General features: G+C 40.0%; 3 protein-coding genes across 8 annotated transcripts in view; all 3 read right to left on the reverse strand.

Moving 5' to 3' along the window:
* ZDHHC21 (zinc finger DHHC-type containing 21) overlaps nucleotides 1–24,007 on the reverse strand; it is a 49,067-nt gene extending 25,060 nt beyond the window's left edge. For 2 of the 6 annotated variants that reach the window (XM_027883741.1, XM_027883742.1), the window contains exons 1-7: nucleotides 23,841–24,007; nucleotides 21,290–21,306; nucleotides 17,607–17,802; nucleotides 16,702–16,800; nucleotides 14,817–14,928; nucleotides 13,682–13,820; nucleotides 2,952–3,068 (exon numbers count right to left, since the gene is read on the reverse strand). In XM_027883741.1, coding sequence (XP_027739542.1) covers nucleotides 2,952–3,068; nucleotides 13,682–13,820; nucleotides 14,817–14,928; nucleotides 16,702–16,800; nucleotides 17,607–17,802; nucleotides 21,290–21,306; nucleotides 23,841–24,006 — 846 coding nt within the window. In that variant the 5' untranslated portion in view covers nucleotide 24,007. Of the gene's footprint in view, nucleotides 1–2,951; nucleotides 3,069–13,681; nucleotides 13,821–14,816; nucleotides 14,929–16,701; nucleotides 16,801–17,606; nucleotides 17,803–21,206; nucleotides 21,307–23,837 lie in introns of those variants that run through there. The other 4 variants (XM_027883744.1, XM_027883745.1, XM_027883746.1 and 1 more) reach the window with 4 other exon arrangements.
* Nucleotides 24,008–32,651: 8,644 nt separating this feature from the next.
* Nucleotides 32,652–34,419, reverse strand: CER1 (cerberus 1, DAN family BMP antagonist). Its single transcript, XM_027883749.1, has 2 exons — nucleotides 33,850–34,419; nucleotides 32,652–32,971 (listed from the first exon to the last, which is right to left on the reverse strand). Exons 1-2 carry the CDS (start codon nucleotides 34,372–34,374, stop codon nucleotides 32,678–32,680), a joined length of 819 nt encoding a protein of 272 aa, XP_027739550.1. The 5' UTR covers nucleotides 34,375–34,419; the 3' UTR covers nucleotides 32,652–32,677.
* Nucleotides 34,420–43,726: 9,307 nt separating this feature from the next.
* Nucleotides 43,727–107,485, reverse strand: FREM1 (FRAS1 related extracellular matrix 1). Its single transcript, XM_027883748.1, has 37 exons — nucleotides 107,392–107,485; nucleotides 100,034–100,535; nucleotides 95,085–95,179; nucleotides 94,243–94,544; nucleotides 93,559–93,755; nucleotides 92,542–92,865; nucleotides 90,961–91,069; nucleotides 89,838–89,969; nucleotides 87,844–88,188; nucleotides 86,776–86,918; nucleotides 86,008–86,204; nucleotides 84,736–84,826; nucleotides 83,560–83,727; nucleotides 82,818–83,026; nucleotides 81,911–82,004; nucleotides 81,218–81,470; nucleotides 80,347–80,544; nucleotides 78,911–79,096; nucleotides 77,618–77,814; nucleotides 76,620–76,848; nucleotides 74,858–75,002; nucleotides 72,375–72,516; nucleotides 70,816–71,011; nucleotides 69,773–70,037; nucleotides 64,180–64,594; nucleotides 62,782–62,983; nucleotides 62,200–62,344; nucleotides 59,909–60,038; nucleotides 58,455–58,527; nucleotides 57,424–57,573; nucleotides 55,983–56,221; nucleotides 55,233–55,280; nucleotides 54,796–54,954; nucleotides 54,402–54,527; nucleotides 53,584–53,699; nucleotides 45,517–45,602; nucleotides 43,727–44,220 (listed from the first exon to the last, which is right to left on the reverse strand). The coding sequence occupies exons 2-37, from the start codon at nucleotides 100,262–100,264 to the stop codon at nucleotides 44,021–44,023; spliced, it is 6,537 nt and encodes a 2,178-aa protein (XP_027739549.1). The 5' UTR covers nucleotides 100,265–100,535; nucleotides 107,392–107,485; the 3' UTR covers nucleotides 43,727–44,020.
* Nucleotides 107,486–144,179: the final 36,694 nt, after the last annotated feature.

Here is a 144,179-nt window from a genome sequence, read left to right on the forward strand (position 1 = left end):
TACTACTTTAAATGTGCATAAACACGCCTTCAAGCATTTTGAGTTTCTTTCAAATTAACCTCATCTGCACTATTACACTTTAGTGACTGTGTTCTGTTAAATTTTGATCTGCACCTTATACTAAGTTAATTTCATAATTAATGTAGTATTTAAAATAGATCTCATTTCATATACAATTTGTTTAATTTATACAGGAAGGTTAGATGCTGAACAGGAACTCCAGAACAGTACACAGTAGAAACATCACTGCTTCTTAGTGACCGTGGTTCACTGTTTCTACAGGACTTGAATGTCTTCCACGCTCAGTGAGCTCAGCACTGTGGGTGGGTATACCAAGATTCTTTGTTTCCCTATTTACACACCACAGGCATGTATTTCAGGAGCCTGCAAAGAACTTACTGATCTACTGCCCTCTTCTCTGACTTTTCCACTGGCTAGCCAAAGCTGTTAGTGCTTAAGGATGAAGCAAGTCTCCATACTAAAATCCTGGCAATCAAACATCATTTGTACAGAAAGATTTTCTGACACTACTTGCAGACTAAGCACAACCTCAACAAACAGACTTGCTTTGTTCGTTTGAAGTCTGACTAGTTCTTGCCAAGCAGATTTCCTCAAAGTGACTGTACTGTTTATTCCTGCCAATTCTATATTCATGAAGCATGGAATGAAAAGGGAAAAGATGACTGTGTTCCTGGTATGGAAATGCTTTGGGTGTGCGATGGACTACACGACCTACATTCTTCAATGAATCAATGCAACATGGTGTGAATGAATTAGTATTTGGAGATCCCAGTAACGGATTTCTACTTCCCCAGAAATCTCAACAAACCCCAAAACTTGTCTATATGAGACAAGTACAATAGCCCTTCTGCTACTGGCAGGCAGGTAGGGTGCAGTGCGAGGCCTTAATGCAGTTCTGTACTTGCCAGCATCTGTCTCTCATAGACCATCCATACCAACCATTATCACAGTATGTTTGTTTCACATTGGCAAAGACAACAAAAGAGAGTATCCAGGCATACTGCAGCTAAACAACCCTCAGAATTACGATTTGAGCACAAAAAAAAATGGGGCTGGACTTGAAAATGCTATTAGCCCACACCTGTTCCAGTGTAGTTGCCAGCTCTGTAAGTGAACATGATGTCCTTCACAGTGTATTATACAACCAAAACAGAAAGAAAGGGCTTTAGAGCAGTTTATAACCATGCACTGGTAGCAAAAACCTGATGGTGTTAAGGCTCAGGACGGTAAAGTAACAACTGGCTTATTATTGGTATTCATGCCTGTTGCAGAGGCAGCACAATTGGTATCCTGTGTCAGAACAGAAATGTTCCAGGTTTCAGGTATATCTGACAGAAACAGGTTCATTCTGAGACGTTTTTACTTCACATATAGTAATAGTACCTGAATGGATGCCCATGGTCATTGATAAGTCTAGCTTTTGGCAGCCCATAGTAATAGTACCTGAATGGATGCCCATGGTCATTGATAAAATTAAGTCTAGCTTTTGGCAGCCCACAGAAAAGAATGACAGACTTAGGGTGTGTTCCTTGTGTTCTTCTGTATCATTTGTGTGGTTTAGTGTAGTAGTGATCACACAGGCCTTTTGTTCCTCTTCATATATATCCATTTAACAGAAATTAAAAAGACATCCATATTTCAGTATCACAACAATTAGGTTCCTTGAGTTTCTGTCTCTCCCATTACTGGGAGTGACAGTGAACAGAATTCAGAGGTCTATACCACTTCAGCTAGGCACCCAACAAGGCATAGCAGTGATTTAGAAAAATATCCGAACTCTAGAGGATGCAGACAGAAAGGTGGTATGCCTGCATTTAAACAAGGAGAGAACCTGTCAGCAAGACCTTGGAACAGAAATCAGGCACACAGTAAAGGTGCACAAACATAAATCTGTTGACCTGGGCATTGGGAGAAAGCGCAGAAAGCGATCTGGTAGAGCACCCAGCTGGGGAATGGCAAAAATAATACACAGCATAGCTACAGACACAGAAAGAACAAAAGGCAGTAAACTTATGCAAAGGTAATACAATAAAGCAAAAAAAGCAATATTAATGTTTTATCTAACAGAAGGAAAAACTATACAGTAATTTTTGTCCTTTATTTCATACAAATTATTTACAGAATACAGTTGGAAGGTTTTACATTATGTACCTTCAAAGGTTAATAGTGTGCAAACCTTCATAATTCCAAAATAAAATTTCAAGAAGATCTCCATCAGTTTTAGTCAGAAAGATGCTGTCATCATGTACTTTACTGTCTTCAAAAAAAAAGACCATCCTTTCAGACATGTACAGATCCAACTAATGTCCTCTCTCTGTTCAACACTGCTGTATTTTAAACATTTATATGGATTCACAAGATAACTTTAAAAAATCTGCTGGAAGTTATTAACTTCTAACATACAGAACAGGATATTACACTAAAAAAAGTTAAGTTTCTTGTACGTATTTATTACATTACCAAATTCATCTATCTGGAAAATTCTTCCATGCAAAGGATTTTTTTCGGTACCTTTAAATATAGAATATGCATTTGGACTGTAAATTGCACATTTTTACACTCCCCAGTTAAACAACTAAAGAGATATGAACACAAGCATATTTATTAAAATACTTTACAAGAATTATGTATTCTTAGAATGTATGACTTATCAGTGGGCCTCACTGTCACGTAATTCAGACCAGACACATGATTTATTTTACTAACACAAATCAGGAAATTTACTTGATAGACAGACTTACTAGATACTTGTTTGTTAGAAAGCTTCTTAAGACTTCTTGGTGTCAAGAGTCTTTACAGACCACATACCAAAAAGGCACCTCACAGTCCGAGTGGTTTTATATTCTTCCCTTAGATGTAATCTGTTTTTCTGTTTTTATTAATTGTACTGAAAATAAAATTTATATATAGTTCTAAATTGAGATACTTACAGTGAAAATACCCATTAGCTGCGTGTAAAAGAGTCGACTTATTCCACCTAACATTATTAGACCCATGAAGGCAGATATTCTTAGGAGAGCAAGTTCATGTCTAAATATAAAAACATCCTAGAACAAGACAGAAAGGAGAGCAACTTTAGCAGTTACAAATTAATTAAAGTCTTTGAACCAAGTGGAAATACTAGATAAGAAAGGTGTGTTCTCCAAGACTTACAACAGAAAGTAAATATTTAATTTTGAGCTACACTGCAAATCGATGTATTTATGTATTAGAAGTAGAAAACAAAAAGGTTTTGTTTATACATGTGAACAGTTGGGTTTTATTTTGCTAGACTGTTAAACAAAACTTCTTCAAGTATTTAAAGTTTCCCAAATAGATCAAGCTCAGGTGGGTTATTCCTGAATCTTCCATTTCAAACTGTGCCAGATTGCTACACACAAGCTGCATAACCTAGGAAAACCACTCTGTTAAACAGTCTCATTTATTAAGACTCCTATGCCTCAGCTACCAGCCACAGTACATTTCATTTTTACATCACCTCTTCTGTAATTAAAAAAACAGCATTTCAAGCTTTACTCTTGAAGATGGTACCTACAAAATCAAAGTATGTGTATTGGATTGTTCTCATTGCAATGCTGCCTATTATCCAACATAAACTTATCTTCACTTTTTATATTTTGGCCTTGAATGCATTACTGTAACTGGATAGGAGTGCGCAATAAAGATGCTTCAGGGTACAGGAAAATAGGGATATATTGGATCAGCTGCACTGGAAAGGATAAAACACCTTATTTTTATCACAGAAAAACATTTGCACACAGCTTATCCTTGGATAATGGGTTAACACACCCATTCTCTTTTTTGTAAGTTAAAATTACATTTTCAAGGCTCTCTTTTGAGTATACACATCTGTTTTTCCACTTACAAAAGCTTGATCACAGCAGGAAACTATTAAAATCTTTCAAGTAAACTTTAAATTACAACCAGAATATAAAAGTAAACTGAATGAAAAAAAAACTCAAAACAAAACAACCCACAGCACTGCTTTTGAACTTTCCTTATTTATGTTCAACCAGTAGGACTTGAGGAGGAGCAATTTTTAGATACTGGGCTTCTTAAAATGGAAAACAGTTAAAGCAAACTATGTTTAGCAAAAAATCTGATTTTTCGTTTAAATTATTTCCATGAAAGTTCAAAATATAACCCAGGAAAAACAGTTATACTGCCTACTAAAGCTGTGAAGAAAGTCAAAATTTAATGAACACATACAAATCACTAGTTAACCACGCAAAATAACAAGCTCTCTCCAACAGTCTCTTCTGAACTATTGCAATGGTGCATCCCCTCTCCCCCTCCCTTGTTACAGCCTTTCTTACTGCTGTAGAAAATACATTATTTATTTTCATGTTTTTAGCCCTTCTTACTCAGTTAATGAGCTAATTCAAAGTCAAATCAACTCAAAATAAAAGCAGTCATACTAATCTTATTTCCCTTTCCATTAACCCATAAAAGCTTTAAACAAAAGCAAGGTAAGACACAGCTTCTACTAGTAGTTTATAGCTTCATAGTTAAGTTGTTTTATCATATCAGGTATGTTTTGACATATTCAAACCCAACTTCACAGGAAACACCGAAATGTAAGAGAAGAGTGCCAACAGCAAAGTTACGTTCTGGATCTGGCATCACACACACTCCCACATCAGCACCCCCTGCAACTCTGTTAGAAGAGCTCCTTCTCTTGAAAATCACCTTCAGCATGAAAAAGATACATCACCCAACACATGACAACAGAAAATCCTAGTGCAAAGAAGAGAAGTTGCATTTTCATCTGTTCCTTCTAATGTTTGTTAAAACTAGCGGCACAGAAAAGGAAAGACCTTTCATACTGAGGATCACAAAATCATAGAATCACAGAATGGCCTGGGTTGGAAGGGATATTAAAGATCAGCTAGTCCCAACATCCCTGCAGAACACCTTTCACTAGAGCAGGCTGCTCAGAGCTCCATCAAACCCAGCTTTAAATGCTGCCAGCAATGGCCATCCACAAATTCCCTTAGCAAGCTGCTCCATTGTGTCCTGATCCTCTGAGTAAAGAATTTCTTCCTAATATGCAATCTCAATCGCCTCTCTTTCAGTTTGAATCCATTCTCTCTTGTCATGCCACTCCATCTTTTGTAAATAGTCCCTCTCCATCTTTCTTGTAGGTTCCATTCAGGTAATGGAAGGCTCCAAGTAAATCACCCCAAAGCCTTCTCTTTTCCAGGCTGAACAACCCAGTTCACAGAATCACAGAATTGCTCTGGTTGGAAGGGTCCTCTGGAGTTGCACATCTAGACAGGTTTTGAACACCCTGAAGAGGGAAACTCCACAACCATCCTCTTGACACCTGCCTTTGAGATATTTACATGTATTGATGAGATCCCCTTTCAGTCTTCTCTTCTCTACACAGGCCCAGCTCCCGCAGTCCCTCCTCGTAAGAGAGAGGATGTCCTGGGAGACAGTGTCAAAAGGTAGAGAAGTCAAGGTAGACAACATTCACTGCTCTTGCCTTGTCATCCATCCTGCCATGCCATCACACAAATCCAGCATGATTTCTTCTTAGTGTATCCATGCTGACCACTCCTGATGACCTTCTCTTCTTTTACATGCTTGGTGATGACCACCGAAATGATTTGTTCCATCACCTTTCCAGAGACTAAGGGAAGGCTGACTGGCTGATAGTTTCCCCAATCCTTCTTTGTGTCCTTTTTGAAGACGGGAGTAACACTGGCTTTTCTCCAGTCACCAGGCACCTCTCCCTTCTCCATGATTTTTCAAAGATTGTGCAGAGTGACTTAGCAACAACATGTGCCAGCTCCTTCAGCACCCATGGGTGCATCCCGTCAGGGCCCATGGATTTATGGGTGTTAAGTCTCCCTAGTCGATCTCTAATCCAACCTTCTATGACCAAGCGGGAGTATTCCTTTCTCTGGCCTTTCTCTCTTAACGCCAAGGTCTAGGATTCCTAAGGGATGGCCTCAGCAGTAAAGACTGAAGCAAAGGCAGCATTCAGTAATTCCACCTCTTCTATATCTTCCACCACCACGACACCCATCTGATTCAGCAGTGGCCCCACACTTTCCTTAATTTCCTTTTGCTGTTGACATACTTGTAGAAGCCCTTCTTTTTATTCTTGGTATCCCTTGACAGACTCAATTCCAGGGGACCTTGGTTTTCCTCGTCACATCCCTTCATACCCTGCTGATGTTCCTACAGTCCTCCCATATGATCTCTTTTCCCATATCCCATAAATTTCTTTCTTGTTTTGAGATTCGCTAGATGCTCTCTGCTCATCCATGCAGGTCTCCTGCCAGGTTGCTTCATTTCTTGCTCATAGGGATACACTGGTCTTGAGTCTGGAGGAAGCAATGCTGAATACTGACCAGCTTTTTTGAACCCCCTTCTCTTCTAGAGCCCTATCCTGTGGGATTTCTCTAAGCATGTCTTTGTAGACATGGTTTAGGGTTCTAGTCCTGCTTACTGCTTTGCTTCCTCCACGCATGATCCTGAGTTCCACCATCTCAAGTGGAAGGCTGGAAGCAAGGCTACCCCCAACCTTTATGTCTTCAACCAGTCTCTCTTGGTTTGTTAGTGCAACGTCCAGCAACACACCTCTTCTCTTTGGCTCTTCCATCACTACTATCAAAAAGTTATCTCTGGGAACTTCCTGGACTGCATGTGCCAAGCCATACTGTCTCTCCAACAAATACCAGGGTGGTTGAAGCTCCCCAGGAGACAAAAGGCTTGTGACCATGAGGATATTTCCAGCTGCCCACAGAAAGTCTCAACAACTTCCTTCTCCTGATTAGGTGGCCTGTAGTAAACACCAACAACAGGGTCACCAGTATTAGCCTGTCCCTTAATTCTTACCCATAAGTTCTCAACTCATTTCTCTCTCCCTGGGTAGAGCCCTTTTGACGCACCCCTGCACACAACTCGCTTTCTGGGCTGCAAGTGCACATTAGCAGCTCATGTCCAGCCTCTAATCCAAGACCTTCTGAACAAAGCTGCTCTCTATTCATGCCCCAGTCTGGCACCCCAACCCAGGTGCTGCACTTGCTCTTGGTCTTACTAAACCTCGTGAGATTCCTATAGGTCCACTTCTCAAGCTTGTCCACGTCCCTCTGAATGGCATCCCATCCTTCAGGTGTGTGTCAACAGCACCACTCAGCCTGGTGTCATCTGCAAAATCTGCTGAGAGTGCACTCAACCCCTTCAGGTATGTCATCAGTGAAGATATTAACACTGGTCCCACTACAGCTCTCTGAGGGACACCCCTTGTCACTGATGCCCCATCACGACTCTGGGTCACTGAATCATTTCCCTCTGGATGCAACTGCACAACCACCTTCTTACTTGTCTAACAGTCCACTCATCAAATCCATCTCTCTCCAATGCAGAGTGAAGAATATTGTAGGGGACTATGGCAAAGGCTTTACAGAAGCCCAAATAAATGACATCTGTAGCCCTTCTCTTGCCCATTGATGCAGTCACTCCATCACAGAAGGCCACTGAGGTCAGACAGGACTTGTCTTTAGTGAAGCCATGCTTGTCCCTAATCTTTCCCTGTCCTCCATGTATCTTAGATGAAAGATACCTTCTTTCCCTTCTCCCTTTCTTCCCTCTTTTCTCCTTGATGAAAGCATCTTCTGCACAAAACTGGGGGTTGCTGAATTCCTAGTGAGAAGAGGTGACATGACCAATGTTTTTTTCCAACCATCATACAACCCTAGCAAATCAAAGGCAATGATGACCTGAAAGTCAATGTTTGGCCCTCACTTAGCTATCTGTAGTGACATAACAGCATTTTTCTATAGAAAACCAAAGCATATGCAGAAATTGAGTCTTTTGGTTATCAGACCTTAATAACAGAACTACTTGTGCAATTCTGCATTGTAACAGAAACACGTAACCAGATGAAAATAGGAAAAAAAGACCATTTTAAAAATCAATTTAAATAAAACCACCACCAATACTATAATAATAATAATAGTAATAATATGGGATGTTGCAGCTTTACATAAAAGCTTAACCCAATTTGGTTTCACTATTCCTTCTTAGAACTGACAGAATCATTTTTTTTTCCATCTAAGAAAACCAATCAAACTATAACTGATCAATCTGCAAGACTAGTCAATAATTTTCTGATCTCTCATTTAATGTATTTTCAACAAATCCTCTTGTTCAAAACACCATTTAGGATTCATCAGTCTCAGTGCAGTGTGAGTAATGAGTGTGATTTTGGAGTTTGGGGTGCTAACCGGAAGAACTACTCAGACTGAGCCACAAAGAATACGCACAGATCAGCTGATATCACCAATGCACTAACTATTAGCTCTTGTGGCAAAACAGGCTTTTATCCCACAGTAGCTTTTTTCTACATTGGGCCAGGCTGACATATGTGGCCTTGGCACAGATACTAAATGCACAGTTTTAACAATGTGAGAGCTGCCCTTCTGGTAGCCCCTTTCTCCTCTCCTTTAGGCCAACTTCACAGCCCAACTGCTCTGTCAAAACTTCAGTTCCCATGGGTTGCTGCCTTTCTACTTAGCATTTGCTACACCACTCAGACGTGCGCTCCACCCAGGCTGCTGCCTGTTCTCCAGGTTTTTAAGTTCCCCTTAGCTGCTACTTCTGTCCATCCAGTCAAACTGCAAGGATTCTTAGCTACCTATAAGAATGGATCGAAATATGTATGACAAAAACTTGTCACAAAGTAAGTGTAGGTCTATAGGATTATGTTGAGAAATGTATTACAAACCATGAGGTCTGGCATCTTTATCTTAACGGGCAATACCAAAACATTCTACAGAAACCAAGTCTCTGTGACAAACATAAGCCTTCCTCAACCCCACAGCAGAACATGTGCCAAGTCTTCATTTGTGAGCCTCACCATTATGGATGATCCCTATGACAAAAGCTACCACTGACTAGAACAACAGCTATTACAGCCTTATGCTACCATACAGGAGAGGGGTCAAAACCAATGATGGGTCCAGCTCAAGATCATACTCAAATATATGACCACTGCTTCCAAATTCAGCTTTCTTCTTCATCCCACTAACAGTAACAACAACATTAAAAAAAAGCACAAAAGCATGTAAGAGGTCCCTGCCATTTGCGGTATTGAGTTGTTATTTTCAAGCTTTTATAGTATTCCTTTAGAAACAGCATAGTGTACCCAGGACAGAGCTCTCAGCAAGAAACACAAGATTATTGTATCTGTTCCAGAAGGGACAAAGTGAAAAAACACCTTCATAATTTTTAAGTTGCAGTGGAAGATTCATTTATTCAATCTTTCTTCTTTGATGAAATATGTATCACACAAAAATTAATATACCAACAAAATATACTAAGATACCTCTTGGGGAACAATACTTCATGTAATACATGCTAACCTGCTTGTCTCTTCTCAGTTACAAACACCCAGGATGTCAGTCCCAGTCTGGTGATGAAGTCAGACTATCAACTTAGCTACTATAAAAAGAGTATAGCATATAGAACAAAGCTAGGTTATCAGACTCCAGAAAGCAAAGTAAAAAAATACAGACTGCGGGTTTTGTAGGAAGAAAGAGGAAGGAGAGGTCCAAGGGGGAAAATTCATGTCAATTAAAAAAAAGAAAATTAATTCACAGAACATGAGCTGCATTTTAATAAGCCTCTTTTTATTAATAATAATGACTGATGTTTATGTAAAGCACTTTTTTACTCTGGACTACTTCAGCTCTACTAGATGAGTAACTTTCCAGTCTGATTCATGACAGATTTGTTTTAAACTAAAAAGGGGAATAGTGCTCTGATTCCAAAAATTATTGTCTACATAGAGTTCAATATCATTAAATTATTTCATTAATTCTGAAATAGTTTCAGACTAGAACAGATTTTAAGAGAAGGCTATACAATCTTTACACAAAAATTATAGTACTAATATATTAAGTTTTAACAAAATGTTATCCTCTCAGTCTTTCCTATCTTTTCTCTACAGACATCTATTTACTTTCTAGACTTAATTCATTATTCATATACTGTCTTTATAACTACTGTACGAGAGCATTGGTTGGTTGTGCACAACAAGAAAGAAAATGCTGGTTTTTTGGGTTTTTGTTTTTTTAAATTCTGAAATCCTGTATTTCCTTTCACGATTCCAAGACAAAAAGGTTTCCAAAAGATTCTCTTCACAACATAAATGGACTTTGGATGATACATATTTCCAGATTTTAATTAATATTAGTTAATGCATAATACTGAAATAAACACTACTGCAAGAAATCTTTTCAAAAAGTCTAATGAATACTTCCTAGCTTATTTGGCATTGGGAGAGCTGAGTCCCAGACACAGTAGGCTGATATTGCCAGAATGCTACCCCCAATGTTTTTAACTCTGCCCTCTACCAATAACGCTCAGAGCACTTTAAGATTAGGTGACAATATTTTCAGACTATAAACTGAATAACTGAAGAAATGGGAAGAAAATAAAAGAGCAAAAGGGTTTAGTTTTTGTATGTCAGGAGTTTTTACTATGACAATCATTCTAGCAAAATTTCTAGCAAATAGAATGTATCAGAATAATTTCTTTCACTTAAAAGTTTAAAAGCCTTCTATAAACCAGGTAAAATATACTGCCAAAGCATTTACTTTTACTTCTATTTGACCAGCTGTGCCTAGAATCTGTGCCTGCACAGCCATGGAGAGAGCAACTATTTAGTTATGAGAAGACTAGTATTTATTCTTAGCTGGTTGTCACAAGATTGAGTACTTCCTAAAAGATAAGGTCAGGCTTCGATACTTTTTATGAAGATGCAAAATTAAAAATGTTCCAGAGTTAGCCTCTGAAAACCACCAAAGCCAGGAGAGGAACTAATATGCTATTTTATTTGAATTGTATATTTTCCTTCTATGATCCCCCATAGACAATTTAGTTACCATCTCCTTCATTTCCAGCAGTAATTGTACTCCTCCTGCTGGACAAACAGAGGCAACAATCACAATCCATCTTTCTGGCAGTGTATCAATTACAAGAGCCAAGAATACTACGAAACAATTTTCTGCAGTAAGAGGTGAAGCTAAAAGATTGAATCTCTATAGAAACGGTTTCCTCCATTACCTTTAAAGCTATCACCCTTTCCTCAGTGTACTTAATTAAAAATGTTTTTCTTTCTTGACCCTTTAAAAATAAAAACACAAGTTTTAATTCAGAAGGAAGTACTAACACGGTGATCACATTTTCATAATGCACTAATCAGTACTGTAATAAAATTATTATTTCACAACAGCACTGAAAGCAATTTTAATTCTACAGCTTCTGTCCTATGTACTATTTTATATCTAAAGAATAAAAGATAAGATGAGGGCACACTGCCAAAAAACTCTCAAGTATTTTTAATGAGCAAGAATAAGCTTATTCCAGATGGCTGTTTAGAAAAAAAATTATTCAGTTCTTTGAATCTGTGCTAAACACTAGTCCCTGTCAATTCAGAATATGTAAGCTCTTCGTTACAGCCAAAATTTCAACAAAGAATAGCACTTCTGTGAAACACTCTCCGGAATGCTGTGCAACTTCAGCTTTAATTGATATACACAGATGAAAAGAATCTTGCAGGATGCTTGCCCAAAAACTTAACTAATAGTATGCCAATTTTATCACTGATCCCATTCATTTGATGTCAAAACGACATAGTTCTGACAAATTATTTTTTTTCAGGAGCAGAATTTTTCATGAAGTTTAACATTCTTATTTTATATCATTTAGGATACAAAATCACATAACAAACTCTAGTATGGAAAATGGGACTTGCCTTACCCACAACAAAAGGCCAGTCTCCAGAAGCCTTGAAAGATGAGTGTGACATCACCAGCAGAGAGTATGCTGGGGTGTCACATCCACATGGAATTAAAAAATCTGCTGCACCTTGGAAAAAATCCCAACAAAATTTAGAGCACGCTATCAATATCTGAAATTATCTTAGTCTCCTCACTTAAAACATCTGGAATGTTACCTAATTTTGAACATGTTTTAAACTTGTTTTTTTTCACTTGTTTATGATATTGGGTCAGAATAACTCAGGTCATGGTGGGGAAGGAAAGACAAGACAATATGGAGGTGAGGTCATGCCTTGTCCCACATGCCAGCTCCTGGAGACTCACTGGGCAACCCTGGAGCAGCAGTCAGCCAAAGGCAAGCCGGGAGAACGGCCTATACCGCACTCTGGAGCCCCTAATCCAGTCTTAAACTGGATGACACAGTGGGAGCAATGCCTCTCACCCTGCTCCACAGCCCTAGTGGGCCAGAAATCCCACCTGGGAGAGGTGACCACAGGGGGCCAGAGCAGATAAAACCAAAGACATGCTCTCTACATGTTTGAACCCACCATTTCTAGGCTCCTGTAGCTGGACCTACACTGGATCTAAGAATGGGCTACATCTTTCCTTTTATCTCTCTCTTTTTCTCTTCTTCTAATCTCCTTTCTTAATATTTGGGATAGCTGTATACTGGATGAGTTGGTTTTCACTAAGTTGTATGGGTTAGCATGTGCTAAGTCAATGCTTTATGGAATGGCTTCTTTTGGTTGTATGTTACCCTTTAAACTTTCTCTTGAGTCTACCAGTAAAAGTATCACCTGAGAAAACATGTGGAGCTTTTCTCCTCTGCACGCCCTCTTAAGGTGTTGCAAGAACTGAGAGCTCTTCTAATAATCCAGAGATATTGCTGGAGCCTTGAACATTTTTAAAGTAAAACTCCCTTGGTGAGCTTGTAACTCTGGTGCTGGGGTCTTACGGTGTACTTGCATGTGTTATAGTTCCACACAAATAAAAGGTCCATTTCAGATTTTTGGTAGTAGTTTTTACGCTTCTTCATAAGAAAGATCTTGGAGCATTTTCTTCAAAAGAAAGAGTACCAGCTTTGCTGTTCTGGCACTTTCAAGCACTGGGCAACTTTAAAGCAAACTTCTTAAATATTCTGAACATTACAGATAACAGACATAAATGAGCACCAGAAACAGAGACTTTACAACTTAAGTTTCAAAATGGAAGAAATTCCATAATTTTTAATCTATTCCAATCTGTAAGTCCATTTTCTCTGTTTGTGTGTTCAACTGCCCTTTACTGATGATAAGATATGGAAATATGATAACTGTTTATACATAATTCAAGTAAAACAACCCAAACTTAAATTTCTTTTAACCCACATAACCTTTTCAAAGCAACACAAAATACTGCTTCAAAACCAATGTATATTTTTCTCCTTGCAGAACGATCTGATGTTTCTCTCATTTTTTCTGACAATATCAGCATTTTTATATAGGGTTTTAGGATAGATACATACTCTGCATAAATTTACTTTGGAGAAAGTAAAAGAAAATTTGAATATACCTAAAGAAGTTACTGTTTTCCTTCTCAGTACTCCTTATCATTTCCAAAGAAACCTAACCTGGTTTTCCTCTTTTCCCAGATTTCTGAGAAAACTAACACTGTGTTTTTAACACACAGGAATCATACACATTTCAGAAAAAATATTTTATTACTTACCATAAATCAGTCTGCTTACTTGATAACATATATGTAGTTGAACTCTCTCCACTGTCAACAACTGAGCCAGCAGAAACATGTAGTAACTAGATACTAAAACAAATGCACTGAGATACTAGCTATTTATTCTCTTTGTAGAGAAAGCAGGTTCTTACCCAGTTTTCTTTTTTCAGAGGCAAAAAGTAGTAGTAATGGCAGAAATCAAGTATCAGCGTATAGGAACTAAGGATCTGAGTGTAGAAACACAGCTGCAAAAACAGCCAATGATTGTCTTCACCAACACAGTTATTAATCCTGCAGAGAAAGAAAGTGTGTATATATAAAGAAGAAATACAAATACTTTCACACTGAAGTTATGATACTGTGAATAAGAGACTTTATGATTACTTTTGGAGCAAACCTTATGAACTACTGGATCCATTGCACTGCCACTTGAAGTGTAGGCTGCACTACTGAGATCACTGCTTAGAATAGCAGACACATTTCTCTTTACTTTCATATAGCAGAGATACTCCTGCAATTTTAAGTAATACTGAACTCATAAAACTGTTTTTTTAAAGTCTTTTTTATTACTTTTAAAGTAATACATATTATCTTCGGCTACTCAACACATTTCACTGGTTGTGAACTGTGTATTCCAAAATCTGGAAAGGCAAACAAGTGGTTTGAAACAAATGTGATCACAGGTTACCCTGATGGTAAAAAAATATGACACGGGAATGAGTCAAAGGAACAGAAGACAACACAAGCATCCCTATTCAGAAACTCCTTCTTCATACTCCAACACAAAGAAGTAAAGGAATCATAACGATTCTAGCTATATTAAGATTAAAAACCTTTGAAATCTAGGTATAGTCTGCATCGCAGAAGTTACATGGATGCAATTTTAAACAAGAAGTGGCATAGACTTCATTACCAAGCTAAGCCAGAATGACAGAAGTACTATACTGGCACTATTTTCTGAAGTAGTGATTGACAAAAAATGCAGTTTGAAACATGGTTAAATCAGCACAGGGGGATCCTGATGTCAATTCTGTCCTCTGCAGTTTGTCACTGATACCTTACTGGAAATCATACCTCAGAACTACTTCCAGAAATGTTTATTTTCACGTTCAATTTTACTCATAGACATAATAAAGATCAAAGTTGTTATTTCCCTGCTCTAAATGCCTAAACCATTAAGCAATATAAGGAAAGAAATATGACAAATGAGGAGCAGTCAAAACCACGAACTTCAAAATTAATCACTGAAACAACAGTAGATTATTAGAACAAATGTCCTGGTTTTACCATGGACAGTGGTGATCCATCCTCCTCACGCAATGTCCACAACGACTGCAATGGTGCGAACGCTTTGGTCTCATCATGTTGCATTTGTTACATAACTCCCAATATTCTCGTTCTAGGTGAAAATGTAAGACATGCCAGAGAGATTTAAACTCAGTACCGTGTGCTCATAATAAATCAGTATGCTTGTGATTCTAATTAAAAAAAAAAAATCTTCTTATGATGTGAGAAGGATAAGCACTACATAAAAAACTTTTTCCCACTGTGCCCTTAATTAAACTGGAAGATATTACTACTACTCTATGCCAGTCTCCCTCTCGAAGTCTTCTCTCTTCCTGTATAGTTCTACAGAGCAATTATTACAGCACAAAAGCTGTGACTCACACAAGGAGGCCTGTAACACAATTATTTTCTTACACTTCTACTGTGAAAAAACCTATCTGCTAGACAGAATCATGATACAATCTCCCTGCCATTCAAAACCTCCCGAGGAAATGCTGCTACTGCCTGCTAGCTGAAATACAGTACATAACAAAGGCTTCAGGAGTGTCTTCAATCCGCAAGCATTTTAAAACATGCATCTCACCGCATGCAGTTTTACACATAAGGCAATCAAAAAACAGGTAAAGAATAGGTTTGTATTTACAAATACACACTATTATTAAAGACTCAAAGTGAGATTCTTTAAAAGCTTATCTCTCGAAATACTGAGCAGCTGAAACCACTAGGAGCTACTACTGCTGAGCTTTTATTTATCTCAAATTGCACCAACCAAATTGGAGTAATTCCTGGAAAATTCAAATTCAAATGGTATGTTCAGAAATTTCATCTTTACATGGAAAACAAGTCACATCGACATGTAATCATTCCAGTCACAAAGGCATATATTTTCTATCTTTAAGGAAAATAGGTGGATGACTGAGAAACTTAAATACTTTGACTGGTTGTTGCTGCCTAAATGAACTTTTTTTGATGCACAGAAATTTCTTAAACCCAGGAGTTAAAAAAAAAAAAAAGGCAAAAAAGCAAAAAAAGCTTAATTTTTACAGTGGTGCATTCTGAAATTCTATACCATAAAACACTGTCCCTATGTAAACAAAATAAAGTTAAATATAGCACTTCTGAGCCACCTGCAAGCAGCACTAATCTGGTCTTTCTGGTTGCAAAATAGCATTTGAATATTGGAAGTAAAGAAGCCCAATATCTGCGATCATCAAACCAGTAATAATGACAGATGGAAACTGATTTACAATCTGTTCCCAAAAATCCAGTGTCACAAAGGTGTCACTCATTAAAAGGGTAGCTACCAGCAGAGTTCAGAAACACCCCAACTCGTTTTTTTAATACAATTTATAATGCGCAAAAATGTATCCTCCTGTCAACCTAAAGAATGGCAGAGAACCAAAGCGCTACTTTCAAAAGTACGAAATCCCTGGTGTAACACCCATCAAATCAAAACATCAACGTCACAATCTAGTCTAAATGTTCCATCTTCAGAAAGATCTATAAAGTATCACTGCTGAATGGAGCATGCAAAGACTGGAGAGTTATTCAAAGGGATACCTTAAACTAGAAAGAAGCATTTTTGCACAAAATATACAATATGTTTGAAAGAACACACAAAAAAATTCTTCCCTTGGAAATATTTCCTAGCAGAAAGTCCTACATAACTGAACTTCTGGTGGAATACAAGTTTTGAAAAAGAAGCTTTGTGTCTAAGTAAAGGAAAGTGCTAGAAATTTACAAGTTAAAAATAGCGACATACTAACTTTAGCAGCAGAGACAGCTCGTGGTTTCCATCAAATCTCACAAAGTCAAACTGATTCCTAATTATTTTGAGGAGATTAAAATAACTTTTTTTCAATTATAGAGAAATAACTTAATGTACCTGTAATTGGTATCTTTGGATTTTCAGGTAGCTTTCCTGGATCTGCTACTGAGGCTCTAAGTAATGAACCTATACAAAACAATGAGCAGAAGTAATAACCTAAAAAAAAAAAAAAAAAAATTAAGCATTTGTTAGTCTTTTTCAGGTGTGGGTATCTACTACATGGTACATCAAAAATATAGATGCTCCAGCACTGAGTTGGAAATTACTCAACCTTCCCATTCAGTTCCAGACATATTTTTGGTACTAAACAATCTACAGCATTATGTACTCCCCAGTCTTGAAAAGGGAGAGGAAAAGGTAGCAGTGAACAGACCTCATAGCACCAGCAGGATGCCACTATACCATACTACTGTTTTTAAGAAGTTCCTCCACTGTCTATCAAACGAGCACCAATCATTCCACACCTCAAAGCCTCCACGTGGAAGGATATTTCCAATAGTGCATCTTCACTTTAAAGTTGGTTCCAGACATAATACAAACCTTTTCCCCAGCAAAACCCATATGAGCTGGCCCACCCGGGGATGTATGACAACACTAACAAAACGCGGTTTGTTACCAGTCATCATCAGTACTACCACCCCAAATTCTGACAAGCGCTAAGAGGCGTGGACCTGAAATCTTGTCACCAAGTTCTAGGCACAGGATGTGAAAGCTCTATTAATGCTTTTCACCAGTTTCCACACAAAGAAGTTCTGATATAACACCTTTGAAATGAAATGTCTCAGCTTCTCAGAACACAAAAATGAGAATACCTCTCAGCTATCCCAGTACTCTTATCCTTTATCTTATTGTCTTTATCTTTCATCTTATTTTTAATTTTTTATATTTCTCATATATGTTAAGTAGTGCCCAGAGATATTACTTTTACTAGTAGAAAAAACAGTTAAGTTGAAATTACTTACACAAAACTGCCACAAATGAAATATTTCCCTCTTCATAGTGAGGAAGAAGGATGACCTTTGGAATGAAGACTGTATTGTACAGCCAGACGAGGATAATTAGGCCCATGCAGCACCAACCCTGAGGGTCAACCACAAAGTGAATTCGTTGTCCCATTGAACACAAACAGGTGTCACGACCCAGGAAGAAAAGATACTTCTAAAGAGATAAAGAAAAAAATTTTTTTTTTTTAAGAGTAAATTAAGTAGTACAGTGCAACCTACAGGGTTCCATATACATTCAAATAAGGAATAAAAAAACGTGTCCGGTACTGATTTAAGAAATTAAATAAAAACTTACAGACATTTCACACACATGTTTCCAGTACCAGGTAGCAAAACATTCTATGATTTCATTAACTGGTTATATCTCACTAAAACGTAACATTTATCATCAAGATGCAAGTAAAAAAACTACCAGGGAAAACTACTAAGTAATAGGTAAAGCAAGCAACTGCCAGTCAGGTGGCAGCAGCATAGGATATAAATATTAAAGAAAAGTCTTCCATCAAAATTAAAAGCTTGCAAAGCAAACAAGAAATACAGGCAATGATTTATGTCATACAAGGATTCATCCCACCTGTTTATTATAGCCTCATCGCTATATTTCAGGATTGGTTTTTTTAAGCTTTTATGCTAAAATAGTAGAAAACTTCACTAGGAATTTGTTTTTTCCTTCCTTAAAAAAAACTCCTTCATGGCATTTATAGCAAACCTAGAGAGAAGGGAATCACTACCGTAAGGCCTTTCACAAAGAGCCTTCCAGGGAAGGATTAGTAGTGTTCCTTTTTTGCCAGGCTACCTTCATAGTCGTATCTTAATATTGCAACAGGCACATAAATCCCAATCTACTCTCCTAGCCATTAGTTACCCTGATTTCTGGGCTTCAGGCAACTTGTCCATTTCACATGGATTTCTTTCCATGCCTTTCAGCTTCTACTCATTGCACTGAAGTTTTGTTTATCAGTCAGATATCTCTGTTTCCAGAGGTCTTGCTTACTTGTTTCATATTTTATTGCTCTCAATTCTATTCACAATTTTCCTGCTTAATATTAATCATATGTTTCATTAATGTCTTGTTTTTTTCTTTTTCTAGATCTCTGATCAAAATCAGACCCAAACAAGCTGTCATTTTTCCACACTTCTCCTGTGCACTATACTATAACCCTTTGTTTGCTATCCTCTAATGCAACAGTGTTCCCATTCAGGTATAGCAGAGCAATATGTTTCTCTTTACCCTAAAAATACACAAAATTTCCTAAAACTTGCTTTTAAAACCATGTTGTATACTAAATCCAGCTATTGTAGTATTAAAATTGTTTCTAAGTTCATGACAACCATAAACCCTATTTAGGTCTATATTTACTGTTCTCTTTTAATATGTAGCATGCATACACCACAGGCTGTTACATACATGGTATTAATACACTACACACGTACAGTCTCTAGACATAAAATGATGGAGTGCTATATTCCTGAATCTGCCAGTTCCTAATGTGTGTCTGTTGTAAGCTGGCTTTGCTAACCAACAGGTTTAGAACAAAAACACATTTTATATTCTTCTAAGTGTTCACTAATAAAGGATCTGTCTCATCAAGCAGACAAGCTGTGGGAGAAGGTGAGCAGACTGTTCAACATCAGGGATACTGAAAACGAGATGCACCACATCCCTTCCAAGTTCCTGCAGACGCAGGAACCCCCAGGAACCTCTGCAGACAGAGCTTCAGCTTGTCAAGCTGAACATGGTGATGCAGAACGTGGCAAAGTCTGGGAGCCCGTGAGCTTGAGCACCAGGAGGACAGTTCTGCTGTGCCTGATCCACAGAGCACGCTCTGAGCCCTGGCAGCAGACACGGACAGGAAGCTCAGTCCAAGGAGGCCTCTGAGCTTCTGTGCCTGAGTCCTGTGGCAGTATGGGAAGAATGGGGTAAGGAACATGGGGTTAAACTCCTGCTTCAGGGACAAAGACACCTCTGCCAGCCCAATATGTCACCTGGCAAGGTCTGCTGCTTGCCAAGAGCCTGTGTCCTGGATACCATGGAAAAGCTATTACGGAGGCTGGTAGTAACCTGACCCTCAAGCCGTTACCCTCAGCTGCTCTTCCATAGGGGCACGATGAATATAGCCAGGAGAGACCAGAATTGTACCAAGCATGGACTGCAAGGCTCACAGGGTGTTGCCCAGTATCTGGTAGCCAAGTGGTGTCTCATTCATCCTGCTGGTGAAAGGGGAGAACTTGAGGAGCAGCACACGGATCCTGCAGATGAAGGAGTGGTAGTGCAGATTGTGTCAAAAGCTCGTCAGCCTTTATATCCACAGAACCTTCTACGAGGATCAAGAACTAATGGGGAAGAGGTGCAGGATCCACCTGAAATTATGTGGGTTAAAATCATCTTTGCCATGAAGCTGGTCAATCTGCTAAAGGATGGCTTAAACTAGGAATGATGAGAGAGGAAGGTGGAGACCTCTGAATGGGCAAGAAAGTGGTGGTCAGGGTTTTCAAGCAAAGGATGCAGGATATTGTGGACAACAGAGATCTTGCAATCAACCAGAGGTGAAGTGGGGCTACATCAAGTGCGTGTACACACCTCATACAGGAACACCACTTGGGTGAACGGGAATGGGGTTAGGAAAGCCAAAGTCCACCTGGAGTTGAATCTGGTGAGGGACAGGAAGGTCAAAGAAAAAGCCTTGTACAGGTACATGAGCAGCATCAGGCAGGCTAGGGAAAACATCAGCCTGCTGCTGAAAGTGGCAAAATGACACAAAAAGATCAAAGTGCCTTCTTGGCACCTTGCTCTTAACGGGTAGGACATGCTTTCTGGAATCCCAGGTGCCTGAGACCACTGAGAAAGACTCAGTCTGAGTGAGGATGATCAGATAAAGAAATCTTTAAGTAAACTGGACCAAACACTTTCATGGGACCTGAAGAGATGCCATCCTGAGTGCTGTGAGAGCTGGCCTTGTCATTTTGAGGTCACTCTCAATTATGTTTGAAAGTTTTAAGCTGATGGGTGAGGTTCCAAAGGACTGAAGAAAGCAAGTGTCAACTCTGTTTTCAAGGACAAGTAGAATCCAGGCAACTGCAGGTCTGTTAGCCTCACCCTGTTCCCTGGGAAGTGAAGGAAATGATCCTGGAAACTACTTTCAAACGCAGGAAGGACAAGAAGGTGATTGGGAGTAGTTACCGTCAATTTACAAAAGGAAAATCACGCAGACTGACAGAAACACCAGAAACACTGTTGACCACTGAGGAACCCATCTGTTTTCCATCTTACAAAAGCAGCAGAGATTCCATGACTTCACAGAGCTTCCTCAGAATAGGAAACAACAGCTCAACAAACAAAACAGAGAGATATAATAACTGAAATACTTGCTTCCAAGTGACCTGCTAAGTATAACGTGTGAGCAATAGCAGTGAGAGAAATTCGGGAGAAAACAGTAAGGATGCCTGAAATAGAAATATACCCCAACTTTTCATCACTCGGTGACTAACTTTTGCCTGTGTGACATTATTCTTTTATAATTAAAAAAACCTCAACACCACTCACCCTCAAACCCATACTTTTGATAGGAAGACCCACTATTAAGTTGGAACTATGCAAATAAAGGTCCCACTGTCAAGAAAGGGCAATTTTTCATCATCACCTTCTGTATCTTTTCTGAAACAGACAGAAAAGAGTGTGATACTCAAAAAAACCCATCACTTGTTTGATAAGCAGCATATAATAGGTTATCTTTCGCCAACTTCACTCCACTGAGTAGAGCTTCCTCTGAATTGACATGCTGCTTCTAATTAGCATCCCTCAAGTCTAGGTTCTAGGTCATTTTACAATTTTAATATAGATTTAAAAGGATGTGTGTGTTCAGAGAAAGGCCTATATAAAACTGCACTACTGCCAATGCATTTCAGTTCCATACAGTTACATACATTTGCTTCCCATGTGCCTATTATAATGTTAAATTAAGTTTTATGTTTTTCATTATATGTTTGTCAGCAATACTGATTAAACAATGTCAATTTATTTACTTAGTCCAGCAAAGTGAACTTTTTCTCCTCTCTCTCAATTTATGTACTATGTATAAATATATAAGGTGGGGGGAATGAAGAAAACCTAATGTGCACAATCTGATGGCTATACAGGAAATACTAGATTAAAATTTCACTCACAGACAAGGTGAATTTATACCCTTTTTTAAACATACTTTAAAAGAATTATATTTATTCTTTCAAATACAATGCCAAGAGAAAGGGTGACTGATATCAACTAATTTTGATCTTTAGGATGCATAATTTCAGATCAGAAAAACTACAGTAAGTAGCGGAAAAAGTCTATGAGCAAGTTTAGAACAAACAGGTTTAGAAAGAAACAATTAAGTAAATTATATCCATATACAGTCAGTATTCATACGAGCAACGCCTAAAGTTTTTCCAATTAAATAATTTATGAGAAAACACACAACACTAACGTTTGAGGGTTTGTGGTTTTCTTGCCTAATTTATAGCCATTTTTTCTAAATATCTCAAACAAACATCTCAAAGACAAAGCATCTGAAGGCAAACAGAAGTTGTGCTCTGGAAAGTTTCAGATTTACCAAACTATGACTGAGTCCTTCCTACATGATCAAGAATTGTTCTTGCCTTTCCAAAAAAATACTTTTATTACAGGATGCCTGAACAACATTTTTTCCTAACCCTTTTCTTTCCACCCAATTCAATTAATGGTAACATAAACTCAGTTTTTCGTTGACTACAATCACCTGCCATACGACTCCTCATGTGACATCCACTGAATAATGAGACCACAGAATGCAGGCAGAAACTCAATTCCAAGAAATGAGAAAGCTTTGCACTAACCAGAAATGTTATCATAATATTGCTTTAACAGACTCAATTAAATCCAAACTTTAAAAAAAAAAAAAAAAAAAGGGATACAATTTTGCATCAAGGTTGTCCCAAAACATACTTAGAAAATTGTGTTTCATAGATAAACTTAACAGGAGCAGTACTCAATTTCTCACCCTAAGAAGCATGACAGATAGCCCCTTGCACATTCATGGGTGTTGCACTGATTCATAAGTAGAAACCATGTCTCATTTTAGCCCTGGATATCTCAGTAAGAAAAGTAAGACTTCTGAAATCTGACTTGCAGAACTTTTTTCACAAATCCTTAAGCAAGTCCAGAATTACACAATCAGTAATTTATTGTATGCTCACTGCGAAACACAATTTTAAGACCCCAAGCAAACTGAATAATACTATGCTCTATAAAATACAGCTGCAGAGTAGAAATAAACACCACTTTCTAAAAAGACTGTACCCTAAGCAAGTCAGACAGAAAAAGGAATAGAGAGTATAAATACAAGAGACACACCTATCATATCACTTGTGTTAGCCACGGCAAGGCCTTATCAATCAACAGCCTCCCTTAATTTGTGGATCCAGCTGCAGTTTCGGACGACTTTCCTGAAATCTTAAGAATTGCCGCCAAAAATTACTGATATAAAACCAAAAATACACTTCAACAGGGAAAAAAAAAAAAAAGTGGACTTGAACTAATCAACTTTCAACTAGATTTTAAGGAAGCCACGTTATTATCAAGTGTCATACCCATGCGCCTGGCCTTGCCCATGTTTATGCAATGGATGGCTGTCAGTAGAGACCTTGGCACTACACAGGTAGGTGGCTGTTGTTGGGTTGGCAAGGTAGGCAAGACATTCCCACCCAGTTATTGTTCACTGACAGATCCACCAAAGCGTACCTGTCTGTAAACATTCAGTGCATTCACAAAAGATGTTACACGGGCTTGGACACCGACGTGACTTGCTATTCATGTACACCCACGGCATTCTCGTGATCACGAGTCCACGAAAACTGTGTTTGCCTACCGCTGACCGAACAGCCACGCGTAGACAGGCAATGCATGTTACTTGAGCATATCACTGTCTGGATCACCAGTGTGACAGGAACGTAGGACCCGACTAACCACTGGAGCTGGGAAATGCCAGTGTGAGGGCCAGGCGGGCGCAGGCCGCAGCACTCCCGAGTGCCGTGCCCGCGGAGCCCACGGCTGCCGCTCCCGGCGCCTCGCCCCGCACACCTCGGCGGCACCAAACGCCCTCCTCGCCACTTAACAGCGCAACCAGCGCGCCAGAGCTTGCCTGAGAGCGGCAGCAGCACTTCCTTATTTCATACCCAGGGACAGACTCAAGTCTGCCAAGGGCTTCTCTCCCCAGCTCTCCGCACACCCAGCAGCACTCCTGCAGCTGACGTCCCAAGGGTGGCGGCACGGGACGCCCAAGGCGCCCAGGAAGCAGCCCAACACCAGGCGGCCGCGCCCCGAGGGGCAGTCACCGCTCTCCATCCCCCTCAGACCGGACCCCTCTTCCCCTCCCGCCCGGGCCGGGGCCGGAACCGAGGCCGGCACCTCCCGTCCCCGCCGCCCCCCGCCAGCCCCGCCGCGGGCCACGAGGCGGCACCAACCGTGGCTCCCACCGCTCCAGCCGCGCCTGCGCGCCCGGACACACCCGGCGGGGCGGGACTGGCTGCGGGCGCGGCGGGGCTTCGGCGGGCGGGAGGGCACGGCTACCCCTCACGGCCCGGAGCGGCGGAGCCTTGGCGGGCGGGCGCGGCCACGGCCACGGCCACGGCCGCTCGTCACGGCTGGGGAGCGGCAGAGTCCCGCTGCCCCACTGCGAGGGCCACCAAGGGCGCCTTCCGCACCTCGCCTCCTGCGCGGGCGGGACGGTGACCCCTGTGCCCAGTTCGCCAGCTACCTTTCCCCAGGGTTTAGAGCCCGTTGTTACGGGCCCGTTCCCGAGCACAGACTTAGGTCGGAATGAGCCCTTCTCTCTCCTCCATCTCTGCAGTGTCCCTTTGCAATCCCTGACAAAACGCTAGCGCCGCAGGCAAGGCCTGTGCCTTGGGCTCTTGGCTGCTGCTAAGAGAATCGCATTCCCTGAGAGATGCTCCAGCGAGGCTTCGTAGAATGAAGCTGTATGAACTCGATAGTATAAACTCATACTAACTTTCTTAAGAGATACTTATTTTACCTTGTATGCTGCATTATCATGGTTAAGACACGGTAACTGGAGAGCCCCAGCTCAGTGCAAGAACAGCTCTCACCTTGAAGAATCCCTCCTATTATCTGTGGTAACTGTGTTGTAGGTAACTGTAACAAGATGAACTCCAGAGACACCCAAATCAGGAAAAAATCAGAGGGACAATGGCACCATAGATTTATAGTTGTTTTTCAACATAGTAGCTTTAGTGTGTTACGTAGTGAGTGGTCAAATCATGTCGTTTCTGAGTGCATGAAAGGTACAAGGACCATCTGTAAAACACATCCAGTGTGCCCTGATTGGAATAGGACACTTCGTGCCCATGAATTATATATATATTAATATGTATATATATTAATTCATATGCTTTGCGTCCTGGCCTCTCTTGTCAGCACAGACCATTTGCAACATTTTCATAACATTTAAATTGCCTGCTGTGCCATGCCTCTTCTTCACATAGGATCCTTACATGGCCATAGAAGCCAATCTTTGTTTTAAAAAGATAATTCAGACCCCTGAGGGATTAGCTGTGGCTAAGAGCAACAGACAGCTTGTGATGGACAGAATTTTCAGCATTCCCAGCTGGGAATCATGCCTTGAGCACCCATTGCTGATGCACATATATGATCTTTTGGCTACCTAAAGGTATCCCCATCTGTCTGAGTGGCATAGTTCCCACTGTAAATTGATGGGCTCTTGCCCTGGAGCGTTCTTCCTTCACGATGGTAGATGAAATGATGCAGAGTAAAATGGTGAACACTAACAATGCAGAAAATTCTTTATTACAGATCATATTCTTCCTAAAACTTAATCATAATATGATTATTCTGAAAAGGCAGAAGCCAAAAAGTCAGATTAGTGTTTAGGTAGTTTTCAAGCTTTTGCCAAGGCTTTTGGACCTTGTCTTGCTTTCAGTGTCCACAGTCTTCTGTTACACAGGGAAATTGTCAACACTTCAACCTAAGGTTATTCTGACCTGAAAACAGATATTCGTAGCAGAAACTGAACATTGTCTTGAAGGAGAAGGAAGTGTGTTCCATCTGAACTAGAGGAGAGCACTTTCTCCAGAACAACCTACATATGTCCCTAGGAGCAGGTAACACTGATTATTAATAATAGACATATTAATTGGACTACTAAAAAACAAGGTGAAAAAATAACTGGAAAAGTCATTGTAATGAGAAACAGCCTCCGGTTCTGTTCACTGACAGATTTCATGTATCAATTTATGTTGAGATGTAAAAGGCATAATAAGCTGTTAAAACTTTTCACTGATTTGAAGAATAAATTTTAATGGCAAACAAACAAACAAAACCCCCAAAACCAAAACAATCAAGCAGTTTAAAGGAAACAATGGACTTGGAAAATAAAATGGAAATATAAGCAAAAAAGCATAGTACAATCAGTGAAGGTTTCATGTAGAATAAAAAGAAACAGTCAGTAATGTCAACTTTTATTTGAATATGAGGTGCTTGCATTTCTGTAGTGGTATGCTGATAATGGCCAGTCATTAGACCTGTAGTCCTGTCAGACTGGTTGTATTTTTCTCTTTTCTGCTCATGGTTATGCAGAGGAAACACAGGTTGTGGAACAAGGGCAGTGGTCTATTCTGGCTCAGTTATCAGCACAGCAGTCCCCATTTATTAATGCTTCTTTTGAGGAAGCACAGTGCAGGAAGAAAAGCAGTTGTGGACTTCCCAATGGAAAAATATCGGACTATAAATATTACCTGATACTTTCACCAAAATATCAAATCCAGATAGATAGGTAATGATTCTTTGTGGTGAATTACTATCTGAGTGGGGAAATACTAACTTTACATAATATGAACTTTACATAAAATCCAATGTGGATGTATTACACAAAGATTATTAAAAGTCTGAAAAATTATTCACGTTCTTCAGTGCTGAATATTGCATAATAGCATAGAATTCCTCTTGGAGTTTCTGATGTCTGTGTTGTGTTGTTGCTGCTGTTTATAAATTACCACAGAAGCCACCAGCTGTCATTGTATAATTTTTATTGGCACTCTGTAAATATTAAATCAGGATGCTAAAATCAAGCCATGTGTAGTAACAGCTGATGCTCTGTTATGGAAAGTACATGCAAGAGAGAGGTGTGCACTGTGACTCCCATGATTCTTACGACTTACAAGCCCCTTGCTTCTTGACACTGTTTGCCAGGATTCCTTTTGAGCCCAGTTGCGCCCCTTGTTCCATGTGCCTTGTCTGTACATAGATATCTCCAGTCTTCTCAGCAGTACTCAGCTGCCTGTGCCCTTCTAAATTGTGCAGTTTGTTGCTACCACTTCTTTTTTGCAGCACTGTGGTGTTGCTCACTTCCTTGTAAACCTTGATGAAATACAAGGAGACACTTGTTAACTCTTGAATGGGAGCAAAATCCTTCATCTTGTGAAGGCAGAACTCTGTGTCAATGACACAGTGTGCTGAAACAAATCCTGTCCTGGCCCAGAAGTTTTGTCAGTTGCAGTGTGACATATTGAGAATGAGGCAGCAGATGTTAAACGAAAATGTGTCTCAGGCTCCATTTTGTCTCTGGCCTAATGTCCAGAAAAATCAAAAGCAAGGTATGTTTTCCAATCTGTCAGCCTCAGTAACAGACATGGTAAGATCTACTGATCCCGCAGCCCAGATAGATTACGTGGGGCAAGGTAGACCAGGGAGTAGTCTAACTTAGGCACTTAACAGCGGTGTAAGGAGCTCTGTTTGGATGAAGATATTCTAATATTAGGTCTTATAATGCCTCTTTACCTCCAGGAGTTGCAATCTGAAGGGCAGGGCAACAGACTGCTTGAATGTGTCCGTATCTGCTGTAGTGTAAGGTGACTTTGAACAAGCTTCAGCAGATATCCCTTTTTCAGAAGGAAGCTTAGGTACATGTCTGCTCTGTTTGAATGCTGTGACTGCTGGCTGCAGCCACCAGGAGAACATCAGACTAACTGACCAGTAATAGTAATATGTTAAACCAGGAAAATGAAAATGCCTCAGAACAGCCCTGACTTTAGTACTATTATTAGTTTTGTTGATAATAAGAATAATTTCAGTTCCTGGTACATTTTTTGTTTTTCAACTTGAAGTGCATTTTGGTAGTATCGTGGAGCCCAAGACACTGTAAATGGATGATTTTGTTCTCAGTGTAGACAATTAACATTTTATCAATATTCTTTCAGCAGGGTCAACTACAGAGTCTTTTAACCTCCATTCTTTCTCACCTGAGCCAAGGAAGTGTGCACAGCTGTCAGGGAATGATTTCAGGGGAGCTGAAGTCGGTGGCTACATGACAGATATTCAAGGAGTTAGGTTTAGCACAACATCAAATAATATTTGTAGTTCACTGTCAGTGTTTCCTGTTTCTACTGGCAAACTGTCTGATGGAGGACGTGACCTAGCCCCAACTCCACACCTCTTCACATGCACCATCCTGCACAGCATGTGCTCCCTGGTGCCTCCCAGACATGATGTGATTATGCAGCTGTGTAGGCTCGCAGAGAGCTTCCATCTGAGTAGGGGATCTTGTTTTGCTAATGCAGCAAGGAGCTGGTTCATTTAGGAGAAAGCACTGCAAGAGATTTCACTACCTGTCAGTAAAAACTAGTCAGCTGAGAGCCATGACCTTACCTGTGAATATTTCAGAGGCGATGAACAAAGTACCAAGCACAGCATGAAGTACTAAGTGCAGTTTCAGAGACCTTTTCCTGGAAAGGTGCAGAATTCAATAAGAGTTTGATGTAATTCTGGTGTTTGATGTATTTGCAGACCTTAAAGCTGGTTGCATTAAATCCACATTTAAGAGAGTAGCCTATACTCAAGATTTATTTTGCTTAAGCAGTAGGAAAAAAACAGCACTTCTCTTCAGTTATTTTCTAGGTAAAGCACACCCCTTTGGAAAAGAGACAATACATCAAATAAAAGGTCAGAAGTGTAGAAACTTTACTTGGAATTGATTTGAATTTTCAGAGAGCTCTGCAACTACGGCTTAGTCTTGTTCTGTAAGATAGGTTTGCACAAGAGTGCTCTGAAGCACATCACAAAAACAGCAGTTGCATTTTCCAGTTACACTGGAAAAGTGGAAAAGCTTTCATTACAGAAAGCATGCAATCTCTGAGCAAACACAACTAAATTAAAGTCATGCCAGTTTATTGCTATAATGGAAGCGTGCACGTAGAGATATGGATCACACCCTGCACCTTTCTGATCCATAGTATTCTACTTGAAGAGGCCATCGCTGTGCTGAGAGAGCAAAATCTTGTTACCCTCTGGGCACTATGTATTCCTAATATGGAATTTTTAAAGGCTGAGAGATCTGATCTAATTAACACATTGATTGATTTTGCAGAACACTGTGCTAATTACATGCAACCAGTCATTGCTGGGTTAATTAAACATGCATCCAAAAAACCTACAGCCCTAATCTAATTAGCAATTACTACAGCTGTCATTACCTCTTTTCACCTACTTTTAAGCTGTGCAAATTCACACTAAGAATCTGGTCCTGCAAACACCTTACATGAATAGCTTTCTTTGGCTGCAATAATGCACACAGAAGGAGCTTAAAAAATAAGAATGAATACTTTACAGTCTACAATATAGTTTCAATTCTGCCATCCTCATGTACAAAACTCAATTTTTATCAGTCAGTTTTGTCAAAATTACAAGACTAGAAGATTTTTCTTTATAATTGTCTTCTGATCTTATTGGGAGTGTATGTAGGTCCTACCTTCAAGTGGTTCTTTGTAAATATCAAACCTTGCAAATGAACATACAAATCAAAAACATACTTGCATTTCAGGAAAAAAAAATGCAGACAAACATTTTTCAAACATTCTCATATATTGACAAACCTTGAAAACATGGATCAAATATTCTGACTAAAACATATCAGAATATTTAGTTTTTTCAGATTAAAAAAAGGGTTGGCAATAAAGAGAAAAAAAGTTGAGAAGTTTAATGCTTTGTATACTTTTCTTACTTTAGCTTGATTAAAAATGAACACTAATAATCACAAACAATACAGGGATCACAGAATGACAGAGTTTGCTGAGTTGAAAGGGACCCACAAGGATCATTGAGTGCAACCCTTAACCCTGTACACGACCATCTGCAAGAGTCACACCATGTACCTGAGAGTGTTGTCCAAACTCTTCTTGAACTCTCTCAGGCTTGGTGCTGTGGCCACTTCCCAAGAGAGGCTGTTGCAGCATCCAGCCCCCACTCCGGGGGAAGAACATCTTCCTAAGGTTCCTGAGGTTCAAGGAGGCCAAGTGCCGGGTCCTGCACTTTGGCCACAACAACCCCCTGCAGCGCTACAGGCTGGGCACAGAGTGGCTGGAGAGCAGCCAGGCAGAAAGGGACCTGGGAGTTTGGATTGACAGGAAGCTGAACATGAGCCAGCAGTGTGCCCAGGTGGCCAAGAAGGTCAATGGCATCCTGGCCTGGATCAGGAACAGTGTGACAGCAGGAGCAGGGAAGTGATTCTTCCCCTGTACTCAGCGCTGGTGAGGCCACACCTGGAGTGCTGTGTCCAGTTCTGGGCCCCTCAGTTCAGGAAGGATATTGAGGTGCTGGAGCAGGTCCAGAGAAGAGCAACGAGGCTGGTGAAGGGACTTGAGCACAAGTCCTGTGAGGAGAGGCCGAGGGAGCTGGGGTTGTTTAGTCTGGAGAAGAGGAGGCTCAGGGGAGATGTCACAGCTCTCTACAACTCCCAGAAAAGAGGTTGTAGCCAGGTGGGGGTTGGTCTCTTCTCCCAGGCAGCTATCAGTAAGACAAGAGAATATGGTCTTAAGCTCTGCCAGGGGAGATTTAGGTTAGATATTTGAAGAAATTTTTTACAGAGAGAGTAATCAGACATTGGAGTGGCCTGACCAGGGAAGTGGTGCATTCGCTGTCCCTGAAGGTTTTTAAGATGAGACTGGATGTGGCACTTAGCGCCATGGTCTAGTAACCATGGTGGTCTTGGATCAAGGGTTGGACTTGATGATCTCAGACATCCTTTCCAACCCATCTGATTCTATGATTCTATGATTCTAATATCCAACCTAAACCTTCCCTGACACCATTTCAGGCCATTCTCTTGGGTTCTGTCACTGGTCACAGGGGTCAGTGCCTGCCCCTCCTCTTCACCTCAGAAGGAAGCTGTGACTGCAGTAAGGTCTGCCTTCAGTCTCCTCCAGGCTAAACAGACCAAGTGACCTCATCCAGCTTCCCCTCAAAGCCCTTCACCATCCTCATTGCCCTCCTTTGGACGCTGTCTAATAGCTTAATATCTTTTTTGTATTGTGGTGACCAAAACCACAGATCTTGACAGCTAGTTACTTGGAATGACATCATATATCATAACATAGGATATAAACAGCTATACATAGGTTGCATATCAGTCCTATGTGTAAAAGGATAGAGAGAAGACTTTGTTCAGTTTTAGTCTGCAATTTTTATTACTTAAAAACAGGTTTATATGTAATGAAAAGTGACTACATACAGCTAATTCCATGCAAGTGACCTGCAGAAGCAAAGAGCTGCAGATCCAGTATAAGAATATCATTCAGATGCAATTTTTAATAAATATTCAACATAGACCTTGCACTCCAAAGCAATGCTGCACCTATTTTTTGACAGAATATTAAGGCACTTCTGAGCCCATGGCAGTTCAAATACAGGGAATCATTTACCTAACCCTTGAATTGACCAGCTAAATCAATAGTGATTTCCAATACCCAAAAAAAGAGTTGTGACACTTTACCAACAGTGGCCCAGTTCTGAAAGTTTGGCAATAGCAATGGAGCAGATTCTCAGAGGACTGAAAGAACTGGCTTAGAGGTAGACTCAGTTCTAATTGCTGGAAGCTGATCTCTGCCTGGTGTGCCAGATCTGCAAGAGAAATCCAGGGAGAAGCAGCTGGAGAGAGCAGGAAAGCCAGCAGTTCAGCTAACAGCCGCTGGTGCTGTTGCCTAGCAGTAGACTCAAATGCTTCCTAGCAGAGTCTCTCAGTTGCCTTTGTAAAGCTATTAAGGTATTGCCATGATGATAAAGTCCTTGTGCAGATCTTCTGTCGTACAAGTGCCTTTTCTGCTTTAGTTTAAGTGTTGAGAACTTGACCTATATCTTGGATTCACTGACAACGTTAAAATTCATTAGATTGGAAAATGTACATTGTCTTTCCACAAGTTTAAATAGTGATAATACCATTTACATTTAAATAATAATAATAACAACAACAAAAATACATTAATCTTTGATGTTTTCTTTGAGACTATAGCATTTTTATATTGTACAGTGTAACTTTTTCTGTAAAAAAAAATGTACAGAGTATATGCAGGCATGTAGGAAGAGAACAAATGGTTTCTGAGGCAAAACATCGTTTGCAACATGCATTGGTGTATATTTGAGGATTATTAGTTTTCAGTGGGAACTGAAATCCAGGTGGGAGCAATCAGAATGACATTAACTAGTCACAGTTTTCTATGTGCCTTGTGTCCATTTATATTTCATGCTTTCCAGCCATTATCTTCATGTAAAAGTAAACCTGTGTTTGCAGGGAAGAGACTACAGTCTCATCGTTGTTGCCAATACAGCCATATTGGCAGTCTCTGCAAGCGAAGGCGATGTAAACCAGTCAGTACGTTTGGTTTTTGCAAAGTTAAATAATGTTAGTTCTTCAGCTGTTGTTTACTAGCATCCTGGAAACAGTTATATGAAAGGTGGAAAAATATTTAAGGTTTTTCCTTGTTAAAGTAAGATCTTTACACATAAGCCTAGTAATCTCATCTCCATTTCTTTAACAGCTCCGAGGAAACACCTGTTACATTTTGGTAAAGTTATTCTTGGAAAAGAGAAAAAGTTCATATAGAAAATCTATATTTTTAATATTTTTATGTACTAGATTGATGACAGCTTTACTTGTTTGTGTTTTTTTCATTGGCTAATTCTTATGACTGAGTTAAGAGGTATTTTGCATTGGTTAATTGTGGTCATGTACATTTGCGTGTAAGTTTGACAGTGGAGATGCAATCGCAGCATCTTTAATCTTCTGAGTCTCACATTTACACTCTTCTACAATCATGATTTCTTTGACCACTGGGACAGAACCAGTGCAGTTGAGATGCAGGCGCTTCATGGAAAACTTGCTGGGCAGGCAATGAGAACAAAAGGTATAAAGGTGATCTTCTGGACCAGGAACGTGAAAGGAACTACATTTTCCAAAGCACAAATTATTCTGTACTGTCACCTTCTCACAGCTGTTATGAGTAACACCCTGAAACAGAAAGCAGTTTAAGGTTTCTGGTACAGAAATGGTCCACAGACTTTGATAGAAGATATGAACAAAAAACCCACAAACAAACAAACAAAACCCCAAAAAACCCTCAAGAAAACTGCACTGCATTTTTTACTTCTCAAAACAAATGGTACAGGTTTCTAGGCCATGTCTATATTTAAACACGTCTGTGTGAAATAAATTTAGTTCTGAATATGAAAAGACATAGTCCTTGACAGACTGTGACTACAGAAACACTGAGAATAAATGTTGACTTAAAAGGAATGCAGCTCTTCTATCTATACTATTTACTTGTCTTGATGTTACTGTATGACAGAAGGGCTCCATCCATGCATGAGACAATTTACCAGTTCTCCAGAATTCTTAGCACAGAATCAGGTTTAAACATCAGTCTTCTAATTAATACAAAATAAAAGAATCCTTGCTTAGCTTTAGGAAAACAACAAGCTTTTCCTGTTAACGCTTGTCCTGGGACTCTGTAAATATGCACGTGTGACTGTGTGTTTATAAACAGGCATACACATAAATATATATATATATATGTATCATAATTCAGATGATATACAAACTGTTGAGATGTGTATTAATTGAATGGATAATTACTCCCCACTTCCCTCCTTGCTTAGGCTATGTCATAACATCTTTGCATAAAAAGAATAAATAGCTCTCTGGACATTAAGTGTGCAGCTTTCCATTGCTGGAATTTAGCAGTTTGCCTAATCAGACTAAAGCTTTTTCTTCAGTGTTTTTCAGCTGCTCATCATGAAGCCCTGTGACTTAGCCTCTGAAATAAGTCGTGTATCTTTAGTTGCTGATTACAAAAGGCATGTTTGTTGATCTCAGACACCTGATCTTACCTGGGCAAAAGGCAGGGTTCTGCAGTTTTCTTGATGCATTTCATTGGTCTTGATTGGCAGAACAACCTCTTCAGATGCTGAATTTTTCTTTAACATGAAGTGGTCCCAAAATTTCTTGGCATCTTTTCTGTAGGGAGACTCAGACTCCCTCTTGCTGGAATAATGGGGTGGAGAGAAGTTTTCCACAGGAGAGATCTCTCTGGGTGCTGCCCAGGTTCTCAGGCCTTGGTCAGCGTAAAGTTCTGCATTGGGAAGGATAAATCTTGACATTTTTTTCTCCTCTTTCTTCTCACTTTCAGATGCTGTCTGTGGAATTGCTACAAAAAAGCTTGGTACTCCCAGCTTGTCCTCAACACCTACTGGGTTCTCACCTGCCAGCTCTCGAAAATTCTGACTTTTAAGATTTTTGTCCAGATACAAAAAGTGCTGAAATGGCTTTCTGCTTTTCCTTTGCCATGAATTTTCCTGTGGCTCTGTGGATCCAAGGCATGAGAGCACTAACAGCTGAAGGAGAAACACTGACATGATCCTGGAAAGTGCAACCCTGTTGACCTGCTGCTATTGCAATGAATGTAGTGTGCTAGCTTTATACAAGAGCCTGGTGTCAGCTTATGGCTGCTGTCTGTCTGCAGAGGAGGGGAGGGCTCAGGGGAGACCCTGTGGCTAATTGCGTTCATTTACTGTAGATTACAATTATGATAGGGGAGTTTGTGCTAATGAAACTCTGCTCTCAATCTGGATTATGTGTATTAGAAGTTCCTATCTAAAATCTAGTAACCCAGGATGTTGTGGGGGACAGAAGGAGTCAACAGGAGGAAATGTTTGGATAAGCTGTCTAGTTTAGGCCTAGGAATTAAGGAAACATTTGAGGTTGTGTATTAGAATGTTCAATGTGGTCTTCATTGTTTATTTTGCCTTTCATTCCATAGAGCCAGAGACTGTCAAAATAAGGAGGGTTATTTCATTAAAGTAGGAAAAGGCAAGCGGTTAAATTTGCTAAAACAGGAAGCTGGATCTGGAGATATCAAATCAGACCAAATTTTCAAAACTAAGTCTGACTTTGGTCTTTCAGGTTTAGGATATGACCATTGTCAACTGACCAAACTTATGCTCAGATACTCAGAAGAATCTGGCAGGGAGCACTAGCCCTTTCTTTACCTTCCTCACAGCAGGTTTGTAGCTGCTGGAATGCAGACATGTCAGTAGCACAAAGTAAAAGGTCTCAGGGTGAAGAAACTCTGCTTCCTAGATTCTCAAAGATTAATTGACAGTGCCACATCCTATATGTGCACCAAAGCTGCTACAGGCATCCTATGAAGCTGGTAAACAAAATGAGCATTTAAACAAAACATATTAAAACAGACATATTTTATGATTCTAGCCATCAAAGTCTCAATAGAAACACCTAAAGACTACTAGACCTTAAAATAGAGGCATCTTTTGCAAAATTACCATGCTATGCAACATGCAAAAAACCCATAAAAATCTGCTAGAACATTATATAGAGAAAAGTTTTGGGAGAAGGAAAACTTATTTTCAGTAAACATTGCAAACACTGACCCTAATATAAAAATACTAAAAAGGAATTCTCCATCAGATAATTTGCCGTTTACATACTCTAATCTCCACATGCTCTTATTTCTACCAACTCTAGCAATAGACTCTTTAATTTTGTATTATTCTTGAATATGTAGGTGGTGTGTACTAGATGTATGAAGTTATTTGACTTTAATTTTCAGGGAATTAGTTTATTGCCTGATAATTGAAGTAAAGTGACTCCCTACTAACATCCTTGTGAGGCACTGACTTAAAACTTTAGTACAGAGTTAGTGGAGGTCTAGAGCTTTTCCATACTGCAAAATTCACTTGAGTTAAAATTGGTTCTCATCTCATGATCCATCCTGAGAGACAAGTGCATGTAGCTTCAGCAAGAATAGGTTTCACACAGTGCTAGAATGTATTTGTGCCTTCACCTCAGTGGGATGATTTCATTAAGGGAAGTTCAGCTATCAAACACAAGCTTTATTGCTCTATACTTTCTGACAAAAGCAATTTAATACTGCCACTGGTTTGGTTTGCCTTCCTTAGGTCTTAAGTTTGCCCTGGGAGGGCAGATTCTCCCACAGTTATCAGGAGTGAAATAATAGAAACTACTGGCATCTGCCATAAGATCAGCTGTGAGGTATGCACACAAGAAGTGTTGCCATCATATTTACACAAGCATGTGCAGCATTAGGGTGGAGCAACGAGTCAAGAGGATTAATTTGATGGTAGATAAGTAAGTAGAATTGTCACATCATATGTGTATTGGCCAACAATTTGAACTGAAGCAGTTGACTCTTGTAATTAAAATATGTTTTATCTGATGCATGTTGGTGACAGTCATTCAATATTATTCAGAAAAGACAGGAACAATAAATTTCGAGTTTTCCTTCTTTTTTCTCTTTATTTTAGTTGCTGAAGAGGCACAAGACTGGGCTGATACTCAGACCTATGTATTATGTTGTGTTATATTGACACAGAGGATCTGAGACATTTCCAGTGCCTTTCAAAATGGGGCAACATATATATTTGAAGCAACGTATATATTTGCAGAACATCTAGAGATGTCTCGGTCAATGTAGATAAAAATTAAGTAAATGGTAGTATTGGAATAACTGGGCTGCCCAGCCTATGTAAACTAAACTGGACTATGTTATTGACACAGTGCAAATGATAACAAAGAATATATAAAAATCTTAGTATTGACATATATGTGTAGATGTTGATGTTATATTTGCAGTACAAACCATTTCTAGTATATACTATTCTGTCCTGTAACATTCAGCAAGAAGAAAGGCCTGGCTTTGAGGGCTTCAGATGGAAAGGCACAAAATATTATTTACAGAAGTGTAGGGAGGAAAACTAAAACAAATCAGTGTCAGCAAGTCACTTCACAAGCTACTCTGCAACCCAAAGACTGATAAAAGAGCCCTCTTCACTTCTAGGTCAAGCCAGTTCTAGTTCATTGGTTTTCTTGGATGGTTTTACCTAAGATCTGCTGAGAGCCAAAAGCAGCATGCGAGCTCTGATTCTGCCAGGCAAGTCTACCACTATTTCTTCATGCCTACAATAGTATGCTATGGCTGCTTTCCAGGAGACAAAGATGGTAAGAAATGGGACCTGGCACATCTGGGCACACTTTGTTCTATATTTAAATACTGCCTAAATGTGTTTTTGAGTCAGCTGCCTGTGTTACCGTGCACAGGTAGTAGATCTTTCCTTAGCTTCTTATCTCTGGCAGGAACCTGCCTGCATTACGGGAAGGCATCCCAGCTCAGACAGTGAGCTCAGAGAGTCATTCTGAAATTAAAAATAGTAAGCATTTGCAAGTCTCTTTGTGGTGACATCAACTGCATAGACCAATAACTGACTACAGAGATTGGACTGGGCACATAATCATTATGTTCCAAATACAGCTTATCTCAGATTTCTACAAAAAACAATGCCATCTCTTTTCTAAAAACTTGTTTTCTTGCCTAATTACCCTTTCATGTAAGCATAGCATATGTTTTCACTGTATTTTGGTTGGTAAATCTTGTGGCTAAATGCAGCAGTGTTTTTCAAGCAGGCTGTGATTTGCCTTCATAATAGCAATTTATGCAGGACACTGTTTTCACTAGAAATAGTCACTGTGAATGTTTGCCCATCCTTTTAAAACTGTCAGGTCTATAGATGACAAGTGCTATGCAAATGCAAAGTGGTATTATTCGTTTGTTTCAGAGCCAGAGTTTATTCAGTTATTATGGACATAAACTGAGTAATTAGCTATGCTGCCAGTTGATGCCTAAAAATAATTCTTGGGTAGTGCTTGAATTACTTGCCTTCTGTGGAGCTTAACAGTCTCATCAAACTATGGTTGATGATTAAATCCTTAAAATGGATTTTATAGATTACAGTCCAATTCAATATCTTAGTATTTTACAAAACACATCCTATGTAGACAAACTTGTATCCAGATATATCTTTTACAGATTCCATAGGAAGACCTCAGAACTAAAGAATTTGCACTATGTAGTTTATTCTCTAATTATTGTACTTATCAAAGAAGGCCATCTGTGGTCTTTGTTTTACAGAGTTTCAGGGAAACAGATCACATACAGGCCACATGGGAGATTTGTAATTATGAAACTGAAAGGCTTTTTACAAGGTACAAACTGAAAGAACAGACAATAGATCTGTTTAGTTTTGTACCTTTAACCTTAGATACTCTGCATCATGAATTCCCCCTTTGCTACTCTATTTCAAGTCCTCTGTTGCACTTCTTTCTTCACTCATTTAAATCCTCCTGTTAACATTTCTCAGTTCTTTTTGGTGTGCTGTGGCAACAGAACTGAGAACAGCACTGTTTCATTCTGCAGGCAAAATGCAGGTGCTCACACTTGAAAATGTTCATTCATGTCTTGAGCAGGGCTAGGATGAGTGTCCTTTCATATCTATTGGCCCATGCTCTTGTGTCTGTAGGTACACACAGAGGATGCAATGGAAGGTTCTCTCTCTATTATAATTGTCAGACTGGTAACTCTGAACAGGTGTCCACCTTCTGAAGTGTCTCCTGAATGGTACTGCCACATATATACTGCCCAACTGATAGTGTATCCAGTTTCAGAATCATAGAATCATTGAGTCATAGAATCGACCGGGTTGGAAAGGACATCTGAGATCATCAAGTCCAACCCTTGATCCAAGACCACCATGGTTACTAGACCATGGCGCTAAGTGCCACATCCAGTCTCATCTTAAAAACCTTCGGGGACAGCGAATCCACAACCTCCCTGGGCAGCCCATTCCAATGCCTAATTAATCTCTCTGTAAAGAAATTCTTCCTAATATCCCACCTAAAGCTCCCCTGGCAGAGCTTAAGGCCATGCTTTTTTATCCTACTGCTTGTTGCCTGGGAGGAGAGACCAACCCCCACCTGGCTACAACCTCTTTTCTGGGAGTTGTAGAGAGCTGTGACATCTCCCCTGAGCCTCCTCTTCTCCAGACTAAACAACCCCAGCTCCCTCAGCCTCTCCTCATAGCACTTGTGCTCAAGTCCCTTCACCAGCCTGGTTGCTCTTCTCTGGACCTGCTCCAGCACCTCAATATCCTTCCTGAACTGAGGGGCCCAGAACTGGACACAGCACTCCAGGTATGGCCTCACCAGCGCAGAGTACAGGGGAAGGATCACTTCCATGCTCCTGCTGGCCACACTGTTCTTGATGCAGGTCAGGATGCCATTGGCCTTCTTGGCCACCTGGGCACACTGCTGGCTCATGTTCAAGCCTCCTGTCGATCAGCACCCCCAGGTCCCTTTCTGCCTGGCTGCTCTCCAGCCACTCTGTGCCCAGCCTGTAGCGCTGCAGGGGGTTGTTGTGGCCAAAGTGCAGGACCCGGCACTTGGCCTTGTTGAACTTCATCCCATTGGAATCAGCCCAACTCTTCAGCCTGTCCAGGTCCCTCTGCAGAGCCCTTCTGCCTTCCAGCTCATCGACACTCCCCCCCATCTTGGTGTCATCTGCAAATTTGCTAATGGTGGACTCAATCCTCCCATCTAAATCAATAAAGATGTTAAACAGGACTGGGCCCAGGACCCATCTCTGGGGAACACCACTGGTGACCGGCTGCCAACTGGATGCAGCCCCGTTCACCAGCACTCTCTGGGCCCAGCCTTCCAGCCAGTTCTTAACCCAGCACAGAGTGCCCCTGTCCAAGCCATGGGCTGCAGCTTTTCCAGGAGTATATTATGGGAGACAGTGTCAAAGGCTTTGCTGAAGTCCAGGTAGACGCATTTATAGCCTTCCGCTCATCCACCAGGCGGGTCACCTGATCGTAAAAGGAGATCAGGTTGGTTAGACAGGACTTGCCCCTCCTAAATCCGTGCTGGCTGGCTCTGATCCCTTGTCCATCCTGTAGCTGCTGTGTGATTGCACTTAGGATAATCTGCTCCATGACCTTGCCAGGCACTGGAAGGCTGACAGGCCTGGAGTTTCCTGGGTCATCCTTGCAGCCTTTTTTGTGGATGAGCGTGACACTGGCCAACTTCCAGTCATCTGGGACCTCTCCAGAGAGCCAGGATTGTTGGTAAATGATGGAGAGCAGCTTGGTGAGCACTTCCGCCAGCTCCCTCATCACCTTGGGATGGATCCCATCAGGTCCCATGGATTCGTGAGGATCCAGGTGGTTCATCAGGTCTCTAACTGTTTCCTCCTGGATTACAGGGGGCCTATTTGGCTTCCTGTCTCTGTCTACCAGCTCTGGAGGCCAGTTCTCCTGAGGATAACTTGTCTTACTGTTGACAACTGAGGCAAAGAAGGTGTTAAGTACCTCAGCCTTTTCCTCATCTTTGGTGACTATGTTCCCCCACATGTCCAACAAAGAATGGAGGTTTTCCTTGCCCCTCCTTTTGCTATTGATGTATTTGTGGGAGCACTTCTTGTTATCCCTAACAGAAGTGGCTAGATTGAGTTAAAATTGTGCCTTTGTCCTCTAATTTTCCAGGTGGATTTTGAATACTCCAGAGAGGGAAACCATGACCTCCCTGAGCAGCTTGTTCCAGTGTCCTGCCACCTTCTAAGTAAAGAAATTCTTCCTCACATTGAGGTGGAGCTTGTGTTTTAGTTTATGGCAGCTACTTCTTTTCTGGTTTCTAGGCACCATTGGAAAGAGTCTGGCACCATCATCTTGACGCCTGGCTTTCAGATATTTGTGTGTATTGATGAGATCCCCTCTAAGTCTTCTCTTCTCTAGACTAAACAGGCCCAGCTCCCTCAGTTTCTCCTCATAAGAGGAGTTAACTCATGGTACACATATAATATTAATTCAAGAATAGGCCCAAGCAGAAGAAGAAACAGAATTCAGGAACTGCTTAAAGTAAACAGAAGGTATATTATACTTCACTGTAAGGGCATTTCTACTATGCTAAACACTATAGCTTTATCACTAGATGATGAAATGAAGTACATATTCACCAAAGTATATTTTGGGTTTTTATTAGCATACATAACAGTTAAACATAATAATATATATAGCATTCTGAATACAAGAATTACAGTAGCACCATTCTTGTAATGTAAATAATGTAGAATCACAGTATTCACTGAATCTTATGAATAATTCTCTCAAAGTTGTTTTTATAATTTGAGTAAATAAAGACTTGAAAACATTCAGTAAGTTTCCATGTGTAGGAAAAATATCAGGCAAACTTTTCTGATATTTTTCAGACTAAAACCTTGATACTGTAAAGTTAATAACAACACAAATATCTGAGAATATTTTGGTTTGGAAGAAGTGCTCCTGTAACCAGTTGCCTATCCAATTTTTTCATAACCATTGTCTTTGAGTCAACTACTTTTCCACCAAATTTGTTTGAAATTGGTTGACATATTTAAAAGATATTTGACAGGGAGTGAAGGTGGTTAAAAGTGACAAGCACACAAAGAATTCACATTGCCCATCCCTCTATAGAAATCTAGGCTACCTACTGGGTTCTTTTCACTAAGCTGTTGCATCTTGGTTCTATTGCTCTTAAAAGGTATATGGATAGTTCTGGTGAAATAAATCCTTTGTTTACCCAGAAAGTGTGGCATCCGTAGGTGAACACCAGAATTTATGTGCTCCTTATTCTTACTTTCAGCCTTTTGAAATTCCTCTGCTGATGCTGATCCTCTAAATATTGATTTTTACCTGAGTTTACTCAGTCTAATTCAAAGTATTGAAGACTGGAAAAATCCCCAAAGCTCCTCAGGATTTTAGGCCATCCTTTACTAAACTTCTTAGATGCAAAATTTTCCTATGTTAACAGGAAAAAAAATACTTATTTTTGCTTTCCCTGATTGGAGTATGCTGTATTCATTGAACTCCAGTATTCTAATAATAAAAATATAAGTTGTAAAAATCTCTGAAAAAAATACTTCTATTTTAAGGACAGAAAAATTAAAATTTATTAATAAACATCTGGAACAATTGATTATGTTGAAAAACAATACAGCAGCCTTTCAGAGCAGAAATAAACTTGCACTGCAATATAAGAATTTTCGTTTCATTCTTGTATTGTACTAGGAATAATTATAACAGTAGCACATATAGTTTGCCCACCTAACATTCTATTGTATGGTGAAATCTTCATACTCTGCAATCACTTTAAGGCAGTTCAAATGAAATACAGAAAAGGGAAAATTTCCTCTCTTCTCATGAAGACAAACCTGACATCACTGTTGTCTCAGATGGCATGAGTCATTTATTAGTTACTGATCAAGTAACACCTTTTTCAAATTCCCTCTCCAGTGATATAATTTATTAAATAATTCAGAGAGGTATTTGAATAATCTCAATAGACTTTATCAGGATAGCACCAATAAACTTTACAGCTTTTATTAAAAGAGGGTCCTAAAGAACTAAAAGCTTATGCTTATGTCTCTCTTAGTCAGTTTTCCCTGGAATTCCGTAACACACCACTGTGAGATCTCAAGAGTGCTTTTTTAGATGCTAATTTTTTCTGCAATGAAAACAATCAGAAATAAAATCAGGTCTAGATGGGTACTCAGGAGTACCTGGTTTGGAGACAATTAGCCTATCTATGTTGATTTACAAAACTCCTTAAACAAAAGAGTTAGTGTTTAGCAAAAGTGTCTAGAAGCTTGTTATAAATAATATCGTTAAAAAAAAAGTTTATTTCCTATAAACAGAGACTGTCCAGCTACTCACATGCATATTGATTTGTCACAGGTGAGGAGGGAGGATGAGGCAACACCAGAGGCAAGGAGGAGGGATATATAGCCTCTGAGATAATATCCCTTGGCCCAGAGAGAAGAGGTGATTCTACTGCATCTGTCCCTTGCAGGACTGAGAAATTGCTGTGAGAAACCTCAGAAGGAGGTTTTGCACTTTTGGTGCAAAATTGATCCAGAGGCTGGCTGAATTAGAGGATCGAGGGGAGGATCAGCTGGTGGCAGCTGGCAGACAGATGGGGGGAATGAGAGTTCATAGGTACAGAGCAAATTTACCTCACTCAGTAGCAGACCAACTATTACCCAGTGGGCAAAGGGAGGGTTTGATAGGAAATTTAATTTTATATTTTTTGGGAAACTTATGCCTGGTGTCTTTTTTTTTTTTTTTTTTTTTAATGTTAAGGCTGGCAGTAAGAAAGTCCTAAAGCAAGCTTTTGACAGGCCAAACATAAATTTATTATAATGTTACAAAATGGTTATACTGCAACTGCATATATCTAAAATAATAAGCTATGGCCAGCTGTTTTTCCCTATTTACTGCTGATTTTTAAGTCTTTCTCAGAAATAAATCTGGATTTTTAAATATTATTTTAAAAACCTCAAATCCCTAATAAGGACTTAGATTAATACTTTTCAAAAGCCATAGCTGCTTTAATACAAAATATGTCTCATGATTACATTGGTTTATACACACATATAAATCCTATTGATGTTCATATATCACTGAATATCCCAAGATAATATTCTAGCATTAAGCTTCAGTATTTTTTAAATAAATCATGTTCTGATATAACATTAGATGTAGAGATGTACCATTATTTAGGAATATGAAACATTATGCAGCTCTGTATGAAAAGATCCATAGGGATCCAAAGATGGCCTTGGGTGGTAGAAAAAAAGCCCACTTTGCTCCTGTTGTACTCTGTCACTAAATCCAGCCATTGGTCCTTTTGTAAGATATTGCATTAGGGCATCAACCAAAGAAACCTTCCTTACATGATGTCACTCCCCTCATCACCCAAGAGGACCTGGTTCTAGCCAAAAGTCTGCCCCCATTTCCACCCCCATTCACAATCCCTCCTTTAGAGGAAAGCAAATCAACTGATTTGCTACTTTATTTTTTAAAAAAGTTCTTTCACACAGGAGTGTGATGAAAGCTTTAAGACCCAACTCTTTTTTGTAAAAATACAAGTAAGCGACAGATCAATGTCTTTGGGGAGAAGTCAAAACTTAACCTAGACTTAAACTTTGTAGTGGACCTCTATACCTTGATTAGAGGCCAGTGCATCTGCACCTCTGGCAGCATACAAAATAAACCTTGCTAATAATCAGGACAGTTTTCCAACTGCACTCCCATGTCTGCAGATAACATACTGAAACAGCATGAATGTCCATATGCTTTCAAAGGCATCCTCTATTCCTTACAACTTTCTTGAACATATATAGCTGTTTGGTTTGACATTCTTGCAGTCAGTTGCTTGCCATTTTCCTCGCTTCTGCACAAATACACAATTTCTTCCTCCCACTGGAAAGCGGTAGGAGCCTCTTCTCCAGTTTATGTAGGTTACAGGTTCTCCTCCATTCCACTCCCAGTGTCCAGGATTGAGCTGGTCATTCAAGCCTGTGTGAAATCAGTAAGACCAAATCAGTGATATTCATTGTCTCTGGAGTCTGATGCCAAAAGAAGTCTGTTGTTCTATATCTTTGTTAAAAAATGCATACAATTTAGCGCTGAGAGAGAAAAAAACATCTGATGGAACACAAATAAAACACAATTTAGTATTTAATTAGGCCAGTTGAATTACAAATAGTGCCATCCAAATAAGAAAAATATACTTTTCCACATTAGTGCCTATCTAAAATGTTTCTCCTCTTTCCATCTATCACAAGTCTATGCCCTCATAGGTTTCTCTTCTGAGACTTGAGATAGCAAGGAGAATATTATATTCTAGTCTGGACAGCCTCAGATGTCTTCAGATTTCTTCTGAATGTAAAATCCTGCATATGTTTTTAGACCTTGTTTACACTGTGTAAATTAACAGTTGTAAAATTAGGTTGTATTAATTAGTACAACGTAAAACATATCTTTTCATTTAGCCTCTGAGTTACTAAGAGGGTAATGTGGGTAATATTTTTAGACAAGACTTAAGTGACCAAGATCAGAAAATTGACATAACAGTCTTGTAGTCTTTATTCTTGTCAGCAGAATTTATTTCTCTTGGGTTAACAGAATCATGAGCCCATTAAACATTGTCTTAACTGACTGTACTTTTTAAAGTTAATTTAGTATAGCTAGTAAATTCATCTAAGAAAATTACTGAGCTGACAATTGCAGAGCAGAATCGAAAAACAAGAACCAAATTGAGGACATTAGAGCAACATTCTTTCCATTGCTCACTAATGTAATGTGCATTATAAGAAACAGCTAAATCTAAAATGTTATGATGAAGTGTTCTTTAGCTGATCCTCTAATTAATTCATAAGATTTCTGACACAAGATGGCATCATTAATTTAGCAGGAACATACATAATTGTTGAAAGTTAAAACTAACAAATAAAAAAAAGCTAAATTAAAGATAAATAAACAGTCAAAAGAATGGTGAGATAAACAGAAGTGTAGGAGCTATTTTTATCAGCTTGTGTTAAAATGGGAAAGGTTTCAAGACAAAAACTGAACAGAAATAGGCAATGTGGTAAACTCTTCTTTTTAATATAGACTTGTAAAATTAGCCATGTAAATTATGGCTTTTGCCTTATGCTTTGTTCTTAGATAATAAAATCAGCAGAAAGTTGAGTACAGTGCAATGTTTAAAAACTGGGGTGGAACTGCTGGGGCAGTCTCTGCTTTTCAAGGTGCACAGGTGCTTTTCAAGGTGCTTTTCAATGCTCAGAGAGGACAGGCAGTGGATGTACTTGCCTATCCAAAAGGGCATCCTTCTACCAAAGTCCCACAGCCACTGCATATGTTGTTCATTAGCCACACTTGCTAGACTCCCCAGGTATCTAGGCTCAAGGAGAGAGGACAGAGTAATTAGCATTCCACAGAGTGACAGACAGGTCAACTTACCAACAAGGGGCACTGATTCTATTATAAAGCATATAAATAACTTGTCACAGGAAAAAGACCCCATGACTTACTGGAATGAAAGAATAATTACATGAAGACTAAGTCTTAAAATTGTGGATTATTTGGAGAGGAACCACAGTCCTAATCTCATTTTTCTAACAGAAAAATCAGCTGAGAAACTGAAAGAAATGTGTTCAGGAAATATGTGCCTGATATTCACAAACTGCGTTTTAAACCATCAGCACAATTACTGATACCATATTTTCCATAAAATAATAAACTTCCTTCATAAAAATTCAAGCCACTGAAAGAGGCAGCTTCACCCATTTGGTAGTAGAGCAGACTATATCTTTTTAAAATCAGGTTCTGACAAGACTGAAGCTTTGAATAACGCATTTAAGTGCTGGTGTGCTTCTGAGAAGTAATCTTAGAATGTCCTGAGTTGGAAGGGAACCACAAGGATCATTGCAGTCCAGTCCTGGCCCTGCACAGGACAGCCCCAAGAATCACACCATGTGCCTGAGAGCATTGTCCAAACACTTCTTGAACTCTGTCAGGCTTGGTACTGTCACCACTTTCATGGGGAGCCTGTTCCAGCATTCAACCACCCTCTGTGGGAAAGAACCTTGCCCTAATATCTAAGCTAAATCTTCCCTTTCACAGTAGCACACGCACCCTCTAAAATCAACACTGAGGTTGTCACATCATTCCCTGGATTTCCCTCCTCTCCACCTATCCCACCCTCCTTCTTCTTTAGTATTTTTCATGCATATATCCTTTTCAAATTTTCTTTCAGTTGAGGCATTCTGTTTTTCCATTCTTTTGTGAACCTGCACTCAGTAAATGCAGGTATACCACGGGTTTCCCAAGTTGCTCTTCACAAGAAGTTTGATATGTGAAAAGGCTCTGAGATGCAGCACATTCTTCAGAGGGTTGTCTACAATGACTACACATTTAGTTCAGAATGGAGAGCAGCTGTGGTGTGTATAAAGCAGACTATTTCTGAATTAAGTCAATGCATATGTTCTGCTCTGCATTTGTACTTAAAGAATGCCAAATACAAAAGAGTATTTGCAAACCCTAGCCACTGAGTGGCCTTGCCACTGACAAGTCCTCCAACCAACACCAAACATTCAAGCACCTGCAGGCTGTTCTTAAGCCATTTAGAGATCAGTCTAAATTCTGAAGTATTAAGATGAATGACATACTTCAAATTTGTCAGGCACTGTCAGCCATCAGTGGCTCCATTCTCCTATTTATCCATCTTTCTGTTTGCAATGATATCATGTCACCTTTTTATATGCTATGCCTGCTGCTGCCATCCCTGCTGAGCTTCTGATGCCATCATATCTGTTTAATATTTCTGACTGCCACTCAGTCTAAGAGTGATGCCAACCCCATCTGAACATCCTGGGTGATGCTTGATAGGGACAAAGCAAACAACACTTCTCATCAAAACATGTTTTAAAAGAGAAAAAACCTTTTGCAGAAGCAGAATAAGCAACAGCTTTAGGAGGCTTTGCTAATGTCATTACTTTTGCCAGAAAACAGAGACAAAAGATCACTATTCCTCCAAATGAAGTAAAGACTGTTTTAAGAGCAGGAACAACAACCAGGCCTCGAGAATTACAGGACAGACTTGAGTCCACCATGGAGACCATGAACAGATCTTGGATTGCAAGCCCACCATCAAACCTTCTGCCCAGTTAGAGAACTATGCCTGGAGCTCCATTCCTGTTACTGCCCTCTGCCTCTTCTGAGATACTGATCCCATGGATTCCATATGATGCCACACAAGACAGGGAAGCAACAAAAATTTACATCAGGAGGAGTTCAGAGTAGTCGTCCACAAATAATCTGCACAGTCCCTACTGCACAAATGGACCATTCCTTAATCTGGGCCCAGAGGGGAATGGTACAAAACAAATTCATTGCAATGCTGATGGGGGATGCTTCTGCTGCAAAGGCCTCCTCCTTTATCCCTGCAAGTCAACCAAAACAGCAAGGGGTGGAGTTGCTCTCTGCTCTACTTTGCATGGTGGATCTGCCAAAGCCTGCAGGAGAGCTGGGTGTTAGCTCTCACCTGTGGAATCACAGCTGCCCTAGACACCGTTCTGTAGGTCCAGTCCAGGCCCTCTAAGTTCAGGGACTACCAGAAAACAAAGTGTAAAGGATGTCTCAAATGAAGTAAGTTTGCAGATGACACAAAACTGCGAGGAGCTGTTGACTCCCTCGAAGGCAGGGAGGCCCTGCAGAGAGACCTTGACAAATCAGAGGACTGGGTGATCACCAACCACAGGAAGTTCAACAGGAGGAACTGGCCAATTCTGCACCTGGGATGGGGCAACCCTGGATGTTGGTACAGACTGGGGAATGAGATGTGGGAAAGCAGTGCTATGGAAAAAGACCTGGGGATCCTGGTCAAAGGCAAGTTGAATCTGAGTCAGCAATGCCCTGGCAGCCAGGAGAGCCAACCATGTCCTGGGGGGCATCAGGCAAAGCATCACCAGCCAGTCAAGGGAGGGGATTGTCCCACTCTGCTCTGCACTGGGGCTGCCTCACCTTGAATATTGTGTGCAGTTTTGGGCACTGCAATATAAGAAAGATATTAAGTCATTAGAGAGTGTCCAAAGGAGGGCAATAAAGATGGGGAAAGGCCTTGAGGGGAAGCTGTGTGAGGAATGGCTGAGGTCACTTGGTCTGTTCAGCCTGGAGAAGAGGAGACTGAGGGGAGACCTCAATGCAGTTACAACTTCTTTGTGAGGAGAAGAGGAGGAGCAGGCACTGATCTCTTCTTTGTGTGGTGACAAGTGACAGAACCCAAGGGAATGGCCTGAAGTTCTGTCAGGGGAGGTTTAGTTTGGGTATTAGGAAAAGGTTCTTCCCCCAGAGGGTCACTGGGCACTGGAACAGGCTCCCCAAGGAAGTGGCCACAGCACCAAGCCTGACAAAGTTCAAGAAGCATTTGGACAACACTCTGAGGCACATGGTATGACTCTTGGGGGTGGTTTTGTGCAGGGCTAAGGATTAGATTAGATGATGCTTGTGGGTCCCTTCAAACTAAGCAACTATGTTGGGCCCCTTCCAACTGTGATTCTGTGTACACTTTCCTCATGTAGAGGTGTGGCAGGATGGCTCAGAAACATTGCTCATGTCTTTCCAGATGGGTTAGCAACTGCCTGGTAGGGTTTGAGATTGTTCACCTGCTTATTGTACAGATTCCCAAAACTGCACCCAGTGAAGCTCTCAGCAGGACTTCAACTGTGTCTCTCATCACAGTGAAATTTTGTGCATGGTGTTTATGCCTGTATGTCCCAAGGGTGACATGCTTCCACCCTTCTGGGCCCATCTACCAGGCATTGAATCTCCAGTGAGCCAGGAACAAACATGTTACGCTGACAACACCTCTTGTTAAGTTTCTTACTCCATCTTCTTCTGCAGACAAAAAGTCCAGAAGAGCAGGCTCAGTTAATTCAGGGTGCCCTCCCAGGCTAACTGCTTCAGCAGGAGGATACCGTTCCCCCTCACAGTGACTGTGGTTGCACTGACCAAATCTGGAGCTAAGGAGAGGTTTGGACAGCAATTTCTGTGGTATCACTACTAGCTGAGCACAAAAAAAAATAAAACATTTTATCTGGTTTCTGTTTAAGGACACTCAAAACCCAGGAACTAAGTAAGTTACTTCAGGTAAGCATACTTACTCCTGTTGTTTTGATTGTCTTAGAAAATGTGGAAACAAAAAGTACCATTCTGTGTCAGGAACTGCTCTATGATTTAAGACATACAGGGGTGGTCTGAGAAATAAGTTTCAGACTTTTACTTCAATCTACATACCAGGGAGAGATTTCAGCACTGTGAAAGGAAAGCACTGCAATAATTATAACGTTATCTAATCTTTTCTCTATAGGAGTGCTTTCTAAATACAACCTGAGAAATACACATTATTGAAGACACAACAACCGTTCTTAATTGTTACACCTAGTTAAGGGATTTATATGAATTGTAGGGAGATGAGATCAGTCCTGAAGGAACATACCACTTCCGATAATATTAATTACTGAACCTCTAGGCAGAGCGTCAGACACGGAAATGACAAGATAACATTTATGGAGTTGTGTAAATCTAGCACTTCCTAATGTAAATTACTCAAGATAAGGGGTCATGTTTTATTTCTGTGCTGAAAAGTCCATTTGAAATTGTTTTCATGTACTTTAAAATTTTTGCCATCAAATCAAGAGTATCCTTTATCTTAGAGCAGTTGCCCAAATTAAGGAAATATTTTGGGTAGCTATTGACCTTGAAGCAGAAATGAAAAACACTTATCACAAAGACTTTACTGATTTTATATTAAATTATCCAACATGTTTTAAAGAATCTTGTACTATTTTAAAAAATTTAACCTCAGAAGAAGCACATTTGACTAGGTATGAAGGTCTCCACAGGACAACAGAATACTTAAACTATTGTAGTAAATCCATGTCCTATTCTGATGTTGAAGGGGGTGGGGGTGACTGAGAGGCTGTGCTCAACCTAGTCTTTTGTTTGGTCACCTATCCTGATGCCTTGAAATAGGTGTCAAGTGTGTCTTACAAGACCTTGTAGTATTCAGAACATTCAGATGAGTGGCAGACACGATGCAGAGCTTGCAGGAGCCCTGCACTTCCAGAGTGGCAGTTGAAAGTCAGACAAGATACAATAGACTCCAGGTACCTGAATTCCCATGCTGGAGTCACTCGCAACTGAAAGTTAAACCTGTCACTTACAGAACCAGCACAGCTTTAGGAGAGAAGGGTAGCAGGCTCTGTCCCGCACTAGGCAACACTGAGCCATCCTGGAGGATCTAACCTATTATGTTAGATGTGATTCTGCCTGTGATTCCCAAGGACAAAAGCCATATGCAGCTAATACACTAACACCAAACAAAATAATTGCCCCTGACTTACATAGCTAGCAGTAAAGGATCTGAAATCTGACCATATTTGAGCTCTAATTAAATGTTCAAGAAGATAAAGGTATAGTATGACTAACAAAGCAAAAGACAGAGCTTTAGGTTCTGTCTATCCAGTGCTGTTCCATTCCCTCAGTGGCAGCAGTGAAACCATCTCACATGTGAGTGAGCCCTGCTGTACTGACCCTTGGGGAGGACATGTTCCTGTGGGATAAACAAGAACTGTGACATAAATCACCAAAATTGCTTCTAAATCGGGCTGCTGTGGGATCACTCAGCCGTAATATCCCCCAGATGCTTCTCTTCATGTTGCCAAGAGCCTCTTCATGCATACAAACAAACAAAGCTAGAGCAACTTGCATCGAGACAAGCATATATGTGTTCTGTTTCTAACCCTGCAGGTGGAAACTGAAGAAAAGGTCGGTATACTACCTGCAACAAATGGATGCAAATGTGTGTCAATAAAAGCCCAAACAGATCTGCATAAGCCCCTGCATATATAGTTATGTCCAGACGACAACTGCTTCCACAGTAGATTGACAGCACTGCTTTCATGGAATATAATCACAGAATATCAGGTTGGAAGGAACCTCAAGGATCATCTGGTCCAGCCCCTCTGGCAAAAGCATGTTTCAGCCAAGATGGGCCAGTACCCTGTCCAGCTGAACCTTAAAAGTGTCTGATGTTGGGGAATCCACCACTTCCCTGGGAGACTATTCTAACAGCTGCTCTCACTGTGAAAAAATAATTTCTCTTGAGTCTAATTGGAATCTTAGCAGGAGTAACTTGTTCCCATTGTCGCTTATCTTTTCTACGTAACTCCTTGTAAAAGGGCAGTATCCTTCTTCCTTGTAGACTCCCTTTAAATGCTGGAACATGGTGATAAGGGCTTCCCTAAGGCTTCTTTCCTTACATGGCAGGCTTTCCAGTCTTTTGATCATCTTTGTGGCCCTCCTCTGGACTCTCTCCAGCCTGCCCACTTCTTTTTTGTGTATTAGCTTGTTGCCCAGTCCATCATCTCAGGATAGCAATGCTTCCTCAAGGAGGCTGGGTTGGTTACTTGGAGACTGTTGATGAATCAACTGTAACAGTGCTTGTGCTTTTTCCCTGTTCTGTGTAATAGAAAAAAAATCTAGCAAGACAAATGTATAGAAGTTTAAAATAATGTCATTTTTGTAGAAATAAAAAATTATTTTTCAGTGAAGTTGGCTGATTTACTGAAAGTCCATTCTACTATTTTCATTTAATGTTTCCTTGATCTATTAAAAATTGAGATTGACCTCCATGCTGGTTTTACTTCCTTGTTTGAAATACCAACTATTTAAATGTCAACAGACATTAAATTCATAACAGAAATAGCACAATCAGTGGTGGTGGTGGTGATTGCTGGTAGGAGCTAGGAAAAAGCCCAGAACAGAATTTATTAAGTTATCTTCTTGTATAATTTTAAGTGTGTTCCTGAGATTGTACTTTTGTAAATCAATTCCAGTTTGAGGCCAGGAGGACTCCATTTACCAGGATAAAGCTTTCTAAGTCTGTGCTAATATGACATTAATTGAATCATCACTGCCTGAGGATTCAGTTCCTTGTGGACTCAGTGATATGCCTTGACATTTTCTGCAGGTGTTTAACACAGTCATTTACTTACTGTTGCTTACATTTATTTACTGCTCTTCAGTTTAATATCTACATTGCACACTATGGCCTTCAACAAGAAATTACCACGTACAAAAAATATGGATCCCCAGAAGCACACTCTTTTTGGGAAACACCTTCCCATAGAGTGACATACATTACCAAGGGATCAATTGAACCTTGAAGCCTACAGGAAAAAAAAAATCACTATTTAGGGCTCTTTTTTTTTGGATAAGTACCATAATAAATGCAGATAACAGAAAACAATTTCAGGAGCTGAAATTTTAAGTAAACCAAGCAGTAATGTGAAATTTGGGATCAGCTAACAAGCGCAGGTAACATTTATATTCTAGCAAAGAATATCTTCCATTAGCTGGGAGGTAACCAACACTTTTATTTTGTATGTTACCAAGACAACATGATCTGGCATAACTGAGTGGAATGAATCAAGGACTGTTATGCATGCTTGGCCATGATTCATGTTTCCTGCATGTCCTTCCACTGCTTCTGGAATATATTCTGTTTCTTTCATTTCCAAGTCTTCCCTGCTCTAATTTTCCTTTCATGGAGTAATGGAGAGGTCTTTTTAAGCCCTTGCTATTGTTCAGATTGGCCTTTGACCTGGTGCTCACAATTCAGTACAAGGTAGAGAGAATGCATGATCCTAGGGCAAGCTTCATGTTAACATGGCCAGCATTTCTTCCAGTGCTAACTTAATGCTCTTAAAACCAAAATCACAAAGCAGACGTCCAAAGAGCAAGACTGGCAGAGTTTTTATTTGCTCCTACTTTGAGACAACTACTACTGTTCTTGTTGTTTTTGTTGCTGTTGTGGTTATGCCTTTATTTATCCTTAAAAAGTCAGAAATGTGCTGTTAAATTGAAAGTTAAAATTTTCAAGTAGTTACAGAATCTGCAGAGCCGCATCTTCAGAAGAATACAGTGAGGCACATGGGAGCGGGCAACCTTTTACTGTTGCTATATCAAGTGCAGGTAGAACCAAGAAATGGTGGGTCAGAGAGGATGAAAGTCTGAGTTATTGCTGTATTTCTGTTCTCCTAGACTAACTCTTCCATTAGGAAATATCCTTACTGCAAATGGACAACTTTGGGAATTTGTGCTTTGAATAAGGTAGCATCACCACCTGAAACTTTGTAAGACTAATAATATTTCTGTCCTCCACTGGGTCTGAATCCCAGGAATTTTTCTATTTTTTGGGAAGCTGTGCAGAACAGCCAAAGTGGGGCATATGTGAATAAATTTGGCCTCAAGAGCAGCATTCAGCTCAGGGCAACAGCAGTGCACAGCGAACACATTTGCATGGTGGTTTCTTACTGTTCTCTGCAAGCCTGAGCAGCAGTGTTCCAGGTGACCTTGTGATTCACTACCAGGAAGTAGCAGCTGCCCTCATGATAACTCCATCCAGAAGGACATTTCTTCCTGCTTACCTCCTAAAATAAAAGAAGAAAAGACAAAACAGACTTATGCTCACAGTGATCTGTGAGCAGATGTCTGTGCACAGATAGTCTGTACACTAATGAACAGAATTAAACTGAGCATGAACTTCAGTGTGTATCAATAAAGCTACAGCACTGCTTAAAAGATTTAAATAAATAAATGCCTGCCAGAGGAGACTACAATTAAAATCTGTAGTTTTAATGGTGACAGCAGGTTTCAGTTCAAAAAATCCTCTCAAGAGATTGTATTAGTTTGAACACCACTGACTGTGTCCTGCAGTCTGCATACGGAATGCAGTGAAACAAAATTCAGCATGACATCTTCCGTGATGGAGGGAACGTATGTTTACAGAATACCTAAGTAAGCTAATTTTACTAACTTCTACTCATTTTCTCACAAAGTTCATTCCCAGACTGTCTTATGCCCACATACTCACAAAGCACCAAGGCACCAGTGCTCACATGGTTTGTCCAGGAGCACCTGTGGATGACAGGGAGGAAAGGCAACCCCAGAAGTCAAGTCCTCATCATATTTCTGGGAAACTTTTATTTCTGGTGAAAGCAAACCTGACTCTGACAACACTTTTGTTCTCTCTACAAGTAAAGAGCTGTTACAAGAAAGTCTTTGTTTGAGAGTGTTGCTCATTGCAGGCTCCGTACTCTGGCTTAAATGCATAATCATGGATACACTTCTACCTTGCTTTGGGAATTCCAGAATTTCCATGTTATCCCATCACACTGAAATAACTTTTGAGTGCTTTCTTCATAATGCAAGAGACCCTTTAAATCTGGTGTACAGGCCTTTGGAAAAGGGTAAAAGTCCTGGAAAGAGAAAATGTCATTATAACATTTAAAGGAAAATAATTACACAAACCAGAGAAGCAATATGAAATCGATTAATTAGGCCTTATATTAAAATTTTATGCCATGAAAACTCTTCAAGGGCTGCGTTGTGATCTGTGTACAGGTTAAGCTCAGCTTCGGAGTGGGAAGGGTTAGGCTGCAGATCTTGGAGGTGTTAAATCAATTTGGAAAACAGCGTGACTGAAAGCAGATGGTGAAAATGCCTATGAAACAAAACGTTTCATACCTTATGTCTTGAACTTGGTTCAGATGCAAGTTCTGCCTTATCAGCCTGTGGGATTTCTATCTTCCTAGAGGAGATGACATTTACTTGTGGTTTTGCCTTCTTGTTGGTTTTAGCTGATGAGGTGTCATCCTCTATTTTGAGTGATACCATCCCATGATACTGTGTTTTACAGTATCACATATGCAAGAACAACAAGAGACGGAAAAGAGAGGGTTAATAAATACAAAAATACTTAAATAAACTAAATAAATAATAATAAAAATTAATTACAATACAAACTGTTGTGAATCAAAGGAAAATTACACCAAAGAAAGAGAAAGATACATAGAAAAATAACATACTGGTCATAACAAATTATTAAGAGTGATAAAGCCTGGAAAGAACAGAATCAGAAAGAAATCATAGAAATGGCTGACCAATACTCATAATGCTCTTACTTTGAAAACCACATCTGTTCCATTTCTAAATACAGATGAAGGGCGAACCTGAAAAAAGCAGAACAGCAGAATGAGATGGGCATATTCATGCATTATAGGAACAAATAGACTGTATGCAAAATTTACTACAAGACCTAAGTTATAAATCATGAAGAGCATGCCTTGGTTTTAGTTCTTTCTCTTGCAGAATGAAAATGGATAACCTCTGAAAACAGCCATTAAAATGCACAAATTAAAAGTGTCTTTACAAACAGATTCTATTAACTTTTAAGGTTACAGTAGCAGAAAGTTATTAAACCACGTAGATAAACCAATATAACTTAAGCAGGAAAATCAGTGGGCAAGATTTAAATAACTTTCCTGTTTAAGCTAACAGTATTTTCAACTTTAGAGCTTCAGTACCCGATGCACAGGCCCTATACATTTGCCTGGCTGCACTGACTTCTTTCTTCTAATTGCTCCATAATTTATACAAAATGAGAAGCTTCATAATTACTGAAGTTGTTTGATGCCTAGTTTCTGCCCCAAATCATGTTTTTCTTCCTCTCTTGCATACATGGATTTTTGGTAGGTTTTTTTCTTTATGGTATTTTTAAAGAGCTCTCAGGTCAGACTCAGAGCAAACTCTGGTAGTTTATAGTTATTGAATGGTCAGGTAGGGTCACTACAAAAATATGACAGTTTATTGAAGATATCACATCACAATAAATTCATAAATAAGTCAATCACTGAACTCCAGAAATGTCTTACTATTTGGCCGTTTCCAGTCACTCTCAGCCTGGTCCTTGACAGATTTGCCAAGCTGTGCTCCAGCCACGAGTCTCTTCCATGCTCTCTCATCCCTTTGGAAGGAGGCAGTGGGATCCCTTCCAGGGAAAAATTGCCAGGCCTGGAAGGTGATGAGGAGCCTTTGGAAACTGGAAACATTGTTCCTCTCCCCCAGAAGCCATGCTTGCTTTGGCTAGAAGAATGGGAATAGCTGCACTGACCTGAAAGCATAAAAATGGCAGATGGTCAGTTCTAACTGCATGAGCAGATAACTGGTCATGTTGATATGGGCACATAAACAGCTTGTCATTAAAAGTTGGATGATTCTTTCACTTGAAGTAGTTGATTTGCTGTTTGTTTAGTCATCCTCATTTCTGGCATTAGTGATGACTATGACTGCACTGCTACCTATATACATGTGTTTTCACATGTGATGCATCTGTCTACCCACAGGTCAGAATTTCAGCCAAGCATCTGCTAAAATATCTGTTTTCCTGCATATATTGGGGTTTGCAGTGCTGCTTTTTTGGTAACGGAGAGACAGGTATCAATAACTACCGTCGGTGATACTTCCATCATGCCCAGGCAATTTTCTCCTTGGAAATACAGGCCATTTGTTTCCACAAATTTAGTATGTCAATTTACATTATGATTTACATTATGAATGTTAAGGAGAAAAAGAAATCTGAAATTTTGAAAGGATTTCTTACAACATGAAGCCTAATTCATTGTAACATAGGTATTTTAAATATTTTTTCACTAAACACCAAAAGAAAAAGCACTCTTCAGCTTTCAGAGGACTCAGATGCTTTGCTAGTTATTGCTATTTTTCTACAGTTTTTCTATTTTTCTATTTCTACAGTTGCTTCTTTTTTATTATGTTTTAGGCACATCACATATGTTCACTGAAAAACACAATAATAATGCAGTTTTAAAAGACTATACTCTCTACCGATCACTGGTGTGTGCTGTAAAGTTGCAGACTGTGTTTGTTAAGCATTAGAAAATATATTGTAAGAGTTGGTTCATTTGTTAGACTTCTTTTTTGAAAATAAAAGAAATCTTTTTTAGAGGTGTATAACTGCCAACTATAACTGGGGGAAAAAAACATTCTAATGGACCTAAAAACATTTTTTCCCACTTTAATACATGAGAACTGAACTCACATTGTAATGAAAAGTGGTTTTTTCCTGGCACCTTTCTTATTTTGTACTCATAGCTTTCTCCATGCTGTGTTTTCTCAGAGGATGCATATGATTGTGTGAGGATAAAGGGTTTGCAACTGCTGAGCCTGTTTTCTCTAAAAAGAAATTAAGTGGTTTGATCTAAAGGAGAGTGTTAGGAACAACTAGTGATTGAAAATAGGTAGCTACTCAGACAAGATTGTCCCACCATCTTAATGATGAGGATCAAAAGAGAATACCTCCTTTTGAGTCCAAAATTTTCACTACAGCTCTTGTCCGTGTGCCAAGAACAGCATTCACAGGGGAGTTCAGAACTACTTCAAAGACTTCATCATCTTCCTCTAATCCGTCACAGGTAATTGCTATATTCCATGTCTTGGTTGACATTCCTAATAGAAATAAACATTTTAATTACTCTTTAAGTGCTATTTCAATCAATCAGGATGTCAAAGAAATATATTAATTAACATGTCTGCAGCTAGAATGGAGTGGCTTGTGTATCCTATTGTGCTCCTACCAGCTGACTGGACTCCTGCTGTTCTTCCAAATAACATTGAGTTTGAATTTGTTCCTGGGCAATGATGATTCTGTTCAAGTGCACCCAGTGTAACAAAAAGCTGCTGTAGATGTGCAAAATGGCACTGGAGTACATAGGTTAAGGACTTCCACTGCAATTTTCAAGAGAAAATCACAGGGTTTTTATCTGAAAAGCCTAATTTTAGAAGGGAACAGTTATTCAAAATACCTGCAAATGGATCAAAGACTGTGTTAGACTGAAATGCAGCCTTTTAGGCAGAGTTTTTACTTGTTCACAGGATTTTTGCTTCATCCCTTGCCTTTGCTGAGTAACTTCTAGCTTCAATTATGTGAATGAGAAAAGGTCTTGGACGTCTTGTGTAACTTCAGTTGTACTCCGTTTTTTTTCAAATTTGACCTGTGTCTGGGGCTTTACTTATTATGACTGAAATTTTTAAAGCATCTCACAGCTCAGCTCAGGACAAGTCCTCCCTAGCTTAGCTGTAGGGAGATTAGAAGTTGTCATTTCAGCACTTCTGATATTTTAACTGATGTAAAGGGACCATACACCATCTTACCCTAAGTATTAAGGATCCTAATTCACAAAAGAAGCCCTTCCAGAAAATGAGTCCAAGTGCCCTTTATACTATTTGAGTCCTCTAGCTAAAGATACATAACAGATTTCACTCTCCAAAGCCAGAGTTTACACTTTCAGTGAATTAATTTTCGAGTTATTCTGTGCACTGGTTCATACCTGGATCAAACTGAACAAGCTTGGAGGGAGTTACTGTAAAGTCCTTTCCCAGTGTAGCAGATATTTCATTGACCTGAGAAGAAATCAAGCAGTAAATGCCCTGCTGTGATTTGTTTGACCAAACCACAGCATTCTGCTGTGTCCTGTAGCTATTGTGCACCTCTCAAACAGATAGGCCAACCCATACATGTGCTTAGGCTGGAAAAAAAAGATAAAGACCTAAAGAATATATCTTGTGACGTACAGCTGGCATTCTGTCCTTGTTCATGGCTTAAAATACAGATCATCAAAAAAAAAATTCCGGATCTTATAATTTTGCCTCATTCCCTGTCAGATTGCTACTTAATAGCACGAGGTGACACTGCTGTTCTCTGTGCCTGGGAACCCTACCATCACCTGGCCCCTGGACAGGCACATCCTGTCATCTCAGAAGAGCAGCAACAACCTGGCCACATTTTCTTATTTAGCCCTTTGTGATGTCTTGGAAGAAGTGTTTGCACGCAGAGCTCTGTCACCCCCAAAGGCTCTTTGTGATAGACAAGAACTCCTATATATGTAAATACAGAGACTCCAGCAACTCCCTGAATTTTCATAGGGGATCACCAGATGACACCAGATTCCACACTTAAGTTCTTGATCCTGGAATCAATTTCACTGGTCTGTTTAGTCAAGTGACAATCAGAGTAGAATCACAGGAGTCCATGAAGGATAGGACAGGATAGCCCCCAATGCAGTCAATAGCAAAATTCCCATGGACTTCAGTAGAAGAAAAAATCAAAACTGTGTTTCCAATTAGGGCTACAATCCTGAGAAACTGTGAGGGGAAGAAGTAGTATTTCTCTAGCAAGGGGAGATGGTAAAATCCTAGAAATTCCATTTTATGAGGAAAGACAAAATTTGTAAAGGTAAGATGCACAAAACCTGTTTTGCAAAATTATAATGTGCAGCTTTCAGTCTAATTGTTTTGACAGTAGAGAGAGGCTGTCACTGAAGATATAGGCAGTTCTTAGGCTTTTTCCTAGGTTAAGGGTAGTAGGAGGAGAAATGGAAAGGCTACCATGGCTGCATAGTTGAAAATTCTATAGCTCCTGTGCTTCTCCAGCCTGAGCAGGGAAAACAAATGCCCTGAGTCCCCACACTGCTCAAAGCCTGGATTTTTAAGTGGCAGATCTGGGAAACCAAGCTTCTGAGTACAGTGCCAGAGGAAACTGCCTGCTTTTTTTTTCTCCATCAAAACTTAAATACTGCTTCAAACCATTCCAGGTTTGTTTAATCAGCGTTTCTACTTAAAACTCAGGAAGTCTTGTTAGAAATATTTCATCCATCTGTGGTAGCAAGGGCAATGTCCCATTAAGTCTGGATTGAATCACATGGCCTACCTTTTAACTGTGGAAGAAATTAACAGGCTTACTTATTGCTAAGTTTACACTCAGGATGTTGGGTTTTGACTTTACCTTCACAGTTATAAAGGCAGACTCTACTGAGTGTCCTGCCCTGGTGATTTTCAGAGACACCATTCCTATGCTCTCACACACTTCATATTCAGTCTGTTGCATTTCAATCCGAGACCACTTTAGCTCCAATCTGTGGGACAGGAAGGAATGCAGGTGTGAAGCAAAGCCATCCACCCGCCACCCCCAGCCCTTGGCTGTGTGAAGAGCCATCTCTCTCCTAATGTTGATTGAGCCAATACACATACTGAGTCTTTGTCTCGAGATCAACATGTGTTGATTTAGCTGATTAGGAAGAGGCTGCAGTAAATCTTTCAGACCAACCCTCATCCACCCAAAACCAGACCTGAACCTTGTTTCACAACCAAAGGGGTTCTGCAGCAAATTTGAGAAGAGCAGTTTGTCCACAACACCAAATAGGCCAAGACAAGCCATCACTTTTTCTCCTGCTTCCCTTTCACCTTCTCATTTTAATACTCTCACTCCCCAGTATTATTGCTGCAATATCCTCCTTTCCTTCATCTATCCCTAACTCTGCTCCTGCAGCATATAGAGCACACAGATTTCACTGCCTCTGTGCCAGCACTATCCCCACTCCCCTTACTTTAGTACTCTGCGTACTTTGCTCTTCTACTCTTCACCCTGGCTGAGTCCAGGTGTTCCATACACTAGAATTTTAGAATTGTTTATAGTGAGGGTATGCCTGAACCTCAGATCACATGCAGCACAGGGTAGTCAATAAAGATCTCACCTTTTCAAAAGCTGTGATAAAAATTAATTAGAGTCAGAGAGGAATGAAAGAGAGCACAAATAAGGAAAATGAGCTGAGCTACTTATAAAATAATTTGAACTTTTCTAAAACAAACTTCTAGACCTTTCATGGTTGACTAGCTCTAGTTTCCTCCTGTCCTCCTTTATCCTCTGGCTGTGGGCAACCCATACAGAAGCTGGTTTGCTTTACTTTTGTTAAAAAGGAGGGATGTGCCAGATGTAGCTCAGCAGCATTTAGATAATACCTGGGACATCAACAACAAATCAAACTTATATTTTGAACCAGTCATCTTTAGGTGATACATAGTTTAAATTAAAAAGTATCTCACAAGATTTTAAATCTAGTATTAAATTATTATCTTTTCACTTGAAGCCAAATTTCCCTTTGCTCTGCTAATGGATAACTTAACTGAAACTCCTATTTTCCATTAAAAAGAGGGTTTTTTTGCTCTTTTCCTAAAGCTGTGCTACACATTGGTATTCATATATAAGAAGTCACACTTTACCATGAGAAGAGGCATCACATGATGGTGGTTTTAAAATTGGCTTATCTGTGAGCCAGCACAGAGCAGCTGGGCAGTGCTCAGGCTGTCCATGTTCAAATGTGTTTGTGTATGGGGACATCTTTTGGCACAGCACATAACTGCCAAAGAGCTCCCTCAGGCTCTGCTTGAGCTCTGCTTGATCCCTGTTCTCTCTGAAGCCTGCAGGGAAGTGCTCTGCCTCTGGAGCCAGCTCTCTGCTCTTTTTCTTTCTCCATGAGTCTGCTTGGTGAGTAGCCAGTTTAGCCCAGGAAAATAGCACTGGTTATTTTTTTTACAATTTTTATTACTTCTGATTAGGTAAGTTGGTTTAACATTTAGCCCTATTTTCAGAAATTAAGAGAAACTTTGACTATGCTGAAGGGCTACTCCCACTTAAGGCTTTTATCATCAAGCACAGTTCAGATGATATTCTGATTTTTCTACATGAAGTTTATCATATGCCACAAGGAAATTTGGATAATATGCCTAATATAAGCAATGGAGGACAAAGAAGATGCTGTGTGCTCTTCACCTTCTTTCAGTACTCCTTTGCAGAAGTATGTCTCATAGCTTTATCGCTTGAGAGCATCCCTTCCATTGTAATCTCAAGCTTGTGAAAAATGCAGTGCCACTTGCACACTGCAAGAGTGACCTGCAGCTGCAGAGCCATGTTCATGAAGCAGTAATCCCATCCTCAGCACCCAGCATCTCAGATCTCCAAATGCCCGACTTCCACTTTGAGTAAACTCCATTTTGCTTTCTTGTGAGGCCCCAATGGCCCTTGAGAACTATGACCCACTCTAACCTGGAGCTAACCCCTTGTGTTTCACCTCCTTGAGGGAAGGAGATCTCTACTCCCACAGAGGCAATGGCAGTTTGAGGAGTAGCTATCTGTGTTCATGTCTGTGTGGCTCCAAGCCCAGCACCCCACAGTTCATGTGCCCCGGGGTGTGGTGAGCACAGTGTACCACAGCACTTATCACTGAGGATCGCAGCTACCTTTGGGGCCCTGCAGAGTTCCCTCTGGCATCTGTGACTTGAAACTCCAAGTTGTCTGAATTCACTTCCTGTGATGAGTTGATGACATAAAGTATGATTTTGTTGTTTAAATCCTTTTGGCTAAACCCTTCCTGAATGAGTCCACCTGGAAAAGATGAGTAATATGCAGGTGAATCAAAAGCGTCTTAATAGGAGCTTATATAGACTCTTTCAATCTTTCTTTCTGTTGAAAATCTGAACTTACAGAAAAGTGGTTTTATACCTAAACAGCAACATCCCAGTCCATTATAAGCCCAGTTTCTTTGTGTGTGACATCTTTATCAAGAGGCCAAGTTTGATATTAGTCTTTTTTGTTTTCTTGATACAAACTAAAAATAGTTTCCCAACAGAAGATAGTAACAATCATCTCATAACGAACATGAGACTCAGGTTTCATAGTATAAGTTTTTTTTACTGCATTCAAAGTTTGTTCCAAGTTTGCTAAAAGTTTTGATTCCTTCTGTCAATCAAACATTAACAGGGTAGGTTTTGGAGTCTGATCCCTGCTAGTCCCAAAATACAGAGAATATAGAAAAAAATCACCTGTTGTTATATTTACCAGGTAGCCATAATGAGGACCTTGCAAAATCTTAAAAATTATTTTGTCATCTTCTGTATTGGGGTCAGATGCCTTCAGGGACCTGGCAGTAATATAGATCCCATAATTGCCATTCTTCAGCAGTTCCACATCAGAAAAGCAATGGAGATGAATAATTTTTGGTGCCGTTTTGTCCAGATGATCCACCTAAATAAAAGTTTAACATTCATTTTACAGCATCAGGACATTCTCTGTCCTACTTTTGCTAAAAGCACAGTAGTCTGCTTAGGGTGGCAATAGCCCCTTTGACTCACGGTCTGCTGCAGACATCTGATTTCCAGTTCAGTGCTATTTCATATGAGAAGTTTCCAGGCCCAGATTGCCCATCACTTTCCATTAGCAGCAGGTTACAGTGGGGAGGATAACACAAATTCTCTGTACCTCTGCCCTGATGTCCCACATTCCCCATAGTCCTTCTCATTTTTTATGTGATTTTCAACATAGCAAAAGGTAACTCCAGCAAACATTTGTCACCTCTGTTTTAGAATAACAGGTATGGAAACCTAAGGATTATGATAATCACAGTAATAGACATAGCCAATGTCTCCTCAAATCTGTTCCACCTTTTAGAACTTCTGATGAATTGGCTAGCATTCCACAGTGGTTGTTGCTGTTCCCTATCTCATCCTCTGCTGAAATTGCACTCCTCCCTCATCATGTAGCTTGAAACTTTGTCATCAGGAAATGTTGGCAGCCTATTCATTAGTATCAGTGTTTTGAAACATCCAGAATTTTGACATACAATGCAACTAGGCCTACTTCGTGTACTGAAACATGTCAGCTACATACAAGAAAATGTAGCAAATATATCTGAGAGTATGACAAAGTGTAAAGAACTGGATGGAGGAAATGGGAACTAAACAGAAAGATTCTAGTAAAGAAAGAAAGAATCAGAGCAGGCATCTTACAAAAAGAAAAAACCAGAAGACAGGCTCTCTGGTTGTGGAAGTAACTCAAGAGGCACAAAGTGGTTGTAATTCAAGATTCCTGTGACATGAAAATCAACAGTTACCTGGCATCCCTCATGTGCAAGTCACGGGGTCAGGCATCAAGTGGGAAAGCAGAGCAGGAGGAAGTTCAATGGTCTCAACTATATAGTTGAGATTTCTATGGAAAATACTTTAGTGTTTAAGTGTATAAGTATCTTTTTGCTTATATTTGTTCATTGTGTCAAGTACTTCATTCTCCAAGTTAATTATTCATAGAAAACAGGAAGCAAACATTTTAGCTGAAAAACACCTCAGTTATAGGTTGCAGTAAGTATCAATTCTCATCAAAACTACTACATTTTTGGGCTTTGCATGCTATTTATGCCTTTTAAATAGGCCTGTGGCCACACTTGCCTGAATGGTGAATGCCACTGGCTCGGTCTGCACTCTCCCATTCACGATGAAACCTTGATTAGTCCTATCTGAGGCAACAAATGTAAATCTGTCCATCTGGGAATCCCCACCTCGGTGCTTGTATGCAACATCCCTGTTGTCCACGTCTTGCTGTGTGAAATTGTACTGCAGTAGCACAGCTCCACGATAACAGAGGTGACCATATTGGGGGAGCTGAACCAAGAGGAAGGTAAGGTTTTCTTTGGCAGTGTCTGGGTCTGAAAGCTGCAGGACATCAGGAGAGAGAAGTGCCATAGCACCTTCCATTGTTCTTAACCCCGTGTTCCTAGATAGTGTGGGCAAAGCTTGGTCAACTGCCTCCAACGAGATCATGAATGTCCCATGCTTAGTCCTCAGTCCATTGCTGATCGTGAATCTGGCAAAGAGAGGCAAGATAGTCTTCAATATCTGTTCTTGATTCACCATGTACTGAAATGAAATGATAATGCAGACCTTTACTACAGGACTTGCCTGTGTTGATGCTGCAAAATTAGTAGAGCTGGGCTGAGCTCCAACCCAAACACTGGATGGAGTGGATGTAAAACTTTAAAAAGTAAAAGCTCATAGCCAGGTATTTGACAAGAGTTACAGTGCACCTGAATACGTGCCAGAGGAATGTCTTTCGGATCAACAGTCATAACAGAGCTGATCTAATCTCTAGCTCAGATACAGATGGAGCAGATTTAAAATGATGGGCTGGTTGGGAGACTTACTGTATTCTCTGGCATGCACACACGTTTTACACATCCTTAAGTATATCTTCACTTGGTTACCAGGCAGTGGCACCTGCCAGTGAAAGTGTTGGCTTTGTCTACAACATAGACGTATGTTTGTCTACAACATAGACATGTCTACAGTGTAGAAAAGGCACGTAAAGTGCATTATCTGCCTGGACAAGAGTCTATTTTTTTTTAGGTTTTGGGGTTTTTTTTCTGTTACTGTTACAAATATTTTCTACCCAATAGCTCCAAAATTATTTGAAAAACCAAGCTGGAGAAAGATCCATCCTCATCCCACTTTACAGGATTGTTTAGGCACTAACTGCATCTGCAAATTTCTGTATATGCAGAGGAACTATTTCTGTTTCTTTACAAAACACAAGTAAAGTTTCACTAAAATACTAGTACTGGGCAGAACTGTACAAGTTGCTAGGGTAGTTTTAAAAACATAGATACTCATAATATTTATTAAAGGGTCATATCTGAAAAATTCTTGTTCTTTGCTGGGAATTTCTATTAATAGCAATATAGGTTTTTGCTTCTGTCAAGAAGTAATGTTTCTTTAGAGATACTAAAGATTTGCTTATGCTCTACAGTTAAATTTCCTTTCAAAAAGAAAAGATAAAGGTGTCCAAGGCTGGAGAGAAAATCTCTTGGAAGCTGTGCTGGTTCATTTTCTTCATAGTCACTAGCATAGGGCTGTGGTTTTGATCTGTGCTGGAAATAGTGGTGATAACAAAAAGATGTTTTGGTTTTGTTACTGACGAGCAGTGCTGACACAGCCTCGAGGTCTTTTCTGCCCCTCGCACTGTGTGGCAGTGATTGAGCTGGGGGTGCACAAGCAGTTGGGAGGAGACACAGCCAGGACAGCTGACCTAAACTAACCCAAAGGATATCCCCAGACCATACAGTGTCTTGCTTAGTGTATAGAGCTGAGGGAAGAAGAAGAAGGAAATGGGAGACATTTGGAGTGGTGGCGTTTGTCTTCCCAAGTCATTGTTATGCATGATGGAACTCTGCTTTCCCAGAGATGGCTGAACACCTGGCTGTTCATGGGAAGTGAATGAATTCCTTGTTTTGTTTTGCTTGTGTGTGCAGCTTTCACTTTACCTATTAAACAGTCTTTATCTCAACCCAGGAGTTTTCTCACTTTTATTCTTCCAGTTCTCTCCTCCACCCTACCAGGCAGGGAGTGAGCAAGCAGCTGCATGGGGCTTCATTGCTGGCTGGGATTAAACCATGGCAGAAGCCTACCAGCTGGGTATGGGCTTTTGCCATACAAGTGACAGCATGGTCTGCAGAAATTTATTATCAAATTTAGTGGCAGATAAAAATTAGGAGAAAACCAACCTTTTAGCCTTCAAATTCATCCTAGATTTCATTGTCAAAACCATCAATTAAGTATTTTTTTATGAAAGGAATTACATGGAACATTGTCATACCTATAACAAAAAACCTTTGAGGGTATATGAAACTAAAAATGGCTTTGCAAATATCTCACAATCCTACCTGTTCCATCAACAAACAGTACGCATGAGTTACTCGTCTTTCTACATAAATTTCAGTGATTATGCTTCACAGTACATGCAAAAGCATTTTGGAAAGTGGTTTTCATACAGGTTTGTGTTTTGCCTGATCAAAAATGGAGACTGCTTTGCAAAGAAACTTCCTTGTGGTAGAGTGGGACAGTTGTTTCAGACTGTATAAGGGCTAGCCTGGCTGGCTCCTTTCCACCTAGCACTCTTCTATCATACATAAGTGAAATGAAGACTGGCTAACATTTAGGTAGATTGTCTGTTTCCTCTTGTTCTCTTGACTGCAGACCTCGAAGATGTATTTAAAGAAATTATAGGGTCAACACCTGGCCTATTGTTTTGTGCCTCAAATGTGAGTGACTTTCAGTAGGTCATGGTGCAGCTTACTGTGTCACACAGACTGTCCAGCTAAAACTCCTCACTGCCTTCACCAATGCTGGATGATTAGGGTTTGATCAACTTGTCAACTGGCAGTGTGCCATGAAACAGATGGGAATGAGTAGAGGCAGACCAGGGACTACATAGCAGTTAAAAATATGTTTACTGAGGATGGTATTCCCAGCTGGGAACCTAGAGACATCTGTCTGCACTGACCTAATGCTAGTGTGCCAATGGGAAAAGGGTTCTGCTATTAGTAAGCTATCTGAAATCAAATACAGAACTAGACTAATGATGATAAATACTATGTTAAGGGAAAAAAAAAAAAAAAAGGGTAAAACACCATTAGTCAAGACCTTAACCTTCTCTCAAAAAATCTGAAAGACTGGAGCAGAAGTCAGTTTCCACTCGTTCTTTTGATGGCTGTAAAATCATTTGGACGATGTCTCAAAAAATATCCAAGTGAAAGACTTAGATAAGTTCATCTAACTGAAGATTCATCCAGTCTTCTACAGAATACCAGGTAGGAATATATATATATATATATCTCAGACTGAAATTTACAATGCAAATTTCATTCAACATTCAGTTTCACAGGTGATGAAACTGCCTGTGCCCAAGATGACCTTTCTCTGCACTTAGGGAGATATTGGTTGTTTATTTCTGGTTTATGACTGCTTCATTATTTCCTCAGGAATGGAGAGCAGCCAGTATTCTCCTCATTCTGATGAAATTTAGGGGACAACTCCCAGGCCCAGTTTGGAGGACACGTTGCATGGTTTGATTTCACCCCTACCAACATTTCATGCTTTCTGCAGTTTGATGGCAATGGAGTTGGCTAGAGGACCTACCATCTGTCATGGCATTTAAAAGATAAAAATGGAATCATAAATAATGCCAACTCATTACAAAATCGAGCCAGCATGTCAAAATGGAGAACATTAGCATGTTCTTTTAGTATCCTGCTGCCAGCATCTGATGTCAGATTGCTAATCACTTGAAGTCGTCTGTCCAAACAAGCACTGCCAAATCTTTCTTCCAGGCCAGCAGCACCAAACAATACAGGTAAATTTATGTCTGAAGTAACTACTTTAGTGGGAAGCAAAAATCTGGTCAGTTAATTCCTCCTCCTGCCATAATTACCCATATAATTAATGTAACCATTCCATGTTGAAATAATAATAATAATAATAATAATAATAATAATAATAATAATAATAATAATAATAATCTACCAGAATATTTATATCTCTACACAGAACCAAATTTCTTTCCAAATTATAACATCAAGAAACATAATTATTTTTATTAAAATAGTTATCAAATATCAATATTTATTAAAACATCATAACCTTACTTTTATAAGGCTGACTTCCTAGTTTGGTTCTTAGTGATTGGCCGTAACATTGGGTTTATCCACATTCCTTGAATTTTTTGATCTGCTTCCATTAGTGTGATATGGAAGTCACACTGACACAAGCCACACAAACCACTACTGTGCTGCCCAAACTAGGGTTGGCATCATGCAACCTTACTTGCCTAAGCTAGTTCTAATTTTGGTCAAAGTATTTCACACTCGAGAAACATAAAGCCTGGGAAAATTTGTACACTTTTTATGTACAAGTGGATCAGACAGATCTCCTAATTACACTAAATTTAGTGGAAGAGATAGTTTAAAATGTTTGATTTGAGAAAAGTTTCAAATTTACTTTTGTTTTAACCATAGATAATGTCACCTGAGCTGTCCCAGTGTCATAGGGAGGTTTATTTGATGTCTCCATGGCCCTCTTGCTTGACTTCCTGCAAAAAAGCTCTCTAACTAGATGATGCAACATATTCTTGAATCTTCACCATGTATCACCAAAAAGGCCATTCAGATTAGGAATCTGTTCATAAGAGTGTGTAAAAAAAGGGTCTTTTCTGAACTGCAATTCTTAGGAGATAAATCTTTCATTTTGCTTGGTTACAAAGAAAAAAAATAACCTCTTAATTTTGAATTTTGCAGTAATTTCATTTTCTGTCAAAAGCTGTTTTCAGAGAAAATTACCAATGCTAGCAAGAGGCATTCTTCCTTTAGAAATATATTCCTTATTTCTGAGCTTTTCTTTTCCCTGAAATTTATCTCTTTTCTAAAACTGTCTGCAAGACTTTGAGCAGCAATACATCTACTCCTTGTATAATGATAACTTATTACATCATTCCACTTTATAAGCAAGGGAGGTTAATTTAAGAACAAAATAAGGAAATACTTTAGGAATGCATCTAGAATAAACTGTTCTCAGGGGAAGGTTTCAGAACCAGCTGAAGATAAACTTGAATATCATTAGGTTGCTGAACTGGGCCTATAGGTAAAGCTGTGGGTTTACCCCAAGAATTCACGGATCTTCATGAATTTCTGAGCTATTGCGTCAAAATAGATTAAGAAGGCTGCTTTTCCTTATGTTCAAGAACTACTTATGAATTTTAAAAGCCCAGAATTTAATGATTATGATAAATAAGAATAAACAAGGAAGCTTTTATTTAATACCTGAATGGATCAGTTTTACCACATTCAGCTGTGGCAAGAAACCAAAGGAAAATTCCACAAAGTACATTCTTAATCCTTCTCTCCCACTTAAATCTTAACAGCTGTGTAGCCTGAGAGCTATAATAATGTTGAAGCTAGTATCATTGAGTAAAAATGGCTCTGGCTGTGTTTTCAGCATCAACGAGAAAATGCATTTTTTACCAAAGCAGTCACAACTATAATGTATTGTAGTAGCAATATATTTGCTAGATAAATATTGACAATTCACGTAGATGTTCCAGCTCTTTTTAATGATTTGGTTTGGGGGAGGGTTGTTTTGTTTTGTTTTGCATTGTGCAAAATACACCCAAAAAATTCAAAGGGAAGAGTTTGGGGGATGGGGTGCTACACCTTACCTGAATGTATCTTCAAGAACAGCTGCCTTCGTGTTGTGAACATAGCAGACAATCTGTCGTGCTATATCCATTTGACTGAAATTTGTAATAGGGGTGCCAGGAGAGGTGATATACTCTATTTGTCCATACTGGGGTGGGGAGGTTATCACGTAAAGGAGCTCCTCTGGCTTGTCAGTCCCATCCAGTGCAAGGAGGACATCGGTTGTAATGCAGCTGTGATCTCCTTTTGGCACTCTGAGGAGTTTCATAAAAACGGCGATGTCTCCTGCGGGATAGATAAAGCAACACTAAAATTGTCATAATGAACTTGTTGATCTCTTGTGCATTATTTAGCCACAGGCAAGCCATTATCAGTAGAAAAATCATAGGATTATAGGATTATAGAGAAATTCAGCCTGAAAGGGACTTCAGTATGTCTTTAGTCCAATCTTCTACTCAAAGCAGGGTCAGCTGTGAGACCAGCCATAATAACATTGCTTGGGGCTTTATCCCATTGGGACTTGAAAACTGCCAAGAATAAAGAGAGCACAACCTCTTTTGACCATTCTTCCAGACTTAGCAGTGTCAGGTTAACATTTAGGTTTCTAATAGGGATGCAATAAAAGAAGAGAAACCATAAAACTGTAGACTAAACAGAGAGAAAGAGACAGAGCTCTGTCTATCTGTCTGGGAGACAGAGCTGTTTCTGAACAGTCTTTTGCCTACCCCTTTACATTCTTGATATTTTTCTTTGCTTTGATTTACTCAGACATAAAACTATTTTCAAAACGATATTTTCAGCTCTATTTGAAAAGTAGATGGAAGCACTGGGAGGCAAAGTGTAACACGCTGCATTCAGCAGAGCCTTTTCAAATCCCAAGACTGCTTCTTCACCAGTAGGAACATCAAGGCTCTGGCCAACAGTGAAATCCAAGCAGTTAGACTTACAGGATCTGCAGAGAGACATGCCAGGGGCCAATATAGTGCTCAGGAAAGGATCAGAACATGTACTCAAACATCTTTGTTTCAGAAACAGGCCCTGTAAAAATCTGGTAGATCTTTACCCTTTTCCATGTCCTTGATATTTATGTAAAAGTCAACAGCTGGGGATCTGTTGTACCCATCCCAGAGGTAAAATGTGAAGCTGTCTTGGTTCTTGGACCCTACAGCTCCTGTATGGACATATCTCACAAGGTTCATATCCAGCTCTTCCTGAGTACACGTCATTCCAGTTTGGAGAGTCACCCAGCCTTGTCCTACCTGGAAAGAACAAACATCCTTCATTAAATACTTTCCTATGCATCCTCCCCAGTTAATTCTAGACATTTTAGCCTGTTAGTGGCACCTGCTAGGCTTCCCTTCTAAGCTCTATAGACTCTTTCCTGATAGTATGTTTTGAAGGGCACCAAATAGATGGAATTGTTTCCAAGCAGCTATAAGGCTGGAGAAGAAAACAGTGATCATTAATAAAATGGAGTAAATCGGAGTTTAGGCACTTTTACTATAGAAAATTAATTCCTGCACACTTCTCATTAATACACCAATGAGATGAAAATGAAATGGTCCCTGACTCAGCTTATGTTTTCTACTTCTTAATTTCACCAAGCTGTTCTTGGTTCTACCCAAAATCATCCCTAAAAGGATATCAGAAATGAATCTATGGGGAATTTCAGGGAAGCACGGAAATTTAGAGCCCCAAAAGTCCTCAACTGCAAAAAAAAATGAACTATTCCATAAAATTTCCTGCTTTTCTGAAAACAGAGTCATACCCAAAGTTGGACTGATCATATAGTTGACATTTAGTCTGCAGGAACAGCATTAATAGCTTTGGAGCAAAGGTTATGAAGGATGAAGAGCTCAGATATATTTGTGTACCCTACATGTTCAAACTAACAGACTCTAGTTAGTAGCTGCCTCTCGCCTCAGTATGTGGGACCCCTTTAATTCACAAATCCTCTGTGATCCAAAGATTCATGTTGGGATCCAGCACCAAAATACTTTCCAAGGTCATGGGTTTTAGAAAAGGATGCATGCAATTTAAAAGAGGCATTTTTTTCTATCTTGGTTCCTCTGGCTTATCTTTGGTCAACAGATGATCATCTCCCCTTCCATTTCTAATCTTATTTTTTTGCCTTTCCTCTTGCTATATACTATCTTCTTTCTTTTCCCTTCCTTCCTCTCATAATCTTCTTCTAACTCATGAGTTATTACTCTCTCTTCCACGTAGAACTCCCTCCATGCTTTCTGAACACTGAAGTAACTGAAGCAAAGGTTTGTTTTGATTTGGTTTTTATCAAGGACTTTCCCCCCTGCCCTCTCCCAGTTTTGACGCTTGATTTTCCCCTTAGTGGGTTGATTATCCCAGCATCTCTCTCCACTGTCACCTCAGATGATCTGCCATGCTTTTCACTCTCCTCCTGTCGAAGATCTGGGCTTTCAGTCTCAAAGCCTCTGGGACAGCATCATTCTTTGATTTAAATGCTCCTTCAACAATCAAACTGGCCATGGCTGTCTACATCAAAATATGACAGACATTTGGGAGAAAAGGAAAATGAACTTCATTCTAGCCTAAAAAGAAAGAGTTCTTTGCATGCCTGCTTTTTGTTGAAGTACAAAGACTAACCTTGAGCTGAAGCTGACCATTTTCTGGAAGTCTTTCAAATAAGTAGTAAATTCTCTCCCTGGGGGTATCTTTATCTTCCGCTGACAGAACAGCACTAGAAATTATTCGAGTTTCACCTATATTCACCTCTATATCATTCTTCCTGCAAAAATTAAAAGTCATGTATTGATGCAATAAAAGGAACCTTTTCAATATGTAATCTCTCTGCCAGGAATATGGATTACCCAGATGCTGACAGAAATGACAACTGCAGAAAGAATAGAAGGGGAGGTGGGTGCCTATTTCAGTTCAAAAGAGAAAAAAAGGTAGTGTAGACAAGCTTCTCCTTACAATGGTGAAAAACAACAAAGCAGACAACTACAACAAACTGGGATTTACTACCTCTGTCTTACTCCCCTGGGCCCTCCTCTGTTTACCTTCATACAATTTGTAAGAAGAGGACAATGTAAACAAATAGTCTGCTTTATACTTTACTGCTATGACAGGCCACAGCAATATCAGCTCTAATGTTCATTAGACTGTCTTCCAAATGACTAGTATTTCACTGTTCACCTTTACTTATAAGAGACACAGCAAAGGTCTAACTGCTTCTTCTATATGCTCCTTCTAGCATCCACATCTCATTTTGAGAAGAAGTTCTCAAGGGAATGTGTGAAAGCTTTACATTCCCCAAGGGCACTCCCTGCTTCAGGATGCAAGCCAAGAGGTGACAAATTGAGTGTCTGGCAATCACTGTGAATAAGAGGCATTGTCTGCCAGGCAAAAACATCCCATCTCAAGTTCTTCAGTCTGTAACTAATGGAGATGAGAACTGAAAGTCCCTGAGGTGGAAAGGGCTCCCAGATCAAGCGAGAAAAAGTTTACAGGTATTGTCAAATGGTCACCTAGAAAACACTGCAATAGCTTGAGGAAGTTTGCACCCCACAGCAAAGATATGGTGACTGAATGTGGCAATTAAATCACTTCAGTGCCAAACTGAATGTTTCCTTAAAGCACTTACTGCTTAACTACTGGCAGCATACCTCATCTCAATGGAAGAGTAACCGGCAAGAGGCAGTAACTTCATAAAGAAATAGCTATTTTGCTACTAGAGGGCTCACTCTGTTCTACTGTTCTCCATAGAAATGGCAAATGGTGAGACCTAACATTGCCAGACAAGGCAGCAACAGTTTCTGGATCTAGCTGGGCAAAGCTAAAAACACTTGACTTCTTGCACTTCATCATCTTCTTTCAGAGAGAAAGGGTGGAAAATGGCATCAATCCATAGTATGTGAGGAACAAATAGACAATTATCAGTAATTATCAGTACATGATATATGGATACATAAACTATACTCTTTATTCTTACCAAAAAACGGGTGTTCTCTTGTTAGCATTATGTGGTCCCTGATAATCTTTCAACTAAAAAATAACATTTGTTATTGCAGGAAGCTCTACACGGTAAACAAAACATTAAAATTGTTTTCAATGAGAAATGTAAGTTTGATCTGAAAATAGGCCAAATATTCCGAAGGATCAGAAATTTCCACTTTAGTGGCAGCCTGCTTAACAGGTTGCAAGTTGTTTCTGAAATGCAAACATCAGAGGTTCAGACCTATACCCCTGACACCTTTGGGCTCTAAGCTTCCCATCTGCCTGTCTGAGGCTGGAAAAGAGTCACAAGGATGGAGGCCCTGATGCTTTGTGACAAGTTATCAGTTAAAAAATTGGGATCCCAGGAGATGAGCTCCTTTTTAAAATGTACAGGAGGTTTGGCTCTCTTGAAGCCAGCTGCCTGTATACAAATTATGTGCCAGGGAATTTCTGATCATGTCTAATTCATTTATGATCCTTAGTTTTGAAGCATAAGGAAAGTTAGTGTGTACCGTTTCACAAGTTGAATTATGGCTTAGAATATAAAAATTTATAATATAAAAGAAGAGAATCATTAATCTGAAAACCTTTCCCATGCATCAACTTTGTGGATTCTCTAATGCCAAAATCCAGAGTTGCTTTCAGAGAGGCATTTTAGGCAGGTGTTTGTCTCAGGGAAACAGAGTACCATGGTGGTCAGTGTTCACCAGAGGTGCATAAAGATCAGGGGTGTCTGGTAAATGTTTTGAAGCAACATGTGAAAGACGCAATAAGCATGTTCCTCCACCACCACTCTTTTTTTTTCCCCCCACTCTATTTATTTAATATTGACCAAAATTAAAGCATAATCTTCTTTCACTAAATTTTTTTTTTTTGAACAAGCTGATAAACACCTAGATGGAAACATCTGTATTGGCACCAGTCTGTGACTAGGTATGGCTTCCTCTCCCAATCAGTCACTGAAGACATGGTTTAATGGTGAACATGGTGGGGTCCTAGTTAACAGTTGGACTTGATGATCCTAAAGGTCTTTTCTGACCTTAAGGATTCTGTGATTTGCTGTTTTGATCATTTTTCCATCATTTTGTCTGAACACATTTCTCTGTTAGAGACAGGAACATGTGACTTACTTGCGCAGCAGTGGTTTCTCATCATTAACTGGAATGACCTTTACTGAAATGGTTCTGAGAACTTTATGTTTTCCATCTGATAGCTGGATTTTAAAGCTGTCAGTGAGGTTTTCAGAATTGTCATGCATGTACATCAGCTTCATTCCTATATGGGGTGGGAAGGGGAAGAAAAAGAAGAGAGAAAGAGAGGGAGAGGAGGGGAGAGAGAGAGAAATAGAAAGAACAACTAAATCTGACTCCTGCAAAATATGTCACATCATTTCATTCTGCTTCCATCACTCTTCTTCTGTCTCCCTCCCCTATTCCCTGCTCACAGTAAACTTGCTTTCAGCTACCAGAAGTTTCGTAAGCCACTGCTGTTAATTAGTCTAACAACATACTATTGAGTCAAAGTCCCCAGTATGACCTAAGTAAGGAGTAACTCTCTTCCAAAAGTGGTCTCAGTGGATCCGAAAAAGGCACATTTCTTCTCCTCCCAACATTCCAAATAACTTTGACCACAGAGAGAGTGAGGCTGTCAGGCAGCACTCTTCTGTGCTCTAAATAATCCTCAGGAAGCTTTAAGGAAGCATTAAAGACACAAAAGACAGAAAGCCAGCTGTCCTTGTGTCTATGACCATGTACAATCAGAAGTTCTGGGCTGGAGGTGGCTTGTTCACCATTGTGGACAGCAAAAGGGAGAGAACAGCCAAGGAAGAGAATCAAAACCAGGACTTGGGAAGGCTGAAGAATTTGGGGTGGACACCTGATATTTCTCATCGTTCATGTTGGACAGGCAGAGAGACAAAAATCATTCCTAGTTTTTTTGAGGGCTGAACTAAAAATTGAGAGGCAGTACTAAGTTCATGTCCCTCTTTATCTTGATAGATTCCACATTCACTAAATAGCCACAGTCTATTTAGTGAAGAATCTATTATATTCTTGGTGGTGTTAAATACACTTTTTGATTGCATGTACTAGAAAGGGATTTGCTGTTTCAAAGCAGGTTGACTGATCATGCTAAGCTATAGAGCCCTAGTTCACATCTCCTTTGTTAGACATATGGAGGTATATCACAGCCTTTCAATATCTAAAGGAGGCTTATAGGAAAGATAAAGAGACATTTTTTACCAGTGTCTGTAGTGACACAACAAGGGGCACAAGTGTTAAACTGAAAGGAGGTAGGTTTAGGTTGGACATAATTAAAAAAGGATTCACAATAAGGGTGGTGAGACACTTGAACAGTTTGTCTAGAGATTAGTTGTGGAGGCCCTGTCCCTGAAGTTCAAGGTCAGGTTGAACTGGACTTTAGGCAACTTGGTCTAGTGGAAGATGGCAGGGTATGTGGACTAGGTGCTCCTTAAAGGTCCCTTACAGCCCAAACTGGTCTATGATAATACGATTCTGGGATCACTTAGAGAAATACTTAACCCCATGGTCAGTTAATGTGTCTCTGTTTGCTGTCTGTGTTTCAGGTGCTGGCAAACATTTATAAATCTGCTTGATGATATGTTACATTACTCCCTTTTTTTTTTCCCCAAGGCATATTACTATCTTTTCTGACACACAGGTCTCTCAGGATGGTTTTACTGATAATAGTAGATAACAGTAGATAACAACAGCATTAAATATGTCAGCTATTGCCAAACACTGTCTTGAAAATATTCACGAGGCAAGTGAATAAATAAGTGATGAAGGTTTCTTAGTATGCCACTTGCCTTAAAGAAATTAAGAAAGAAATTAAAGAAATGAAAAACCAGTGTCAGAAAAATGCTGCACCTACCATTCTTCAGTAGCTCCATGGAAAAGTCATGAACAAGCAACCCATGGTTGTGGTGATTGTGGTTAATTAACTGTTTATAGTGTAGAATATCATTGCCATGAATTCCATTAATAAGGAACCCGTACCAGGGCCTCTGCACAACCCCAAATACCAAATGGTCTTGAGGTACATCCAGGTCAACCGCATTGATAACAGACAGATCCAGCTCTTTCATCTCCCCTTCTTGAACCTGAATGTGAAAGAAAAAATATCCAATCCTTACATAAAAAGAAATAATAGAATCATGGTTTCCTAAGCAGGGGCAAGTGTATCTCCACCCCTTTCTCAGTAGCTTTTTGATCTGCCTACTGATTTCAAGAGACATAGAGAAGTAAATGGTTACAGTGATGAAAAGAGAAGTTGAGATAAGGAGTTCATAACTGCCTCAATTAAAAGAAAAGGTGTTAGAAAAGTCAATGTCAAATCAAGTGCTCAGAAATGCACACAGGAGAAAGCCTTTAAATACATAAATGTATCTAAAAATACAGAAGCATGTAAATTTATACATATACATGCACTTTTTACTTTACAGTCAGATTACCTTACGCTGCCCTAGCATGGTGTTCACAAAGTTATTTATACGAAAAACTTTCTTCAGAGAAGGGAAAGGCTATGCCAGGAACATAAAAAATGCTCTGTAGAAAAATTGTGAAAGCTCATGAGAAATCACAAGAAGTAAAAAGATATTTCTGTTTTCTAGATGACTTCTTTGCCTAAAGATTTGAACCACTTAACTGTAAAATTTCAAAAGGAGCTATGAACTGCTCCCATCCCACTCAAGCTCTGTCTAGCAGGTTTACATAGGATTTAACTGGGCTGTTTCCTGAACTAGGCTGGACTACACAAAGTAGAGGAAAGAGGCACAGGAACAGGAGTCAGAACGATGTTCTTATTGATATTAAAGAGTCTTTTCTGTTTAAAATAATTCTATGACAGGCTTAATTTGCTTATTTCCTTACTGTAATATTCCTGGCTATGAATTCTGGGACTTCATCATTGGTTGGGGTGATCAGCACAAAAAACGGAGTCTCTGCTGAGCGATGCAACCCATCAGTGACATAAAGTACAAACTTGTCCTCTGTTGGCTCCATTCTCATGTGCCTGGCTTGTACATAGTTTATATTCATGGCTTTCAGGTGCTTTAGCTGAAAGGAAGCTAGAGATTTTAAAAAGAAAATGAGTTATCACAATTTTTTCCTGCCCTCTAGTCATATATATCATTAAATAAAAAATTAAAAAATAAATAATAATAATAATTTAAAAAACAAACAAAACCACAAAACAAACAAACAAACAAAAAAACACAAAACAAAAACAAGAACAAAAAAACCTAACTTTGAAACTCTCCTTTTTCAAAGAATAAATAGCTTGGATAAGTTCTCAGTCATTTTTTGGCTGTAAGAGTTACACTGCACATGTTACCGCAGGACACATGCCCTTGCCCAAGACAAATATACATCATTCTACTTCTGGTGGAACCATACATCTTCATACTTCTCAGTTCAACCTGCAAAACTGAGCCACATAAATATAACTCAAAATAACAGGTAGGAAAAGGTCTAAGGTCCATGATTCCTTGGCAGTACTAGGTTAATAACTGGACCTGACGGTCTTTTCCAAGCTAAATGATTCTATGATTATATGATTCTAATTACACTGTTATTGGACCAATAGATGAGGAAAATAGGGATCAAAAGTCTCAGTGATTACAGGTTTCCAGCTCAAGAAACTGATAAAAGCTGGTAGCACTACGAAGCATGACACAATCCATTCTGCTGATGGTGAAACAATGTTTGAAAGTGGACAAGGGAAGAGACCCAAGTCAACCACCGTCTCTATCGCCTTTGTAACTTAGCCTTGGAAACTAATGTGAGATCTGGGTTACTACACTTAAATGAAAAATATATTGGTGAAGGGATATGTGGGAGATTTTCATAGGGGAGTGAAATGAGAGGCACAGAAAGCAGATTAATGTCTCATACTGCCACTTCTAATAGACTGCAGCTGGAATGCATAAAACAAGGATTGGCTTGTTTACTTCAAGTGCTAATTTTTCACATTTGCAGGGCTGCAGTCTCCCTTTGAACTCCACCCACACAGTCCCACTGCTCTTCATTTGCCAGCACCTGCCTCCCTAAATAAGCCCATATTAATACCCACACCTGCAGCTGCACCACCAGAGCCCACTGCACAGCCCTCTGCGAGCCTTCTGTATTCCATCTGCTTGATTACCATAAGTTGTTAAGACTTACCTATACTTACTCCGATGTTGCTCTTCTCAAACCCAGGAGAAGGCAGTATATTTTCAATGTAACCAAACTGGGGAGGAGAAACCAACACAAACTCTAAATCATCTGCAATGGTGTCAGGGTCAGTGGCAAACAAGTGGTTGGTTGTAAGGGCTGCCGAGGAGCCCTCCTCCACCACAAAACTTGCACCTGCACACAAACAATATGATATTCATTATTGCTTATTTAGCTCATTTTGCTGTTGTTTTTGTTAACAAGAGTGGAAATAATAACTATGGGGGGAAATACAACAAATGCTTAGTTAATGGAGGGCTTTGGTTTGGAGTTTTTTTCTCTGCTTTCACCAACAACTCTGCTCTTGCTATCACAGAAGTAGAGAAGAAGGGAATCATGAAATTATTTTACTGGTAAGTTATTAGGTATGGCTTATATACTGCTCAAAATCAGTTGTTACCTCTGTTTGTCAGAGCATTAATTACCTGTTAAGAATTGCTCATAATGAACAATTGTTCATGCATCACTGCTTTATTTCTCTGCTGGGACAATGCTTCATTTCCAGAAAATCACTTGAGTGAGACTGTAAATTACAAAACTACTCATACATATGCTTAAATATTCTCTGAGATGCATAATATATACCTGACAAATATATGCTTACAAATATATACCTCACAATATATGCTTACAAACAAATGACATTGAAAAACACAAGCACAGTGCAAACACACCTTTAATATGTATACCACAGACCTCATCAAAAGCCCAGGAAAGCAATGGAGATTTCACACAATGGGCTGTTGTTCGACTAAATGTACATTACCAATTCTATTTCCATTTTAACTAGATTTTTTTTTTTAATTCTAAAGAGTCCTAGTGAAAATGTAGCTTCACATCTATTAATACACAGCCTATCTTTGTTCTTTATTCACTAAAAGAATTAAATATAGGTAATACAGATAATAATGATTCTCTCCCTTCATATAAGGCCCAAATTTATTTATATACTCTACATGCAAAGGTAGATAGATATTTTATGTTTGTGGTTTGCCTGACAATTTTTGAACCCTAAGTTCAGTTCATGGACAAGATATTGATCACTATTACCTAGACATAGCTTATATATGCAGCAGTGGGCATGTATAAATGGAGGGGAGCAGATCTGTGCACTCTCATCTCTAATAACCACATGATTTAAATATATTCCTGAAGAGCAATGAGCAGTTACTCATACTCCCACAGGCAGCTGGACTGGGTGGTTTGCATCTGCACTAGCAGAAGAAAAAAAAGATGGAAATTCTGATCCAAAACTTTTATATGCTGTTCTCAACTGACTCTTCCTAATGCTAAAAGGCAAAGAACAAAAAACTATCCCGAATCTTTAGCCATTACAGAACTGGGTAGCCCACTTTATAAATGCTATAGTGAGAGGAAGCTTTCACCAGTTGCAATAGATGGAGGCTGGTTGTCCACTGGAAGTACAGTGATGTTAAGGTCATACACAGGAAATAGATCATGAGGTGAAACTGGAGGAGGAGGAGGTCCATCATAACAGCAGTCTTTCACATCTAGGCCAGCCTCACCATCAGAGACAATGAAGGTTAAGATCTCAATGGAAGGAGTCAGGCCAATCTCCCCACCTGGAAAAAAATACCGAGGTTTAGAAGAAATGTTTTACTGAAAATTCATGAAGAACAATCTTTATCCTGCAAGAATAGTCTACAGTATTGAAAGTCAGAAGAAAAAAGAAAGCAAGAGCAAAATTCCAGGAATTCTTGATTCTGCCTGGTGGGGGTGCTGTTTGTTTACAGATTTGGTTTGTCGTTTGTAATGAATTTTAACCAGCTCACTTCTACTCTAAAATAAGACAGTGTAGAAAAGAGAATAAGTATTGTTATTACTAATAGTTATAAATTTATTATTGCAATGTTATGATATTACATTGTTGTAAGACGGCTAATAGTTCTCATGATTATGTTCTTTGTGCTCTAAGGCACATGCAAAATATACATTGTGCAGAAAGAGTTTTTTCTGCATTCCTTGTTGAAGAATGTAGGAAAATTTTTCTTTTGTACACATGCTCTCTCTATGACAAATGGTAATATCCATATTCTTCCAGAAGAAAACTTTTTAAAGTATCAAGTAATGCACGTATTCCTGTGTGCCTCTTATCCCTGCAAAATAGGCTACAACAAGGGCTGTGCTTTGTTACTCAACTGTATATTATGTCTGTGTGTAATGACATTCAAAATGTGGGTGATACACGACTGGCAACTGCCACCCCTTGCAAGAAGCATCTGTGACTTAACTCACTAGTGTGCTTGTACGTGACTAAACCAGCGATGACATCAGCTTGGGAGAAATGATCCACAGCAATACCAGCTTTCCTCACCACCCCGTGGTAGGGCTGGCGAGGCAGCATAAATGTCAGTTTCATGTCATCACTGTCTGCATCTGTGGCATAAAGGTACTCTGAGGAGATGACCACTTCTTCACCCTCCAGGCAGTGGAGCAGAGGAACGAGGCCTGTTCGCATAACAGGTAGCTCATCATTCACAGGCAGCACCTAGTCAGAAAAATAAGAGTTTTTTATTTTTCACTTCAGTGGAAGCCTGTTGTTTCAATACACTGCTTTGCCGCCCAAACTAACGATATGATGTCAGTGTCAGAGTACAGTGAGCTTTCTCTATAAACAAAAAGAAACCAGCTGAATTAAAAATAAAAATACAAAAGTAAATCAAACTAGATGATTATAGTTTGAGTACAGAGTGCATAATTCCAGATAGAATAACCCAAGCTAGAGTAAGCACAAATGCCTTTTAGCTAGTGCAAGTCAAAGTTCCTCTCAAATTTGCCACATGAACCTGAAAGCTAGGGTTGAAATGGAAGCCTAACACATCCATTATCTTCCAGTTTCCAAGGGAATGCAAGGACTTTCAGAAGTCAAGATCTCAACCCTTTGCCTCTACACAGGCAATTGCTTTCAGAAACATGCAACGCACTGACCTTGACCTGCAGGATGAACTCTACGAACTGGATGCCATCTGTGGCTGCAAAGAGAACATCATCAGTGAGAGTCTCAGAGCCATCATGACGATATCTGTGAAAAAAAAAAAATTAAAGAGCTACACAGATTTCTCACAGATAAAAGGAGAAGCTATGCTTTCTGGTCATGCCCTACAATGTGTATCCCTAACACTATAAAAAAACTGTTCCCTGTGTCCCTAAGACTGCTGATTCTGGATCAGAGTATCTCCAGAGGGCTTTGGGGGTCTCTGACAAGAAGAAAAGCCCCAAGGTAAACCATCAGTTGGGAAAAAAGTTTCCCTGTGGCTTTGTCATCTATGTCCTGGCTGCTTGTGAGGTGTTTACCAAACATTTATGTTCTCACTGTGGTAAGTGCCCACTTTGACTAACAAATGGAAATAGAGTCAGAGAACTCTAACTCTGCATGCATGCAGAAAATCATGTCTTGCTCTTGCCACAAATAAAGAAGCAAAATTTTAATCTCCAAGTTAATCAGTGTTAACGTAAGTTTTCTTGTAAACTAAACAAGTTTAATAAACACACAACTTCCTTAAAAGAAAAACGCTTGCAACCATTGCCTTCTTCACAGAAACTCCACAGCTGAATATAGAATTTGCCTCCTTATATATGCATGGGCCACTGCTTTATAGAGAAACCTCTCTACATTAGCCATGGGTGCTAATTCCCATTTCCTGGCAACAAAAAAAGCTCATTTCCATGGTGACATGGCGGTCCCAGGGAATCTTGACCTGGAGCAGCTCTGCCAGAGCTGTGCTGTGATGAACATTGCTAGCTGTAGTCTCTGCAACTTGCACCACTTCACCGCAGGCTTTTGCTCATCCCACTGAGACTCAGCCACACAAAAGACAGCTGCCACTCTTCTAACCTGACTGCCAGGGTACGCAGGTCCTCACAGGAAAGCCTGTTGCCTTCCTTCATGGGAATGCCATCCAGCTCCACCACACCATGCTGAGGCTGCCTCTGCAGGAGCAGGAGGAGATGCTCCTGTTTCGTATCTGCATCAGAGATGAGAATGTGTCCCTCTGTAATGGGGGCCAGGCCACCCTCTTCCACTCTCAGATGGCTTGTCGAAACCTGCAGGGAGGAGAAATGCTGAGCTCTCTTTTCTACTGCACCTCCAAACATGTACCAAACAGGGCAATTCCCATTTGCTCTGGTATAAGGATATGTGCCACCTTAAAAACCAAAATGCCAAATAGTCTTTTCTGCTGTGTTAGAAAAACCTAGGAGTTTACCTGTAGTGGGCCATGACATGTTCATCTCAGTTCTCATCCCATTCATGGAGGCTCCTGGCCTCCACAGGCAATAAGCAACACAAAGTAGAGGGATGCAGTTATGCTAACCAGGATGGGACATAGTGTTTTTGACCAGAACACAGGTGTCAAAGGTAGTCCACACTTTATTTAGCACAAAATATCAATGTTGCATACTCGACAGACTTCACCTCCCACTTCCATTCCAATGCAAGCCACAAGCAAGACACTGAAACCCTGATCCCATGGAAGCCTAATTTTTTATCTCAGTCAAATCAGGATATCTCTCTGCATTTCTGTTTCTACATGAAGTAATTTCCAATTCCTTCCTTCTCACTTTCACCACCACTGTACCTCTGGAGCTTGATTGTCCACAGGAAGAATAGTAATATTGAAGCAGATCCCATACAAAGTGCCTCCATGATGATTGCTGACAGAAAAAATAAACTGGACTTGCTTAGGTTCAGGACCAATGTCCTGCAGCGGTGGCATATAGGCAACTTTCATATAGTTCACAGCATGCTGCAAAAAAAGAAGAGGTGTGCATGTAACAGCAGATAATGGGAGTACCCATAATTCGTGACATTAAAGACCTTTCTCATCCCTTGGTTAGATGCTATTCCAACTGTCAAAATTAAGTCCTGAAATTCTGCACTCTTTTGCTACCAGCAGTACCTTGATTAAATGCATCTTTAGCTACCAGTTAGGTGATTACAGGTTCAAATACTCAACTGATACCAAAAATATAGACACAGTTTATAAGCGATAGCAGAGGTGATAGGTCCCAGGACCTTTTCTAACTGTGATTTTAAAATAAACAATCCATAAAAGCTAACATCTCCCCCAGCAGCTGAATTTGCCCTCACCAGTGTGAATAACAACTGCATGTCTTGTGTCCCTCAGTGAGGGCAGGCCAGTGGTAGAGGCTAAAATATTTATCAAAATCTTGCATCCAAATACCCATATTAGGCACACAGTTCAGAATTTGTAGGCTCAGAGCTCTCATTAATGGTATTGCAAGGATCACCAGTATGCAGCTTTAACCACACAGCAAGATATAAAACAGGGCACTTTAGTAATACTTGTTTGTCAAACTGAAAAAGCGTGAAAACTGAACAACAAAATCCTGAAAAGCCCCTGCTCCCGGCCGGCTGGTTCCATACCGTGCCACACCTATTGGTGAAGACACTGAGAAGCAGCAGGAAACTGTTCAACTGGTTTGTTTCCACATCTTACGTATTTTTTCTTTCCTCTTGCATCAGATGAAGCCAAATTCAGCTTACTCTGAGTAACTGCAGCTCCTGCTGGTTTTAGGAAAGCTGCGTTTACATATTGCAAGACTGAAGCATGATAGAAATTTGTTTTAAAATCTGATATTGAAATAACAAAGTTTTGAGCTTCTTAAGCAGAGCTCGTGATAATATTGCTCCTCATTTTCCACCTCTTGTTTTCCTATCAAAAAAGAGCTGAACACTTGTAACTTTTTGACATTGTTTACAACTAGCTACGAGTTCAGGTAACATAACAAACCTGAGTAAATGACCGCAGTGCAATAGCAGCAGGATCCTTGACCAATTTGGGGATGGTGTCCACCATAAAGAGCTTCCCAGCATCTGTGTAGCTACACAAAAATACCTATGTCACATACAGGCTAGCAATACCAAAGAACAGAAGAAAACCCAGTCACTTAGCTCAATCTTGAATTTCAAATTACTTTCCCACTCCCAACTACATTGAAAGGAAAACCATTTTTCTTTCTTCTATCCTTGTTATTCATTTAAACATTAGCACAGAAAACTGACCACAAGAAATATTTTTCAGGATGGTCATGAAAAATCACCTCATACCTTATAAGCAAGCTCTGGGATTGCTACAAGTATGTCTCTACACATCCCAGATACCATTTACACCTCCTGCAAGTCTCGTCCATCACATTCTTACTGCTTGCCCACTTTCATTTATCTTTATGTAGAAAAGTAGATGATTTTTTGTTTTCTTGCATCTTATAAACTCTGAAATAAAATAAACCAGATTCCAGCAACCTGGCTTTCCAACAGCAGTGACCAGCAAACTGGATAACTACATGGCTATTTGACTGACTAGGGGAAAAGCCTAAATGTCCTTCTCCTCCAGCTATGTACTGATCTTCTGTTGCTTGAGGTCAAAATTGAAAGTGTTGATCTTCAGCTTAAACCATACAATGTTTGGATTTAAAACTTATCATTTAGCAAACTGTTGCCAATGCTGTAATGAAATTACAGCATCAGTGACATAAACTGCTACTACACCTATTCATCCCATACCACTAGTTGCCCCCAGAACCTGTTCTACCTCCATTCTGCTCCACAGCTTCCTAGTCCAGGTCCAGAAGTCCTTCACAATGCCATGGTAATAACACATATTCTTTAAAAAGCTGTAGCATCTCATCTTCTCAGTCTGGGGCAGGCATGGGTCAGCCTCATTCTAACAGAAGAGATGCTGTGACTTGTGCTTGAGGATCCCACAGCAGTTTAAAATGCATATCCAACAAAGAAAATATTTCAGGTGAGAAGCTTTCTTGCTTCTTATTTCTTGCTGAACTGTTAATTGGGTTTTTTTCATTACACTCTGTATTACTCTGCTGTTTCAGGCTCTAGCTCACCCTTAATCATCAACAAGAGAGCTGCAACCAGCTATTGTCCCCTGCGTTTTAGCAAAAAGATGAAGAACCTGAGGCACTAGCATGTTACTGCCACTGAGGCTGCTCCTCTTACATAGGTCATTGCCCTGGCCCATCTGAAAGGTATGTCAGGTTGCACCTACCCCTGAGTGCAAGAGAAATATGGGGAAGTAGTTATGGTGTATGTGAGCTCCCTGTCTCGCTCTTCCACATCTATGAAGTGGAGATGTTTCTTAGTTAGGTGAGCAATCTCTGTCTCCTTAACAACCAGGTGACGGGTCACATCTGGGGCTTCTCTGGGGAGCTGATCATCCACAGGAATAACGTGCACCATCATCACCTGCAATTGGGAAGGTAGTAAAATCACTAGCCATTCCTGTCAGTAAGAGAGTGCCCAAGTAGCTGCTTACAAACATGTACACAGAAGTAAGTGGATCACTGGAATATGAGATATAGGACATGGCTGTCATACCATCACGAACACATAAGTAATGGAAGTATACAAGAGTTAAATGCAAAGCTTATGAGTCTTAGAAGTTTCCCTCTAAATTAAATGCAACGTTGAATTTAGTATGTTGGCCTCTTGGGTAAAATAAACAGTCTATTCTCATTTGACTTCAAGAGGTGTGTTTAATTTGTTTCTACTGTCTCCAGATACAACTTGCTTTCAACATTTCACTTTGCAGTGTAGGAAAAAATCTTCGCAGTGGACTTACCTCTCTGCGGCCAGGCAGAGAATTACCCCAAGGAAAGCAAGAACAAGAAATAACTCTGGAGAATGGTGTTTGTGGTGATGGCAAACTGAAAATATCTATACCAGTTCAATTTGAAAGCCTGTCAGAACATGTAAGCTCATCGGCCATTTTGAAGGAAAAATGCAGAAGACTGCCCAAGATATTTCAGTTTCATACCTGTGGATCTGAGAGATTGGGAGGATCGTGGCTGTCACACAGCACAAACTCAAGGGAATCTTCAAATACTTCTCCTCCCAAATGATGATAATAAATTATTCCATTAAATAGATCCCTCTGAAGAAAACTGTTGACAGAATACCCTGTTGAATTGAAGAATATATCTTCTACTGAACAGTGCATGATTTTAGTAGTACATTAAAATTATCCATTAGCTGTGCAAGTAACTGGTGAAGCATGGAATAGAATCATAGAATCAGCTGGGTTGGAAAGGACCTCTGAGATCATCAAGTCCAACCCTTGATCCAACACCGCTGTGGTTACTAGACCATGGCACTCAGTGCCACATCCCGTCTTGTCTTAAAAACCTCCAGGGATGGAGAATCCACCACTCCCCTGGGCAGCCCGTTCCAATGCCTGATTACCCTCTCTGTAAAGAATTTCTCCCTAATATCCAACCTAAACCTCCCCTGGCAGAGCTGAAGACTGTGCCCTCTTGTCCTCTTTTCGCCATAACCAGGGCAAGTCCTTTGAAATGTTCTCTCATTGTCTTCCATATTCTTTGAAGATCATAAGCTTCTTTTCTATGTCACCTAAAGATCATTCAACACATAAAGCAACACAGCAAACAGGCCTAAAGCCTTGTTCAGAAGAGAATCTGCAGGACTAGCAGCCTCTACAGCCTAGCACAGGAATTCCTGAATTCAGTTACATGGAGGGAGAGCTTTCTCCTTGTTTAACATCATTATCATCATCTATTAGCTCTGGACTTGTCATGGATCCTTGCAAGTAAACTAACTCCTGACTAGCCCGACTTCCCTGTAGGAGAAAAGTACTGTAGGAAAATAGACTCAGAGTGGAAGAATTGTGGGATAAATTGTGTACATAGGTACAGTTATCCTCATGCAGAGGCTGACGTTAATTAATTATGGGGTTTTTAAACTATAATGAAAGAAGTACAAGTTTGCTATGATTTGTCCTGAGCCAAAGTAAGTTGTCTGATTGTAACTTTTTATGTAAATAAAAAAGGAGAGCACAAAGAAAAGCATGCTGTTGTGGATGTATTACCTATCATGTTTGGTCCTGGTTTCTTCATGATTTCTCCAGCCTGCGATGGCTTGGTAATATTGAATAGTATGTAATCATCACTGGAATCCATGTCAGAAGCATGAAGCATGGAGCTCTGAATCAGGATGGTCTGTCCCTCATGAACTTCAATAACCATATTGCTGATCAGAAATGGAGGGCTGTCATCTTTAGGGAGAATATTGATTGGCAGTTTATGGCGAATACTGTGGGGGCCATCAAAAATTCTAAATACCACAAAGTCCTTAGTAGAATCACTGTCATCATGATGGTAGTGAACAACTCCAGCCTGAATGTCAGAGACTGTGAACATGAATCCTTTCCCTCCTGTCAAAATCGTGGAAGAAAATGCATCAAAATGTGTTCTGGGGTTCAGCCCAGAGGACAATCCCTCCACCAATATGAATGTTATTAAGGGAGAGAGAAAAACAATGCATTTCCAACTAGAAAAATCAAATGTAACTTCATCTATCAGAAGCAAGTTTGTAGAACTTGGAATAGTTAATAAAAATGTAGAATTTGCTACTCTGGCAGTGGAGAAAATCCTCCAAATGTCCATTGCACTAAAGATAACTTAGATGGAGACATCAAGGATTTTTAACTGTGACTGTTTCCACTTTAATTTCCACCTCTACTTTTTTATCAGAACATTTGACATGTCTTTTAAGCATCAAAAAGAATACGCTTTATAATTAAACTTAGCATTTCACTGCAAGTAAATTGTGGTGGTTTTTGTATATTGAGGTTTTTTACTGTTTATAATAAAACAATTTTATACCTCTGCTTCACTAGATGTGTTATAGATACAGACAGGTATTCAGGCAAGTTAAAGGTTTCAAGAACTGCAACCTGGTGCTGAAAGATATGATCTCCAGGAAAAAAAACAAAGCATTCCTTTAAGGTTTGAACATCATTTGGGGCTTACTAGACAAAAAGACAATTGCCAAAAATTGTGTTGATGGTTTTGTCTGCATGTACCTTTGTGGAGATATAAAAGAGAACAAGGCGTAGTCACTGGAGAAGAAATATCCACCCCTGGCTGGTGCATGGGAGTCTGAGAAACCCTCAGACTGAACATGCAAGTATGGGACTGCCACCAGGAGATGGACCCTGCAGGCACAGCTGGTCCACCAATCTACGGCCTGCAGCCCACCCTCTGCCCCTTGGCTGGCTGCATAGTCCCCCTGTAACACCATCTGTGGGGCTCAGTCTGCTTAGCACTGCTGACACCACAGTGTCTTGTCTGTAGTTTTACCGAAGGATGATCTTGCAGACAATGAACTCCTTGGCAGTAGTTTCCTGAGATAAAATGTGCTTCTGAGTAGTTTTGATTTCCACTAAATTCCAAATAGCAACTTCCCCTTTTCTTTAAATGGTTGGTTTGTGTCTCCAGATTATGCATTTTACATGAATATATTTAACTATCAAAAAAACCCCAGCACTGACAGTGGCAGAATGTTCCCACCTTGCGAAGAGCAGAGTCCCTTTTGTTATGTAACCATTTTCCCAAGAGCTATGCCATCTCATGGGCTGCAGAGCAAAACTTAGCAGTATCGGTAAGGCAGAAGGTTAATGCATTACAAGTCTAATTTAATTGTCATTTTCTGAAATAGACCTTAAAGCTGCCAGTAAGTAACAACTGTGTCCAAATGCTGTCTGTATTTGCCAATAAATCAAAATCACTTGGCATTCTTTAGCATCTTGCAAGCAAAAATGTCAGAAGTGTAAATGCAGTGACTGCGTTTCACCTGTCATGCTTCTCAGTGAAAGCATAGCTGATTTCTTTAAAATTTCAGCTTTGGAATGTAAACCTGTATTAGGAAAGTAAAGGTTTAAATGCTGAATCTTTTAATATTCCTGTTTTAATCCCAATGCCCAGCATGGTTGTAGCAGGAGAAGGCAGTCAGCAGAAGGAGTAGAGCTGTTGCATTATCACAGAGGGTAAGTTCCCAGTCTCTGGAGTTGAAATGACATACCTCTCACTGAGAGCCACCCATGCTGTAAGCCATCGACTGTGACCAAGTGAACATTTTGGATGTCATCATTGTCTACAATTTGGAAGTGTTGCCATGTGATGGGTCGGGATTGCCCCTCTAGGAGGTTGAGGCCTGCAAAGAGCAGAACATTACATCACCAAATCACCTGTGACATTCAATGCTGTCAGCATCTAGCCCTTCTAAATGTGTTTACAGACAGGAAAAAAAGCCAGAATGTTCAATTCCATCTACACACCTACCTGTGACAGGCATTTGAGTGGAGGTTTGGGTTGGACATAAGGAAAAATGTCTTCACTGAAAGAGTAGTTAAACACTGAAACAGGCTCTCCAGGGAAGTGGTGGAGTCACCATCCCAGTGACAAGTAGACATGGCACAGTGCAATATGGTTTAGTGGGCATGGTGGTATTTGGATGAAGTCTGAACTTGATAATCTTGGAGGTCTTTTCCAGCCTTAATGATTCCATGATGCTATGATTTTAAGGCCCGCTAAAAGCCTGATAACAGCTTCTGACCTTCTGATCATTTCAGATGGGTTTCTCTGGAAGACATGAGGTGCCTTCTTCTCAGCTCCTTCCCTTTCTATGGTGAGGAATCTGCACGTTCTCCGGCACTCTAACAGGAGACCCTGTTCCCTTTACAGTACAGGCATCATAAATCTGTTTGGATTAGCTTAACCCTGTAAGGTTTCCAGGCTTTAAATAGCTGGTGGTATATTATGCCCTCTTTTCCCAGTCATTCATTTTTGCACACTTCCACTTTAAACAACACCAACAAGCCTCGGTCTTTCCCATATGCTATCCTACTACTTCTATTTCATCATATCTTTATCCTTACTATTTATGCATTTTTATGTACAGTTCTTTCTTAAAATGCTGAATAAACAAATCCCGATTTTCCCCTTTTTCTTTATTCTTCATTCCAGTTAAAACCTTTAACATGGTCCCTCCAAAATGGATAAAGGGAAAGAATAGATAATATGACCCTTCAGTTTAATGATCCTTAAACTCCAGATGTAAATCTGAATTTTAGAGCTTTGTCAAATGTCTGTGACAAAATGTTATAAATTCTGTAGCAAAATAAACTGAACAAAAGAGATCTCACCTGTATTCCATGAAACCCGAGGGGCGTTTGTATCTGTTGTTCTGATAGAAAGATAGACAGTGATTGGCAAACTCCTTTCAAAGTAGAAGTCATGAGCCTCAAACTCCACCTGTTGTGAAAAGAGACAAAGTGTTTATTAAAAAAAAAGGCCCTGAAAACCAAATATACCTCAAAACACATATAGTGCATTATATTCTAAGATATCTTACAGGCTTCTGATAGTATGTTAATAAACAAAACTTGATTTAAGATCTAAAAGAAGCAATTGAAGTTCTGCATTAGATTATCTGTCTTCTGTGCTCTTCACAGTGAATTCTGTGAGAGTTAGTTTACTTTGTGTGGAAATGAATGGGAAAGATAAGCATTCTTGTTGTTTGGAGTTCAATTAACTTAATATAAGGGGTTTTTTATTAGTAATAATAAAAGTGGGAGGGGGCATTTCCTGCTCTTGTACGACATGTAGCATCAAAAACAAATACAGAAGAAAATATATGGGGTGGCATAGAAAAAATATAATAAAAAAAAAAAAAGTCAAACTCTTGAGTTGTTAAACTCTGTGACTGTCAAATTCTTGAACCTGCAGTCAAACTGTCCTTAAAGCAGGACAGAGACAAGGCATTTAGGGAGCAGATGGTTTAATAGGATGTCTGATCCTCACACTAAGGAAACAGAAAGATAGGAGATTCCTGTGACAGCCAAGGTTAAAAAAGAGATCTGTCAGAATCAGGTGCCAGTTACTGTTACTGTTCCTCTGCTTTCTGGTCATCTTTCCTCATCTCACCTTGCTCTGATTTTTCTGTTTCTTCAGTTTTGTTACTTCAGTACCAACCATTCTGTTTTGATGGGGTAATTCCTTAACTATCTTACCAGACAGTAAGTTACTTTATAACTTACTCCAGACCCTGCAGACAGCAGCTTCATCTCATCATTTGCATCATGTTCTCTACGTTAGTGACATGCTTTTATCACTCCCGGCAGGAACTGTTGGGAGTCCCTTTTTGTTATCCCCATGCCACCACTGCCACAGCAGGTAGGCTATAAGACCAAATGGCACTTCTGACCTTTAGCTGGTCCATCTTTCATGATTTTAAATATGTCACCTCTAGATAGGATCACAGGGATGAGTACTGCCATGTATGGGTAAAAGCTGTGTGGAAAAGGCACCACTGATCTTTCCAAAGGCTCTTGCGTAGATCTACAAGTACTGCTATTTCACTATTCCCCTTATAAAAAAGTAAAATAAAATAAAATAAAATAAAATAAAATAAAATAAAATAAAATAAAATAAAATAAAATAAAATAAACATCCTGTTTAGATATTCTCAGTCAGAGATGCTAAAAATATTTCATTGCAAAGAAATTCTTACATAGTGAGCAACAAATATGTAATTTGTGTTAGATAGTTAAAGTGATGAGTCATAAGGAAAAGTGGTAAAAGATTTTTACTCTGCTTCTGCACTGTATATAGTTATAGAAACTTTTTTTTCTGAAAAATGTCCATTACATATGAATGCATGTATTTACAACTCACTGAATCTTTTGGAGATTAAACCAGCAAATGCTAATACATTCCACTGTTACCTCATAATTCCTCCTCTCTGTGTGGCTGTTATTTGGAGGCTGATAAGCAATGAGCATGTCACTGAGATCTTTCCAGGTGAAGGAGCCAACAGGTTTTGTGTGGTCAGACAGGTGAGTGATGAAGCCCTGAGGAGGTGGCTTGGTAATGTTGAATACAAGCAGGGACTTTGGAGTTTCATTGTCTTCAGCATCAATGGTTGTGGTTGAAATAGGGGTTAAAATAAATTGATCAACTTCCAGGATGAACTTTGCCATTGGGGCAGCTTTGGGTATTTGGTTGGGAACAGCACCTTTAATGTGAACAGGGAGCCATGCATACTCAGTCTATAACAGGAAAAAATGAGACAACTGAAAAGGCAAAGTAAGGCAAAAAAAGTGAAGTTACTGTCTGCTAGCTTCACAGAGTGAACTGGGGTACACATTAATGCAACAATTATTTTGAAAAAAAAAATAATTGAAACCTTTTGATTGCAAAACGCTTAAAGTAAATATTGAGATGTCATAAATATGACTTCCAGGTTCACTAGTCTTACTTGTGTCCTTAATCTGGGGATGAAACAATTTACTTAATTTGATGTGAGTTTAATGAATAACTTTATCTGACAGAAGCATGCACAAGCCATTAATTATTATTAACTGAATATGTTCACACAACTCTTAACTTGTTAATTACTGTATATGTGGAAGTCACTGCAGATCATGCTGTATAAAAAATGTGGAATTATGCCAGAATTAATTTATCTTTCAGGATAAACTACTTATGTCTGACAGTAATCAACCAGAGATGTTTCTCTGTAGCTGTAACAGCCAAAGCATGGAGGCATGGAGATAATGCCTTTCATTTTCCCAGCTGGAAACGTTCTAAGAACTGAACGCAGTTTAAGGCTCCCTCTCTCTCTTCAAATGTGAAAAGGAGCAATGAGTTTATTAAAACAAACAAACAAATAAAAAAACCCCACCACCACAACAACAAAACAGAAAGACAATCAGACATTGTAATCTTGCATAAAAATCTACCTTGTGCAGAGTTTTGCTTCTGCTGTCTGTGAGATCCAACCTCACAGGAATATAATCAGTGTCAGGTGAGGGAGGGTCAAGATGTTGATACCGAATCCCCATCCTCAGAAATTCTTCACAGCTCATTTTTTTGTTGTGAAGGACTCCTAACCCCTGCATGCAGCTCCCATTTCTGCACTGCTGGCCCAGGCTGTGCTCTGTAACCCAACAGAAGCAATAATGAAACAGTTACTGGAGCAAGAAAGGACAGGGGGAACATGTCCATACAAATAAAGATGAGATGAGAATAAGGGCTCCTTTCCTGACTCAACTTTTCCTACAGGATTTTATTTTTAACTGACATCTTCCAGCCTCATCCTCCCTTGGTCTCTCAGTTAGTTGCTGCCTCAAACAACTCCCTAAACTGTTTCTATTACACCTTGGCACTCACAGAGTGGTCACATCGGCCCACGTATCTAGGAGCCAGAAAAAACTCAAATTAGGGAATTACTGACCCAGATCTGCAATCTGTGTTGTGCCCCACAAAAATTTCATGTCCCTTTCATGTCCATGATAGCTCAAGCTGTTCATTAAACTTCACATGACCCACTCTTACCCAGCATGTTTGAAACAACCCACTACTGCAGACTTAATCTGCTGGGTCTCTTTGAACATGCTAATGCAAACAACTGAAGCACATCATACTAGTGCCAGGGAATGAGCTTCGTGGCTGATCTCCATGAATCTGCTCTTGCTGCACTTTGGTGGTGGTGAGCTGGCCATGTGCAGGCAGGTGGGTTTCTGAAGAGATTATGGAAATGGTGCAATCCAGATTTATCTTCCTGTCATAATCAAAAGTGAGGATGTTCTTGTCAATCACCCTGGACAGACCATAGTATTCAGGGACCTCCAGGGCATGGGAGCGCATTTTTATGATGTTGCAGTCTGGCTCAAGTAACTGCACGTGAAGGGTGAATGTTTCTACAAATGTTTCCACTTCCGTAAACCTGCAAGTGACAGAAGAAAATCAGTTATGCTTCATCCCATCTTCTGTTGCTTTGAGAACTGGGCACTTCCTTATCTTCTAAACTGAATTACTTGAACCCCTTTCTCTCTTGTGCCATCAAATCCCAGACTGCCTTGGTCCAGACCCTGCTGCCTGACTCCCCAGTCTTGTAAGCAGGGTGTCTATGGGAAGGAAGAGGTTACTTTCTGTGTATATGCAAGTGTCTGACCCTATCAGCAGAAGAGAATATACAGTGCTCTGAAAGTACTGTTGTCACTCTCAATAGCACAATGAAAAATCAGTGAGTTTCTGTCATAAGTAAGCAATGCATAATGCACGTATCATGAGTGTATCTGCAATATATGGTGAGAAATATTTCTGTAAACAGATGGTCACTTTTTGACTAATGATGCAGCTACTGGATCGAAGTAGTTACAACATATACAGCAGAGCATGCTTTTACTGTGAAAAATGGACTGTTTGCTCTTCCTGAAGGTGTGCTCCTGGTAACAGTGAAGTGGGATCTCCTGCCATTGCTCACCTGTACAACCTAAGCATGACCATGTCTTCGTCTAAAATCGGACAGCCATTGTGGGTATATTTGACTTCGTTAGGAAGGAAGTGACAGTCAAAAACCTGTGAAGGAGAAAGAACAGACTAGTACAACACTGTCAAGGCTATTAATGGCATCTGTTCCATTCCTCTCTGAGTGTCAGTAATGCATCAGAATGAGAGAATTTTTAATACGTATTTCATTTCTATGAATAGGTTCTATAATCTCCCAGTGAGAGTCAGAGCAACCACTTTAATGTGGGGCTACTAGCACCCCACAATTAGAAGGTGAATGGTCACAAGTGATTGCTTCAGGCTGTCAAGTCCCTCCCCAGTGCAACAAATAATTTGAGCTAGTACTTCTTTACCACTGTAGCCTGTGGAGTTCGGGATGCAGGTGTATCCAGTGGTACATACAACTGCAGTGGCACTGAAAAATCAGCAGATCCTGCATTGTAATGTGAGGTTTATTAGCTTCTAAAGTTGCTCATGGAGGTAGTTGCTTGATTATGTAGTAAAACTTGATTTATGGTCACTACCACTGGACTACAACAGAATGACCCAGAGAAACTTCTGTTAGAAATTCTTACAACTGAGATTTGTTCCATGTTTTTGTGATACTTTGTACCAGCAGCTCTTTACTAGATCAGATATCATCTCTGTGCCATACCTACCCCATCCCAAAGTCACTGTAATCTCAAGCAGAGTCCTATATTGTTTCCACCAGGTAAATCAAAATAGACTAATTCTGATGATATATCTGATACAGTTAAAATCTGTGAGGCTGTCTGGCCACAGTTTAACCATCTAAGCCAGACACTTGTTTCAGGCAGATTGATTTATTTAAAAGTTGGTCTTGTGAAAGCAAGGTAATGAGGAAAAATGCCTGACATGAATAGAAAAAAAATTGCTTTGTTGAGTTCTGACACAGCTATTCTTTACAAAAGAGATTTGGATTCTAGAGCATACAATGTTCATGTCCTCGTATACTGCAGTTTTCAAGTCTGGCAAATTACAATTCCCATGCTGCAGTGTGTCTTTATAGAAACATCAGATGAAAGCTCCTAGGGTTGATAAAACCATGTCTGTGTTATATCTCTGATAACAGGGAAACCCTACACCATGGTCCATGGAGGATGGAGGATACTCATGTTTCATATATACAGAGAGACAAGGCTTATTCTTGTCAGCAGGAAGCCAAAAACTAATCACTGCATTTCCTGTCTCACTGTGAATCTAAATTTAGCTTTGGTTGCATTTTCATGGGCACTATTCACAAATAGTTATATGGACTTCCTTATAATTTCCATGAAGCAAAATCTGTTCAACATTCACCAATAGTCCTAATCAGACCATAAGTAATAACTATCAACTACATATATGGCTGACTGACATCACCTTTTTGTTTTGTTTTGTTTTGTTTTTAAAGAGGACATTTCTTACTGACAGTCATTTCTTAAAATATGACAAAAGAATCATGAAAATGAAGTGCCTTGCTTGAATTACCTTCATTTCCCCAAACACTCTGGAGGATGGTGGAATGGCTTGGGGATTTTAGTGAGATTCTAAAATGCTGACTGTAAGTGCAGCTCATGGAAAAAGTCTTTGAATGCTCTTATTTTCAGTGCAAAAATAAATTAGTTGTCAGAACAGAAAACTGTTTGGAATTTATCAGTTTTATTATTACTGTAAGAGTCCACTTCTACCAAAGTTTTTCTCAGATGCTCAAGCTATGTGATAATTGTTTTATATTCTTAGCAATTTTAAAATGTATTGCCTGCTTTTAATTTTCATCAAGATGTGCATTGTACAAAGCCTTTTTTTTTTTTTTTAAGTAATGGATTATTTGATTTTCAGACACATACACATGGATCAACCTCTTGAAATAATCTGTAATATACACTGTTACCAAAAGTATGGTTGGTTTCATTTGTTAACTCTGCTTAGAAAGGAAGGACAAAAACAGTTTGTGAAAAACAAAATTACTCTCATATGATGAAGGTTTTGACTATGTTGTGGCTGTTCTGTTGTGTATTATTTTCAAATGCCACAGAAATATGTGCTTTGCTGTTTTGCAAACAAAACCAACAAATATTTCTCTTTCTTCCTTAATGTCTTTTCTTTCTTAGTACAAACTAACATAAAGGAAAATGACACTTAACCAATTAATTAGTCTTAAGTGATATTCTACAAAAATGGAAAATAAAATTAGGAAGTTACATGGTGTGTTACCTTCAGAGAAAAGAAGAAAGTATATTACATACAAACACCACTCATATTACAGCTTCAGAAGATTAATGTTGTACCCCAAAGATGAGACTGATGAGCCCTTGAAGTCAGTAGAGTTTTGGTGACAGAAGGATGCTGTGGGGGACCGTGTCAAAAGCTTTGCAGAAGACCAGATAAATGACATCTGTAGCCCTTCCCTTGTCCACTGATGCAGTCACTCCATCACAGAAGGTCACTGGGTTGGTCAGGCAGAACTTGCCCTTAGTGAAGCTGTGCTGGCCGTCCAGAATCACCTCCCTGTCCTCCATGTCTCTTATCATAGCTTTTCTAGGAGGATGCATTCCATGATCTTCCCAGGCACAGAGGGAAGGCTGACAGGTCAGTAGTCCCCAGGGAGGATCTACCCTTTTTTAAGATGTAAAATGTTGCCCTTTTTCCAGCCTGGAAACTGGGATTTGCCCTGACTGCCGTAACTTTTCAAATATCATGGAGAGAGACTACATCAGGTCCCATCATATCAAAGAATTAATTTTTCTATTTTTAAGACATCACTAGTTTCACATCTTAATTGATAACAAGAGGATGGAAAATGAAAGACCTTTCCATGAATATCTGCTATCACTGAGTGACAATCAGTTTATATGTTTAAGACACAATCTGTTTTGCAAAAAGAAACATCTGTTTTATGTTTCCTGATATGTTTTCCTTTTATATGAACAGGCAACTCTAATTGTCTATAAATTTGCTGGGTAAGACAAAGGAAATCTAAATCTTTTCCTAATTACTGTTTAGCTTTGGGGTTTTTTTTTCCACTTCAACTGCCTTTCAATTACAATTTATAATTAAATTGTCATACATTCCTAGAACATTACTCACTTTACTGGCAGTAAACCAGATCATAACAGAGATGTTTTTTAGCTGCAGAATCTCCTGTAGGAAGAGCATGAGTGGCACCAGGAAATCCAGACTCTAGCACCTTTGTTTGGGAATGGTGAAAGCTCGGGAAGCACGAGCAGCCACAGTCTCTCTACAGCCTGGTACCCTGGGGCTGCCTGTGCAGCAGAGCCCTTCCCTGTAGATGAGTTGTGCCGGCAGCCTCCAAGAGCCACACTCGACTGCCTGGGCACACATCAGAGCCATGAAATGACAGGTTCTCAACAGGGGTGGAGCTGCAAGTGGGGAAATTAAGGACTGCAGGTATTTTGGAAAACAAGGTATGGGGAATACACATCTCCTGGGATCTCTTGAAAAGTACCTCTAACTATGTGCTTTAAACATGTTGAGTTACACAGGACAAAGAGGGTATTTCAAAATACCTGGTGTTTCTACAGCATGTAGAAGCTGAGGTGGAAACTGAAAGCAAAGTCACTTCCTCAGCCACACTGCCTACAGAAGAGGTTTGTCAGAGGTTTGACATGTACCTCTGTTTTTCTCCTCCTTTTCTTCCTCTTCTTAAGATTGGATGTTAGGAAAAATTTCTTCACTGAAGGGGTGGTCAGTGTTCAAAACTTGTGTAGATGTGGTGTTTAGGGACATGATTTAGTAGTGGACCTGGCAGTGCTGGGTTAATGACTGGACTCAATGATCTGCAAAGTCTTTTCCAACCTTAATGATTCTATGTTCATATGAATCAAGAGCCAACCTACACTGGGGAAGCAGAGGTGGGGTACTATGGTCAGAGTCCCTGTGCTGGCAGAGAACAGGCCCTGGGGAAGTTTCAGCAGATGCACGACATTTCTCAGGGCCAGTCTCTAGAGATCACACATTGCCCTGCTCATTGCAACACCTCCTGTTTTCCCTCACTCTGCTGCGTAGTGGTGCTGATTCAGCTGAAAATACTTGTCAGTGGTCTGTGAAAGTAACAATGAAAAATCTATTGAAACTGGTCCTCCTGCACCTACCTTAGCAGAAACCACCAAAAACTCAGAGAAGATGTTTAAACTATATACATATACAAATACACAAAAGTGCATGCTGTATGGTACAGTAAACAAAATTTTTCAAAAAGACAAAACCTTTGTTTAATTAAAACCATTCATCTTCTATCTATATCGTTACCTCTTCATGTCAATTACTTTGTAATCCTTCCTGCTATCACTCAGGTGGGCCAATTTGTAAAGCAGATGAGTAGCAGAACGGTGATACGTGAAATACATTTCATTATTCCCACAAGCTTGACATTTGAACAGAAAACAGGGGAGTTTTAATGTATTTGCCATCTGCTAGCAATTTGGATGTTGCAGAGCAGAGCAAACAATGGTGTACACAATGTGCTTATTGTATGTAATTATTTTTTTCTTAATTGCTCCCTAAGTAGTGGCTTTGTGACTAAAATGCAAAATGCTGTAGTGGGGTATGCATTACCCAAGGGGCACTGGTTACCCTCATGAAAGAAAAGCTAGCAGCTGAGAGGCTCGAGGATATCTCCTAACTGAAAGTTTTTAAATACTCATTCGTTGCTTGTGAAAGGAGACTGAGCAAGCTCACTTCTGTTCACTCATGTTACTGAGCTCAGCTTTGGGATTTCCACGTTGCAGTTCTCTGCCAGCTCTCTACTTATGCAAAAGGCTGAATCCCATAGGTCATTCAGTTTCATGCTGTTTAGTCACTATCCAAAGGAAAAAAAAGAACAGTAAGGCAGCTCTTTCTGGTTTGTACCACACCTGTACACACACGAACACTCAAAGCAGCACAACAGAGCCCAAATACCTGTGGAGTTAGTTGTCCAACTCTCTGTGTTATTGGCTCATTAATCACAACTTCAACTTTGCAGACATCCTTCTCTCTGGGGATGGAAAACTTGAGGTCATCTTCTGACAGGAAGACAGACTGTCCCTTCATCACTTTCACCCCATGGTTCACACTGATAAAGGAGGAGCACACCACTCTTAGCACTATAGGCAGCAGCAGAAACCACCAGCTTTTCTCAAAGAACTTCATATTATAAGGGGATGCCAGCCTTTTCCACCAGTGGAAAAAATTTCTTAACAAAAGGAGTCTTCTTTCTCCACCAGCAGACTTTTTCCATATAACGAAACAACAAAATTTTAGTTGCAGGTAAAAATGTATGACATGTTTTCTATTAAGAGTCACTCCTTGACTGAAATTTGGGGGACTCTTTCAAAATATTCTTGGGATTTTATAAAATTCATCGGCCAAGACTGACAAAATGATGAATGTTTTCTCAGAGTCCTTTCAAGGTTTTTTAATCCTGAAAAAAATAAAAGAAGGAAAATTGCTGTAAGGAATCAAGCAACTACTGGGATTAAAAAAACCCTACAAACACAGACACAAAAACCTTCAACGATTTCTTACAACTGCAGTTCATTTAAAGTAGCAGCTTAATTTCACCTGTATTAGGTCTGGCTGAGATGGAGTTCATTTCCCCACAGCTGTGCTTTGCTTTGATAGCTAGAAAAGTGTTGGTAACATACCAGTGTTTTGACTGCTGCTGGGCAGCACTGGCACAGCATCAGCACTGTGACATTCCTCAGCACTGTGACATCCCTCCCCCCAGCTGAGAGAAAGATCCTGGGAGGGGACACAGCCAGGCCAGCTGACCTAAAAACTAACCAAAGGCTAGTTATATGATGCCAGCTCAGATATAAAAGCTAAGGAAAAGAGAAGGAATGGAAGGGCATTTGTTGTTTACAATGTCTGCCTGCTGAGAAACCGCTCCACATTCTGAAGCCCTGCTTCCCGGGAAGTGGCTGGACATCTCTTACTGATGGCAAACAGAAAATAAACCTTGTTATTTTCATCTTTGCCTTTTGCTTTAGTGAATGGCCTTATCTCAAGCTATGAGTTGTTTTCCATCTTATTCTCTCTTCCTTGTCTGGCTGGGAAGGGGAATGACAGGGCAGCTTGGTACCTGGCATCCAGCTGGGGTTAACCCATCACTGCCTTTTTGGTGCCATGACTTGGACCTTGAGATAAGGATAGTAATTGGGAGAATAATGGGCAAAACAAGTACTGAGCATTGTTGGAGAATGAAATGATCATGGGAAATTTTTGTTGTAATTGTGTGAAGGGTCAAGAGGTGGATTTTGTGTGAATTGTCCATTTTCATTTGGTGTTATGATGATGTTATATTTATTTTTGTGGGGGGGATTTTTGTTATGTTAATGCCCTGACTTTATAACCTTAACACCAACAATGATCTTTCCTGAAAATGAATTAAAACCCATATCCTTGTATCTCTTTATTTTCTTCACTGTTATTCACAGGTTTTACTCCACTGTTTCCAGCAGAATGACCTTCTGAACAGCCTATAATTGAATGCAACATCCACCCAGCTTTAAATTTCACTTGAAACCAATCAGCCGTTCATAAATTATTTAAAAATTTTCATTTCCTAAAGTAAGACAAGACAGATCACTTCACCACAGATTCAAGATTGACTAACATACATTTAAATTATATATATGTTGACTAAGGAGTTTGGGACACAAATCTTAACTCTGGTTTTCTAGCTATTTATCTTTCCATTTTGGTTTAAAATGTTGCAGCCATATCAGTCTGAAGAAAATCTGAGGCAAAATGTAGAATTCTAGCCAGAGGAAAAGGAATGAAATTCATGGTAGAAAATGTTTTAACATGTTTCATTAACAAATCAAAATCTAAAATAATTTTTGAAGAAGTTTACTTACACAGAGAGGTTTTACTAAAATCCAGTTATGGAAATATACCCAAAATACTTGCTAAATTTTGTTTCTTTCTAGGGGAATGGGTATCCATAGCACTTGCTGAGACAGCACTCCACTTTCTAAAATTCAAGCTTTTGAAAAATGGTCTGCAATCCTATAAAGAACAACTAGGAAAAAGGGGGAGAAAAACATATTACACTTCAGACTCCAAGTGTGGAAGTATGGTTTGCAGCAAGTGCACCCTTTTAACTTGAGTATCTGACTGGCATTTACCACATAGTGCATGGATTTCTAACATTTATCAAATAAAATGTGTTTCCTTAAAGTACCAGCTGCAAAGCAGGGAGAGATATTCTGAATGAAAAACCTTCTCTACTGCTGTGTCCTTTTTTTACTTCCTGCACTGAACAAGGTGAAGATAGGACTGAGGAAAGTGAAATAACCACTCTGACACATGTCACAAAGTTGCTCTGAGGAAGCTCTTGGCACAAGGACTGCAAAGGGTTATTTTTTGAAAGAAAATAATTAGGAGTTTTAGATTCTGGCTAGGACCTGACAAAGTGCTGAGAGGCAGTGAATGACTCTGAGCCACAGACCTGGTGTTTTACAGCTCATGATAATGGCAGTAACTCTGTGCTCCATAATAGCAGGCTTGGGCATTTATTTGTGGTGCCCTTTATTCAGAGGGCACAGGGCATCTCAGGAGTAAAGATAAAATTAAAGCCTGGAGAGTTTTGACTTTCTCCACTCTCACCTGAATAGCTCTTGTAATACCACGTTACAGTTCAGAGACAGCCTAATCGCCATTTCACAAACAGCACTAGTTAGGAAGGGTATTGTTCTCTTTTCACACCATGTATGTGCTTACAAGAAGGGAAAGCAGATGCCTCTCTCCAGCAGGCACTGGCAGAGTCATTCACAGAGGCACCTCTGCACCTCAACTCTGCTATAGCCCAGGTTGATCTGTTACTGGTGCCTGCTCCATAAAACCCAGCACAGAGTGCAAGTAAAGACCTCAGGCACAGGCAGTAGTTTCTTTCTTGCCTTTTCTTACCCTGCGTCAAACTAAGAGCAAAGAGTCTCAAAAGGGAGCCAAGAGCACTTTGACTGATTTCATGTTGGTTGTGTGAGACATTCTCTGAAACAAATTTGGTTATGTTGTCACTGTCTTGCTTTGGCTGCTTTTACTTGCAGGCACAGCTCCACTACACGTTTGCCCCGTATGTTCCAGCCACCTGTCTGCTGACCGCTGTCTTCTTAGGTGGCCAGGTGAAGATCTTAGGAAGCATAACCTCACTTTCTTAATCACTTATCTAATGTTAGCAAAACGAAATGGCAAGTGACCCTTTCAGCACAAAATGGCAATAAAAGTGAGGTGGTTTTGGTGTGAATGCCATCATATTAGCATCTTCCCCCTGTATGAGGAAAGTCATTGCTTCAGTGAAGTCGTGTGTGTGCTACGTGGCACTAACTGATCAACAGTAACACCGAGCTGCTCTCCAGCAGCTATACAACTGCTGGCGATGCCATTGCTATATTTTATGGCTGCTTTGGAGTTCCTTTCAGTCTCCTTACCTCTCTGCCCCTAATATCACAGCTGAGCCTGATTTGTCCCTGCTATTCCTTAGCATGTCATCTGTGTACCCAGAATGGGCATACAGCCGAGGCACTGTAAAATCCAAATGCACCACAATATTTCACATGTACTGAGGGGTTTAAAGAAATAATGGTGTTCATGAACAACACATTAGGGGATTCAGTATTGTGAAATTAAGCTGTTTCCTCATCCACTTTCTAAGAGTCTGTCTATATGGCAAAACAACTAAAATAACTCCAGGTGCACGGTGTGAGTACAAAGCTACCAGCTTTGGTCTCAGAAGTAAAACAGTCATGTCAGTTCAGTGATATATCATATATTAGTTGTTATTCCTCAGTGGGGATGGAGCACATGATTTAGGGGGAGAGGCTGAGACAGCTGGATTTGTTCAGCCTGAAGAAGAGAGGGTTTATTGCCTGTTTTGGACTTCTAACAAAAGAGTGCAGAGAGCCTGGAGGTGCACAGTGAAGGGACAAGGTGTAATCCGCAAAAACAGCAATACAGGAAATTCACATTAGATACTAGAATAGAAAAAAAAAAGACATTGTGATTATGGACAGGGGAGCAGGTTTCATGGAGTCCTCTCAGAGATATATTTTAAAAAAACTAATTAGGGTCTGAGTTGCCTGATGTACCTTTGAAGCTGTATTTGCCATAAAAGCTAGCTGTTATTAGAGCAAGAGATGGGAGCAGTTACAGTTTTTCATCCTAAATCATGTGGTAATTCTAAGCAGAAATGACAGAGTCTGCCAGGACGCAAGTTAATTACCTGGTGTAGTTTTGCAAAACACTGCATTATACCCTGCCAAGTCTCCAGTAATTCCCACGGGATCCAATATAAAAATCTACTGGTATAAAAAACTGTGATAATAAATAAAGAAACCACCTTTTCCATAATTATAGGTAGATTAGCCAAGCTGACACTGAGATTTGGAAGCCTGGAAAACACGTCCTGAAGATGAGTCTAAGGCATTGTACAAGGGACACTGGGCAAAGGGAACTCTAAGGAGTTACTCTGCTGGAAAACTCTTGCCCTGCTCTGCAGATGAGGCCAGGATGAGAAGGCTGAGGCAGTGAAGAGGCAGCGAATATGACTGTAGAGTTAAAATTGAGGGACATACCACACTGGGGCAATGTATGGGATAGTTTCTGTGGACTTTAGATGTGGTTTGTTAAACATTTCCTTCAAATGCCAGAAGAACTATTTTTCCCTCAGGGTTTCTGGTGCACATGTGAGAAAGGATACAATGGTTAATTACAAACATTAGCATTCTCACCAAATACAAATGGTGAGTCTGATTTTGAGGAGAGCTAATCTGATGTAAGTAAAAGACTAATCTAAATTACTTACTAAACTATCTACCAGTACCAAAAAACAAAACAAAACAAAACAAAACAAACAATCAAAACCCAAACCAAACCAACCAACCAAACAAAAAAAGAAACTCAGACACGGCACCACTAACTCTCAGCTGTAATACCTAAAACCTGACTAAAGAATCTGTAATTACTAGTGAACTTAACCCAAGTCTCTTTACACCCAAAATCTTCACTGGGATTTGTATGAGACTTTAAGGGTTTCTCTGTGTGTGACAAAATCTCTGGTTACCTGGGATATTTCACTGAACAGCTGGATCAAAAATTGCCCTCTTCTTTTTCAAAGTTGGTGGAGACAACGGAGAATGATTGTTGTGGGATGGGAGTTGCACTGATTTGTTTTAATGAATATCAGAAAAGGTTTACAAGAAACAGAAAGAACATAGGATTTTTTTTTATAGGATAGGTTGAAAGAAAACAACTAACAGGGTTCCAGGACTTCTAGGAAACAAGACAAATATTTTTACAGCAATTAAAATTCAGCCCAGGGCAACAAAAGGATCATGAGTATTAAATTAGCTCATACAGTCACGTAATGGTTTTAGACAACATTCGTCAAAACATCAAATGCAATCCAGCTATAGTTTGACTTCACAACCAGCTACTAGAGATCTTTGAATACTTTTGCAGGACTTCACAATGGTAACAACTAGAGAAGGAAACTACACACTTTATCAGGGAATGTTTAGCACCTTCCCAAAAGTAGTTTGGGAAGATTCAGGAGCTACTGACTCTCAGGTTCAGGGTTTTTTACCCAACTGCACAAAAGGCATCTGAATCAAACAAGGATCATGTTTTGTGAGTTAAAGCATGAAATGTTACATGGACACCCTATCTACAATAACTGTAGCCCACACAGCCAGTGCTATGAGATAAACCAATCTGGGTCCACAGGTGAATGCCACATAATTACAAAAAATGAGAGAACCAAAGTTAAGGTATTGATGACAAATGATTCAGTCAGTCCCTCTTTATGCTTAAACAGGTACAGGCAAGTGGATTACATTTTTAATGCATCATTATTTGAGTAGCATGTGCTATTTTGTCGCCATCTGTAATTCACAGATTGATGGAGACAGTGATAGTTTCTTTTCCCCATAAACAGACCAAGTCCTGTTGGACTGTAATGTTATCACAGGCATACAGGATCAAGACCACTTTTACTAACACTATTATTATCATAGATCAATATTATCCAGACTACTTCAAGGACTGCGGAAAAAAAAGAACATAAGAATGAACAGATAGGAGGTATTGTAATTCAAAATTAAAATCTATGCTGGAACATATATTCAAAATCTAAATGTCCCCAGATCCAAACCACCTCATTGTCTAGATTAAAATGATCTGCATGCAGTTCACATTGCATTCAAAACAAACCCTAAGAAAGAATCATGATGAAAATGCTGGCAGACACACAGCAATAACACCTGTGCAAGAAAAAAGAGCTGGGACACCTTGTATAGGTGTGTGTGCTGTTCTGCTGTGAAAGCAACTGGTAGTCTGCAGTGCCAATGTCTCCCACTGACACCCTGGACAGGTCAATAGAGATGCATTTTGTCTGAGGTAAAGTGCAGTGCCAAGTTAGCTGAGATGACAACTAGCAAAACCATAACTGGCAAAATCCCCTTTCAGTAACCCTTTGAAGAAACTGGATAATTGTCTACAGAGTTTGTTGGAATGTCTCAGCACAACATGGAGTGACAGCAACTAACCTCTAGAAGAGAGAGCTTGTTTTAGAGTTTAGTTCTAGATAAATACATAGAAACCAGCAGAAAATGTAAAAACTGTGCAAGCATATATGTTTTAAGGAACGCAGGTAAGTGCTCATTCATCTGACCAGTGAACATCTGTCTCATTCAGATGAACCAAGTCAGTTGTCTGAATGTACATGAAAATGTTAAAATACAGATCCTTACTGCAAAATAAGTGTACAGTTTAAAACATGCATTTAAAAAACAAGTTATGCCACCTAAATTAAATATATCCTTTATAAAGACCTAGTAATTTCGAAAGTTTTCATTATATTTTCAATGCTTTTTTATTTTTCTTCTAGTGTGTCTTATTAGTAAGACAATTCTAAGCAAAGAAATCTTACTCATTGTTGCCAAGCTTTTATAAAAGATAAAGCCACAAAGTTTTATTAGATTTGACAGAAAAAAGCCAACATACTTGAGAAATCTATATCAACTTGAACATTAGGATAAAGTAAGTTGCTTGGGACCCTTGACTTTCAAGTTAACTTTTGCTAAACTACTGGCAAGAACCAGTGTCTGCTTTCCTTAAAGATAGAACTGAAATTCCATCCATCCCAAGTACAAAAATTACTGTCTGACTGCTTGGCTGCAACATTCAGCAGCAAACTGAACTTTGCAAGCTGTTAAATACTGTTACAACCACAAACACAACAGCATTCAGTGTACAACAAACTTGAATCAGATACTTACAGGTAGCAGTGTTTCTGCAGGAGGCTGAACATGAGAGCACACTAGAATAAGAGGAAAAATGTATGTCACTGACCCAGGAATCTCTGGTTTAAAAGCCTGGCAGAGAAAGAAATCCAATGAGTGGGCGACAGAGAGAAAGCAGACAGGGGGAGGGGAGAGATAGATGAAATTCCAGCCTTTCTGGTCAGCTTGGCTGTAGTTTTCTCCGTACTGAAAAGCTCCGATAAACACTCCTTGCTTGTAAGACTGACTGCAGAGCCCCAGATCACAAATACTTTCAGGCTCCCTGTGATCACAGCATTCAGAGATGCCTTGTAGTGTTTACACTCAGCAATGCTTCTCTGGCAGCCAGCCCCAGATCTTCCTTTCCCCTTCTGCTAGTTGTCTGTTGGGACTAAAAACTGAGCTGCTGTTATTAAGGCTTGCTCACTTATTCCTCCCCACTTCTGTGTTTATTTCCTTCAACACACACACAGACATACACACACAGTGACACACACCCACCACCCCAGGAGTATTCAAATTTTAATTTTTTTTCCCCATTCAGAACAGCAAGAAAGAGGAAGGGTACAGAAAAAAAATCTTACCAATTATGTAATACCTCATAGAATTCAAGATATCTCTCCAGCCTCCTCTCATGAGCTTCACATCAGATTTGCAAATTTGACTGGCTGGTGGGATTCTAAATAAAATTTGCTGCCACACAGTGGGTCATTGGTGCACCCCGAGGGATAAACCCCACAGTCCAAATTTTCAGAGCAAAGAGGTTGTTTTGCAAAGTCACAGTATAGGGAGAGGCCATCCTATGTCCATCTCAGCACAGGGACCAAAAGAGTTTTTAAGCATAGGGGACAAAAAATATTTTCAGCCCAGCCACAGGACATTGTGACAAGGGCAAGAGGAACAGCGTGGGGAAGAGCTACTGACTCCCAGGTTACCTGTGCAAACAGGAGCCAAATCCAGCACAACTGTAACACTTAGCATGTTGTCTCCCCTTGCCCTTCTTCGAACCAGCAAGCTGACTTGACCCATGTAAGGAAATAAAACCGCACTATAAAAATGCAAACTGAAGTCAATAGTAAGAAAGAAAAGAACCAGCAGATGTTCCTGTGGCATGACTTAAAGACAGATGAAGAAAACAGATGGCTGTTAAAAATGAAAATTAACTCAAAGCTATACCATGGGCAATATGATACAATCTGGCCTATATTTGCTTATGAGAAAATACTAGGCAAAAAAGTATTTCCTTGAGGTACATCACCAATATCAGAGTGGAATACTGGCCTGGATTTCACACTGCACATTTTATCAAGTTTCAGAAAAACTTGCAATGAGTATTTATTTCCTCTGAGAGATGTGGGTTAACCTGTGTGTTTGTATTTTTGCTTGCTGGAACGTATCTTCTAATTCACTGTGATGAATGGTCTGTTTGTATTACACAGTGATCTGGTTAGGATCATCAGCATAACTGTCCTTACAGACTGATCAAAAAAGTGGCAGCTTATTTTAAAATGTAACGTCTGCCACTCGTTGATCAATAATATAATGGCAAACTAGTTTTATTACTCCAGCAATAAACTTGGCATTTCTTATTGTACTCTTTAACTACAATTAATTTGTGCAATCTATCAGGGTCACGTTATCTAAAGGATAGACCAAAATTACCACATCTTTTCTTGAGAAATGCCAGAACATGGAAGAGCACTGAAGACATCTTTTGTAGACATACTCATTCTTTTCATTTCAAAATTTGCCCACACAGGAAAGAGAGTAGTTCAGCTTCCCATGGATGAAAATTAAGCATGGTACATATATTTTTATTAATTACTAGTAAAATCATGCAGTTCCAATTGTTGATATGAAAACAGTAAGTTAAAAGTTTTATGTAAGCTTTCTTTAGCAAGATATAGTCAAAATCAACTCCTTTCTTTATAGGCCTTTAGTTGGAAAAGAAAAAAAATGTACTTCAGGAACAAAGCAAGCAAGCACACACACACATATCCCCATACCCATAGGCACCTCACACACAGCCGCATTCTGTCCTTTTGATTTTTGACTTACATTGATAAGTGATGGCCTAAACCCACATTGTCTGCCATCTGTACATTCAGTCAACACTCCTGTAAGAAGCATGAGGTTCTCAAAGTAACAAAAAGACTCGTGTTCATCCTAAACCTGGAGGCTGTACACTGGAAGACCTGTTGAACTGTGGGGGAAAACAGATACAATTATTTTCCAGGTATTCACTACATGACATAAATTTTATTGTGCAAGTACCTGGTTGCAGCAGTCCACTCTTCAGTCCCTAATGCAGGCTGAGAAGAACAGAGTGAAAGATCATGTTTAAAAGGGTAAATGTTAAAGGTACCTTCTTCTCCCTCTCCAGCCTACATATATACACTGTCCTTAAGTATTCACTGTGGGAAGGCCCTTGAGTGCACTAAGTTATGTTCTTCCTAAACACAAGGTCTGACAGTGAACACAAAAGTAAGGGTAGACATGATGACAGAGAGCTGATTCTGCAAGTGGCTGTAAATCTGCTCAGCTTGCTTGGAGACTTGCCTAGTGGTTTCCATGATCAAGATAATAAAAACACAATAATCATGCCATCAAAGAAGCCCAGCATGCTTCCTATAGAAGAAACAAGAATAATCTGGGACTACTGATGCTTGTGGCTGGGTTTCTTTGCAGGGCTGTGCATCACTATGACAACCAGGAGGGTAATGCTGCTGCTCCAGCCTGTCATTCTCATTCACAATAATCACAAGGGTTTACAAGCATGAAGTTAATAATGAAATTCACAACCAATCAGTATTCTGGTTATTCTCCTTCTTTATCCAAAAGCATTTTCTGAAGCATTACCAAGGAAGCACTATACAAGATATTCCTCTTCCTAGGAGAGTGAGGATCTCTTGCTTAGCAGATACAACCAACAAGAAACATGATCAGTTTTTCACAGTACAATGCAATTATTGTATATAACACAAGAAAGGAGATGGTTCTTAATACTGGGAGTACATCCATTTCCTCTTCAGCCTCTGAGGCACTCAAAAGCTCCATCTAAGACTAAAATACCAGAAAGAGGTTCTCTTCTTGGTCAAACCCTCAGTGGTGATGCTCTGGAAAAGTTGCTGCAGCAGCAAACTGAGTAGAGAGAGGCCTACACAGAAGCGTTACAATCTGCAGACTCCTTTTAACACATACTAAATACCTCCATACTTTGGCACATGGTCCTCGGTGGTTTTGGTGACTTCAATAAAAAATACAATGGTGTGTGGCCTGGGTGGTCAGAAGATCTGTACTCAGGTTACAACTACACCCTTACAAGTATGGACATGAAACAAAACAGCGCGTGAGATTCAGTTGTACAACTGCATGAGGGAAGAGCAATGATTCTGGCTCTATTCTTGTCCTTGAGAAAGAAAAAGACTGGAAATACATTCTATCATTGCTATGGAGTTGGGTGTTGTATGGGTTTAACTCTTCTTGTAATCAACAACAGGAATGTCAAGTGACTTTCCAAATGAGGCAGAGGTTTCTACGCTAACGAGTCCAAAATTATAAGGCATTAATCATTGTTGATTTTCTCTCCTGAAAAGTATCAGTAAACATTCTTTTCAAAGGACCGCTGTCATAGAAATTCCTCAGGATCTAAAGAATTTCTCAGAGGCCTAAGCTTTAGGGACAAATTTTCAGCTCTGGTGACAAAAAATTTATCCCTTAATTTATGAACCATGACATTGCAGAAAAAACCTGTAACCTAGAGGGAGTTTTAACTTGCACACACCTCCACTAAAAGTAATAGAAAGGCAAGCTTTTAAACTTCAGGGAATGAGGGACATCACCCAAATCCAATCCACTGACAACAGCTAATTTGACTAAATCCAAGGAAGCCTGTATTTACTCTACTGCAAAACCTCAAACTAACAGGAAAATTACTGTTATTTACTTCAGATTGCATTTAGAGGTTTAGTTTAGGCTAGGTAGCAGCACAATCTCTTCCCAAACACTGCTGCCCCTCACCTTAGTTCTAATAGGTATTAGGACACGACAGAGACATGTCAAAATGCCCACCAGATTGAGCATAACACCCAAAGTTAAAAATTTTGCGTACTGGTGTAGGCCCCAGCACCAGAGCTATGGGCTCAATGAAGAGATTTTACTTTAAAAACATACGAGGCTCCAACAATATCCACCCTCCGGACCCAGTTCATTTAACACCTTAAGAAAAAGCACAAAGGAGATGATGCTGCACAGGTTTTCTCAGAGGGTATTTTACTGGTAAACTTTAAAAAATAAGAGGTCTTGGAAAAGTATAAAGGGTAATATTTCTTGCCTAAAGATCAGGAGCAAGAAACCTCACCAGGCTAATTTAGTATAGATAAGATGGAGAGCAGCTCTTTAATGAAGACATTCTGGTGCAAGGAGTATGAAAAGGTGCGTGCCCCCATGTCCAGGGGTTCCACAATTTATGGTCTGATCTGAGAACCACCCACCCCCAGACCTGTCCCCCTGTCACGCCTCCCAGGAAATTGAGTCAGAGGTCCCAAGACCCCTTTCTTCCTCATCTTCCTCTTCTTCATGACATGTACTGTCTTTAGAGCTTCTCCAAAGTTCTGGGCTTGAAGGTTGCTGTAACTATGATGGTATCTTGTTTTTCAGGTGCAAATGTTCTTAAATAGAATCTGCTTACTGTTGTCCTGCCTTGAAAGGAGCCTAAACAAGCCTAAAGAATTTAGAAGATTTGATATGAAATGGGAAATAGAGTCTGGAAACTGTTAACTACTATTCTAAAGTGTGACAGGCTATACAGCCATATTAAAATCTACAAAAAGCTAAAAACCCTAAAAATTCAAAAGCATCACATGCAACCAAAACAAATCACTCTACAAAGCATTGACTTAGCACATGCTAATACATAGAGTTTAGCAAAATCCAGCACATCTGGTATCAAGGTACCCAAAATATTAAGAAATTACATTAGAGGAAGAAGAAATAAAGAAAGAGAACAGGAAAAAATTATAGCTACTACCAGGGTCCCATGAAAGTCCAGCTACCATGTGTCCAGGTGGCAGGGTCTGAACAAACACACTGATGCCTTTATTGCTTTGGACCCCTGTGGTCACCCCTCCCCCAGGCAGGACTTGGGATGTTCCAGCCATTTTGGGGCTGCGTCAGGGGCTCCAGCGTGTGGTGTGGGCACTGCTCCCAGTGTCCAGTGACTGACAGCTGCCCCAGGGCTGCCCAGGGAATCTCCAAGGGGCTGGGGTGTGGAACAGGGCATCACCTTACCTTCCTGAAATTCAACCTGTGTCTCCCCCCCCCCCACCCCCACACACACTTGAGTTGGCCCAAGCCAATAACTAATATAACAATCCAGTGTCTCACAACTGGCTTCAACTGGAAAACTGTAATGTAGGTTGCTCGACAACATTTTGTGTCTCAGTTTTCCTATAAAATGAAAATTCCGCTCACCTCAGTCATCTTAAATGACCTGATCTGTTGACCGTTGATGTCCAATTTTGAATCAAAGCTATTTGAAGTCATGGTTGGTCTTAAGGAGCCAAAGTGTGTATTTATAAACCATTGAGGTTCTCAGCTGGAACATATTACAGAGAACAACAGTGCTATTTATTTCACATATCATGGAAAATGGTCTGTTTATGTTTACGAAGATTGCTTTCTAAAATAATTTAGTCTTTTGATTAAAACAGTGTAGTCTTTTGGGAAAAAAGCAAAACAAAACAAAACCCAAACCAACCAAACAAAACAAAAACCCAAACCAAACCAAAACAAAGGAAAAAAAAAAAGGAGAGAAAAAGAGCCAAGGAAGAGAGCCAAGGTGATATTTTTTCTAAGGTACAGCAAATAAAGCTGGGTTTTTAATAAATCTGGAAATCTAGATTAATCATTGTTTGCACACAAGCAGAATTTCTACAAATCTGACTTATAGCTGCAAAGCCTTCTTCTCTCACACTGTCTGTAACAGTGTTCTTAACATCTAAGACTATTACAAGGGGCCTAGCAGATGATACTCTTTAATTTAGCTTCATATTATGCCAAGCAATGAGTCTAAAAATGAGTACTTCAGTTTTGGATACAGCTTCAGGGAGTAAAGCCACGTATTGCAATGCAATAAGCATTAGCATTACAGTCCTTATTAATATCACACAACTTCTAAATTAATTATTCTAAGGCATTAATGTCTTACATGGAACACAGCTGTCAGACAATCAAATGCTCTGTGTCACTCCCAGCTGCTTCATTGGAAAATACATGCAGAGAATGTATAATGGCAAAGTTCTCTATCAAAAAGACAAATTATTCAACTTGTTGACTGCAGAAGGAACACTAGACACAAATGGCTTTCTGTAAAATACAACAAGGCAGCACAAAAACATTTGTTTTGTGTCAAAAATCAGAATGGTGTCTGAATGTTTGAGACACGAGAGCATTTCCAGTACAATGAGTAGCTTCATTGAAAAATCCACGCTTAATGTTATTATCCCTAATTTTAAACACTTTTATATTTCCCAAAATTCTTTGTCTGCTGGGCTACACCCTCAGCTGTTGCAGAAGAACAATGAATGGACATCCTCAAAGACTTCAGCATCTTGGCAGCCCCTGCAGTCTTTTGTCTGAATACACTTAGAGCACATCAGCACTACTGAGTTTTCTTTAAATTATACATCCATAAGGATTAGCATACATGCTGCAAATCATAAAAACACTTCTTCATGGCCATGGTGTGCATTCTGGAGATGTGAGAGGGACTAAGCACAGCTGAATGCACAGCAACAAAGTCCTCCCCCATGCCTCCCAGAGCAGCCTCACTGTGGTGTGCATGGCCACAGGGGATGTGGCACTATGTGACCATCAGAGGAGGCTTGTCTCTACTATCTCAGGATAGTACAGACACATAACAATTTGGAAGGAAGAGAAACTCAGCTACCACTGTTCTTGCAGGACACCTTCAGCAGCATTAAAAGGCATGCTTGTGTTTTTAAGCTTCATCACAGAATTTTAATTCTAGAAATTATAATTAAGAATATTTGTACTTGTGATTCCAGCACCTATAAAGGTGTTGATTCTTCCCATTTGTCTTCCAGGCTGCTACCATACCTTCATCATCTGCAGTAAGAAAATAAAGGTTAGCTTTTTCAAATTTTCAGATGACATGGTATGAGATGGTTGGCAGCTAAGACGACTAGCAGCATTTCTAACTTTGGAGGTGGCAACAGTCTGTTCTGTCACACAGGTGTCACACATGAGGCCCAGAATGAACCTTTTCCATCCCTTCCTGGTCACAGAGATCACAGACAGGCTGAGCACTGCTAAAGTAATCAATTTGGCACAGCTGTAGACATGTCTTAATGAAGACACTGAAGGAATGGCAATGCCTCCATAATAGAGGAAATAATTATATTCCAGCTCATGAAGAGCTGGCCTGTTCTTTAATGTACCTAAAAAGGCTTAGAAAAAATAATTTTTACACATAAGAAGCACATGAGAGAAAGGGTGAACACTATGTGGTAAAAAAGTAGGCTAAAGAAAGGCTAAAAAAGACCCCAAAACCCATGAAGGACTGTAGCATGCTGGCAATCTGCCCACTTCATGTAACAGTGCTCACTACTAGGCTTCAAAATGTATGTTCAAAATGCCCATGTTTTCCCTCTCTTTCTTTAAAGTCTGTTGTTCCACATCCAATCATTCCATCAAAATCCCCAGACCACATGTCCCCATTGATGCAGATGGGGCATTGTTCTCATAATTAAACTGCTATCTGATTTACTACAAATCAAAAGGCTTTTAGGAGTATTCCCCTAAAAAAGCCATTAAAATAATTTGCACTCAGGAAAGGTTCCTTAGTTGTTTTAATTGAGATCAATCAAAGGGCATTTAATGAAACTCTGGAGATTTTAGCCAAAGTCTTTGAATACCGAGCCTTTTGTGGTGCAGGGCCTTTTTTTTGGCTTTAGACCACACACAGATTGAGACCACAGCTGGTACAACTGGATTTTCATCCCAGTTAATGCTTCTAAAGTTTCACTGACTTTCCTTGTTTAGTTCACACTACCACTGACTATGAAGTATCTGCAAAAAGCATTTTCCAAACACTGTCGCCGATTTTATTTTGTATTCTACAGAAGAGTCAAAGCTCTGCAACCATATTGATCACCACCATTGGTCTACCCTGGCCTCCAATCGGGAGGCCTGGAGACACACCATCTGTAACGCTGCTGCTGCTTTTGAGAACACACGCAGGATCACTCTCGAGGAGAAAAGACAATGCAGAAAGAATCGCGCCTTGTCGATATCACCTGGGGAGTCTTTCTGCTGTGCCTTCTGCAACCGGACTTGTCTATCTCGCATTGGCCTTTTTAGCCATCAGCGCGCTTGTAGCAAGCGTGGGTAGAGCCCTTCTCAAATCTTCATTCGCGAAGCCTAGCCATGATGATGATCAAAGCTCTGCAAAGGCAGAATGCTGCTTATCGGCGTAATCAGGTAGGACTAACATATAACAGATAGCATTCCTCACCTCAAGCAGTAGAAAACACATACTTTTTTAGAATACTGAAATCATCCTGTGCTTATCCTTGCATGTGCTACACACAGCATCCAGACTGAAAACCAGGAACGCTAATCACCATGAAGAATTTCCATTGCCTCTGAAGTCTGCCTTTTTACCTACAGCAGTGCTTTAATAACTGTGACAACGTATTCTAAAACTGTTGCAATCCCTAACTGTTCAGAAGGTATGTAGAAGTGTTTAAGCACAGAATAATGCTTTAATCTGCTATAATCCTCTAAAAAGATTACTTTCTCAGGAATTTTTGTATCTTGGCATTCAGCTAAGGTATCATTAAGATGAGAGGTTAATTAAAGAAAATTGAAGGATACTTCTGAGATACAGGAAGAAAAGAAACCCTACTGGTATGCTTCTGTTCTGGAGGGCTTAGGAAAATCTAGTAAGGTGTGTTATTTTAATTTTAACAGCATCAGATCTGACTCTCGATTGCAAATAATAAAATTATCAAAAGGAAAGTAAAGCTCAGACTTCTCCAGAAAATCCCCACTGTACACGTGAGTATTCCTGCCATCTTTCTGCTTTAACACCAAAGTCCAACTGTGGCCCAAGCAGTATCCACTGCTGTCTGGGCAGATATAGACCTAAGGATGGGAAGTATCAGGAAGGTAGGATAGAATGGGCATAATCAAAGTTTTGAGAGATAAAGTAAAAAAGAAAAGAGTGCAGAACAAGGACTACATTGGAAACAAGAGCCTGGAACCCCGGCACCAGCTATGGCCTACAGCTTCATCTCACACAGCCCGAGGCACACCTTTGTTTTGGCATTCTTCCCGAGTAGCATGCTAGTGTTAAGACATCATCTGATGAGGCTGAAGAAGCACTTCCCCAGCCTGACACAGACGTACAAACAGACAAAACTCAGCAAGAATTTTTTAAGAAAGTATACAAGTCATGCAGTTACATTTTTGTCTAGCTGGGGAAGGTGTTGAAGAAACCTTTCTGTCACTATACTTTTTCTTTGTTCTCCTGGGGGGAAGTGGGAGGAGCACATGTTGGCCACCACCTTGGTCTGTGCATCATGGGGGTAGAGACTAGAGGTGATCTCTGTATGCTGTTGATTGGAAGCATTCTGTTTGTATTGTTTTTTTGCTGCTATATTTCTTGTCAGTAAATTGTTACTTTTTCACGCATGTCTCCTTGCATTTGTCTCTCTGTATTGCTGAAAGAGAAGGTGACCTATTTGTTGGAGTCTCTGCCCCAGCATTTCTCTTAAACTGAGACACCTTCCAATACCAAAGGTCAAGGTTAGCTCCTCATAGTGGGAGCACTCAATCACAGAAATTGTGCCAGCTGAAATATTTCAAGACAAACCGCAAACCTCATGGAATGGTAGAATGACAGAATGTTCTGGTTTGGAAGGGACCTTACAGACTATCTAGCCTAACCCCCTGCCATGGCCAGTGGTGTCTCCTACAAGACCAGGTTGCTCAAAGTCTCATTCAACCTCATTTCATAGAATGGGCTGAGGCACATCTCAAGTGTTAGTGTTAGACTGAAATATCCGTTTAATTTGTTAAAACACATAGACAGACAGAAATCATTTACCCTAGAGCCTGAGCAGAGTGATTAGAGACCTACTCAACCTTAATAGCAGTACAGTATGCCAGGCTGCAGCTGTGAAAATAAGGGATGTATGCACCTAAATTTGAATTGCCCATCTCAGTCACTCTTAGCTTTGAAAAATGGCACTTTCCAGACTGAATTTGGTGTCAAAATGAATGATCTCAAAAAAGTTAAGCTACCTTAAAGTCAAGAATGCTCAGTCAGTTGGAGTCATCTCTGTCCACAAGACCAAAGGAAGCTTTTCTGGTGGGACACAACCGTGCTGAAAAAACACTCCCTGGCCAGTGAGGAATGGTTTCACTTGACACCCACTGATGTGCAGCCATGTTAACATGGAGCTTTTTCTTGAAGGATATACTCTACTTTATACTTTAATACTTTAGCAGAAGTAGTGAGCTAAGGCACTACAGTAACACTCAGAAGAGCTGCAGGGGCATCTGTTTGTCCTCAACTCCCAGCAAGTTGTGACTACCTTTGTCCAGAGGTCACTGGCCCTGAGGCAGGATCAGTAGAGGAGATGGTATCACAACTCCTCAGCAACATCACCACAAGAACTGAGATAACCAGGCTATTTCCAGCCACCAGCCAAAACAGCTGAGGATTTAAAATTGAAAACTGACATGAATTAAGCTTTTATTCAAAGTAGTTAACACCACTTTAATCTACAAAAATAGGGCTTTAATCTGCTATGATTTAAATTTCTACCCAAACAAACAACAAAATAAAATAAAAAGTAGTATTGTGAGACAGAATTTTCCAATGGGTGATTGTTGGTTCATTTTCAGGAAGATTTGCTCTTTAACCTTGCAGACCAAAGACAGTGCCAAGTGAGATGGAAGTTCTGTAAAACTGAATTTTTTATAGCTTTGGAGGAGACATAATTCTTTCCTTTGCAGACATCAGAATTGACAGGTTGTTCTTCCTAGCAGTTTAGCCCATCATCACTTGCAGCAACATCACTGGATATTTCAGAAGATTTCAAAAACTGAAAAAGACACTTCAGTTTAAAAAAAGTTTTAATATCAAAAAGGTGTAGGCTGCACTTAAAGCTTCTGGGAAGAGCAGATATTTAAATGCGCATCATAGGATCACCATGATAAAGTGTACCAAACTCCTCTTCACTAATGTCCAAGGTTTGAACCAGGACAAGCCGAAAGCCTCACCAGTGGAATTTACTGAACTATTCAGTCTTGCAGCCAGTAGCTTTATTAAAACAAGCCAATGCAGGCATCAACAAAAACTCTTTTAAGAAGAGCCTAGCCAAAACTGCAGCTTGATCCTTTTAAATCACATACTCAGGTCACATCTGTAATTACAGAGAAGGGAATTACACTGGCACTATCAAAGGCCTCGTACCTGTGGTGAAAGATAAGATCTTGGGTCACGGTCTTTATAAGATACTGAATTTCACTACTTTGAGGCTATAGTATTCTTACTAATTGCTCTTTAATCCTAGGAAAAGATAGAAAGAATTGTTTCTAAAAGAGTAATTGATGTAAATGAGATTGAAAGCGTAACCCAAAAGAAATTTGCCCTTTCCTTCTTTCTTTAAAAACAAACAAACAAAACCAAAAAAACCCAACTTCTTATCTACATTTCCACGTATGCAACAGGAGACATTTGAGCCTGGCTAGTGTGCTGGGGACAGGTTCATAAGAGTATTCATAAGTGAGATTCCCCAGTTGAAGCCACTTAAATGGCTACCAGGTTTACAGGAAAAGCCATTCAAACCCTGCTCAAGCATCCTTCTTTTACTGACTCTTTAGACCAAAAGTGTGCGCCCGTCACGTATGTTCCCCTAACACCGACTTCAGAAGGAAATAGCACTGTTGGGTGCCACTGCTGGAAGACACTTTGTACACTGCATATATCCTGGGAAAAGCCAGAACTTGGCTGCTAGGGCAGCACTCTACTCACAGAAACCAGCATCAGACAGTCCTACTCTTCCTATGCGTGCCGTGTTGGCTCCAGACCGTGTGGCATACGGCACCAAAGTGAGAAACTCCAGACACGGTGCGAACAGAAAGTGCTGAAGCCCAGTGTGTACAGACATGGTGGGAGCTGGGTGGGACCTTGGGGAGCTTGAGGCTGAGGAGCAGGCTGATAGCAGAAATCCCAGCTTTAGCAGACCTGGCCCCTATAAATGACTGCAAAGAAGCACTCCTTCCTCAGGCACAGCTTGGGCTGGTCTGTTTCCTCAGTATGATAGGAAACTGCTCTCCTATGAACCAATAGGTCTGACTGGAGTGGGGGTGGACCATGACGAAACAGCTAAAAGCGCATGTTTCTTTCCTTTTACCAAGCCTGTTCCCTTCAGGAGCCTTGCCATAGCACTTTTACAGAAAATTAGTGTCAGCAAAGCCTCATCCTTCGAACACTTAGCTCAGACATACAAGCAATCATATGATGTTTTGCTTGTGGCTGAAGAAGGCAATGACTTACACATGCTGTTAGCCTGCTTGCGCATCTGGTCTGAAAAAAAAGGGTTTAAAACAGCATGGTATTTAGAACCAAAACCCTAAACTCCTAGATGGAGAGGAGGGTCATAAGTACACATGAGGGATGCAATAATAACCTGGTAATTACTGTACTTCTGAAAATTATGGAGGGTTTCCTTTATGCCCTTGATATCTCTCTACTACATGTTTCTAACATAGTTGATTTCCTCCCCAAATGGGGATTACAGAAGCAGGTAATGGCTTAATGAAACTTTTCTAGCCTTCAGGGAATTACAGCTAACTACATTTATAAGCATCATGTAAAGATTAACGGCAAGTTCTTACCAGACTTCAGTGTTTAATGTAAACTAGAGGTCGACTTCATATCCAGTGAAAGCTAGTTTTGGCCAACAAATGCCCCTCACTTCCCCCACCTGCCTTTCTGTTTTTCCTGCCCTTTACTTTTTTCAACAAAATACCTGACAAAAAAATTGTCTGAGCAAAAACTTTTTTTTTTTTTTTTTTTGTGTCTAATACTGTGCCTTTATTTCGAAAGCTTACCTTAACAGGAATATTATAAACAGGGTTACAGGAAAGCTACAAAACCAGAGTTCTTTTCAGGTTTGAGATGGAAGACCATCTCTGCTAAAATCAGTAAGAGCTTGACAATAATTAGTGATTTTTACCTTTTAGGATCAGGCTTTATGCCTTAGGATTCATAGATTTTGTTTGAAAATAGAGAAGACGATCATACAAATAAATGAAAGACCCTTTAACTTAACCACTGTTTTTTAAAAATCTATATACAAGCCAACTTTCTCAGCCAAAACACATTTTAGACTTTTATTTCTGAAGTATTTATTTTGAATAGTCCAAACGGGTTGTACCAATAATAGAAAGTTATTGTGTCTCAAGCCAAAAGGAAAGGGGGAAAGCCTTAATACAGTTACAATTAAAAAAAAAAAAATCTTAAACCAAACTGATGTCCTGTCTCTCCTGTATTACATTGTTCAGCCTGTGTTTTCTCATTCCCAATCTTCATTCAAGTCAGGGATGTTACCCTCTGGAGCCTCAGTTCCTCTCAATTCTGAATCTGTCTCCTGATAATTTTTATGTTCCACTTTACTGAAGTATCTCACACTCAATCCCTCTCAGCCTTGTCAGTACCAGATCGGACCATGAAATTCCCATTTGCAGCCCTGCATTTGGATGTCATCCTACAGTGTTCTGATTTGTAGAGGTACTGATCACCTGGCATCTCCACAGTGCTGGCATTAAGGATTTCAGGTGACAATGTCACAGCAACAGAGACCTGACAACAAGATCAGAGTCAGTATTTTTAACAGTCTCTACATTTAAAAACATTTACTGTCAATGTGCTTCAAAACTAGAAAACTCCAGTTACCTTGATTTTAAACCCCATTCGAAGAGCTACCTATCCTGCAGGCCAAGTGTCCAACCTGTAGTCCTGCAATTAATTATCATTGTCTAGGGAAACTCCACACTCTCATGAAGTCTCACTGCAAGAAATCTTGTTCTCTCTACTCAGAGTTTATCAAGGGATCCGAGCCTCATCATTTATTAACAATTCAACAGAAATATTATTAGCAAGCAAAGCAGAAATTCTGCCAGCATCACAAACCCAAATGAAATACTTCAATTTTCACAGTCTGTTGAGGCATCCCCTCTAACCCATATAGCGTTCAGGCAGGACTCAACAACACAACAGTGTTTCCACTGCTCTCCATTTTGCTAGACTGAGCCTGGGCAGGCAAGAACTTGAAACCAGAAACCCTTTCTGAGTCTGTTTTACAACAGATGGTTACAATCAGCTTTTACCGGTAAGCACAAATGAAGAATGATGTTTAAATTCTTAGCATCCTCTAGATAACATCTCGTGTAAACAGAAGTAAATTGCATATAAGAAATGCCTTTAAATGTATTTAAAGGGACCACCTCTATTTCACCATTCCTCTCTGAAACCAAGAGCATGACTTCTTGAACATACACAGTTCAAGGGGCCCCAAGTTTGCATCTTCCTCTATTAACCAAACCAGTTCCTGCTGAGAGCGCTGCCAAATGCTAGAGATGATAGGATATGGAGCAAGTATATCACCCTCCATAAACAAAGTAATTGCCAGAATAACTATTCATACTGGCTTTGCACAATATAATTTGATTCTATAATGAGAACAATCTCTCTTCACTCCCTGTAGCAAATATTTTTTAAGATTAGGAGTCCTGTGTTACATCCATATGACTAATCAGCGTGCCATTCTCAGCCTTGCTAACACAAGATACTGGGATACTGAAAAGCATATTTCTGAATGACAAGGGATGGGAGGAACATGACAGAAACATTCCATACAGAAAAACAAACTGCTAATAATGGCAAGAAGTCACCGTAGTTGACACCTATTGCATCATTTACAGTTTAATAGCAAAAGAGTCTGTTTGTTTAGGAAATTTAACTTAATGCTACTTACTGCAGTTAAACATATTTCTTTGCTAATTGCTGGTTACAGTGCTGAAGCATTTGCTTACTTTGGTAGAAATTTGCCCCTTCTCCATGAGAAAAGTGTTTCCCATAATTTTTGCCATGAGCAGAGGGAGCTCAAGGGTCAGAGGTCAGTCCAGAATATTTTTTATAGTAAAGGCCAAGTAATGTCTGATAGCTTACAACCTTATTTTCCCCGTCCCTTTGTTCTCATCCTGTCACTCCAATTTCCTTTAGTGAGATGTGGAAGAAAAAATAAATAGGAAGTTCAGATTTTTGGATCTTCTTTACAGAATTCTGCAAACATGCAAAAGAGAAACTGGGGATGAAATAGGTCTATTGCAGCAGAAACTCCTTTCCATTTTGGTCAGAACATCAGATCTTGACTGCTTCAAATTGCATTAAGGTATAGGAAACTGGCAAAATCTTTTCTCTCTAGAATCGAGAAATGGAAAACCCAGGAAAAAGATATGGTAAAAAGTGGCTGGGAGACCTCTAAGCTTTTTATTTTTTTTGTTAATCTTTTGTTAACAGCTTTTTATCCTGATTTGTAATAATGATTTGGCTAACACTTCGAAATGTCTTCCTGTCAGTCAAAGAACATATGCTGACAACACATATGTGAGCCACCTTCTGAGCCAGAAGATCCTTCACCTGAACCAGCACGGAGCAGAGCACCTATTCTTGATGTTTCTTAGGAAAGAAAATAACCAAAGAGGCTCTTCTACTCTGTACCAGAGAGGTTGAGGAAAAAAAGAACAGCTCTTTTTAAAAGCCAGAAAAGCTGAAAAAACAGATTTAAAAGCGTATTTGGAAGGTTTTTTTATGAGTAATATTTCAGTCCACCACAAAATACTATAGTAACTACTGTATTGAATCTTTTGTTTCCTACGTAAAACAATTAAATACTTACTAGTCAGATTTCACTGTATAAGCTCATTTCAGTGCATGGTTGCTGATGAACAGACAAAAACTCATTTGACTGGAAGATGTTTGTTTTGGGGTAAAAAGAATGTAGGCTGATAACGTGACATGTTGATAACATAGCATGAAAAAGTAGGCATAGTTATAGTCCTCCTTTGTGTTTCTGAGCACTGGGTGGATCTCTTCTTCTGTAGAACAGGAAGGGTCAATTTGTTAATTCAATACAAATATGTAGTATATCCTCTTGAAAAAAAAAAAAAACACCACTTGTTAATAGGATATCCCGTTCAAGTTTTCCATGGACTAATCATCCTAGCCATATTTTGACCTTAAAAAACCATTGAACAAAGTACCTGCACATGGCATATCTCTTTCTTTTTCCAAAATCACTAGTAGGTTGGTTTTTTTTCCAGAGTTGAAGTCCCTATATTCAATTAATTATTTCTATAGTAGCCCTGGAAGTTTGAGCAAAATAAGCAGGGAGGCAAACCTAAATGTAGGCAGAAAAGCACATGCATTTTGCTTACAGCAATGCTATTAATCCTTGCACTTTGATTCAGTTTCCTGTGACTGGAACTTTAAGTTCCTGTTGAACAAAAAGAGTCCTCTCGTTTTTTTCAAATCACACACAGTTGATATGGTTGATGTTCCTAGGGTTTCCATATATTGTACTGGTTGCCATACCCACCTCTTGTGAGACCACAGAATCACAGAATATGCTGAGTTGGAAGGGACCCATAAGGATCATCAAGTCCAACCCTTGCACAGGACTATCCCCAGGAATCACACCATGGACTCCAGAGTATCATCCAAACACTTTCTGAACTCTTGTCAGGCTTTGTGCTGTGACCACTTCCCTGGAGAGCCTTTCCAGAAGTCTAAATGTGTTACATGACTTACCTTGCCCAAAGATCAAACCATGAAAAGTCACATTATCTGCTCTCAGCTAATAAAACTACTCTGTAATTAGCATAGCCAGAGAAAGCTAGATTGCACTGAGAGCTCCTCTTAGCACAGGCAGCCAGTCAAGTACAATTTTAGCGTCCCAGATGATTCCACGAAAGACAGATAACCACAAAACATCAGGCACATATCTCTTAGACCATGTCTAAATATACTTTATTTGTTTTAGTGAGAACTAGCAGTTTTCTCAGTGTGACTGAACATGTATGACTTTGCTCCATTGGTTTTACCATGCTGCTTATACACCATTTTGTCCAGAGGCAGAAGCAAAGGCATGTGTTTGGTAAGAACGACAAAGAAACACTGTTGAGACCTCTGGTGTAACTTAGCATACTGAGGCTTACGAAAGTAAAAAGAAGTTCAAATCCTGTGTTTCTTCTCATAAATACTAAAGCCCCTGAGATAGCCAGAAATGTAACAAGTAAAGGCTCCATTAATCATTTTCAGTGCATTGCACCTTATTAATAAAATTTTTGCCCTGGACAAATGTTTAAGTGCTGGGGAAGAAAAATCCCCAGTCTGTAAGACTTCACAATATTTATTCTGAGCTTTGCGCACAGGAAAAAAAAAAGTTAAAATAAGGCCCAACAGGTGTTAAAACAAAACACATTCTGTACTCTCATCTAGATATTATGCACACAGCATTAGTTTGAACTTTAATCCTATATTAATGAATACTGAAAAAAAGGACAAGCCAACGGTGAAAAATAATTACAAGTAACTATTTGGCAGACTTACAGAATACAATTAGGGACATGTGTATATTAATATAGAACACACACCTATGTAAACAATTATCTATTAAAAATAATCCACAGGTAACATAGAGTTAAAATCTTAAAGTTGCTGGAAGCTGCCAATACAAATGCCATTCAATATACAGTGTGATCATATTGGTGCTCTGACAATCTCAGCAAGAGGATCCTTAGACTCCATCAGCCTACATGGACAAATGCCTCTCGTCTTAAACCTCTCTAGTAGTTAAACAGGAGTGCGGTAAAATGGCTAGTGGGTTTTCTACTAAATCATTGCTGCTTATTTTCTGAAACATTAGCATTTTTACCATGTAGCCATAAGAATTATTTTTTAAGTCTTAGGACTTTGCTTCCATGGAAATAGCAGAGGCTACTGGAAATGACAGGTTCAAGTCAAGGAGTTCGGATGTGAGTCTGGTCTTGGGGAAATGCAAAGTTCCTGGAAAAACACAAAGTTCCTGGAGTCTCCTGAAGTCTTTGACTTACAGGGCACAGCCTCAGAAAGGCAGCTGACGAGGAAATAATGGTATGTTCTTCCCTCCTTGGGAGCTTTATATCAATTCCAGAGGGGACAGCTACTTTCCATGCCAACAGAGAAATCTATTCACATGGGAAGATTTGCTTTTTGCCTCCATGCATCCCATTTTTAGTCCACTAAAGCTTTAAAAAGAAAGAAGGGAAACACAACAGAAACTTCTTACTCTTCACTGGGAAATGTATTAAAGACACTTCAAAATTTGTAAAAAAAGGGTACGCCAATACCAGAGCTGTGTTTTTAGGAAGCTGATATGTTCCTGCCCTGAAGACATCACCAAAGAGGGGCAAGCATACAGGCCATATTCTTTCATCAAAACTGCAAAGGTGGGGTCTCAGTGTTCAAAAAACAGTGAATCTCCTGTTCAAGAGTTTTATGTAGTACTACATATATTTTTTGACAGAGTTTATATTTGTAAAGAAATCCAACTTTCCTTGAAACAAAATAGTTAAAACATTGCCAAACAGTTTTAGAGTTCTTCTAAAATGGACAGTAACAAATACTATCCATTCTAATAGTGAAATTCATCACTGTTAAAAAAATTTGACATGGGCTTCTCGTTACTAACAAAAAATCCTGAGTAAGTACCCTACTACATTTTACATTTAATGATTCTGAAATCATTAAAATAAATCCTGTGAACTGATGCATTTGATTGCTCTTTTGCTCAAATTTATAATTAAAAAAAACCCCATTAAGTACATCACAGAGGGAACCAAACCCAATAGAAGTAAATTGTCTTCAAGTGTTATCTTTTCATCTCTTTGAGATGACTGTACATACATACATGAGATATTTCAAGAAAGGACTCTCTCTATAAGGGCATATCATGTTCACATCTCTGGCCGTGACTTGTCGGGTGCAGCGGTAAAACAATTTGTTCTGTGTCAGTAACAGCACTCGTGGCATTGTGCTGATAAGGGAGCCTAGGATGTGATTTATTCCCAGAGCAGCTGAAGATGAAATTTAAGCTGTGTTACATTCTCTTAGCTAAACCAGCTGTAAATTATAGCCAGATCCCTGAGAAAGGCAGGGAGATACTGAAAAGATGAAACAGAAAAGTATCTCCAGAGACACAGTATCTCACAGGTTCCAGGGCATTTGGCAAAAGGTTTGGGTTGGCTAATGATCTTCTATGTGACAAGGAACATATGGCTTTCACAATTAAAAAGGTTCTTGAAAAACATCTCGGAGAAGGGAACATTAAACCTCAAGCAGCTAATTTGGTGAAGGGCAAAGGGAGGCAAAGGCAATATCTTACCTGGCAAGAGCTAAAACAACTCCAAAAATTCTTACTGGACCTGGAAACTGAAAATTACAGCTAATAAACCAAAATGTTATTTTAGTGGGCCATATGCTCCCATCTGGAGAGAAATTCTTTCAAAAGTCATGCCGTTGACAGAAAGAAAAAAAAAAAAGAAACCCTATCCTTTAGTGGGTTTCCATACCTCCCCAACCTATTGAATCTGGGGAAAAAAGGACCCCCAGGCATAAATGGTTGTCTGTTTAGAAAAAATATATGGCCACATTGCCTTTGGGAGCTGCTAGATATAAGACCGAATTTGCAGTTGTCAGTTGCTCATGGATAACCTGTAAACACACTCAAGCAAAAATTGGTCTCCACCTCCTATCTGATGTTAGAGAGAAGCAGCACAGCCAGAAAGAGAGTTTTAGCTCAAACTCAGCCCTAAGAAAACACACCACTGCAATACAGCTCCATAACCAGTGTTTGAACATACTGAAAATAGCCCTTTTTGGTGTTTTTTCCTCAAAGAAATAGATAATCAGCATTTTTGAAAGCAAGAAGCATTGCTAAAACAGTGCGCTTGACCCAAACTTGTAACCAAAAATGGCCTAAGATGTAGTGGTTGGAGCTTACCATCCCAGCAAAACTTTAGTGCCACTCAGTGGCAAAAACCTGTCAAAGTTTTCAGCTAAAGACAACAGGTTCCTCTTCTGGGCTTTCCATTCAGTAAATATTGCTAATCGATCTGTCTCCCATATACACATATTCCTATACTCAAATACAAAATCCAGTTTGATCCATAATGTTGGAAGGCTAAGCTGCACTATACAGAACGGATTTCATCAACTGATGAACAAATCCAAACAAGATTACAGTGCAGTTGCAGGACTTACTAGAGCCATGCAGGGAACAAAGCAAGAACTCCCACAGAGAGGGCGGTGATTCCCACCTAACACTGGAATTAGGAAAATGTGTGAGAGAATAACATGTCCATGCTGTAATGAAAGAACAATATCAACAAGGCTTCCTCCTCCTCCTCAACCCTGCAGACCATAAAGTACTTTATTATCTAATCAGCAAGACCTCCAGACAGTGGCAGCTGAGGGAGTAAAAGCTGCAAAATTACATTGCCAGTCTTCCTGGATGACTGAGCTTGACTGCTTAATAAAAAATGGAATTCTGACAAGAAGAAACCAAAGACTGATGGGCGAACAGGACAAACCCTGGCTAAACACAGGGCTTGTAGGCCTTGTAAATTTTGTCTGTCATATCAGAACCTGGGAAGCGTTAGGGTAGCACAATGGCAGCAGGTCAGAAAACCATTAAAGCCTTACAAAGTCATGATCCTGCATTTTAACTATGGCAACTGGGTGCATGTTTCTCCTTCATGGCAAATTTAAAATAAAATACACTAGTCAATGTCAGAAAGATAAATAATACTGAAACTTTTTATCTCACCAAGATGGACAGGTTAAAAGCTCCAACAAAGACTTCATATATTATTAATTTCTGAAACAGAAGTTGTTTCTTGCAATAACTTCCCCAGAGTGAAACAAGGTCAATCAAATGCGTAGCATAATGCACAAGACACACAGTTTTGCATTTTCTCCCAAAAAAGCATCTGTGCAAGTCTGCCTTTTAAGTTGTGACTCAAAATATACTTTACCCTTAATATAGCTCTTGTTAAAAATATGACATTATTCCTCAGGTATTTCCATAAATAACTGCAAATCTTTTGAATAGTTGCTAATAGTAAAATAATTGTTTCAAATGGCCTAACTAATCCTAGGAAGGGACACAAGAACTGATGCAGAGAAGTCACACAAAGGTGAACAAAGAATGCAAATCAGCAGTGGAAAACTGAGGTTTTTACAGAATGTATGTTGAACAAAGCCATTCCAGAGAAATTAAAAACAGTTGCTAGAAGACCTCTCCCAGTGGAGAAATTGTTTGTATTCATGGGAATATAAACCTATGTTGTGACATTCCTTCTAAATCTATGTATGATTCTTGATTCCATTATATATTTTTCTGCGAAGTGACTTTTTCTGGTCTTTGGAGGAGAGAATTTGATAACAAAATCCCACAGGCAGCTGAAAATGTTGCTTGCCAGCCTCCTAGCTTATAAATGATCAGCCAGGTGACTTGTGAATAGTTTCGTTACCTGAACAATGCATCTCTATTACTAACGGATGAAGAGAAGCCAATTGAGCCATAAATAATAACTACAAATCACAAGAGAAATTACAACCAGACTAGCAATAAGTTCCTTGCAATTGTGCTTTCATGCTTTAAATTCTAACAACGTAGCAAGATCAGATAACCAAGAGAGAGAGGAAACAGGATTATGAAATCCCAGAAATGCCACAGCAAAGGACAGGAGGCATACTTAATTTCACAAGGAAAAATGGGAATCAGTTGATTGCTACTCGGAATTTGCAGACACTGCACAACTTATAGATAAACTGAAGGATGAGGATTATTTAAAAACAAAAAACCACAAGCAAACAACACCAAACATAATATGTCAAATAAAACTTATCAGATCTTCTGAAAGTCATCTAAATTAAGAATATTACTTTGACACAAATACAGATGAACAGCACAGGTTGTGAAAGGCAATCACAGGAATACTGGAGTATTAACTTCAGCTGCTTCTCTCAGACAATAACGTATACAGTGGAAGATGAGACTCACATACCTGAGATACCACTGAGACATACATGGAAAGACTCAGTGTTTGCATCACAGTCCAGATCATGTAACAGATGGGGCCACACCAGAGCAGGTCGTTGCAATTGACCATTTCATATTGGGTTTCTGATTCTGCTGCTGCCAAGGCCTGTCCTCAGCACTGAGGCATACTTGGTGCCAAAACTGGATTGCTGGTGCAAAAAAATCACAGCACAACAGCGAGATGATCTCATCTAGTTTCTAATTTTACATCTGCAAGCAGATGGGGAGTTAGGCCTGAGCTGAGATCCCTGAGGATTAAGGGTCTATCAAGACCCTTTTCCATTCAGCTTTTATTCCTGAGTTCTTGCTGGCTTTTAGGTGGCCCTGATCACTTAGAGTTTGCCTTTTAAACTGCATTGGTCTGTTCACTGTGTGATCTTATGCTAGATGCTTAATTTAAAAAAACATGTCAAGAATTAACTGTTAAAGAACATGTCTTTGTAAAGCAGATTTTTGTCCATGAAAGCTGTGGAACATATAGAGTAACACACAGAGGAAGACTTTGCAACTCTTTCTGTAAGATTTAACTTACAAAGGCCAGATTTTGTCATATTGTTAAGCTGCACTTACACTGTGCTGAAACAAGACACACCACAGGCAGTGGAAAAGTTTTGCTAAGGACTTTACCTAAATATATATGTTGGCTCTCTAGTTTATGGTGGGTATCCATTCCCCTCACTGCAGCTGTGAGAGATTACAGCAGTGGTTGAGCTGTGCTGTTTTTGAGCATGAATCCAAAAGTTTACTTTAAATATGATATTGCATAAAGACGCTAAAAACCTGAAGACAGCCTAGATTTGCTAAGCTGGCTGTGCTCAGTCTGGGCTCCTGAACCCTCATTCTTTTCACTGTGACTGCCCTGTACTTTACTCTGTAGTGTAGGCGTTACTAGAAACAAATCACATCAGGCTGGGTGGTCAGTCCAGCTTATCTTCTTTCTCGTACCTCAGTTTGTCCAGTCAGTGAAATGGGAAGTCAAATTTTTTCAATGCAATGCTTTGCCATCTTCAGAGAAGAGAGCAAGCCTGCAAACTAAGATCTTGCTACGAGCACAGTTTCTTGTAAATCTCAGAGGTTATCTTGGTCACTAATTCTGTGTTTTCATTCCAAACTAAATGGAAAATACTAATTACAATTGACAACATGCACTTTCAGCTTACAAATTACCTTGCAAATAGCTTCCACAAGTTAGTGAGAAACAGAAAATCTTAAGGAGCTCATTTTTTAGAAAATAAGATTGTAGCTCACTGCATATATCCTTCCATGATGGCACATTCTTGTCCCTATTGTCTTCCCTTTTGATATTTATTGAGGAAATAAAAAGGTAAAAGTAGCCTCCAAAACTTTGAATGCTGTGTTATCACAGCTCAGAAACACCACTGAGAAAGCTTCCAAGTTTTTAGCATTTAGGAATGGTAGCAGAGTTAGTCCTGTGAAAGAGGTGAATGAAAGTATGTTTCAATTCAGCTGCAGTTGGGTTTAGTTTTGCAGATCTTTGCATATTTCCTTGAAAAGTGTGGAGATAAGAAGGTGTTGGAGAGGTTTCCTAGATGAAAGAGGTCTGAGAATCCAAGTCTGAGAGTGAGTGGTGCACACTGAGGATAGCCATACAAAAGCAAATATCAAAACCACAACGATCTGAAACTGAGGGTTAAAGCATGAGAAGTGAACACACTCACTGAAGCACAAACCTGAAAGCTGCTCTGTCCCCTGACTATCCCTAAAGGAAGGTTAAAGTGCAAGGTTTTTGCATAACATTGGCATTATTAATGCAGACACAACTGAGTGAAAAACATAAAAAAGACCTACTCAAGGAAGCTTGTATGCTCTGCTCAGGAGCTTATGGCATTGAGATAAAGCGAAAAGCACTGCTAGAAAGCCTTAAGACTGAAGGGCATGGCTAAATTTGATGCAGTGAAAACAAAAACTGGTGAAGATGGGAGAAGTAGTACAGCAATGTGGTTAGGGATAAGAGAAGGGATAAGAAGGCAGTATTTGCAAATGCCAGCACAGCCAAAGACAAAGCTAGCATGGTCATGATGGTGATGGAGGAGTCCTGAATGATGTTTGAGGATCAGTCAGTACCTCTGATATGTTGTGGAGTCAAAAAGAAAAGAATGCAAAGAGCAAAAGATGATGAAGTCAGAAGCCCTCCCTCGTCTAGCAAGACTGAAGATGGTAGGTGTTACCTTTCTGGGAGCAAACCTTTTTGCAGGAATCAAAATTGGTGCACCAATAATTTTAGATACTGTAATCCAACCCATGGGTTTTGCCTACTGATATTTTCCGTGTTACCTTTCTGGGAGGACTCAGAGAAGGCAGAGTTATTTAATAATCTCTTGTTTTCATCTGTCTTCACTGACCAGCCCAGCCCTCAGGAATTTCTGATGCAGGAGACCAGGTTAAAGGAATGGTGGAAGGAAGACTTTCCCTTAGTCAAAGAGAATAGGGTTGGAGAACGCCTAGGCAAACCTGGCATCCACAAGTCCATGGGCCCTGATGGGATGCATCCACAAGTGCTGAGAGAGCTGGCAGACACTTACCATCATCTTTAAAATGCTGTGTCAATTGGGAGAGGTTCCTGAGGACTGGAAGAAAGCATATGTCACCCCAGTCTTCAAAAAGGGTAAGAAGTAGGACCCAGGCAACTACCAGCCAGTCAAGCCCACTTCTATTCCCGGAAAAGTGATGGAGTACCTCATTCTTGAGGACACCTCTATCTACAAGAAAGTGATCAGACATAGCTACCATGGACTCACCAAACAGAAATGATGCATGACCAACCTGTTTGCCTTCTATGATGAAATCATTACCTGAATGGATGAGAGACAGCAGTGGATATTGTCTACTCCCACTTCAGCAAGGCCTCTGACACTGTCTCGCACAACGTCCTCATAGGCAAACTCTGGAAGTGTGGCCTGTACGAGTGGATGCTGAGGTGGATTGAGAACTGGCTGAACAGCAGATCCCAGAGGGTCATAATCAATAGCACAGGGTGCAGTTGGAGGCCTGTCACAAGCGCTGTCCCAGAAGTTTCAAGACTGGGCCCAGTATTGTTTAACTCATTCATAAGTGACTTGAATTAAAGGGACAGATGCCTCCTCAGCAAGTTCCCTGGTGACACAAAGCTGGAGGAGTGGCCAACATCCCAGTAGGTTGTACAGCCCTTCAGAAGGACCTCGACAGGTTAGAGAGATGGGCAGAGAAAAACTGTCTGAAATTTAACAAAGGCAAGTGCAGGGTCCTGTCCCTGGAGAGGAATAACCCCATGGATCAACACAGGCTGGGGGCTGACCTGCTGGCAAGCAGCTCTCCGGAGAAAGACCTGAAGATCCTGGTGGACAACAAGCTGTCCATGAACCAGCAGTGTACCCTGGTGGCCAGGAAAGCCTGGGGTGCATTAGGAAAGGCACTGTCAGCAGCTCAAGGGAGGTGATCCTGTCCTGGGGACACATCTGGAGTGCTGTGTCCAGTTCTGGGATCCTCAGGACAAGAGAGCCATGGAGCTCCTAGAGCTGGTCCAGTGGAGAGTGAAAAAGATGATTAGGGGACTGGAGAATCTCTCCTACAGGGAAAAGCTAAGAGAGCTGGGCTTGTTCAGCCTTGAAAAGAGATGACTGAGAAGGGGCCTTATCAATGTAAACAAGCTAAGAGAAAGGACAAAGTCTGATTTCATACTGTATTTGCTATACGTCCTTTTCTTCTGCAAACCTATACTGATAAAACAGTGTGCAGATGAGGCTAAGTGGAAAGTGAAGGGAGGGAAGAAGTGTTAAAAGGTTTACAAACACTTTCTGTGCCAAAACATGAATTTCTAAATAAATTGGTTCTTCATAATTCCACTGAAAAGGACCATTGCCTTTAACAGGTTTTATTTCCAACATTTTCAAGCACACAGGCCATAAAGTTGGTCACAGCAGGGCAGTAAAGAGTTACAGGTAATGAAAATCACAAATGAATATTCAGTGTGCTGCTTCAGAAGAGGCACAGAGAAGAGTGGGTTTTGATGGTCTTTGCATATTCCACACACAGGCTGAGCCACGTCAAACGTGTACTTTAGCCCGACTACTTGTTCTGAAAAAACATGAGTCTGCCAAAATCCAGAAGGATCACACAGACTAGTATTGATTAGGGTATTTTTCAACTGTCTGTGACACTACATATTGCAAACTGCATGGCCCCAAAAAGGTAGAAAAAGTCTTCACTGTGCTGCTACCTGCAATTTCTGTCTACAGTCTCCTGTGGCACCCAGGCTAAGCATTCCTCTTTTCCAGCAGGGAGCCTCTCAGATTGCACAGGGTATCAGTAAACACTCACCTGTTTTTCTTCAACTTTCTTGCCTTAGGTAAACACACTGGCCTCATCAGGATAGGATCCAAAGGAAGATCCTGGCCTGTGAGGGCAGTGCAGATTGCTTCAATATGTTCCACTGACAGGCACAGCCTGTGAGGGCGGAGGAACCACCACTGTCGATGTCAGCTACAAAAGGCAGCCCAAAGCCTGTGCCACAGGGGAAGGGAGGCCTGTCAGCAAGTTGTGAAGCACTGCTGGTGTTGGCCAGCAGAGCAGATCATGGTCAGCATGAGAGGAGGTAGACCTAAACTCTTGCAGCCTGATACTCCCTCATGGCAGGTGATGTGGGACTCAACCGCTGATGCAGTCTGGGTGGGCTGATGCCTCCCCTAGCTCGGGTGCCACACCCCGAGGAGGCGGGGCTGAGCCCTCCCCTCGCTCCAAACACTGCCCGCAGGCAACACGTGCACAGCCCAGGGTAGGAGCCTCAGTGGATGGGCGTCCTTATGTGCTTCTTTCTCTGCATTCAGCTCCACATATGCACCCTCAGTCTTCTTCCACCTTTCCCTGAAATCCCACAACATTTATGCAGCTCTTTGGCTTTGATGTCCCTTTTGCTCAGGCCTTTAAGCATCCACTTCATCTTGCCTGAAAAACTGACTGCATGAGTCAAGTCAGAGCCAGATGGCCCTTCTTCTTTCTTCTTCCAGAGCTGGCTCCAAGGGTTTGCCCTGAAAAGACACAGTATCCCTTCTGACACCACCATCTTGGTGTCCCAGATGTTTGTCATGCATGATATCCAGGCACCATCTTTGCTCTCAATTTTTTTCCCCACTTAATAAACTAGTTAATAAAGTTAATAAAGTTAACTAGTTAATAGAAATACATGGCGGGGGCGGGGAGGGAAGGAGGCAAGGTCTGAAAAGAAGAGGATTAATGGAGTTCTCCCACAGAAAGCCAGTATGCTTTCCTCATTTTAAATGAACCCTGAAGTTTGGGTCTCCAGTTGAAAAAGATTTTAAAACAACCCTTGTTATTGTTTCAGGATCTGACAGTTGGCAGTGCAAATAAACAGAGGTACAGAATAATGAAGTGATCTGCCACTGGATGCACAGTTTTGTCATCGTGACCACTCAGATGTGGAAATTTCAATTCAGACCACAGTGCTTCACCAATCCAACTGGTTTCAGTCTTCCCCTTGAACACATTTCATTCATGCTAATGAAGAATTAATCTCTCCATTGCAGACCCCAAAAAATTCCCACAGAGGACTTCCTTGCTGTGGCACAGAGGGGCTTTGTTCTGTGTCTGAATTCAATGTCATTAAAGTAAGCCTAACAGCTGCAACAACAGTTTCAACCAAACTGTCATCCCAAAGACTGAACTTCTCTGGTTCTTATCAAATCCTGTATTAAAATCTCTCTGTTGCTTCTTGTTTCTTTCTCCAGTTTTCTTCACTCTCATTTTCTAGTGTGAAAAACATTACAGAACAAATAACAAAAAACATGCACATTAAATGCACAATGTCTTATACTGTAAATGCGATAAGAAGTACTTCTGGAGTTTCTCATAAGAGTCAGGCTGACCTGCCACATCTGCTTATATTTCAAACCCTTTTCTTAGTGCTCTTGTGCATCAGATATCCATTTTGTTTCCTTCCAAATGCTCCTGAGACATAAGTTCCTCTGAAAAGCCCACTGATGCTCGGTAAAAATGTCACTAGTCAGTTGGGTTGCAAGGCAGATCCTGCTCTCTGTTCTACCCACCTACTTATTCTGTATCACTGCTTAAATCAGATTACACAGTTGCTGAAACACAGGAGTAATTTTAGTTATATGCTGGAGGGACCTCTTAAGTTTCTTGAAGATTACCCTTGTTTTTGTAGTATGAAAAATGCCGTATGCTCTCACTGCACTTTGTAATGATACTGAACAAATGGTAGCACCGGAAGATATTTATTAGTCAGAAAGAAACAGCTATGCTTTTTCTAATTTTACCTAATGATTGATGTAGGTGTCAATAAACCAGGCTTGAGTTTCATGAATACAGTTGATGTGAGGTATTTCTTTTTTAAATAGGAATAAAGAGGGCATTTTTCCAGTAGCTTACTCAATAATCTCAAAGAGCACTACACACAGACAGTAAATACTCCATTGCAGCAGCTATAGGCTTTTCACAGATCAGCCCAGAAAAGAAAATGATTGAATTATGGCAATAATAGCTCCTTTTTTGCATGTGAAAGAAAGCAAATATTATTTGGATGAGGTCCAAGTAAAGCTTTCCCAGCACATGCTATTTTATTTGAGGTTAAAGGTATGCAAAATCAAAATCCAGCCAGCTGCAGCTTGTGAAGTTTGCCACCTACTGGGGCAAGCTCAGCACAGCAACACCAGAAAAAACACTCAAAAAAAAAAAAAAAAAAATCGTAAGAACTTCGAGAGACTCAGGTCCCAGCCTGGTATTCCTTAGCATCTGCTCGTGAGAGTATAAATAAAGCCTCATCAAAATAACACTCACCATCTGGAGATGAGTATGCTGCCTAGCACAGCAGAGAGCAACAGCTCCACAGCAGAGCTCATCTCCCTTTTGTTGGAGAAGAAATCATCAGGCCTGGCTGGTCCCAGGTGGGCTCCTGTTTGAATTTGGAAATTGGAGCTATCAGGGCCATCTTGCACCAAAAGCAGTCATACCACACCTATAGCAAATGAGCACCTCTGCCTGAGCACGTGACAGTGAGCCATGGCCGTCTAGGGGGAGGGAGTCAGCTGTACTTGCCTCCTGCAACAAACCTCTCTGTGTTACTGCCTGTGCTGCAGCTACACAGCATGCACTAACAAGGGAGAAGAAGTGTTCTCCAAGCACCCAGAAATTCATAACTCTAAGGCTGACATTGTTATATTAAATTATGCCCAAGGAGAATAATTATTCATGTATTTTAAAGAGATGTTTAAATAGCGTATTAATATTAATATTCTTATTGAATGATGCAGATAAACCAGAAGCACCTGTCTAGACAAACTCTTCCTTTAAGTTTGAATCTTAGAAAACTTTTAAAGTAAAGACAGTTAAGGAAATTCAAAGAAACATTTTGTGAAGTCACTACTGTAGATAGAATTAATGTGTCTTTGCTAAAGAGTATTAGCGCTGCATAGAAGGATATGCAAAGCAACTAGAGGGCAGTTCCAAGGGCTGTTTATTAGCTTGAAAATGTAAGTATCTGGAGAGCAAGATTATTTTAGTAATCTTACCCACTAGTCCTTCACATTGTATGTTTCTTGGCAAATAATCCTCATAAAAAAGAAAATGTAAACAATTGAAACCTCTGGCAGGCTCTTCCATAAGACCAAGTACAGACAAATGTGTAAAAAACCACTGTGACTTTCTATTTTATGAAATAAATATGCCACATCATAATAGAGTATTCTCTGTGCAGGTCTGCAAAATTGCATTCAGGTAACAGGAATGAAAAGATTCCTCTGAGCTGAAGTATAAACTGAGTCTCATCTCCCTCCAGGGAGCTGTGACTTATTATGGCTTGTTTAGGCAAATGCTTTTTGTGGCTGAAGAAAATCTGACAATCATTGCAGCTCACTGTACCTATCTAAAAACAATAAATAAAACAAAAATTCTACAGCCTAATTAGGCAGCGAGCTGGACAGCATCACAATACCAGGTATGAATGAAGGCTTGGGCTCCTTTCCACAGTAGTCAGAGCACTGCAAGCAAATTTACCATTTGCAAACATAACTGACGTTTTATCCTCCAGAGAGTCCTATCAAAGACATGACCCTGAGCCTCAAGCTTTCTGTCAGATTAGGCAAGAACAGTGGACTGCTCAGCATCTTGCAGAACTGAGGTCTTTTGAAGAGGTGAAGCCCTGAAGCCATAGTAGGTGAGAGATTAGGAGAAGACAGCAAGAAAAAGAGCATTAAATTTTATTTTCCAGAATAGGTCATGCAAAAATCTTAGCCTCAAGTCAGACATGATGTTCTGCTCATCAGACAACAAGTTGTTGCTTGTGTCCAGTACTGACTGCTCTGCCATTTTTCTTACCTGTGTGGAACAAAAACAGTGTAGTGTTCCTTGGTGTAGGGTCAGGAAGTCTATTACTATGCAAATAAATTAGCCGACCTGGAATGTTTTAAAAGGACTATATGAGGGAGCAAAAGCACACCAGTTGCTGAAAAGCAATCCAAACCCTGCTGTATTTGTAATACACAAAGTGCAAGCTGCAATGATTTTGAAATGAAAAAACAGATAACGTCATCTCCTCTGAATTATAACATCTGACCTGCGAATGAAATCCTTTGAATCAAACAGATTTAAAACAAAATCTAAGTACCTAGCCTTTTAACATGACAGCAGGGTACTCTTTCTGTTCCATTAAGTGCATCTAATTGCAGTCCAAGGCTGCACAGGCTTCTTCACCAATTTACAATTTGTTTTTCAGAGCATTTCTGAAGAGAAAGAGAATGAGTCAGAGAGGAGCAAAAAGCATGCTGATTGATCTTCAAATTAGTACTTCTAAATTTCACTGAAAAGGGGGAGTCTGAAGGCAGATACTGCATAATAAATGCTTCCTTCCTTTTTTCTTTTCCTAGAGAATGACCTGATGTGACTCAACACCAGTAAAAAGAAGGGGTTCCTGTAAGCTGAAACAAACAAACAAAAAAGCCATACAACACCAATTAAAATTATTTTTACACTGTTTTGACATATTTCATTAAAAAAATATATTCTTTCATCTTTGAGAGGAGCAGAAAGATGGGGCAATTCCAGATTCCAACCTGAAAGTCAAAAATGTGAGTAATAAGAAGAAAGGGTAAGGAAAAGTTAACAGCAATAATCACAGTATTAATCTTTCTTTTAATGGCATTAACTCAAAGTATAAACCATCCAAGTTTTTTCTTGTCTCTTTTATTGGAGGATTTGCTGCTTCAACTGTTTTATTAGAAAAGGTTTGAGGGAAACTGCCCTTGAAACTATTTACTTATACTTTATCCATCTGGTTATGAATCTGGTTCCAAGTTCCTGAGTGAGTCTATACTGCAGTTAAATCAGAGCTCATGGAACACTGGAGAAATTCCTGATCTAACTCTAAATTAACTAATTTTTATACTAGTCTTACCGTAAATACATAGAACTTGGAAGGGCTCATTTAGACAAAATTGTCTGCCTCAGATCAGTCTACACTAAACTTCTAGATAATTTCCCATTATATTAAATGAGGAAAGATTTTTTTAATTTTGAACTTATTATTTAGGAACTGATACACACATCTGGGTTTTTTTCTTGCCTATAACAGCAGAAAACAGCTAAAATGCCAAAAGACTGCAAGAATCTCATTCTAATCTCTCGAACTGGTTTAAACTCAGAAATGTGGAGGTCTTCAATCCTTGTGTTCTTATAATCCATATACACATAATTAAAAATGTCATCTATCTTTCATTTATATTCTAAATATATTTACTATAGAATATTCAATCTAGTTATAGTTTCTCTTTTGCATGTACTTCTGCTAGGTTTGGTGTTTTTTGTGAGTTTCTTTGCTAATCATTTTGTTGTTTATCCAGTCTTTAAAAATAGTACATATTTGTTTTAGGAATTTCACTAAACATTTTTCATCACATTCAAATATTTCCGTGAGGTTTCCTCTGCCTTTTTTTTTTTTTAGTTATAATTTTGAGTTGTTTCTGGGGGGGTGCTGTGTGCACTGAATGATAACATTAGCATTAGTGTATGTCTCCCAGATATGCCTTCAGTCACATGCACACACATGTAACTTCTACAGAACTGAAATAATTTTGACATGAAAAATTAAATTATTGAACAGACATCATAAATGAAGTTGTCTTACATTTGCAGGATTTCCACTGGATCAGAAGTTAGGTCCAATGGCAGATCTGTGAGCAAAAGCCCCCCTCTGTTTCTGTGTGTGAAAGACAACAAATACACAAAGACATCAAATAATTTGCTTCTGTATTGCAAACATTTTTTCCAAAAACACTGACAAGTAATCAGCAAAACCCCTTCACCACCATTAATTACAGTAATCTTTAACAGGCTTTGAAGAAATATATTTATACCAGTGCAATGTAGTCTCAATATTTTTCAGTAATTTGTAATTTAAAAAGCACCAGAAAAACTGTTTCATAGAGATAACCCATTTGAATTTGTTAACCATAGAATATCATAGAATCATCAAGATTGGAAAAGACCTACAAGATCATCCAGTCCAACCGTCCACCAGTGTAACCTTTAAAACACTGAACTGTATCACCCAGCACCAGATCCAGACACCTCTTAAACACTTCCAGGGAGGTGACTTCACCACCTTGCTGGGCAACCTATTCCAATGCCTGACCACCCTAACGCAGCGGCTAAGAAGAAAGACCAAGAGAGGTTTGAGAAATGGAGAGCCATTTACACGTTATTGATGGACTTTTCAGACTTTGAATATTTCACAAGCTGAAGGAGCTTGGACAACAGAAATGGGCTATAATTGTACCACATGAGTGGTATTGGACTTTCCATGATTGTATTGAGTATTGTACCCCAGTTTTATTCACTGCAATGGGTTAAGACATGTTGAAACATGTTCTCTCCCTCACAGTTCTTCCCCATCCCTGATTGGCCAGGATTTGCCGCAGCATGGGCAGTCCTGCCATCGTCCTTCATTCCTGTGATTGGTCCCCAGTTACATCATACTGTTCCTACACTCCCCATTTGAACCTTCCTGTCAGTCCCATGCTCCTCCCTAGTTCTAGCACCTTCTACCCTGAACCCTATATAAGTGAGAGTCTCCCCCTCAATAGACAGCCTTTCTGCCTTCTACTGAGCACAAACCCCTATGTGCTGTCATCTCTTTTCCTTACCCTGGGCTGCGCCATCCTAACAGTGAAAATATCTTTTCTTATATCTAATCTGAATCTCTTGTCTCAGTTAAAAGCCATTTCCTCTTGTCCTCTCAGTGCAGGTATGGCAAAAGAGATGGACCACCACCTCACTACAATCTCCTGTGTAGTTGTAGAGAGCTGTGACGTCCTCCCTGAGCTTCCTCTCCTCGAGACTGAACAAACCCAGCTCCCTCAGCCATTCCTTGTAAGACGAGTATTCTAGGCTCTTCTCCAGTTCTGTTTCCTATCTCTGGACATGCTTCAGCACCTCCATGTCCTTTTTGAAGTGAGAAGCACAAAACTGAATGCACTACTCAAGGAGTACACACCCTCTCTGTGTCCTGGAACTCCTCATGGAGAAACAGTAAGAGGTGTTATTACTGATAGTTCCCCCTAGATTGCACCTGAAGCACGGAGGATATGGCAGTGCAGAGTATGCATACCAGATTAGATTCAAGACTGGTGATTTATCATATCGTCAGACAGGACTGGAAAGAACAACACATTTGTAATCTTAGGCCAGACTTCCTCAAAGATAAACATCACCACAGCAACACCTACTGCAAGAACTGCATTTTATAAAGCACATCCAAGCACACACACAGGAGCTCTGAGAGTAAACACAGCAACATGATGAGAAGCAACTACTAAATAAATAAAAGAAATGCTTAAAATAAATGTGCTTTATCACAGTCCACTCAGATCTGCTGCTATCTTGACCTTCTGTGCTCCACACTGGGTGACAAAAAGAACTGCTGTGTTCTAAGCCCAGCTGGCAACTAAGTGCCACACAGATAATCACTTACTCCTCTCCACTGCAACCCTTCTGGTGGAAAGAACACAAAATAAAAAATAAACCTCATGGATTGAGATCTTAATATTTGAAAAAAAAAAAAAAAAACAAAAAACAACAAAAACAAAAACAAACAACCAAACTGAATAATAGCAAGTATGCCAATATTGATAATTTTAATTATAAAGAGAAGGAAAGAAACAGAATCCAAGAGAAACAAGTGATGCACAATACAGCTGCTCACCACCTGCTGACCAATGCCAAACCCTGTCCTTGGACCCCAATCAGCCTTCTTCCAGGTAACTCCTCCAGTTTCTATACTGGGCATGTTGGTCTATGGTATGGAATATTCCTTTGGCCAGTTCAGGTCAGCTCTCTTGGCCATGCTTCCCCCCAGCCTCTTGTGCACCTACTCTCTGGAGTAGCATGGGAGACTGAAAAGTCCTTTTGAGTTAGGATCACTACTGAGCAACAAACAAAACATCACTGTGTCACCACCATGAACTAGTGGGGCCACACCTTGAATCCTGTGTTCAGTCTTGGGCCCCTCACTACAAGACAGACATGGAGATGCTGGAGCATATTCAGAGAAGGGTGAAGGAGCTAGTGAAGGGTCTGGAGCACAAGTCTGATGAGGAACAGCAGAGGGAGCTGGAGTTGTTTAACCTGGGGGAAAGTAGGTCACGGACAGACATTATTCATCTCTACAACTACCTGTAAAGAGATTGTAGTGAAGTTGGAGTTGGCCTCTTCTTCCAGGTGACAAGGTACAGACGAGGGGAAATGGCCTCTTCCACCAGGTGCGTTTTAGATTGGTTATTAAAAAAATTTCTTCACAATGAGGGTTGTCAAGCATTGGAACAGGCTGCCTAGGGAAATAGTGGCATCACTGTCCCTGGAAGCACTCAAAAAATCTGTAGATATGGCACTTGAGGATGTGGTTTTATGGTAAAAAAGGTGGTGGTGCTAAGCTGACAGCTAGACTTTGTGATCTTAGAGATCTTGTACAGATTTGACAGTTCTAGGATTCTATGTTTCATGACTGGTTGAAGTGACTGTAAGTGATATCGCAGAAACAACATTTTTCTAGGATGAGGGAAAATTATCTTGACGTACAAGTCCTATAGAGTGAAGAAGCAAGGAGAAGGGTACATTGAGTGTGGAGGCACTGAGATGTTGCTGAGGTACATGTCACATCTTGCAGCATAATTATTGTTACAAGTATTGCAGTTAATAAAAGATCTGTGATGTACTCATTTTAAACCACCTCTATTGATGGGTTCATATACTTCTGAAGTATTAGAAGGGCTCCAGAAATCCATTCTCTGACAGTCCCTTCTACTGAAGGGGATTTTACAGCTTCCCACTTCATGATCACCTCTTGGACCAATATCTCCCAGATCTGGACAAGAGGCCTTGCAAATGTGGCACAGCAGGGACACAGCACTCCTTTCAGCCAGAAGGCTCGCTCCTGTACCTCACTGAAGTCCAGTCTGCCAGAAGACTGCATGGACTCTAGAACACGCTATAGGCCTTAGGCTGGATACCTGTTCACCCACAGGATGGTGAGTGCTTGGCACATGACTTTGAAAAAGAGGAGCATTTGTGTTGTATCCCTGCAGAGCTCTCCATGGATGAACTGCAGATCCCCAGCACACAGCCCTGACCTGCAGCCTGAAGGAACAGGATGGGGCAGTGCTGCGGCAGCTGCTCGCTGGCACTTTTTCAGAGAACTTCAGGGATCCTTCTTGTCCCCTCATCCAAAGACACAAAGCCAGAGGCAAAAACAAAATCCCTTGTGCATCCTGAAAACAAAATCCCTTGTGCATCTGAATGACCCTGCATCTAATATTACCCACAGTGTCAAGCACACAAATGTGTGTAACTCTATGCTCCTGCCAGGGACAGCTGCTGGCAAAAAAACTGGGACTGCTGGTCATTGGAATCTGAGCAAGAATTCTATCCTTCGAACTACAGCAGCCTCCCCTGTGCCACTGCTTGGAATACTCATTGGCTGCATAGTCACGTCACAGCTGCGAAGGAGAGATGTGAATTGTTTTTTCTCCAGTTATTTATTGCTGCCATTGGCAATGGAGTGTTTGCACAGTGCTGGAGTGCCAAGGCAGCTCCCAGGAGCACTCTGCTGAAACCTCTGTGGTACGGTCCTTTAACTGGGCTCTTAATTCATATCCATGAGTAGACTCCTCTGAAATCTGTTTGTGCAGAAGAACCCAGGAAGATTGAGCAGCAAAAGGACAAACCCATAAAGACTCTTTCTAGGAAAGCAAAGCTCAGTCTAAAGGTGAAGCAGAGTCAGGAGAAGGAGCAGGGAGGCGCAATAGAGCCCAAGCAAACCAGAAGCTCAAGAACAGCTGCTGCCTGTCACCAGAGATCTTTGCGGCAGAGCTCACCCAGCTGTACAGGAACATGGGCACAGACCCTGCACCTCTGCCAGCTGCTCTCTGGCTGATGAGGCTTCTTCACAGGAGAACTTTGGGGTTTCCTGGGATGCACTTCAGCCCACACTGTCCTGGTGTCCCTTTACTAACAGGGATACTT

The sequence above is a fragment of the Empidonax traillii genome, unplaced genomic scaffold (genome assembly GCF_003031625.1).
Source record: "Empidonax traillii isolate 1590-97213 ecotype Southwest subspecies unplaced genomic scaffold, ASM303162v1 scaffold133:size1091145, whole genome shotgun sequence".
NCBI classification, from domain to species: Eukaryota; Metazoa; Chordata; class Aves; order Passeriformes; family Tyrannidae; genus Empidonax; species Empidonax traillii.

What these genes read in the sequence shown, in the direction of transcription:
- CER1 (XM_027883749.1), bottom strand. Translation starts at nt 34,374, where the DNA reads ATGTCAGTGTTTCTCCTTCAGCTGTTAGTGCTCTCATGCCTTGGATCC. An exon ending in GAACCCTGCCTTTTGCCCAG is followed by an intron (nt 32,972 to 33,849) that starts GTAAGATCAGGT and finishes TTTCTGTTTCAG; the next exon opens with GGTGTTACTCATAACAGCTG.
- FREM1 (XM_027883748.1), bottom strand. Translation starts at nt 100,264, where the DNA reads ATGAAGTTCTTTGAGAAAAGCTGGTGGTTTCTGCTGCTGCCTATAGTG. An exon ending in ATGGTCAGCTTCAGCTCAAG is followed by an intron (nt 71,012 to 72,374) that starts GTTAGTCTTTGT and finishes TGTTCTTTCCAG; the next exon opens with GTAGGACAAGGCTGGGTGAC. An exon ending in GAACAGATGTGGTTTTCAAA is followed by an intron (nt 54,955 to 55,232) that starts GTAAGAGCATTA and finishes TGTAAAACACAG; the next exon opens with TATCATGGGATGGTATCACT.